Genomic DNA, 144,179 nt, shown 5'->3' on the forward strand with positions numbered 1-144,179 from the left:
TGAAGGATAGTTTCAACTAGAGCTGGGGCTAGCTACTCTTCAGAGAGATTAGACAGTTCTATAATTTGTAGATGTGTGATTCCTGAGGAAGAAAGCTTTAGAGCTATGAAAAGCTTTTTGGATAGCTATTTGCTACAGTTTGTAAACCTCATGGTTTAGTTTTAAATGCTCTCTCTAATGCTAATTTTTTTTAAATCTCCACACACATGGAACAAAACTAAAGAGAAGTACCATGTGGAAAGATAATTTTATTTTCTAATAATGATAGTAATATGGCTGAGTTAGCTTAAGATGTATATATATATGTGTATGTATTTTAAATGACAACTTTCACTGCCACATCACCTGTACATATTTCTGCATCTCTGTATGTTCTTCCAAGTATCTCATGTAAATTACCTGCTTTGGAATTCTTCCATCTTGCTCTCATGTATCTGGAATCTTATTTATTATCATTAATAATAATAATAATAATAATAATGAAAGACTTTGACAGGGGATGGCTAGTGTAAAGATGTAATACTTTACATGACCCAGTTATAAAGCACATTTACCAAAGTCTACCCATTTTACCAAGCCCTTAAACCTATTTTCCAAAAACAACTATGAGATAATAAAGAATTACTAAGAGAAATGAAAAGGGATGCTTATAAAAGGTAGCCAAGGGGTATTTGGCTTTGGGGAAACAGTAGCACTAGAACTGTTGCGGCACTGTACACCTTGCAAGTTCTAAACTCCAAACCCATCATTCTTATCTGAGACATTTTTCTAGAGATGTTTCTATATATTGAATTAAGAAAACTCAAGCAGAGGTCCCCAAACTTTTTACACAGGGGGCCAGTTCACTGTCCCTCAGACCGTTGGAGGGCCGCCACATACAGTGCTCCTCTCACTGACCACCAATGAAAGAGGTGCCCCTTCTGGGAGTGCGGCGGGGGGCCGGATAAATGGCCTCAGGGGGCCACATGCGGCCCGCGGGGCCGTAGTTTTGGGACGCCTGCTAGAGCTTGCAATCCATTAACTAGGGCAATGATCAAACTGAATTTTATTCTCTCTTCCTATTCTTTGTCTTCTTCTTTTTAACACAATGCCAACTATTATGCAGCAGTGTCAGATTAAATATAAAAAAATATTCCTCATTTGAAAAAATACAAGGACATAATTTACAGCCCAAAGAATGAGGGACTATTCTTAATGGAATGTGAGCGTTAATCCTAGGAAAGCTGAGGTGGTAATTTGGAAACTCAGTCACATCATGTTAGAACATTTCTTTGGAAGATTGTACTAAAGTGTTTAAGAGACTTCTGGGAATACCTGTAGACATATGTGCCAGGTTATTGTTTGTAATAAATAGCACAGATTGGAAATGTCCCAAGTGCTCAATAGGGGAATGGTTAGATAAACTATGGCATAGCCTGCTGTGTAATGCTAGGCAGTTATTTAAAAGAACTAGGAAGGTCTCTTAGTATTGATATGAAAGCTCTCTAAGACACATTGTTGGAGGGAAAAGCAAAATACAATCAAGGCATATAATAGGCCACCTCTTGTGTAAGAAGGGGGAAGAGAAGAAATATAATAATTTCTTACTTGCATGAAGAAATGCTGGAAGGTACATAGAGAAACCAACATAAATATTATAGTTATCTCTACCTATGAGGGTGGGTTGGTGAGAAGAACTGGGTGGAAAGAGCAGGGTGGGCAGAGACTATTTATTCACTATATACCTTTGACTTTGCCTTCATTTTTGAAACATGTGAACATACCAACTGGTCAATAAATAATTAAATAAATACAGAAAGAAAAACACTTGAAAAAGTTATTCAGGAATCAGAGGGTAATTTTATGGAAGTTACAGCTGCACTTAAAAATAACAAATAGAAAAGGCCTGAATTCATCCAGAGGGAAGGCATATTGTTGTATGGTTTGTGCAAGGGGCTGCAATAGAAGCCATACCATATCGACTCACGTTTGTAAGCTTGGACCCCTCTCTGTCCAGTATCATCAGCTTCCTGGCTCTTTTTCCATATCTTTCTTTCCATCTGTTTCTTTTTATAACAAACTAGAGATCTTAGAAGATGCTGCTGACAGCTACTAAGGTTCATTCATAAAGAATTAAGTTAAAGTTTTACCTAGCATTACTGCATATATTCACAAATGCTGAGGAGCTTCCGTAGTTATCTTCCCAAGACAATGAGACTCCTGATTCACTTAGCTGGACTGGCTGAAGGGCTCCTTCTTGATGTTGTCATTGCAACCTATGCGTAGTTCTGTTATTGTTTAAAACATCCCACAGAAATCACTAGGCAGTCTTCTCCACTAGACTGTGAGTTTTTTGAGGACTAGGACTGTCTTATTCTTTGAGCTTTGTAATATAAGAACCTAGCACACCACCTCTCTGTATAGGCACTGGGTTAACTCAGTAAGCTGAAACTTCATCTACCTAATTGTTTAGACCAGTGGTTCTCAAACTTTTTGAAGTCGGGGCGCATTTAAAATCCTATGAATAATTATAGGTGCACTATATACAAATTTATGAGAAATATGTTATAATTTTTAAGTCAAATGTTAAAGAAAAAATATAAAGTCCAAGCGTGCTTTTATGGTAATTAAACAAAATAAATATGACAAAAGTAAATTTATTCTGGCATTAAAAAACATTTTTATGTTACATTTTGAGTTATGCTTTTTAGAATTTATAAGAAAGGGAGGTTAAAAATTTTAAAAATTACAAAAAAGTTATCTTTTTATATATAGAGATACATTCTTAGTAAGATTTAGTAAATTCAGCAGGTCCCGGTGCAAATGTGTTTAGTTTTTTCATTCTTGTGTTTATGAGAAACATGAGCCTGATGTGTCCTAGTGATTTCTTCAATGTTTGGGCATATATTTGAAAGGCAAACTCTCATTTCCTCATCAATACATTGAAGAATTCCTCTGTTTTTACTCTTAATTGTGTTGAGTGCAGAAAACCCCCACCATACATATCATCTTAACTTTACACCAAACAAAGGATAGAAGAAACTTGCCTCCTGTCTTTCGGGGGACAGGGGAGGTAGTGTAAACAATCCAGCACCACAGCTTAACAGTCTTTGCAACCTAATCAGGCAAGTGAGGTGGAGGGGTTGGGCACACTGTCAGCTTTCAGCCAATTCCCCACACATTTGTCCCCCAATAATCTAAACTCCAAAAACCCTGTTGGTTTTTTGGCCCCCAATAGGCACATATTTCTCTGGAATACCACAGGGCGCACCTGAAAATCTTTTAGGGCACACCAGTGCACTCTGGTGCACACTTTGAGAACCATTGGCTTAGACCATAGTCCTAGGAGTCTTTTTTTAAAAAAAAATCATTTTAGAGAGGGGAGAGAGGAAGACAGAGAGAGAGACAGAGATAGAGAATGGGGGAGGAGCAGGAAGCATCAACTCCCATATGTGCCTTGACCAGGCAAGCCCAGGGTTTCAATCTGGCAACCTCAGTGTTCCAGGTTGACTGTTTATCCGCTGAGCCACCACAGGGCAAGCCAGGCCTAAGAGTCTTTAATGTCTTTCTCTCACTCACTGTCATTAAATCTATCACTTCAACTTGTCAGTTCTCTCCACCAAACACACTCCAAAACCTACTACTTTTCGCCATCCTTAGCACAACCAGCCTAATCCAGACTACCAACGTCTCTCTATGGACCAAACAACTAGCTTGCCTTCTGTTCCTCTCTCCCACTGCCCCCAGAATGCATTCTCCATAAGTACTTAGAGCAATCTTTTTCAATACAAGTCAAATCACAATGCACTCCTGCTTAAAACCGTTCAATGATTTTTATTACAATTAGAATACAATTTACACTCTTTACCCTGAACTTCCAAGCCCCACATGATTGAATCTGGCCCCTGTGTACTTCTTTTACTCTACCTCCTACCTCTGCCCCTCACTCCCTCCACACTACACAGGCCTATTTCAGTTCCTCCATCTACTTTGCCTGCCCCTGCCTCAGGGCTTCTGTCTGTGCTCTTCCCCCCCACCCTTCTTTCTGTGTGGTTGCCTCCTTCTCATCACTGATGCTCAAATGCCACCACTTTCCCAGGGAGGCCACTCTGACCATTCCAGTTACATCAACCCGGCACTCAACATTGTTCTATTTGTAACATCTTTAACTATGTAGATTAACATCTTTATTTGTTGATTTGTGCTTATTGTTCCCATTATAATGTAAGTTCTAAGATGTCTCTTGTACGACTGGTGGCTAGAGCAAGGCTAGGCATATAATGGTTCTAAAAATTTTGTTGAATAAATGAAGAAATTTAAAATTAATCGTGGATAGAATATTCATTTCATTTCCTTAGAGACCTTTTACTGTAACTAATTGTAAAGGCAATACATAATTATAAAAAGAAATGAGGATGTCATGCCTGGCTTTTGAAGAAACACTGTAGATAGTAGGCTAAAAGAGTTAACTGCAAGAATGTAATTCCATTAAAAAAAAAAAAAGTAACTTATGGCATAAACCAATCTAGGAGACAAGCAGGCCTGGACACTATGTTAGGTGGAGGGATATAAAAATGACTAGACATTGGTTTTGCACTCAAAGAGCTCAAAATCTATCAAAATTAATACTCTGTAATTATCTAATATCTACATAATGCAAATCAGGTTCACATTTATAATTACTTCATTTGATTACCACAAGAGTCCTATGAGGTAGAGTATTATTATAATTGCTATTATTACAATTTTATAGATTAAATAACTGAGGCCCAGAGTGGTTATGTGACTTGCTTTGGATGACACAGCAAGTATGGATTTTCAAGGTTAGCCCAGATATTTGGACTATCTCTCCTGTTTCACCACTGTGTCTACTCAGTGTGATAATGTATGCACAACATCTACGAAAGGCAAAGTATAACAAAGAGACTTTTTGTCTGGAGAGGTCTGGGAAGTATTTATTTATACTAAGGAAGAGCGATATAAATGGAGCTGTGAATAGTGCTCAGGAATTTTCAGGTGGAGGAGGCACCTTTCAGACACAGACCTGTTAAAAAGGAGAAAAAGATGAAAACATATAGCATGCTTCATGTGGTGGGGAGCAGAGGCATTCAGGAGGAGAGGTTAGGGCCATACTGTGAAAGATTTTTAGTACCATTTTGTTTGCAGTTGGGTATTCAGTCCTTGAATGCAGAAGATTGAGTCAAATCTGGGTTTTCAAAAGAAAATCAGAGTGCCAGATTGGTGGATGAATTGGAGCATGAAGAAACAAGTTAGGCATATTTTTTTTTTTTTTGGTGATTGTGCAAGCAAGTTTAAGCATCTGAGGGAGGATAGTTGAAATGGAAAGGACAGATTATAAAATATGTGAATTAGAATCACTTCCTGGGAGGTGGAAAAAAGGGAGGAGTAAAGGTTATTTTTAAACATTTTTAGCTTATATGACTTGGTAGATGATTCTTTTCTTAACCAACTTAAAGAATATAAAAAAATGACTTGAGGAGGGAGAGGGAGGTTTTCCTGTAGTTACGATTTATCTCTTATTTATTTTTGGTTTGAGGTGCCTGTTTGTAATATCCAGTTAGATCTGTTAAGTAGGTAGCTATAAGTATGGGCCTATTGCTTCTCAGCCTTTTGGCTAAGATCAAGTGTAAAATTATGGGCTTAGACTTTGAAAGCTATTTTGAAGCTAGAGATCTAGTTTTTGGAGTCATCAAATTACAAGTTGTATAAACATCCCTATTGCAAAAGGGGCACAAGGCAACTTTTTGACATGATGGAAACGTTCTATCATCATGGTTACAAGGGTAAACATACCTACAAAGATCAAACTTTACACATAAAATGTGTGTATTTCATCTTAACTGCCTTTAAAAAACTAAAAATAAAAGTGAACTGCTTTATACAACATAGTAAGTGATAATAAATTGTGTTTTTTAATTGTCAATCAATTGTTTTTAGGAAAAAGAAAAGAATGGAAAATTGTTCTATAAACATCAGTTAAAAACAACTGGTTGGCAGCACAGAACGCTGTGGTGGTTTCAGGTGTTCCAGAACCGGTGCTAGATGTGCCCTTTTATGGGCCATATGGGATTTCTCCATTCAGAATTGTATTCCCTCCACAAACCACGCTTCTCTATCCTCAACCCACCTTGTACCACCTGAGTTGACGTCTATATTTGGAAGAGCTGAGACAATAAAGGTACTTGAAGAATGTAATATAATTGCTGAACAAGAAATCTTTCCTTATTGATTGATTTTAGGCATAAGGCCAAGTTGGCCTCCTTTTATGGCACTGTTCCCTCAGCATCACTTCCAAATTGTCCTTCCAGTGCTCAGCTTAAAATCTACTTTATACAAAAAAAAATTTTTTTTGATTCGATAGAAGGAAGTGAAGTCTGATACCTATATTCAGCCACGAAGATGGACACATCTACCACAAGTAAACAATTACCAAACCCTTATCTTCATGTTCACATCTCAGTTCTGTCATTTACCGCATCTCTGAGGCCTGGGAGAAAGTCAGGCTAATAAAAGCCTACCTTGCAGGGTGGTGTGGATTAAGTCAGCCAGCATAAGTGAAATGCTGAGTATGGCATTGAGTAGGCACTTAATGAAAGGAAGATGTCTTGTCAGCCTGACTATACTTTCTGAATTATTTAGTCTGTATCATAAGTTTTTTGAAAGTAAAAGCACTCCTACCTGTGCTTTGTATTCTTATCCTAACTAATACAAACTCAGAAAACATTAGGGAATGATGTTTAGGGTGCTGGCAGTTCAAGGATAAAGTTGGAAAGGATTTACACAATACATACATAGATGAGGAGATGGGGGAAAAAAAGAAACTTGATTCAGAGGTGGTGGCAAAAGGTCTTTCCTAAAATTTCCTCTTTCCATTTATTTAAAATTTTATCTTGCTAAAAAGAAGGGACAGAAAGACTCATCTTAATGAGTGGAGCTGCAAGTCTGTGTGCCAATACACCTGGTATTGATTCATGCCAGCTGGGAGAGGAGTTTGGCTTCTCGGTGTTTTACTACTGTGGTTTCCTGGGCAGGGCAGCTGGATGTCTAATAATGATAAAAAAAAAAAAACCATAATAATACTTCATAATTATGTACTGCCCTCTTCCAGAATTTGGGTTTAATTACAATGACTATGCTGGAACTGGCAACATCTCCCTCCCTTTCCAGGCCCTTGGGTATTGTATTGGGGTACAATACCCAAGGGCCTGGAAATACAAAGTGAAGTGGCAACTGCAACCTTCTTCTGCATAGCCTATCCTGGCAAGTCAACCAAAGTGCTCTGGGTTGGAAGCTCATCACTGGAAACAAAGAGCACTTTTAAATTGCCCACATGTACTTGGTACTGTCAAGTAAATAGTGGTTTTTTGAAGCAACCAGTGGCACACATGGGGCACAGCATCATGGAATACCAGGCCTGGAAGGGACCAACACAGATGATCTAATTCATTAGTACCCTGTCCCTTTCTATGAGGCATCACTGCTACTAGACTCTAATAGGTGAGTTCACTGACCGTCTGTTCTGATTTGGGCCAGAGATACTTTTGTGGCAGTGTGCTCCAGGTGTCAGTGGATTCACCAATTAACACTCATTTTATGAGCACCTATTCTGAACCAAGGTGCTGAGGAAACACAAAAATGTATAAGTAAAGTATAATCCCTACCCCAGAGTTGGGGGATTTGTGTGCAAGCAACTGTAACATAAGTTCTGGAAGATGAAAGGAAATGGAATCAACACTCTAGGTGAAAGGATCTGGGCCTTATTCTCTTTGAGAATAAAAAGAAAGAATGAGTGTTGGGAGATGAGGAAAACTGAGGTGAAGAGCTGGACAACAACTTCAGGAAGGTTTTGCAGGTGTCCCCGTCTTTTTTGTTGTGACGGTGGTGGCGGTATTTATTTTATTTATTTATTTATTTATTTATTTATTTGGTTTGTTAATTTTTTGTCTTCATAGCACTCGGCACCCCCTAAATTATCTTGTTTATTAGCTACTTTATTGATAACTCTTGTTTATGTCTCACCCTTTTCAGGAACCTTTTCAGTTTTGTTTGTCACTATGTCTTAAGGATCTCAAACAATGCCTGGCACATAGTACAGTGCTTAGCAAATATTTGGCTTAATGAATAAATGGCCCAGGTGAAGCAGTGGCTGTAGAAATGGAGAGAAAAGGGTGTTTTGTAAATATAATGAACAGGACAAAATTAGAAGGGGTAGGTAGGTGTTACACAGTGAAAGAGTAGAATGGATTACTCCCAGGTTCCTGGGTCTTAGTTTGGTTAAGTGAATGAAAGCTGATGTTATCAAAGAAGATAAGGAACAGAGAAAGAATAGATTTTGTGGACTTCTGAAAGATTTGTGTTCTAATGACAAAACTCAAATGGAGATGTCCAAAAGCACTGGTATATGCAGATAGGGACCTCATTAAAGGTATACCCAGCCATCAAAATGGTTAGATCACCTAATATGCAACAGAATGAGTATGTACCACTAAGGAGAGGGTTAAGATCAGACCATGGAGCTCTTTTAAAGAGCTAACAGAAAACAGATTTAGGGTAACTGAAGAGAAAGACAATCTGAGGGTTTATGGTTTCAGGAAAATGAGGGTGAGGGGTGCATTGGGGAGGTCAAAAAGCTTCAAGAAGGATGTAGTTCACAGAATCTACTGCAACAGAGACCAAAAGAAAACTAAAAGGTGACCCTTGAAAGTGTCACTGGTAGCTTTAAGAGGAGCTCTTTCAGTAAACTAGCAGGGAGTACGAATTGAAATAAGGATGAAAGCTAGACAGGGTCTCAGAGGCAATTTTACTTTTGGTTTTTTGGAGTGTTTTCTGTTTGGAGGCGTTGGAACAAGATCATGGGTATGCCTAACACAGAAGTGGCTGGTAAGGTTCTAAGTTTGTGAGAAAGGCTAGATGGAAAGAGTACTGGCAGCGTCACAATGCCTCAACTATGGTGCTCTACCCTTTCAGCCATTTCTAGGGCGGGTGCCCTTCCATATAAAGTGCAGGCAAAAAGTGGGAGACAAACACCCCTCCATCTGATCTGTGAGTCATGTTTGTGACAGCTGAGATTAGTGATGGCAATACTTGAATTAAACGAAGTGCTCAGTTTCCAGCAGATCTTGTAGAGTAGTACTGTAATGAGGAGGCTACACGCTAGAAGCAGCTAGGGAGATTCATTCACATTTTCCGACCCAGCGCTCACACTATCCATTCATCATTTTCCTCTCCTTTTCTTTAACAGAGTTGAAACCAGGGCAAAGCTCTTTTGCTTCCTCCACCTCAGATTGACCTTTCGCCCCTAAGCCCACCGAAGACCCTACTCCGACCACGTGACCCTCATAAATCCCCGTGACTCGCCACCGTCGACCCCGCCCCTCGAACGGCAGCGCACTTTACCCCACCCTTCAAGATCACGTGACCACCTCTCTCCCACATGACTGGCTCCTCCTTTTTCCCTCGGGCTGGACTCGGCCGCCGTCGCAGCTGCCCGACTCCAAAATGGCAGCCGCGCACAGCGCGCATCCGAGCGGACAGACCTCGGTGACTCCCGGGCCTCCCTCTTCTCGCTCCCTGCCTCCCTCCTCTGGCCTTCACCTACATGTCTCCGGATTGGCCGCTAGGAATCCCGCCCCGTCAGAGCCCCGCCTGCTATTGGTCACGGTAGGCTGCCCTTCAGAGAGGCGTGCCCCCGCCGCCCCCCACCCCGGGAGGTATTTTCCATTCCGGTGGGGGTAGGGTGGGGGTGGGGTGGGGTGGGGGCGGGGGAGGGGAAAAGGGTGTAGAGGGGGAGGCGGCCGGGGAACGGGGTGGGGGCCTGGCGAGGGCATCCGGCGGAGCTGGGGTCCCCGAGCTCCCTCCGGAAGGAGCAAGACTGCGCTGGCTCGGACTGTCGGAGGGGACTGGACCGGCGGGCGGGCGCACTCGCCCTCTCGGTGACTGCGCCGTCCGGCCCCATCCTGCTTGGTCGCAGGTGCCCCTGGATGAGGCCGCCCCGCGAGCCCCGACCGGTGAGTGTCCCCACGGCCCGTGCCCGGTGGGCATGCGCTCCCTATCCCCCGCGCCTCCCTTAGCGGCCGCCTCTACGGTCCCCGATGCCCGGTCCCGGCGCAGTCCGCCTCCGGTAGGCGCTTCCACACCCCAGGCGGAGGCAGCGATGTCCCTCTAGCCGCAAAGGAGACAGCGGGCGTGGGACTGAGAGCCCCGTTCAGACTGAGCTGCCTGTAGTGGGAGCTTGCGCTTAGTAGGCTCTGGATGCATTTCTGTGAAATTGTTTTCTGGTTGCAGGAACGTGGGGTGCCTAAGGGGAAGGGGGTCGCCCCGGTCTAGTAGGAGGGCGTTAGTAATCCGGGTCGAGGTGGATGAGGGGGAAGCCACCGGATTGTGGGGTGCAGCAAGCGCTGCAGGCAAGGGGCTACCCTTCTGCTCACTTGGGGCTCTAAGGCTCTGATCCGGAGGGTTCCTCAAGGTCGAAGAAAAGAGGTCCACTGGGAGGTGAGAGGAGAAACAGGGGCGCTTGGATGGGGGAAGTGACTGGAGCACCTCCGGGGTTTATAACCCGAGGTGGAAAGGGATGCGCAGGCGGTTTGCATGAAGACCCCTTTGCAACTGTTTGGGGTCCTAAGATTTCTTCTGGGATTTGGGCATTCAAGAGCTGAAGCGAAGTGACTTTCTGGAGAGGGAGTTGCCTGTAAAGGATGCTAAGAAACAATTTAAGTATACTTCTTGGCTTGGGTCTCAACTTTGAAGGCTGGGGGATTGGAGTCACGAGGTCATTTTGACATTTTCTTTTGGCATTCCCACCAAAAGGTGGCTCGCAGCTGGACCTTGTCAGTTATCCGTTATTTTAAAATGTACATAAATGTTTGATGGAGTTTTACCAGTTATTCGTTTTGCTGGAAATTCTCAAAACTGCACCTTGAAATTCTTGTAGCAGCCTCTCCATGCTGAAGATCCTTTCTTCACGTCTCTCCATCTATAGCAGTGGCTTACTTCTTCCCTGTTTAACATTTAGATTGGATTGTGCAATTATAGTTTGCTACTGACTTTTATAATGCAGAATTAAGTAATTCGCATGCTTTCTTTCCCTTGTTTTAATTGTTTCTTTACCAGGTCACACAAAATTGAACCACAAATTCTATAGAAGCTTTCAGATATTTTATAAGTGTTGAACTGGGAAGATATTGATAAGCCAGTAGTCTAGAAACCAATACTAAGATCATGTTGAAATTTCTAACAGTTGGGAATCTTGATGTCAGATGCTTAGTTTAATTTTAAGACTTTTTTATCTGCATATACTCTTGAGAATGGGTTAGGAACATAAAAAATGCATACCAGGGTTAGGCAGTGGCAATCCACAGAATCTACCTCTCTGGCAGTCCATAGATGTTCTGTCACTGGGAAGCAGCAGCTAAGCTAGATCTTTGATCTTTTAAATATGTATGTATGTATGTATATATTTTTAGATAGATAGATTTTTTTTTACATCAGTGAGAGGAGGGGAAGCGGAGAGGCAGACTCCTGCACGTGCCCCATCCTGGATCCACTCCATAAGCCCACTAGGGGGCGATGCTCTGCCCATCTGGGGCCATGCTCTCTACCAAGCTATTTTAGTGCCTGAGGAAAGGCCTTGGAGCCATCCTCAGTGCCTGGGGCCAACTTGCTCCAGTTGAACCATGGCTGCAGGATGGGGGAAGAGAGAGAGAGAAAAAAGAGAGAGAGAGAGAGAGAGAGAGAGAGAGAGAAAGAAAGAGAGAGAGAGAGAAAGAGAAAGAAGTGGGAGGGGGTGTGGAGAAGCAGATGGGCACCAATCCTCTGTGCCCTGACTGGGAATTGAACCCGGCACATACACGCTGGCCGATGATCTACCACTGAGCCAACTAGCCAGGACCTTAAATATTTGCTTAATTGTGTATGTTATCTTACTAATTTCTCATAATTTATAAAACAAAAGATTTTATAGGAAGTACTTAAAGATAATTTGAGAATGTTTTGCCTTTTAATGCAATTTATCAGACAGAGAAAATATTCTGCAAAAAAGTTAATATTTTCAGTTGGCACCTCCTTAGTTCTTGAATAATTAATGGATAATTACATTTTTTTCTTCCTGTTGTCCTTGAATTTTACTCTTTGTCCTTAGGGAGAATGTACTGGCACACAAAACAGTAGACTAAAATTGAAACCTAATACCTTTCAACATTATGATAACTTTTACGTTTTTCACCTTAAGACTCAACTGTAGCAAACCAATGTTGGAAAAGGCTATCCCCCTGTCACATTTGTTTAGAATGGGGTGTTTTCTCCATTTGTAGATCTAAGGGACAATAATGCAGTAATAACTAAACGGTGAGAACGAGAAGCTTGGAAAAAAGATGTGTATGAGTCACGTTTCTTTTAGAGCTGGGAGAGGAGAGCAGGGAGATAATTATTTTGCAGATCAGGAAACAAAGACCCAGAGCAGTGGAAGGATGAACTCGCTAGTTAGTAGTGGAGCCAGGACTAGGGGCAGATCTCTAGACTGTAGTTAAGGGTTTTTCTATTTTATCATATTCACAGTATTTATTTTGTTCTTTTTTCCATTGAGGCATTTTATTTGCACATATGTATTCTATCCCTAGGAGGAAAAAAATCGCTGGATTTTCGTGTGTGTGTGTGTGTGTGTGTGTGTGTGTGTGTGTAATTCAGTGAGAAGTGGGGAGGCAGAGACAGACCCCTGCATGCGGATATACCCCTGGCAAGCCCACTAGGAGGTGATGCTCTGCCCATCTGGGGCGTTATTCCATTGCTCAGCAACTGAGCTCTTCTTAGCCCCTGCGGTGGAGGCCGAGGAGCCAGCCTCAGCGCCCGGGCACCAGCTTGCTCCAGTCCAGCCATGGCTAAAGGAGGGAAAGAGAGAGAGAGAGAAGTGAGAGGGAGAGGGATGGAGAAGCAGATGGTCGCTTCTCCTGTGTGCCCTGACTGGGGATTGAACCAGGACATCCACATATCCACAGCTAGGGTCCCCCTTTACGTGTTTTCATTTTTTTTTCATGGTCCATGATGTCCACTGAGGTTGGCAGTACAGTGAAACTAAACTGACTAGATGGAAGCAGGTTGTTCTTCCATTTTTCTAGGCCTTTGAGTTGCCCAGCAAATCTGGGGCTGATCACTCCACAGTTGTTTACCTGCCCATGAGATTCACAACAATTTTCCCAGCTCTGTGATCATCAGTGATTTCAGATTTGCCAGTGTAGCCGTGCTTTAACATCACGGTTAGAAATCGGATGTGACTTTGGAAAACAGCCTAATAAGAACCTGGAGTTTGCCTCTCTTTTCGGCATTGTTGATGCTCATGAGCCTCATTATGGCGCATAGAAAGTTGAAGGAAAAGCACAGTGTTTATTTCTAAAGCATTCCATTGTCAGCTATAGATAATTTGGGGATTATTTGTGATGTTGTTCCCTTCCAAGGAATGATATGTTTGAGTTGACTACTTTTATATGTGAAATGATGTAAAACTAGATGAGCTTTTACTGGAAATATTAGAACAATATTGTTGTTAGTGGAAGTGCTGATCTTTGTCTCATTGGAAAAACAGTGTCATCTAAGTCTAAAATATTAGATAAACTTCTTATAGTAGGCTAGCATTCTATAATTGTTATGGTAAAAATTAATTGCTTAAGAGATTTTCAGATTTCAAAAGGCTCATTTTCAAAGTAAGTTCTATATTTAAAATATTTTTAGTAGGTGTGGGGATTTTATGCTAAAATGGTTTCCAGTACCTTTTCAAAAGAGTAGTAGTAGAATTACATGATAATTATGAAAGCATAATTGCTATTGCAGTTGTAATAGAGAAAAATAAACTGGATTTGTATTTCAGCTACTTAAGAAAATTATGTTCTCTGGCAAGTGATTTAACCATCTGTACCTAGATCTCCTCATCCATAAATTAAAGGTAATGAAAGTACCTGCCTGGTAGGGTATTGGTGAGGATTAAAAGTGCTCCCTTAGTACATGGTAAGGCTACAACAAATATTAGGCCTCATTCTTTATGGTTCATTAAGTATATACAGACACTTGTAGACCCACTTGGTTCCTTGCTGTTAATGAAGTCACTTTGAGGCTACAAAAAAAAAAAAAAGTATTTCTAGGTAAATATATACATGATCAATAATAGTCTACCGTAAAGGCAGTTAGTGTGAATGATGCTCTTACTTATTTTCCTCCTTCCTCTGTTCACCTTGGACCTTTAATTAGATGTGCATATTAAGTTAGACTGAATGTGGCTTTTTTTCTGAATGTCATTGGGAGCAGTTTCATTATTCTAAACCAAATGTTAAAATTGACTTGCAGGTATTCTACTGAGTTCTAGAGGCCTATTGGTTAAGCTTAGATAAGGAAACCAGGAATTTATAAAGCCTGTTATTAATTGTAACCCCTCTCTGCCAATGGAACCATGAGAAGATCATTGAACTTCATTCATCAAACTGTTAGTTTTTAGTGATAAAATTTGTGTAATACACTTCTGTCACATTTTGTTCTTTTATGAGTTGCTGTAATCCAGGTCTTATTAGTTTAGTGAATGTTTTTTGTGGTGACAGTGGTAAATTTCTTTTGGATATTTTTTGGTTCTGCTTTAGGAGTTTCTTCTATTGCTTTTTTTCTTCTTCTTCTTCTATTGCTTTTATAGCAGCTCTTCTTCTGTTTATAGTCCTCTTAACTTTGATTCTCAAGCATCTTTGAGGTCTTTCCTTCTCACAACATCTTTACCTCCTGTAACAACATGTAACTTCTTACCATCTGTCACACAAGAGTTTATTTTTTATATCTCTTTTTAAGCATTAATTTCAATTATTTTTAAGAATATTTCACATAATATTTTTAATTGCTCTTATGTTTAGAGTTCATTAAATTGAGTTTATTTTACAGGTTAGAGATTAATATCAGAAACAAGTAATAGTTCAAAGTCTATTCGTTATGGCAGTGGTAGGTTCTTGCTTTATTGTTTTAGACCTTAGGCAGGCATTCTGGTGGTGGTACTTCACATGATAAATATATGGCTTATTCCTTTAGTCTAAAATAATGCTAGCAGAGCTAACAGAGTTACAAGGAGGCCTCAGAAGTTTCCAGAGTTGTATTGTTTTTTAACTGATAGAAAGTTTTAGCCTGGCTGGTGTTGGTGCAGTAGATTGAGTGTTGGCCTGGGATGCTGAGGGCCCTGGTTCAAAACCCCAAGGTCACCAGATGGCTTGAGCATGGGCCTGCTGGATTGAGCATGGGATCATTGACATGATCACAAGGTCGCTCGCTGGCTTGAGCAAAGGGTCACTGGCTCATCTTGACTCCCCCCTCATGATGGCATATATGAGAAGCCATCAATAAACAACTATAGTGAGGCAAGTATGAGTTGATGGTTCTCATCTCTCTCCTCCCCCCACCTCTCTCCCTTCCTCTCTCCCTCAAATGAAATAAATAAATTAAATTAAAATTTTAAAAGGTTTTAATATCTGAGAGTGACCAACTCCTAATCTTCTTTTGATGAACTGTTATAATAAAGATTATAAAATTATTGCAATTTATTGTACATTTTTGGAGTCATAACATGCTTTTAGAAATTTTATAGAATTTAAACATACAGATCTTTTGTTCAGTTCTATTATATAATTTAATTATATGAATAAGATATTTGGTTAAATATGGCTTTAGAAAAATATCAGAAATACCATGTTATAATAAAATGCAATCATTGCTCAATTTTTCATTAGGTTGGAATTTTTTTATATATTTAAAAATTATTATGGCATTGTCAATTGCCTGGTACTCATTTAAAATTCATGGATGTGTGGACTGGGTAGATACGGGCCATGCAAACTGTTTTCTTAGCTTCAATGTAGATGTTAGAAAATGAAAGAGGGAAAATATGAATCATTTGCCTTGCCCAACCTAATAAATTCATCCGTGTTAGCCATTATCCTACTTTTAAGGGGGAAAAGGACTTTTGAATCTGTTTAGAGCAGAGGTAATCTTGAGAAAGCATAATTGCTGAACTGTTGATTTATGTTAATGTTAGGTAAATTTAAATCTAAGTGCTTTAACTGAGAATTAGCTGCCTGGCTTAATTCTACACGGAGGTGGTATATCCTAAGGAATGACTTGAGGGAGTTCATAATTACACCATTGCCAAATACAGTAGAGTGAGAATATATTTTCACAGGCTCTCTAATAGTTCATAAACATTTTGTTTATATGCTGTTTAACACCAAAATTAAATTAAATTTACCTTTACTTTGATGAGGTAGCATACAGTAATCTTTTATCAAAATTAATAAGAGGAAGCATTGAAGATAATTTTGAAAAATATTTTTGAAATGGGCTTATCTGCTCTGCAATTGTCTTCAAATTATGACTTTTTTATTTGAAGACTATCATAACAAGAATAATCTCCAGACTTTTTATTCTGAGCAAGTTGCTCCAGTTAGAGGTGGTAATCAAGTATATGGTACGTTGTATTTCAAAGAATTGAAAAGGATAGAAGCTTACCTAAATAACATATATACTTAAAATGGAACATGAAAGATAAAATGGAAATTATTTGGGAGCTGAACGTTAAGCCTACATATAATGGTGGGTAGCTAAGGAAGGAATCAGAGGATGGATAGAGAAAAATGTTGAGGAAAACCAGGATTTTGTAGGAGTGTAGCTCTGGCAGAGCTCGTGGGTTCAGGAGATTAGCATGTCTTTGTATTAAAAAAACTGCTGAAGTATATTATAAAGCTAAAGGATAAGCTTACTAAGCATAAATATAATCTGTTGGGAAAAGTCCAAGTAATTTCTTAAGGTTAAAATATATCTGTGGTGCCTGATCTGTGGTGGCACAGTAGATAAAGCATCGACCTGGAATACAGAGGTTGACAGTGTGAAATCATGGACTTGCCTGTCAAAGCACATACGGGAGTTGATGCTTCCTGCTCCTCTTCCCCTCCCCTTCTCTCTCTCTCTCTCTCTCTCTCTCCTTTAAAATGAATAAAGTCTTTAAAAAGGAGAAAAAAAGAAAGAAAAAGAAAGAGAGAGAAAGAAAGAAAGAAAGAAAGAAAGAAAGAAAGAAAGAAAGAAAGAAAGAAAGAAAGAAAGAAAGAAAGAGAAAAAGGAAGTCTGTGGCTAAGGGGGAGCTGATTTATCTATTTATTTAGTCTTTGACTTTGATTATTAACATGAGACATCAGTTCAACCTCATTAACCTTCAGGTGGTCAGTGCTGTGACCAATTTTATTTAACATTTGTTAACAAGTGATTTAAAAAACAGACTGGCAGTAAAAGTTGCCAGATTTGCAGCTGACTCTGTGTGCTGTTCCAGGTAGTTAAAAGTCAAGCCAATAAGGAGAAGCTACAGGAACATCTTTTGATGAGCTTTCCTGTGGCAGAGAACAAGATAATGCATTTAGAAGGAGATAGTCCAAATTATATTTGTAGGACCTGAGTTATGACCCAGGAAGGGGATCCAAAAGTCATGGAATAACTTCCTTGAAGTCATTTATTGTAGTTGCTGCTGGACCACAAAGTCCAAGAACATGTTAAGGGTTGTTGAGCATGGTTCTGAAAACAAAAATTATGTTGTATATAAAAATAATTATAAAGGGGGTTATCATTTTTTGACTATTGTGTTCCCAGGCTAAGTGATTTGCAGTCATTCTTTCATTTAATTCTCTTAACAGTTGTGAAAGTTAGATGGCATTATCCAATTTTATTAAAGTGGAAGTTTGACTCGGAGAGGTTAAATGACTTTCTTAAAGTCAACCAAATATTTATGTGGTTGGAGTTGGGACTATGGCCTTGGTCTTTTGAGTGTTAATTTTAAACATTTTCCAGGATATTAAGAGGCATCTTTTAAAACATGTAATAGTTTAATTTAGGGTTTATGAAGTGCTGTTTTACTCCATTGCTGTGTCAGCTTTGGATTTCATTACCACAAGAGATAGTATCCCGATATTTTCAGAGGATTTAGAGACATTCCTTAAATTCCAGATTTTTAAGGAAAGTGAAAGATGTTTTGATATACAGTTTTACCCTCAAGATTGGTAAATCAGTGCTGGCTGCCCATAAAATGTTTCTCCTTTTGACTTTATAAAATGCTGAATAATTAATGGGCATTAATAAAGGTAACATTAGTTAATAAAGAAAATATTTTTTGGTAGAAAAAAACACCAGAGTAGGAGTTCAGAGACCTGGATTCTTCCAATGATGTGAAAACATTCTGGTAGCATTGAAACAGGCCAAACATTCTTGCTCTGGGAGGAAGAGAGGGCAGAGCTGTGTCTTCAAAGAGGAGCAAGTGAAGAGTGGTTATGGAGTTCTAGGCAGAGGGAATAGCAAGCAGTATGTTAGATGAATCGCTGAACTTTTTGAATTGAGTTAAAATGTAAGAAGAGTATCTTATATTTTATAAGGGCAGCATCTTCTGTATATAATATTATACACATACATATATTTTATAATTGTTGATTTTGGAATCCCCAAAACTGAGGTTGTCAGAACCAAGTGAGTTAAAGTGCTTTGTAAACTTGTAAGTGCTCTACTATTAAAAGTGATAGAAGAATACGGGATGTTCTTGTGAAGGGTGGACAAAGAGGATGTTGCAAAAGCTTAGCAGGAGGAGAAAAGTACAAGAGGAGAAACAGAAGTGGAGAAATTAGGTGTTAAAGATGAAAGAAAGGAAATGGATAGATACGGAGAAAATGGAATTATAGTTCTCTTTGTGTCTGTGCATCAAAAGGAGGGTGATAAGTCTGTAACAGAAGACTTTTAACATTAATTTACTCTAAGGAAGACGCTCAGCAGGTAGTTGAAACATTTCATTCACTTTTCCATTTAGTCTGTACTGACTATGTTAATAAATAAGCTAACTGAGAGCTGGCTGTATCATCTGATTGTTTCTTCAGTCATTACTGCTGTACAGGTTTAGCCAATGGCTTTAAATAGTATAAGGGTGCTCATAAAAATAAAATAAGATGGACTAGTTACTATTTATTCTAGATTACTAAAAAGAACAGGCGTAGTGTGTTTAAGGAAAGAGCTGAAGTTTGATCTGATGAAATGAGTGCAGAAAAAATTTGGAAATCAGACTAGAATTAAGGCAAAATGGAAACAAATTATGAATAGTTTTATATTGCCATACTAGAAGTTTGGATTTTTATTTTGTTTTATAGGTGGAGAAGTGTCGAAAATAGTTTGGTGTTTTAGAAAACTGATAATCACAGTAATAAAGAGAATAGTCTGGAGAAACAGAGATTGGAGACATTTATTCATTAAGGTGAGTGAATGAGGCAGTCTCTTTGGCCTCTGGTAGGTAGATCACAGTCAAGGACGTCATGTAAGGCTCTGCCCTAGTTAAGGAAAGAGATAATGATAATTTGAATTAAGGAATTTGTAGCAGGGATAGAAACAAGAGCACTGATTTCAGAGACAGACATTTTAGTCTTCCAGACTTGGTTAGTGTTTGGAGGTGATAGAGATAGTTGAGGGTGAGTCTAAGGATCTTGACTTGGCAGAATAATGTGCAAATTTGACAGATGGGGAATACTGAGTTTGCTTTCAGATAAGTAGTTACGCTTTTTTAGATAATAAATAACATGACCAAGATATCAGTTGGAAATATGAGTGTAGCTTGGGAGTGTGGTCAGGTTCATAGATATGATTTGAAAGGCATAAAGTTTGCAGTTGCAAGTTGTGAAATTAGACAAGTAATTCCTAAGTAATAATGTATGCAGAACCAAAAGTACTGGCACTTAGTTTGAGAGTGAAGACATTTTTTAATATTTACCTTTTGCCCACCTCCAGTCAAACCTCCACCCTCTCAGCCTTATAAAGAATACATAGAAATATTTGCTGCCAGAAAGAAAAAATTTAGAGTCCTTGAAACAGTGCACTGCATCCTGTCTGGCCATCCAGTACAACACAGGGAATTTGTAGACAAAAAGACTTTCTTATTCTTCACCTAAAGTCTCTTTTTGGAATCCAGTTTGCTTCCTTGGGCTAGCTAGCAAGGTAGCTGAATGGATATCTGAAGCCTAAAGGCTTTTTTCACCTTCTTTAAAATCTAGTCCAGAGCAGCCCTAATCAACCATCACTTTGCCTCCCTTCCAGCCCTATAGAGTTTAAGCCTCTTGGCAAATAGAATCTCAGAGAGAAAAGTAAAAACAGCACAAGAAAATGAACCTTTGCCCTGGCTGGTTGGCTCAATGGTAGAGCATTGATTGGCCCAGTGTGTGGAAGTCCTGGCTTTGATTTCTGGTCAGGGCACACAGGAGAAGTGACCATCTGCTTCACCCCTCCCCCTTCCCTCTCTCTCTTTCTCTCCTCTCCTCTCCTCTTCTCTCTCTCTCTCTCTCTCTCTCTCTCTCTCTCTCTCCCCCCCCCCCGCAGCCATAGCTCAAACAGTTTGAGCAAGTTGGCCCCAGGCACTAAGGATGGCTCAGTTGGCCTTGCCTCAGGTGCTAAAAATAGCTCTGTTGCCGAGCAGTGGTTCATGGTGGGCAGAACATTGCTCAGTAGGGGGCTTTCTGTGTGGATCCCGATTGGGGCACATGTGAGTCTGTCTCTGCCTCTCTGCCTCACTTAATGATTTTTTTAAAAAAGGGAACCTTGAAGAAAACTAATATTTTTAATTCATTGAACCCAAAGGTTCTACTCTCTAAGCCAGGAGATGGAGTTATTATAATAGAAGAGGTGTCCAAATTCAGTAAAATGAATACATATAATAGGGCAAGATCTTCTTCAAGTGCTGAGATTTTTTGGAAAGAATCTGAGGTAGTTTTGCACTTAGTGGAAAAGATGAGTTTTTGGTTCAGTTTTAGAGGAGGTAGAAAGACAAGTCTGTGCAATGAAAAGTAAGAATAACACTATTAAAGAGATGGGGAAAACAGTACCAAGGAAGTGGAATGTTAAGGAAGAAAAAGTAAAGGAACTGGTGAACAGGATTCCCTATCTAAATCACCATATATTTCTTTGGCCAGGTAGTTCAGTTGGTTTAGAGCAGTGGTAGTCAAACTGGTCCCTACCGCCCACTAGTGGATGTTCCAGCTTTCATGGTGGGCGGTAGCAGAGCAACCAAAGTATAAATAAAAAGATAGATTTAACTATAGTAAGTAGTTTCACAAAGATTTATTCTGCCAAACTTAGTGAAAATCCGACATAAAGTACTTGGTAATTATTATTATATGCTTTAACTTGCTGTAACTCTGCTTTATAAATATTATAAAGTAAAGTTACTTCCCTACTTTATAAATCACCATTACTTCACCATTACTGTGGAACCAGTGGGCGGTTAGAAAATTTTACTACTAACAGAGATACAAAAGTGGGCAGTAGGTATAAAAAGGTTGACTACCCCTGGTTTAGAGCATCATCCCAACATGCTGTGTGTGTGGGTTTCATCCCCAGTCAGGTCACATACAAGAAGCAACCAATAACAGCATGAATGAGTGGAACAACAAATCAGTGTTTCTCCCTATGGCTCTGTCTCTCTCCTTTCCTCTCTGAAAATCAACAAATAAAAAAGGAAATAAATTAAATGCACAATATGAATTGGGATTATGAGAAATTCTGGTAGTTAGATGATAGAAGACTAAAAATTGGAATTGGAGCTCCTTGAAGCACATAAATAGAAAATTGAACATGGCTAGAGGAGTATTGTAACATGATTTAAATGGCAATTGAGCATTTACAGAGGATAACTGTTACATATAGTTTATGATATTTATGGTACTGATTAATTTATAAACTACCTAAATCATTTATATTTTCTCTTTTTGTTTTCTTATGTACTTCATGCTTCTCAAACTCTCCTAGGCATAAAAATTATATGAAGCTCTTATTTAAAATATAGATTCATCCATGTTACATATAACTATAGTTACTTCCTTATAGTTGCTGACTAATATTCAGTTATGTATAGATATACTACATCTATAATACTAATTTTTTTTTTTATTATTGTGGAAAGGGTTGCTGGGTTATAGATTATGTGTATATTTTACATGAGAAACTTAATAGAACAAATTCCAAGGTGGATTTACCATTTTACATTTGTACCAGCAGTGTTCCTTCCTTTGGGTACAATTGATGTTCTTCCTTAAATGTTTGATAGAATTCACAAATGAAGCCACCTGGGCCTGCAGTTTTCTTTGTGGAAAGGTTCTTAATTAAGGATTCAGTTTTTAAAAGAATGGATATAAGACTATTTAGATCTTCTATTTCTTTTTATAACTGTTTTGGTAATTTATGTCTTTTGAGGAATCTATTATATCTAATTTATCAAATTTATCAGCTTGAAAATAAATTATACATTTTATGAAACATTTCTTTTTTATGTTGGTGGGATCTGTATTGATGCTCCTTCTTTTATTCCTGATACTGGATTCATTTTCTCCTTTTCTCATTGATTAGTCCAGCTAGCAGTTATCAATTTTATCAGTTCTTTAATCAACTTTTGGTTTTGTTGATTTTTTTTTCCTGTGATTTATGTTTCCTGTTTTATGATTTGAGCTCTCATTTTTTATTCTTTCCACCTTAGTTTGGGTTTAATATGCTCTACTTTTTCTAATTTTTAAGGTGAAAGCTACGATCATTGATTTTAAAACTTATTTTTTAAATATCAACCTTTAAAGCTATACATTTTCATTAGCATTCCATTCAAAATATTTTCTAATTTCTCCTGTAATTTTTTTCTTTAACCCATGGGTTGTTCTGAAGAGTGTTGTCAAATAATTTTCAAGTATTTGGGATTTTCCAGGTATGCTTTTGTTACTGTGTTTTCATGTAATGTTACTGTGGTCAGAGAACATATTCTTAAAACAGGGTGGGACAAAAGTAGGTTTACAGTGTATAAATCAATATTTGAGACTAGACAGAGAAAAAATTCAAAGAAAATAACAAATACTGAGAATCTTTAAGCCAAGCAACTCCCCGAGTTCACACAGTATCAGAATCATTCAGTTTCCACCAGTGAGGGTGAATAAATGCGGCGGTCAAGTTAGACACACGTAGGGACCCACCTCAGTAATGGGCCAGTACTGGCCCCTAAACTGAAAGCTATTCTAGAACTGCCCAAAACAAACAAACAAACAAGTAAAACTCATGAAAACAAATCAAGCTGATCCACAAATAAGTTAACTGCCTCTCAGAACAAAACTTAATATTCAAGAAAGGAAAAAAGTTTCAAGGACTCAATATAGTAACTTCATAAAAATTACTAGACATGAGAAAAAATAAGTTGAAACCTATAATCAAGATCCAGAATTGGCAGGAATAAAGAGAATTTTAATAAAAGGACTTTAAAATATTTATTAGAAAAGAATTTAAAGGCTTAAAGGAAAAGATGAGTGTAATAAAAATAATAGAAAAATCTGAACAGAGAAGTAGAAATTAGTTTTAAAAACACCAATGGTAATTCTAGAGCTGAATAAAAATATCAGATAGAAAAACTAACTGGATGGGCATAATAGTGTATTAGATAAAGGAAAGAAATGAGACAAGACAGTAGAAACCTTTAAAAATAAAGGAAAAGAAAAAGATTGAAAGAAAACTGTACAATTTCAGTGATCAGTAAGTTAATATTAAACTTACATATGTTGGTCAAACATATGTAAGATTAGAGTTTGAGAAAAAAGAAATACTTGGAAATTAAAAAATTTGAAGATAGATAACTAAACATTTTACAAATATGCTGAAAACAATACACAGATCCAAGAAGCTCAATAAACCCCAAGAATACACAAGGCTATTTGCATTTAGCCAGAAGCTCAAGTAGACAGACACCTTCTGCAGATTTTTGGAGCATTTCTATTTAGTTTCTTCCTTTGTAGTAATATGCCCTGAAAATTCTAGCTATCTCAGACTCCACAAAGTCTAATAATAAGCTCTGTCACTTCAACTCAGTGAAACCATGTTCTATTTGGGTTCCCCCTCCCTGTATTATAGTTCCAAACAAATTGGGACAGTCCTTGGGGGTCACCACATTTGTCTTTCTTCTTTCAGGGATCATGTTTCCACACTACCTGTCATCCAATGTCTGAAAAAGTAGTTTCCTATTAGTCTAGTTTTCTACTTGTTTTTGTCAGGACAATCCTGAACATTATTATTCCCCTTTGTCTTCATTCTTGAAGGATATTTATACTGGATATTGAATTTTAAGTTGACAGCTTTTCTTGTGCCACTTTAAAATCATTTCAGTATCTTCTAGTTTAAATTGTTTCTGATGAGAACAGTGGTCATTCTTACCATTGAAAATATGCCTTCCCACTTCCCACCCCACTCCCCCAACCTCCCTTGACCCCCAGCTGCTTTAAAGATTTTTTTTTTCCTTTTTATTTTTAGTTTTCAGCAATTTTATTCTAAAACTAGTTTAGCCCTTATACAGTGGCATGGTCCTTCTTGGATCTCTGTCAAATGCATGTAATATTCAGTGAGGTCTCTTCACTCTAGCTGCCAAGAATTTGCATAGCTCCCAGACCTTTGCAAGCTCAGGTAGATAGTTGTTCAGCTCACATTCTCTAGGTATTCTTTCCCCAGCATTTATTTTTTTACTTGCCTCATGGAGTCTTGTCTTATACGTATGCAGCTTAATCTCCAGGCAGAGAATTAGGAGCTATCTGAAACTTTTTCGCTTCACAGTTTTCTTTCTTGTATTCTGCCCCTTAAATTACAGGTACTTCAGTAGCCTCAAACTTTGGGGTCTGTTTTCTCAACTCAGTGAACTCTATGCTCTTTTCGGATTTCCCTGCAGCCTAAGCAGAAAGTCAGAGCATTCATGAGTCTTTGTTTTCCTTGTCTCAGAAATCACAGTCCTGTGCTGCTTATTGTCCAAAATCTGAAAATATTGCCTGTTTGATGGTCATTATAGCAGAAGTCTCTGTCATAACTGGTAATGGAAGTGTAAAATTTTATTTCTTCTTGAAAAACTAAAATTTGGGGGATATCATACTTTTTAAAGTATGGCTTCATTAAAAAACAATGTAATGCTAGCTCATATTTTAATTTTCAAACCACACAGAGAAATTCAAAGAGGAAAATTTGGAAAAAAGAAAAATAACTCAATATTCCAAAACCCAGAGTTTTTCATGGTTATTGTCATCATTTCAGACATCTCTTATTAACAAAGATACACAGAAGAATTTTTTTAAAAGTGGATTTATGCAATTCATTACTATTTTTAATTAAAAACATTTTAAAAGGTAAAAATGTGAAATGAAAGTGACACTGGAAAAATTGCTCAACCACAGATAAATATTTCTTTACTTCAAGAGATATTACTTCGTAAAATATTTTTCCCTAAGCTTATGAAATAAGATTATGAAAAAAGCTTAAGAAGTTAGAATCATTATGTCATAGGTTACATGCTTCAATAGGTCTCTTATATAAAAATGAATCGAGTATTGGCAAATATTTGCTGTTGGTGGCATAATGAGGTGAGACTTTCTAAATGACTATCTTAGCTCAGGCTGCTGTAAGAAATTACCATATATTTATGGTATTATATACAACAGGTGGTTTATAGAGAAATAGAGTTTATTTCTCACAGTTTTGGAGGCTAGAAGTTCAGAATCAGGATGCCAGCACGGCTGGGTTCTGGTGGGGGCCTCTGCAGGGTTGCAGACTGCAGATTTCGTGTGTTCTCACTAATGGGCACTAATCCCATTTATGAGGGCTCCACTCTTGCCCCACTTCTAAATACCTTCACATTGGAATCAGATTTCAATATGAATTTTAGGAGGACACAAACATTCAATCCACTACAATGGCTATTTGGCAATATTCAGAATCCTTAAGAATGGTCATCCCCTCTGTCCAAAATTCTATCTTTTAGAACTTATTTAGAAAGAAATACACAAATATATATGTGCATGTAACACTTACTGATAACAGTGCTATTTATAATGTTAAAAAATTGGAAGCCTCTTAAATGATTAAATGATGCTATAGCCATATAACCAAATACTATAAAACCATTATAAATTATGTTCTTAAAATTTTTGTTTAGTGTCATGATGATAAAAATAATTGACAGGTAGTAAAAATCAAGAGCTTCAGGATATTTAAAGGATACGGTATAAGAAAATGTTTACAATATAGTAGATGAAAATAACAGGATGACACTTTTGAGTTTCATAAAAAGGAAACATTTATCTAAAAGATAGGATATAATATAAAATATGCTAACTTCCAGTAGTTAGATTTCTCAGTCTTCTCATAGAGCAGGAGTCGGGGACCTATGGCTCGCGAGCCAGATGTGGCTCTTTTGATGGCTGCATCTGGCTCACAGACAAATCTTTAATAAAAAAATAATGTTAAAATATAAAACATTGGCCTTGGCCGGTTGGCTCAGCGGTAAAGCGTCGGCCTGGCGTGTGGGGGACCCGGGTTTGATTCCTGGCCAGGGCACATAGGAGAAGCGCCCATTTTCTTCTCCACCCCCCCCCCTCCTTCTTTTCTGTCTCTCTCTTCCCCTCCTGCAGCCAAGGCTCCATTGGAGCAAAGATGGCCCGGGCGCTGGGGATGGCTCCTTGGCCTCTGCCCCAGGCGCTAGAGTGTCTCTGGTCGCGGCAGAGTGACGCCCCGGAGGGGCAGAGCAGTGCCCCCTGGTGGGTGTGCCGGGTGGATCCCGGTCGGGCGCATGCGGGAGTCTGTCTGTCTCTCCCCGTTTCCAGCTTCAGAAAAGATAAATAAATAAATAAATAAATAAATAAATAAAATATAAAACATTCTCATGTATTACAATCCATTCATTTCCTACGGCTCATGTTCATGGTTGCAGGTGGCTGGAGCCAATCACAGCTGTCCTCCAGGACAACACCAAATTTTTATTGGATAATGCATAATGTACACAGGTTGTTGTATGGCTCTCACAGAATTACATTTTAAAGTATGTGGCATTCTTGGCTCTTTCAGCCAAAAAGGTTCCTGACCCCTGTCATAGAGGGTGGGTCAAAAGTAGTTTACAGTTTGTATAGAAAATAATACAATAATTAATAATACAATTATAAACTCGTGTTTCGCAGACTCATACCGTAAGTTTTTCTCCTCTTAACCATGCCTCATTGCCATTTTTGCAGGTACTTTAAACTTGAGCTTTTCATCAGTATAAATTTAGTGAAGGACACATTTATTCTTACACTATATGTATGATACAGGGAGTCCTTGGGTTACCACATTCTCAACATACAACATTTTGAGTTTATGATGCTCACTCCCATAAAAACTTTAAGACAGGGGTCTCAAACTCGCGGCCCGCCGAACAATTTTGTGCGGCCCACAGACTAATCCACGAAGTTCAAAATATTTTGGATAAAATTAAGTAAGCCTAGGGGCCTACTTGTATTTTTCATTTCTCTAGCATCCTAGCTAGATATTAGCTTAGTTAACAGCAGTTGTGATGCGAACTACAGTTTCTGGTCGTTTTGTGACACTGAGTAAACTGCATGTACGATTGTGCTTGTTGTACTGATTTTTTTTATTTTCAACTGCAGTGAGAAAAGTGTTGCGTAACAGTTGCTTTTTGTAGACCTAGTGCGGCCCGCCGAAACTGATCTTGCTCTGCGGCCCACATGCTGAGTTGAGTTTGAGACCCCTGCTTTAAGAAATTGAAATGTGAGTGTTTCAGCTTAGACTGTTAGCATCGTGCTTAAGGACTGTGTAGGCAAACTAGTTGGGTTGTGCGCAGAGAAAAAATATTCAGTAATGCATACAGTACAGCAGTGGTCCCCAACCCTTGGGCTGTGGACCGGTACCAGTCTGTGGGCCATTTGGTACCGGTCCGCAGAGAAAGAATAAATAACTTACTTTATTTCCGTTTTATTTATTTATAAGTCTGAACGATGTTTTATTTTTTAAAAATGACCAGATTCCCTCTGTTACATCTGTCTAAGACTCATTCTTGACGCTTGTCTCGGTCACGTGATACATTTATCCATCCCACCCTAAGGGCCGGTCGGTGAAAATATTTTCTGACATTAAACCGGTCCGTGGCCCAAAAAAGGTTGAGGACCACTGCAGTACAGTATATTAATGTACTTTTCCTTTTTTGGTGGCTTAGTTGTGTTTTTATGTTCTAATTATGATTTTATAACTGTGTTAGGATAGCTAAGTGACTTTGGCTAGGGTGTGTTTTGACTTACACCAAAATCTGGGTTACATCACTGTCATAGGAACCCAAACTGTGTCGTAACCCAAGGACCCCCTGTATATATCCTAAACTTTTCCAAACTAAGGTAGTGTCCCATAGTTCATAGTTTAAAAGTATGGATTTCCATCAAATATTTCTTTGTACACTTTAAGATATTAAAGATAATCTTTTTTTTTCAGAGCAGTTTTTTAAAGACATTTTTTTAATTAATTAATTTTTTTTTAAAAGACATTTTTGTCTTGCTTTCTCAGCCACTGTTACTCAGGTGTGGATGTCTTTATGTTGAAAGAATGAAAGTCATAGTCTTTAGTTTTCTTAATAAGATATTTTATTTGCTGTCTCTGTCCCAGGCATCTTAAGCATATTGACCTGGTACTCCTCAGGAACCCATTCACGTGACTCAGCCTCACATTTTTTGCTATATATAGAACATGTTAGCAATCCAGTGGAGAAAGTTAATATTCAAAAGAATAGACAAAGGATTGTTGTGGTTAATGACTGAAGAAATAGACATGTCCTCCAGGGAGGTGCCATTCATACCAGACCTCAAAGAATGACCTTAACTTGAATAGTTTATTGTGTCTGTTCCTCAGCAATTGTAGATCTAGAAACTCAGTTTTATCTGGGGAACTGGTTTCATTCTAAGTAAATTTACTGAACACTCATTTGGAGAACAAAGCTAATTTTTTAATTTACATTAAGAAATAATGTCAAGCCATGATGACTTGATAGTCCATATCTTTATTATTGAGCTACAGCTACATCTACCAAAGGTATATGAACAGTGAGATCTATTGATCAGAGTGTTTTCCTGAAGGCTTAAGACAGTGGTACATTCTTTGATTACCTTATTTTCAGGCTTTGTGTATGTGCTCTGTAGATGTGGGCAATTTTTTTTTGAGAGAGACAGACAGGAAGAGAGATGAGAAGCATCAATTCATAGTTATGTCACTTTAGTTATTCGTTGATTGCTTCTCATATGTGATGTGACTGGGGGTTGGGGATGGGGCTCAAGCCAAGCCAGCAACCTTGGGGTTATGTTAATGATACTGCGCTCGAGCTGGTGACCCCAAGCTCAAGCCAGATGAGCCTGTGCTCAAGCTGGCAACCTTAGGGTTTTGAACCTGGGACGTCAGGATCCCAGGTCGACACTCTATCCGCTGCACCACCACCAGTCAGGCAAGTGGGCAAATTTCCTAACCTCCTGAGCCTAAATTTTCTTACCATTATAATTGTGATAATACCTAGCCATCTTACAGGATTGTTGTGAGGACTAAATAATATACATATAAAGTGAGTAGGACAATGCCTAGCATATAGTTGCCATTCAGTAACTGTTAAGATGATCTGTTTTCTTCTACTTCTGGATTTTAGGTCTGGAAGTTAAGAAGGGCATTCTTGACCTTTTCTTGTTACCTGCAGACATTGCTGGGAACTGCACTGCACTTGGTGTTCTGAGGTACTAACACTACTTGATTTACAAGAATATTGTTCTGAGTTGTAAAAATTAACTTGATCTAGTGAATGAATAACTGTAATAATTCTTTGCATTGGTTTGTTTTACTGTGAGATCTAGCCATTTTAATAATATTTTAAGGTAAGAATAGTTCTTTTAAAGAATTCAGTAGTGGTTGCTTTTCCTATTTGGCATTTCTAAAACATTTTGGTATTTCTTGTAGAACAAACAAGTGAAGTCCAGATTAACAAACTTAATAAGCTGTTTTACTCATAGCTGACAATTTAGTAAGGTTTGTGTTATTTGGTTAATATGGTATTTCTAAATTTTTATATTCATAGATTGTGATGTTGTAAAGGACCTGATCCAATTCCCTCTCACATAAGCTTACTAAGATTCAGAGAACCAAACTGGAACCAAGTCAGACAGCTGATGCATTCATTATAGGCGTCCCTGGGACTTTGAGGTGCCAGTGCAGCTGGGCCCAGGACAGTGAGGCCCTTGATATAAGAGTTTGTGCTCTGGAAGAGGCACGAGAGCAGTCAACTCCTTCTTTTGGGTGTCCAGCATCTTTTCTATCACAGGGTTATGAGAAGGCAGTATTGAATTCAAGCAGCAAGCTTGCCATAGTCCTCAGTTGGAGGCAGCCTGAGTCCCTTCAGGAAAGAACCCCTGCCTGCCCCTTCTTGCTTGCTTAGCCTATCCAAATCAGCAGTGAATGAACAAATGTCCTTTTTGTGTCAGGTACTATGTCTACTAACTATGCACTGTGGAGCAGTTGAGATTTAACCCGAGTTTTTAATGGCAGAGCAGAGACAGACCTCGACTCCATTCTTCTTTTCACTGTGTTCCACTGCCTCGACATCAGATGAAATTATTTTCTGAGTTATCATTTGACTTACAGGGAAATCTTGTTAAAAAATATTTTGATGTCTATTTAGGTGTTATTCTCTAATTGTTCTCATAATACTTTCTTATTTAGAGTTCTGGTGTCTTATCTCATGGGTCTGTATAGTCTCTTCAACTAAGTCCTTGAGGACCTATAGCATTTTGATCTGTTTTATATGACACTGTGTCTTGGAATATTTAAGCACTCAGCAATTTTTTAACAGTAGGTAAATATTTGTTGTCAATGTTTTTCTAAAATTTTTAAATTGTTGATTGTAGAGAGAGAGAGAGAGAGAAACATCAATTTGTTGTTCCACTTACTTATGAGTTCATTGGTTGACTCTTGTATGTGTCCTGACTGGGGATTGAACTCACAACCTTGACATATCAGGACAGTGCTCTCTAACCAGCTGAACTACTGGGTGCCAGGATTTGTTGTCAATTTTTTAATTGTCCCAAACTTTACATATTAACGTACTTTCATCTCTAGAAAGAGCTGAATTTGCTACTTAAGGCTCATAGCCTCAGAAGATTAAAGATTGAAAAGTTATAAAAGTGCTGTTGTCATTTGGAAGGAATTCAGTGCTCTCACAGATGACTTACATTTAATGCTTTAAAAGCAAGGACAGGCCCTGGCCGGTTGGCTCAGCGGTAGAGCGTCGGCCTGGCGTGCGGGGGACCCGGGTTCGATTCCCGGCCAGGGCACACAGGAGAGGCGCCCATCTGCTTCTCCACCCCTCCCCTTCTCCTTCCTCTCTGTCTCTCTCTTCCCCTCCCGCAGCCAAGGCTCCATTGGAGCAAAGATGGCCCGGGTGCTGGGGATGGCTCCTTGGCCTCTGCCCAGGTGCTGGAGTGGCTCTGGTCGCGGCAGAGCGTCGCCCCTGGTGGGCCTGCCGGGTGGATCCCGGTCGGGCGCATGCGGGAGTCTGTCTGACTGTCTCTCCCCGTTTCCAGCTTCAGAAAAATACAAAAAAAAAAAAAAAAAAGCAAGGACACTGTTGGGGGTAATGAGGTTGATTACTTATTTAAATGAATGGCTTTTGTCATCTGGTTGTATTTTGTTTCTTAAAACTCACACTCTAAGATCTACTGACATTTATGGCAACCATCCAAAAGTATATAAAGTTATAGAGAATAGCTGCCTTAAATTATATTCCTTTGTGTGTGTTTGGTGGACTGGTTTATTTCTTGGCATAAAAAAGAGAAATATTTCATGCCTTCTTAGGATGGTTTACAGAGTGGTATGATTATAGCCAGTCTTGGTACTTAGTCCTGGTCAGCAATCTCCCCATACCCCCACAGCTTTATTGAGATATAACTGACAAATGAAAATTGTGTATATTTAAGATATACAACATGATGATTTGATATACATGTATGTTGTGAAATGATTACCATAATCAAGCTAATTTACATAGCCATCACCTCACATAGTTACCCCTCCTTTTTTGGTGAGAACATTCAAGATCTGCTCTTAGCTAATTTCAAGTATACAGTAACAGTAACTACAGTTAATGCCATATATTAGATCCCCAGAAATTATTCATCTTATAAGTGAAAGTTGGCGTCCTTTGACCAATATCTCCCCATCCCCCTTTTCATAACCCCTGGCAACTAGCATTCTACTTTCTGCTTCTGTGAATTTGACTACAGATTCTGCATATAAGTGGGATTACACAGTACCTTTCATGTCTTGCTATTTCACTTAGCCTAATGTCCTCCAGGTTTATCCATGTTGTTGCAGATGGCAGAGTTTCTTTTTTTGTGGTTGCATAATATTCTATGTCTATAGTATATAATTTTCTTTTTTGTTTTTATAATTTTTTTAATTTTTCAATGTCAGTTGACATACAACATTACTTTTGTTTTAGGTATATAACAGCAATTAGACATTTATATAACTTATGAAGTGATTACCCTATAGATCACATTTTCTTTATTCATTCAGTAGAGTGTTTTTTGTGTCAAGGATGAAAATATGGATAAACCATTGTAAATCTGTAGTGGCTATTATAAAAAACAGCACATACCATAGTGATAATGGACAGTAATGTCATTTCTATTCCAAGGACCAAATGAATATCTAGTAAAAATGTGGAATCCTCATCTAGATTTCCTTTTCATTTGGTTCATATTGTATTTGTTTTGTCTCACATTTTTTTAATTTTTTTATGTGGTGATGTTAAATATTTGTGTTTAGTTGATATTAGGTATTAATAGCCCCTGTGGTTGGTTGAAAGATAAAGTTGTTTCTGAGCTAGAATTTATACCTGTGACAGACCTTCATAGGTAATTTTATTTAAAATCTATGTCTGCCAGCTGTCTCTTTATGCTCCCATTTCAGTGATGTACACATACTCAAAGCATTTACTTTTGAGCCTTCATTTGTAAAGAATTAGAAAGTTCTAAGGTGATTTATCCTATATATTTTTAAAGCTTACAGTTCTATAAATTTTAACTCAAATATTGATCCATGTAACCACCACCACAATCAGGATTCAGAACAGTTTCATAACCCCTAAAAGTCCCTCATGCTGTCAGTTTGTGTCACACACGTAATCCCTGACTATCCCATCTTAACCCCTGACACCACTGGTATCGTATAAATGGAATCGTACAATATATAACCTTTTGAAACTGGCTTCTTTCACTCAGCATAATGCTTTTGAAGCCTATTCAAGCTGTTGCATGTGTCAATAATTCATTCATTTTATTGCTCAATAGTATTCCATTGATAAATTGCACTTATAATTTGTCTAGTCACCTGTTGAAAGACACTTGTATTCTATCCAGTTTGGGACAGTTAGAACTTTACAAGTTTTTCTAGGAACACAAGCTTTCATTTCTCCAGGATAAATACTAAGGAGTGGAATTTCTGGGTCATATGATAAATGTATATTTAAATTTATAAGAAACTGCCAAACTTTTTTCAGAATGGCTGTCCCAGTTGCATCCCTATTAGCAATGAATGAGATTTGTAGTTGCTCTGTATCTTCTCCAGCACATGGTATTACCACTTTTGAAAATTTTTTTTAGCTGTTCTACTATCATTATGTCTTTACTTTGGATTTCCCTGATGGCTAAAAATATTGAACATCTTTTCATGTAGTCAGCTGCCTCCCATCTATTCTCTTTGCTGAACTCTTTGTTCAAGTCTCTTGCCTATTTTTTGATTGGAGTTTACGTTTTCTTACTGTTGAGTTATATTTTTAATTGATTTTTATTTAGAGAAGAGAGAGAAAGAGGGAGGAGAAGCTGAAAGCATCAACTTGTAGTAGTTGCTTCCCGCATGTGCCTTGACCAGGCAAGCCCCAGGTTTTGAACCAGCAACCTCAGTGTTCCGCGTCAACACTTTATCCACCACGCTACCACAGGTCAGGCTTTTTATTTTTTATTGATTTTTTTTTTTTTTTTTTTTAGAGAGAGGAGAGATAGAGAGGAAAGAAAGTCTTACTGTTGAGTTTTGAGAGTTCTTTACATAGTCTGGATACAAATTCTCTGTCAGGCCTTTTGTAAATATTTTCTCACCCCAAGGTGTGGTCTCAGGACCACCATCATCAGATTTACATGAGAACTTGTTAGAAATGCAAAATCTATGGGCCCACCTCAGACTTACTAATTCAGAATTCTGGAAGTAGGGCCCAGTAATTTTTTTTGATAAGCTTCTGTTATCTTGATGTATGCTAAGTTTGAACATCACTTCTTTATGCTGTAGTACTTCACAAGCACTAGATATAATTTAGTTTCTTAGCAAAACTTTAATATAGTTAGCTGAAGTAACATTGTTTTAGACATCTGGGAGTAGGCTGAATAAGAACAAAATTTTTTTAATGAAGTTGCTAACATAGCTTTAAAATCACACTTTTTAATAATCAGTTATATTGAATATATAATTATATGTCATATAAACATATATTGAATAGTAATTAAAATATAAATGCTATGCATTAAAAAAAATTTTAGTTGAGAGGAAGGGAGATAATGAGATAGACTCCTGCATGTGCCCAGACCAGGATCTACCCCCAGTGTTCTCGAGCACCATTATTTTTAATGCCTGAGGCTGATGGGCTTCAACTGAGCTATCCTCAGTGCCTTGGACCATGCTTGAACCAATCGAACCACTGGCTAGGGGAAGGGAAGAGGGAAAAATGGGGGAGAGGGTAGGGAGGAGAAACAGATAGTCGTTTCTCCTGTGTGCCCTGACTGGGAATTGAACCTAGGATATTCCTATACTGGGCCTACATTCTATCCACTGAGCCAGGGCCAAATTAAAATTTTTTAAATATTTATATGTATATAGGTTTGGGAAAAAGTAGGTTTACAGTTGTAATACAAATAATACAGTAATTAATAAGTAATATAAGAGTAAACTGAGTTTTGCATACACAACTGTAAACCTACTTTTGCTGCCCCCTGTATAGGTAGGTATGTAAAGAAATCAACTTAGATGTGGTTTTTGGCTAATAAATTACTTAGCCTCTGGTAATTACTATGTTATACTATATATTTTAAATTTCAAGATATTAATGCTGTTTGCCCTAAATTTCAGAGTAACTTTTGATGTTGGCTTAGATTAAGATTGGCTAGGGTAAAAGAGCCCATATTTGGAGAACAGGTCCTAATTTCTATAGTTTTTTTTTTCACAAAAGATTGAATATATAATTAAATTTAATTTGCATACCCTTGTAAGACATTTTATATAAGTTTACTAATCAGGAAAAAAATCTATTAGATCACATTTCCAGAATCTATTTTTTTAATTAGTCTGTAATTCACATGTATCTTGAAGTATGTATAGATTAGTAGATTAAATTAACAGGTATATGTAGGTTAGTTATGGAGCATTGTCTGTTGTAATAAACTTTGTTGTTAAAAACACTGTTTAAATTCCATCTCTCTTACTTATAGGATGCTTGGGTGTTGGGGTAGATCAGATATTAATTATCTATTGTAGAAATGGGTTTTATAGTTATCATTATTTATATTAGATTTTAATTCTGTTATGGTATCTGCATTAGCAAGATACATACTAACTACTGAGTACTATTTAGGGAATGTCAGTAGTAAGGTGAAAAGAACCCTGCTCTCAGGGACCTTACTGTCTATTGAAATAAATAGGAAAACAGTTATTATGCCAAAATATCATTGTTGTAATAAAGATATGTGCTGACCACTGTGAACATGGTATTGTTGGAGCCAAGTAGGACCAGAGAGACCAACTATTAGTATTTGAAATAATCTGTGGTGGTATGCATATCGTTAGTTCTGCTGTAATGGTCCATGTGCATTTCTAAAAATTACTAACCTTAGGGAACATTGGGATTGGACACAGCACTCAAAAATTTATTCAGGAACACATTTTTTTTTTAAGTTAGAAACCTAATAAAAATGGTAGCACAGTTTACCTATTAAAATGGTTAAGAAAAACACAAATGTTATAATAAATATGGTGGTTTTGCCTTGAAAAAGACTTGAGGTTTGCTTGTGGAAGTGGGTGTCAGAAAGATTGTCTCTTGGGAGTTACTGTGGAGTGGTGGAAGCAGTGTCTGAAACCTGAGGGCTGGGCGTGGCTCCTGAAACTGGAGGTGAACTGAGGTAGCCGGCATGCTGAGGTGTGCGTGCGCTGTTTATTCCTATGCTCGGGGCTCAGTGCAACTGGGGACAGTTTTCTTTGTTCATCTAGCATTTAATGGCACATTAATAAATAGGATTATGTTGTGCTCTTGTGGTTCCCTAATATGACAGGCACACTGAAACAAATTCAGGTTTTCAAAATGAGTTACAACAAAACTGACTGAGGGCTTTTTCTCCCTTTTAAGAGCAAAGTTTACCAGCACACCACTGGGGGAGCTCTTCGGTCAGCTGGGAGGAGTCTTGTAGAACTTGACAGAGAAGATGGCAATCTTGAACTGAGACTTGATGAATGAGTATAGATTTTTTTCACATACAGTGTAAATAAATAGAGGGCATTCCAGTTAACAGGAGCAGCAGCATTGTGAAAAAGCATGCAGATGTAAGCCTGGTGCGTTAGGCAACTCTATGTAATTCAGTGTTTTAAAAGAAGGTTAGAACTTGGAAGGAAGGAAGAAAGAAGGAAAAGAAGGAAACTGAAAAATAGTTTGGCCAGGGCCAGATTCTCAAGGGCCATATATGCCCCTTGAAAGAATTGACATTTTAATCACTTAGGGTATAGAGAGTGCTGGAAATTTTTGAACAGAGAATTATCTAACACCTGATTTATATGGCATTCCCCAGTGACAGTATGCAGGATAGATTGAAGGAGACCAGACCTGGAGTCTGGGAATCTAGTGAGGTTAGGAGGAACTGGTGTGGATCTTTCGTATGATCATTGACACCCTTGAGAATATTACAAAGCTGTAGGTGTTTACGTGTCCTTTCTGTGTTTCTAGAAGTCACTATTACTATTTCTTGATTTTAAGGACTAGGGGCCATGAGCTAGTCTTCTACAGTATATAGTGATGAGCCAGGTGATCTTTCATAGTAACTAGTTTTACTGTTAGCATCATTTTACAATGTTTAAAAATGGTGTGGTGAATCATAATTGGAGTTTTATTATTGTAATGTACATTCATTAAGAAATAATTCATGAGTCAGAGGTCTCTTTGCTTACTGGATCCGTATGTTTATCCAAATTATTTTATAATATAGAAGAACTAATATGTAGGATAAATATCAGGTAAGATTTAGGGCGGTGTTTCCCAACGTGGGGCCCACGCCCCACAGGGGGGCAATTCGATAGTTAAGGGGGGCAATTTGAAAATGGACTTGACACGACTTTAACTCTTTCGCCCCGGGCCATTTAAATACAATTCTAGATATCGGTGCCAATTTAACAAAAAATGCAATTCTTAAATAATTGCGGTAAATAATTATTAAGTATAATTTCGTTTGACGAAACCAAAATATCAACTGGGTGATTGGCGTCGTCAAGTAAACTTTGTCCTGGGTTCACCGCGGAGCGTGCCCTCTGCCGCGGGGAACCCCGGACGTTTTAAAAACTCGCTAAACAACGCAGTTATTCTCACCTAATTCGCCCATCGCAACTTCTGTAGTGTTTCACATCATTCAGTTGGTGTTAATTTGAAACAAGTGTCAGTCAAAACTGTTGTAAAAGCTCGTTGATTTAATAAATATACATATATATATTGTATAGATATAATTGGTAAGTATTTGATTTTATTTTTATCAATATTAAACTCTTTATTAAGTACTTCTTGCATCGGGGCTAGAAAGCACTAATATTTTATAAATATTATTGGGGCTATAATAGTGCATGCATGACAATTTTAACTTTAGAAGCATAACTTTCCAGAAAATTTTGTCAAGTGGAAAAAATATAGATACCTTTTGATTTGTAGTGGTAGTGTAGTAAATGTATTATATACATTTAAATAAATATGAATTTTTGGTATGCGTTTACTCTATGTCACATTGAATATATTTTAACACATATTTTAATATTAGTTTTTAATTGATCTTATTTTTATTATAGCCCATAGTAAAATGAGTGGTGCAAGCAAGAAAAAAACTCGTCAATATTCGGAGGAATATTTAAAATTTGGGTTCATACCCGCTGTTCACGATGAGCGGATTCCTTTTTGTCTTTTATGCCAGCAATGCTTGACCAACGAATCAATGAAACGAGGTCGTCTTGAGGTGCATTTGAAGGCGAAACATAGTGCTCATATTAATTCAGATTTGAGTTACTTTAAAACTTTAAAGAAAAATTTTGAAAAAAGAACAACATTAAAGTCTATTTACTGCTCATACTTCAACTAATAATCGTGTTCTTGAGGCTAGTTATCAAATTTCTTTATTCATCGCTAAAACTGGAGAAAATCACACTATAGGAGAGAATTTAATAAAACCGTCAATATCAGCATTTCTTAAAATGGTTCTTGAAAAAGATGACAAAGATGTAAAAGCTATGCCACTCAGTAACAATTCTGTTAGCAGAAGAATAGATGAAATGAGTGAGGATATTGAAAAACAACTTATTGAAAAGCTGAAAACAAGAAAATTCTCCTTGCAAATGGATGAATCAACTTTGAGAGACAGTGAGGCAGTATTGATAACTTACGTAAGATATATTGATAAAGGACATTTTGCTGAAGAAATGTTGTTCTGTAAAAGATTAGAAAGCACCACTACCTCCAAAGATATATATAATAAGCTGAAAAACTACTTAGATGTCAATGATATACCAATGAAAAATATAACATCTTGTGCTGCAGATGGTGCTCCCAATATGATGGGCAAGAAAAATAGCTGCTTAAAATTGATGAAAGATGCGAATCCAGAAATGATTCTTGTGCATTGTGTTATTCATAGGGAAAACTTGGTAGCTAAAAACATCTCTCCTGTTCTGAATGAAGTATTACATACAGTAATAAAGTATGTTAATGCTATTAAAGCTAGTGCCAAATGTGAGCATCTTTTCAAGCTATTTTATGAAGAACAAAATGAAGACCATGTGAGACTTTTACTTCATACTGGAGTAAGATGGCTATCTAAAGGAAACTGTTTAAAACGATTTATGGAACTATTTGATACTCTTAGTGATTTTTTAAGCGACAAACCTGAAATGAAGTATCTGTTAACAATAGATGGTAAATCATTTGTGAGTTATTTAGCCGATATCTTTGAAAAACTAAATATATTAAATAAGCAACTTCAAGGAACAAATAAAACTCTTGTCCATGCAAAAGCAAAGATATTTGGTTTCATTACCAATATTGAGTTATGTCAGAAACATATTAACAACAAAAACTTTAAACAGTTTCATTAGCTCCAAAAATGTGAAGTAACTGATACCGCTTTACTTGTTGTTATTGTCAATCATTTGAATATTCTGTCGGCTGATTTAAAAGAAAGATTTTCTGATTTAAAACAAATGGATTTCCCAACATGGATGATGCAGCCAATGTTAGTGGATTTGTCTGATATATCAAATATGCAGTATCAAGAAGAACTCGCAGAATTGCAAAATGATAAGTCAGTTAAAGCTTTATTTAATATCAAAGGAGTGATGGCATGGCTTTGTGAGGAAACAGAAATCAAATACCCAAATTCAACCAAATGTGCAAGAAAACTATTGCTACCGTTTCCATCTTCATTTTTAGCTGAATGTGGATTTAGTGCTATAAATGATTTACTGGTAAAAAAAAAAGAAATCGGCTGGATATAACACAACGTGGAGACTTGAGACTAAAGCTAACCAAATTGGAACCTAATATAAAATCTCTGTGCAGCAAGCATCAAGCGCAAGGATCACACTAAATTAAAATAATAAATTAATATAGAAAAATCTGTATTAAAATTATTTGGAATTTAAATTTCTGTTTTTCATTATGTTTTGAAATTTTACTTACTGTGTTTTGTTAACAATTTCATAGTGATTTCTTCCTAGCACCTATCATTTATGTTTATTAAGTGAACAAATCAATTTTTTAATGTTAAAAATTATGTATGTTACATAGAGGGGGACATAAAAATTTTAGAAAGGTTAAGGTGGGGCATGGCACAAAAAAGGTTGGGAAACACTGATTTAGGGATTCAAAATTATAACAACAGTCTTTCAAACAGAAGTTATATTATTTGAATAACAAGTTTAAATTAAGATAGCCATCTAATCCACCCTTTAAAAAAATTAAATCTTTCCTTAGCATTCTTTAGCAAGTGTTTTGATGCCTGTTACCAGAGGTAGGGCACTAATAAAACACATAATCTGGTTGAAGATAGCAAAAACACTTTCTAAAACTAACTGAAAATGAGTATCAGGATAAAACATTAGAAATCAAGTTTTATAGTTTTCTAGTTAATAAAGCCCAGTATCCCACACAGTATTTAAGGTATGATCAACATGTAATAAATATTTGTTAAAAGGATAAAATGCAGTACTTAAGTTTAGGAAGAGCTAGAAACAAAAATAATGGAAACATTGTGAAACTTTTTAAGATTCCTCTCTCAAAAGTTCTAATCTTTTCTTTGTGCCAGACATTATTTCTTCTAGTCCTCAGCATTTACAGAAATACTATTGTACCTTTTTCTTATAGAAATAAGATTTATTTTTCATACCTTCATTCAAACTATGATTGTTTTGTGACTGAGGCACTTGACTCTTAAAATATGCGAAGGATCATCTGTGAATTTATAGTCATTTAGTGTGACCAAGCCCAGGAGTGAGAGCATCTTTTTTATCATGGCATGGAAGAAGACGCTTTAGAGTCTGTTTTGTCCAACTTTCAGGTTGCTTTCTCACTCCACCTGTCTTATACTTCAGCCACCTGAACCACCCTCATCCTTTGGAAGGCTAGACTCTTTCCTGAGTCTGTGACTTTGCATTATCTCTGCCTGAAATACCTTTCTCCACTTGGCAAGTAAATTCATTTTCAAAACTCAGCTCAAAATCACCTTTTCTGTGAAGCCTTTCCTGACCCCCTGCATTCATTACGCTTATGTACAGAGACAAGTGAATGAACCACCGAAATAACAATGACCTAAAAACAAGAGAGAACTTATTTTTCTCCTATAAAAATTTGGAATTTGCAGTGTATGGCTGAAATGACAACTCTTCTCCACAAAATTGCTAGGGAAGCAATTTCAAGCTCACCACTTCAGAATCTCTCATCTCTTTCAGACTTTTGACCTTACTTATAGTCCAAAATTCAGGTATCTTTGTAAGTAGCATGAGTACAAAGGAACAAAAAAGGAATTAAGGTCATATGCAAGCTATTTCTTAAAGTTTTCCTAAAGCTCCCAATCAACATTTCTGCTTCCATCTTACTGCCCTGAAGGAAGGCTAAGGAATATGTCTTTATTCTTGGTGACTGGGCTAGCTAATTATGTTATTATGGAAGAAAGGGAGAACAGGAAGAGGGCAGGACAACTATAGCAGTCTGACTCACTTCTCTAGCAAGAGGGAGTTGCTTTGCCCTGACCGGTTGGCTCAGTGGTAGAGCGTCGGCCTGGTGTGCAAGGGGTCCCGGGTTCGATTCCCAGCCAGGGCACACAGGAGAGGCGCCCATCTGCTTCTCCACCCCTCCCCCTCTCCTTCCTCTCTGTCTCTCTCTTCCCCTCCCACAGCCGAGGCTCCATTGGAGCAAAGATGGCCTGGGCGCTGGGGATGGCTCCTTGGCCTCTGCCCCAGGCGACAGAGTGATAGAGCGACGCCCCGGAAGGGCAGAGCATCGCCTCCTGGTGGGCAGAGCATCGCCCCGTGGTGGGCATGCCGGGTGGATCCCGGTCGGGCGCATGCGGGAGTCTGTCTGACTGTCTCTTCCCGTTTCCAGCTTCGGAAAAATACAAAAAAAAAAAAAAAAAAAGAGGGAGTTGCTTTGTGCTTGGTGTTTCTGACACCATTCTAATTACTTAGCATTTAGGTGGTACTCAAATTTGTTCGCCTTTTCTACCAGACTCTGAACTTCTCAGAAATTGAGTATGTTTGCTTTCTTTTTTAATATCCAGCACCTTAAATAAAATTTAGCAAAACCTAGTCTGTGTTCATAAAGTATTGAGTGAATGGATAAAGATATTCAAGAAGATAGCAGCAAAATTAGACATAAGCAGGCAATGATATTTAAATACCCTTGTAAATTGCTTATGTAGACATTGATTTCTTAGACTTAACTTTTCTTTTTCCATTTTCTCTGTTACGTGGAGAGAAGTGGACACTGCCAGTAATAGCATAACTTCTCCTTTTCAGTAATGCCTCAAAATTGATTGACCACAGAGGTAGAACACAGGTATTTAAAAGGTTGTGTATTCTTCCCCGTGTTATACTGTTTTTTACATTGTGGTACAATATACAGGAAAGTTAACCATTTTGACTGGTTTTAAGTGTATCTTTCTGTGGCATTAAGTGCATTCATGTTGTTGTGCACCAGTTACCACCATCCATCACCAGAACGTTTTTCTCTTCTCTGGGTACTGAACTCTGTACCCAGTAAATGCTAACTCCCCGTTCCCTGCTGTCCCAGCCCGGCAGTTATCACTCTACTTTCTGTCTCTTAATTTGACTACTCTAGGAACCTCACTGGGTACATATCCCAATTAGCAATCAAATTCTTTTACTAAAATTCTCTGACCAAGCTTTCAAATAAGTATTTACCTAGACTACATGCACATGCCCAGTGGTTTAAACGGAATCTCATAGACTTCCCCATTGCAGCTAATTGTTTAGTCCACTTGGTAGAATGATGAGTCATACTTCACTAGCCATCTTACAGACCAGCTGTTGATTTACTTAGTTACTTGAGCCAAGACCCAAGCACCAGAATAGAATAGAACACCTTGGCTCTGACACCTTTTTGACTTTTCCTAAAAAATCTGCATGTGAATTTCTGTTCCTCCCCTAGGTGCTCTGTTAGAGAGATGATATTGGCATGCCTGAAACGATCTGAGAAGGAAAGTACAAATTGTAGTGTTAGCAGTAGACCCTTTTAGAGAAATTAGAACCTGATGTAGACATTAAAAAGGAATTGAATGGTGAAGGACAAAGTAGTTTCAGAGTAAAGAGAATGAAGTTTGGATAAATGACGCCTAATTATGGATGGCAGTCAGTACAGGTTAGGTTCAGGATGTGTGCCACTATTGAATGTACCTGAAGGGAAATGAGTCTGGTGCTGTTATGAGTCTAGGAAGAAACGAGAGACTAAAGCAGGCATGGCCAACATACGGCCCATGGGCCGGACCCAGCAGTGTAGAGTTTTTGTGGCCCGCAATTAAATTTTTAATATTCTTCACTACTTTAAAATTTCAGCTACTCAGAAGCGGAAGCGTCTTTGATTATTTAAAATCGGGATATTTAAGATGATAGTGATACGCGGAAAAGAATTCCGCGTGTGACTAATCTAGGGTTAACTTCCAATAATTGGTCGAATGGATTAGCAATACTTCTTTATTTTTTAAAAATATTCCATTATAAAGATTTACAACTTTAGTACTTGTCTGTACTCGATATGAATTGTTTGACATTTAGCGGCGATGTGAAACCCATAAATTCTTTTAGGCGGAGTTTGCCAGTGCACACCTAAAGGTCAAACAATTCGTTATTTTTGTGGTTAAGTGGCATTGTAGCATAGACAATAGCTGTAGTTGATAACTGAAAACGTGTCCAGGCTGTTTGTAAAACAAAATAATTGTTTTATTTGTGATATAATTCCTTCAAGCTCATTCTATTAATTAAATATTGTTTTGATTGATTGCGATACAGTTTGGATATTTATACGGCATGTAATTTTATTTTTATTAAAACAATATTGTATATTAAAATTTTTTTCACTCACACTTATTCATAAACAAATTACATAATAAAATTTTGTTTACTTAAAGGAATCGTTTTTGTATTTAACATTTTTTAATTTTAATATTTTGTCTGGCACTTGAAAAAAGTTTTCTTTCTAATCTGGCCCAGAGCAAAAACTGTTGGCCTCGCCCGGACTAAGGTATTGTAGAAATGTAGGAATGTAGCAATAGAAATCTGGACAAGTTCACTGGCAGTGAAAGTACAGAGAAAAGGTCAGTTTGAGAGCCATTCTAGAAAAAGAAACTGTTGAACTAGGTAACATTAATTAAAGTAATGGTATTAATTAGGAAAAGAGTAAAATAAAAGTTTTCCAAAAAATTTCATAGAAACGTGGTACTGATATCCCACTTTGGGGAGAAATCTTCAGGAAATTGTAGATATAGTGAATTAAGGTGTGATGTGGGGTAGCCTAATTGAGATATATTTTTTTAGGCTATAAGTGGACTGAAAAGTGGGTGGAATGTGTGGACTACAAGAGTGCTTCCCATCCATGTCCAGCTGGACTCGAAGAGGTAATAATTGGTTCTAAAATATACCTGATTATAACTGTAAAAGCAATGTTCTCATAAACTGTAAAAGCTATGTTCTCATAACTTCTAGATATATATGTAAAAATTCTTAAAAAAAAAAAAATTCCCATTAGCTTAACTTCAGTGGAAGGGACTAGGTTAGTTAAAGAGATGAAATTCATAAATTACATCTAGGAAACTAAAGTTTGTCCACACTACGTATTAAATAGGAAAGTGGAACCAAGTTGCCTTACATGGCTAGCAGGATGCAGAACTGGGCAGAAACATATTCTTTCATAAAGGACATCTTTGACTAGAAATTGTGGCAGAAAAGTGTCACCTGAAGGAGAATTATGTTCTTAAATAATGTAAGTTATGTTACTGAATTAACTACTTAACATGTAGCTTAACTTCATAACATTTAAAGGAAATCTACCACTGTGTAATTGAATGTTTTATGGGTGTTTTAGCGGAACATTTAGTTGGATCTGCTGTGCCAAATGTTTATGGCTTTCTCTCTTGGAATGGCTCTTTGTGTGTATAGCAACCATATGGAGTCAAGAAGGGAAAAAAAAAACTTGGCAAAGGAGTGTTTCTCTTATAATTAGATTACAAATTGTTTTAAGATATATGTTACAGTAATGATAATGGTAATATAATGAAAGAAATAATAGTCTAGTACTGTATAGAGATGAACTATTATCTGGGTTTCACAGATACCGGATGAGGTTGTTAAATAGCACTTTGCTAGTACCTATTGATACAACAGATACTGCTTTCTGCTTTCTTTTTCTCATATTTTTTTGTTTTTTTTATTTCCACTTTTTATGATGAAATTTAACATATTAGAAAAGTAAGTATAATATAAAGGCACAGTTTAATGGGTAACTATAAGGCATATTCACCACCGAGATTAAGAAATAGAACATTACCAGAATAGAATACTACAAGCATGCTGTGTGCCCTTCCTAGACGAACCCCACCTGTTCTGCCCTATCTATTCCCCAGAAGTAACCATATTTTTACTTTGGTGATAATCATTTTTTCTTCTTTCTAAAGTTTACCACTTATGTGTGCATCCCTAAAAATGTACTTTACCTTTTTCTCTTTTATACACATATATACAGGCATATATATATATATCCATATATACATATATCAATATATGTCAATATATAATATAGTCTTATGTGTCTGACTTTATTTTTGTGCTATTCATTCATGTGGTGTGTGTATAACATTTTCATTTTTCTAATCCATTGTACAATACTATCCCATATGAATACATTACAATATATGTGTATTCTGCCATGTTTCATAATATTGAAAGACTCAGCCATGACCATTCTTGTGTATTTTTATTGATGTGCATGGCACCGGTATCTCAAGGTCTATACTTAGGAATGGAATTGCTGGATCATATTAAATTTATATCTTCTAATTCACTGGATAATACTAAACTGTTTTTCTAAGAATGTAGTTATACCAGGCCCTGGCCGGTTGGCTCAGCGGTAGAGCGTTGGCCTGGCGTGCGGAGAACCCGGGTTTGATTCCCGGCCAGGGCACATAGGAGGGGCGCCCATTTGCTTCTCCACCCCCCCCCCCTTCCTCTCTGTCTCTCTCTTCCCCTCCCGCAGCCAAGGCTCCATTGGAGCAAAGATGGCCCGGGCGCTGGGGATGGCTCCTTGGCCTCTGCCCCAGGCGCTAGAGTGGCTTTGGTCGCGGCAGAGCTACACGCCGGAGGGGCAGAGCATCGCCCCCTGGTGGGCAGAGCGTCGCCCCGTGGTGGGCGTGCTGGGTGGATCCTGGTCGGGCGCATGTAGGAGTCTGTCTGACTGTCTCTCCCCGTTTCCAGCTTCAAAAAAAAAAAGAATGTAGTTATACCAATTTATTCTCACCCAACATTATGAGCATTCCTGCTGCTTCACATCCTCACCATCACTTGGTATTGACGAGCATAAACATTTTGAGCAAAAAAATGGTGACTTGGTTTTTTTAAGGCAGATGAGCCCCTTTTATATTTGGATTTCTTCTTGTAAAGTGCCTATTAAAGTCTTTTACCTATTTTTCTACTTGGTTATCTGGAGTATTCTTACTGATTTTTAGAAGTTCATATTTTCTGGATTTTAGTCTTTTAGTCTCTGTGTTGAGAATTTTTTTTTCTACCTTGTGTTTTTGATGAATAGAGTGGTTTCTAATTTTAATGTAATATAATTTATCATTCTCTTCCCTTACAGAGCATGCTTTTTTAAATATTCCGGTAAATTTGCAGATCTTTTCTTGTTTGTCCTGAGTGCTTAATAGCATTGATGGTATTGCAAATGGTATATATCTTTCATATTTCATTTTCTCTTTGTTGCTGACATATAGGATATGAATAGATATTTTATATACTGATTTATATCTGTCAATCTTTCCATATGCTTATTAATTCTAATCAGTTTTTGTTGATAGTTTTGGATTTTTGAAATGCACAATTATTTTATCCAAAAATAACTGTTTCTTTCAAATCTATTGAGCTAAAATTAATCAATGCCTTTTATTTCTTAACTGGCCTTACTCTGCTGACTAGGGCCTCTGATCACAATGTAGAAGTGATGATAATAAGCATCTTGTCTTACTCCAATCTCAGCATTTCATCAAGGACAGGGCTAGTTGTAGTTTTTTGGAAATGCTCTCTATCATGTTAGGTAATATTTGTTTATTTTTCACTTATTTTGGTAAAAAATTTCTTCACAAATGGATATTGAATTTTATGAAATGCTTTTTCTGTATGTAATGAGATATCACATTTTTTTATCTGTAACTATCAGTGTGATAAATTATACTAATTGATTTTCTAATGTTAGCGCAACCTTGTATTTCTAAGATATATCTAATGACCATTTTTATTTACTGTTGGGCTCAGCTTGCTAATATTTTGTTTAAAAACATATCTTTATTCATGACTGAGATTGGCCTGTATCTTTTTTCTCATGTTGTCCTTGCTAGGCTTTGGTATTAGGTATATTAGCCTACAAAAATAAGTTGAGGAATGTTTGTCTCTTCTGATCGCTGAAAGAACTTGTATAAGATTGAAATTTTTTGTTTTTTCTTAAATAAAGATAGAATTAACCAATGAAGCCATCTAGGACCAGGATTTTCTTTTTAGAAAAAAATTTGATTACTAATACTTTTATCTCCTATGGGACTCTTATTTTCACTCATGTCTTCTGTGTGCTTACATTTGACTGTGCCTACTATTTGTTGTCCTTAAAATTACTTGTGTATATTCTTTGAGGGCTAGGATGAAGATATCTTCCTATAGTGAAGATTTATCTTTCCTTTTAAGATATATGAAGGTATCACTAACCCAGTGTAAAGCCAGTAGCCACGGCCTCCATCACAGCCGCCTGGCCCATGCAGGTTCGCATTGGATTCGGACAGTCGGTAAAGAAACAACGGAGCCAAAAGCTGGTGGGCCATCATCTTTAATTCTAGCTTGCATCCGGCGGGCAAGTAAAAACACACTCTGGACTCCAAAACCCACTCACTCAGTGCTCTCAAAGCTACTGACTTATCCGAGTTTCCTAGAATCAAAGGTTTCTAGCTCACCAGACTTATTCACCTCTGTTCCCCATCTCCTTCCTTCTCTCTGCACAAACTGGCCTCTCACTCAACACTCCGCCATCTTGGCTGCTTCTCCTGGCCTCCTCCACGTGGCCTCTCTCTGCTCCGCTCTCTAATGCTAATCTCAGGAACGGAGAGCACAAGCTCCCGTTCTGCCCCCATTTCATAGTGTAGAAATCAAAACCTTTAATCCAATATAGAAAATAGGGAAGTCTCTAATACAAAGTCACTTATCTGGGGCATGATGAGATTGTACCACCCCTCATCAAAAAGGGTGGGAAAGGCTTAGTCCTAAAACCAAGCCCCAGGCTCCAAGGATCCTGCCTGCCCACACCCGCCCCCAACACACATTAATATCGCCTGGGCGACGGGCTTCCATGTGGACAGCACCATCTTTAACAAAGTGAGCATAATATTTTTTATCTGCCCAACACCCAGGAATTTTTTTACTTTAGTTTAGTGGGAGGAGGAAAGGCAGAGACTGACTCCCACATGCTCTCAGACCAGGAATCCACCCAGCAAGTCCACTAGGGGCGATGCTCTGCCCATTTGGGTCTCTTGCTCCATTGCAAGCCGAGCCATTTTTTAGCACCTGAGGCTGAACCATCCTCAGTGCCTGGGGCCAACTCACTCTAATAGAGCCATGGCTGCAGAAGGATAGAGGGGAGAGAGAGAGAGAGAGAGAGAGAGAGAGAGAGAAAGAAAGAAAGAGAGGGAGAAAAATAGAAGGGAGGGGAGAGAAGCAGATGGTTGCTTCTCCTGTGTGCCTTGACCAGGAACTGAACCTGGGACATCTATACGCTGGCTGATGCTCTGCCACTGAGCAAACCAGCCAGGGCCCAGGAATATTTTTACAGCATTTCATAGTTGAAGTTCCCTGAATTAGGAGTCCATGCAAACCCTACCTAGGCTGGTCAAACCTCTTCTAAATCTATGCCCACCATTTTTTCCTCCCACTTCTCTCTGGGCTGAAACAACCTTCCAGACAGTCTCCTGGGGGTGGGATTACCTGAGGGTATATCCTTTTGGGATCCCATGGACTCTCTACTTTTTGAGGAATCTGTACTTTGACGTTAATCTCCCAATCCTGTAAGGTCACTGAAACCAAGGACCTAATTTGCTGAACTCAGTCTGCAAGTCCCTCAGGATCAGTGTCTTCAGGCGATTCTTACTACCTTTCTGGGTTCCCAGATGTCCCTAGAATTTGGTCTGGCTTTTTCTCCCCATCTTGTCAGCTTTTTATTTTATGGTGTTTTGGGCAGGTTTTTTTTTTTTTTTATCTGAGAATTTTGAATTGTTTTCAACAAGGAGATAAGTCTCAAAAATTCTAGGTTCTTGATTTTTGCCCCACTTACTCTTCTATTTACCATTTTCTTCTTCAGCCTTCATGTTAATGACTTTGTTTCACAAACATTCATATAGTGAGCATTTAATATGTACCAAGCGTGGCACAAAACAAAGTCCCTCCCATCTTGAAACTAACATTGTAGTACATAGTATCTGGATTGTGGGGAAACTTGAAGTACAATAGGACAGAAACTTGAAGTACAATAGGACCCAAGCTTATGCTGTTGTAAAGTATTTAATTCACAATTCCGTGGGTTTTTGTAGAGGCATGTATTCCAAATAAGTTTTGAAAAGTTTTATTAGAGGAGGTGATTTATTAAATGTGTGGGCTGCGTATGGCTGACACAGGGCAACAGACCCAAATTGTGTGCGAGCCCAAAAATATTTCAGGGGCTGCTTATATACCCTTGATTACACACGGGCGGGGGAGAGCATGACATCATGGCACAAGCTGACAACATTTGTTTAGGGGATACACAGAAACATTAAGACTTTTAAGGTAACACAATCAAAGATGTTTACAAATCTTTCAGGGTTCACCTTGGCCAGTTAGTAGAGCGTCGGCCTGGCGTGCAGGAGTCCTGGGTTCGATTCCCGGCCAGGGCACACAGGAGAAGTGCCCATCTGCTTCTCCACCCCTCCCCCTCTCCTTCCTCTCTGTCTCTCTCTTCCCCTCTTGCAGCCAAGGCTCCATTGGAGCAAAGTTGGCCTGGTCGCTGAGGATGGCTCTATGGCCTCTGCCTCAGGTGCTAGAATGGCTCTGGTTGCAACAGCAACGCCCCAGATGGGCAGAGCATCGTCCCCTGGTGGGCATGCCAGGTGGATCCCAGTCTGGCGCATGCGAGAGTCTGACTGTCTCCCCGTTTCCAACTTCAGAAAAATAGAAAAAAAAAATCTTTCAGGGTTCATTTTCCCTCACTAGCCTAGAGGTATTTTACCCTCAAGATTACAGGGAGGGGGAGGAACTACAGTCATTGCAAGGTGGTATGTAAATTCTGCTTCTTATTCAAAGAGAAGAAGTTTCATGGTTAACCTTTATTTTAGATTTAAAACTGAATGACCCATTGTTCTTGCAAGCCAGAAGCTTCTACATTTTTCTCCCTTCCCTCCCCTCCTTAAAGGAGGGATGGGGCAGGAAAGCCTGACCTTTCCTCCCAGAATATTAATATCAATTTTCAGCTGTTTGGTACCTTACAACAATCCACAGAGCAATAGTGTCCTGGGAAATCTTTTGCCATTGTCGAGTAAGTGTGAGAAATAATGCTGATGAGGATGTCATTTCAGAGAGCTGAGGCATTAACTCAATTGAACTGAAACTTTTATTTGTAGAATATCTCTTAATATCCTGTAGCATATTAGAATTCCAGCAAACATGATTTATGAAGTGCTGGAGTAGGACTAAAGCATTAAACATCTCTGCATGATTACACGTTGTCACAGAGTAATTTCAGCTCCTGCTTTCCCACACTCATGTCTGAAGAGAACATGTGCTGAGGGAGTACTAAACCAAGGCAGCTGTGCCCCACGTTATGAATGACCTTCCCTTACTGGTCCATAAGTGGCTGGAATGACATGGACACCCACATCAAAGAAGCCAATCATAGGATAGCCACTGGTCAACCAGGTACGCTAGCACAAAAATTTTGTCCAAATGGGAACAACGGAACCAACCAAGTTCTTGATTTCATGGGCTGGTACGAGAAATCTGGCTCTTGCTCTTAATTTTCTGTTTGGATGTATTCAGTGTTGACAAGTAAGGGCGAGTGGTGGTTTCTTTAAGGATACACGTGATGATATGGCTCACAGAAGGAAACAAGTTTGGCAGTTCTGCAGTGGAAGAAGCAGAACTTATAAACTTAAGAGAAAGAGATAAGAGGGACCTTTGAGAACTGAGAATTAGCCCAAGGGGCAGCTAAAAAGAATAGTGTAGGAGCAGAGGGACCAGCTGATGGCTGGAGGCAAATCAGATACCAAGTTTCAGCACCATAATAGTGGTGGGAGCACTACTTGAGGATGCACCAACTCTTGGGGCTTGGTCCCCTAGAGCAGTGGTCGGCAAATTCATTAGTCAGCAGAGCCAAATATCAACAGTACCATGATTGAAATTTCTTTTGAGAGCCAAATTTTTTAAACTTAAACTATATAGGTAGGTACATTCCTTACCGAGCGTAGTGCCCGCATGTGGTATTTGTGGAAGAGCCACACTCAAGGGGCCAAAGAGCTGCAAGTGGCTCGCGAGCCAAAGTTTGCCGTCCAGGGACCTAGGGCAACCGGGGATTCTGACCAGGCGCTCAGTTATGGTATCCTTGAGGATACCATACCTAGCCCACTTGTTACTGATCTGTTCCTTGATTTCAGTGAGAATTCTTACTTCCCTTATCAAATTTATACTTATAACCAGTACTTCTCTCCCACCAAACACACCTACACTTGCCAACCTGTCAGTCACAGCAATGGGAAGAGACTTAACAATGAAGTACCCACTGTTCCTACCACTGCTTTTTCCCTTCTCTCTTAATTATATTTTGGAAACTAATCTAAACTCAGCTGTACTAGAAAGTATTAATGGTATATGGCATCACACAACCTGTTTCTGTTGGTTATCTTATTAATAGTATCAGCATTTGCAAAAAATATATACATTTCTTATTATTGGTACTCTTTTGGAAAGGGTATTTCTTCCTTCCCAACCCAGTGTTGCTTACTACTTATCTCCAATACTGTTTGAGAGAATCAGGCTGGCTTAGTGGCGATCTCTGTTTGTTATTCCTTTCTCCATGGGTTGTGTTCGTTTGCCTCTCTAACCCCCAATTTCTTTGTGTCTTTTTCTTCCTTGCTGTTTCCCTACCTTTTCTTAAAAAGTTTTTCTAAGTAATTCATTATTTATTTCTTCTGCATGTTATACCTAATCTTGGGTTTATAATATGAAAACAGGTTGGCCTTTTTTAAGATCTTCTTTTTTAAATAGCACTCTTTTCCAATTCAGAAACTAGTACATTTGAATGTAATGTTTTAAAAAATATAAAAAAGAAAAAAATGAAATTCTAATAAAGTATATGTTTGTATATGTATGTGTGTTGAGGTCAATTACACATCCTGTTTTAAAACCATATTCATTTAACATCATGAACATTTCCAGAAAATTAAATGCTTCCAAAAGCATGGTTTTTAATGTCTTTCTATTTATTTCAGCATATGAAGTACCACAATTTATTTAACCAATCCTCTATTAACTGAACAATATGTTATTGCCAATTTTTTTTGCTAATTAATACTATAATGAATATCTCATATATAAATCTTTGTGTCATCTATTTTTTGGAATAAATTTCTAATTACAAAATCTTGGATCAAAAGGGATACATCTTTTTAAAGCTTTGATATGTAACATAAAGTTTTTTTCTTGAAATGTCACATGGATTTATGTTCTCACGTTAATATGTAAAAATGCTAGTTTCCCTATAGCCATGCTATGATATTACCTTTAAAATGTAAAAGAAAAAAAACAAACACTGCCAAGTTGATAAGTGAAAAATCTTATATCACATTTTAATTTGGTTAGCTTTCATAAATTCCAGGAAAGACCTTTTTTAATATATTTATTGGCCATGTATCTGATTTGTGACTTTTCTGGCCACATCTTTTTCTGTTTTCTTTTGTTGTGTTGCATTTTCTGTTTTTCTTATAGATGTATTAATACTTTGTCATGTTTTATCTAGCTTATAAGTTGCCCTTTAATTTTGTTTATAACATACTTTTTGACATGCAGAAGTTTAAAATTTTATGTCATGAGTACTTTGACTTCCTTTTGGTTTCTTTCTTTAGCATTTTGCTTAAATAGGCTTTTCTGTCTTCTTTGAAAGGTCACATGGTTTCTTATAACTGACTTTTTAATGGTGGGTATGTCTGATTTATAATCCATTGAAAATCTCACCCATTTCTCTAAAGGAATATTTGAGGTTACTTGATTTTAGACCCAGAAGTATAGAGTTTTCAAGTGTCAGAAAATTTGACTTAACTTCATTTTTATTTCCACCTACTTCCAAAGCAAAGGAGGAGAAGAAAAGATGATTAAGAATAAACTCATACTTGGACATTTAGCATAATGATAACTGATATAGAATTATACAAGGAAGTGGGAGCCGTATCTCCCAGTCTATCAGAAATTTATAAACTAAGGCCTTCCATTTGGATTTCCTGTTGATAATAGCAACAGAAAAGGGGAACACAATGAGTTATGTTTCTCACTTCTGCTTAAAGGAAGTATATCATTCTTTTAAGAGAAAAATCTTGGCAGTAACGTCAAATAGGAATTTTTTACATGGGTCTATATATAAGGAATGATGTTTTTGATACCATTTTTATGAAAGTGGACTGATACAAGGCCATTTATTTTATAAACTCAGTAAAAGTGAAAGGCATAATATTAAGATGTAATTCTGGTAAAGTACTTTAGGGAAGTCATAATAATAACCATATTTATATCTTTCTGGTGGAGTAATTTTATAAGACTTTATGTTGATGGTTAGCTATTTATTCCTTAAAGTAGCTTTCAGCATAATAATTGATTTTTTTCTAATCCGAGTTTGATTTATAACGGTTTATGATTTCTAGTTAGAAATAGCAGTTGTGGAAGGTTCATCCACATTAGATCCAAGTGTTTAACTGAGGAGTTTGACATTTTGTTGTGAAAACTAGAGCCTATTGTTATTTGACAAGGTGGAGAATTATATAAGTGGGTTTCCAGGATTACCTGCAAGCAATAACAAGACTACTTTTACCTGCTATATTTCAAACACTTTTGATGTGAACTGTTGAAATAAATAGTAAATCTGACAGAATGTCTTGAGAATTTTTCTGAGGTTTCATGAAGCACTATTTCCTTCATTATCAAAGAATATTGAAAATTAACTGTACTTTTGCTCAATTCATCTTTGACACTAAACTTACTTTGCTTTATAAAAGAATCTTCATTTTAAAGCTGTGTCTATGGGAAGTAACTATACCTTAAACCAGGGGTCTCAAACTCAACTCAGCATGTGGGCCGCAGAGCAAGATCACAGCTGTTCGGCCGGCGGGCCGCACTAGGTCTACAAAAGGCAACTGTTACGCAACACTTTTCTCACTGCAGTTGAAAACAAAAAAAAAAAATCAGTACAATAAGCACAATCGTACATGCAGTTTACTCAGTGTCACAAAATGACCAGAAACTGTAGTTCGCATCACAACTGCTGTTAACTAACCTAATATTTAGCTAGGATGCTAGAGAAATGAAAAATACAAGTAGGCCTCTAGGCTTACTTAATTTTATCCAAAATATTTTGAACTTCGTGGATTAGTCTGTGGGCCGCACAAAATTGTTCGGCGGGCTGCATGGGGCCCGCGGGTTGCGAGTTTGAGACCCCTGCCTTAAACTGTGTAGGAAGTATTAAGGGGAGACAGGAATGAGAAAGTTTGTGTTGAAAGAACAGTATTGCTTTTATTAGTAGTTTCTGTAGCTGGCAGTAAACTTGCAGTGTTTGGCTTAAACATTTAAGTTAGCACCTGGCTAAAACATGACTAGCTACAGAGCATAAAATATAAGACGATTTAGATCAGTATGTCAGACATAACTATATTTTAGTTTAATTAGACAGTAGTATATTTGGGAATCAGAGTTGTAACTATTGTGCTACTGCTAGACCTTTAAATAATTTGAGTCTGTTTGTAAAATGGTATGCTTATTTATTAAAATTCTTTTTTTTAATTCTTTTTTTCTTTTTTTTTTAATTTTATTTATTCATTTTAGAGAGGAGAGAGAGAGGGGGAGAGAGAGAGAGAGAGAGACGGGGGGGGGGGGGGGGGGGAGGAGCAGGAAGCATCAACTCCCATATGTGCCTTGACCAGGCAAACCCAGGGTTTCGAACTGGCGACCTCAGCATTTCCAGGTCGACGCTTTATCCACTGTGCCACCACAGGTCAGGCCTAAAATTCTAAATTTAAAAAAAACATCACAGATCTAGTTAATTCAGTTACTTGTATAGGAAGGACTACCTGGGCTGGCGAGAGACAAAGGGTTGCTTATCCTCCTTAACCTCTCCCATGAAAGACTCCTCGCAGAAATCTCTTATGGTTGTTTATTTACATTTTTAACTATGTAAAATATTAATGCTTTCTAAGAGTTTTTTGTTTTGTCTTTAGAAGAGTGACCAGTCAGAATTTTCTTTTTTTTAGAGAGACTCTAAATACATAAAAACCACTTGCTCACCTTTGTTCTCCAGGTGACGTAATTCCAGCTGTTATCTTTGTATTTCTAATAACAATACTGAGAACTGGTGTTTTGTTGCTCCTATCATGCCGAGTTCTTAAAGTAGAGCATGTAGGCAGACTCAGAGTCTCTTGCCTTTCTTGGCTACTTAAAATCTCGGGATCAGTTCTAGAGAGGAAGTTCTAGATGTTCTAGAGAGGAAGGAGAGTAGAGAAAGGTGGACTTTGAGGCAGCTGTTACAACTACTCTGTACTGCTCATGATAATGAGGACTGAACTGGGAGAGGGGCTAATGGAAATAGATAGGTGGGCTCGATCTGATATGGCTTGGTTTTTTTATTTTTCTAAATTTTTAAAAATAAAATTAAGCTGTGGATTCAATCCCAGATCAGGGCACACACGGGAAGCAACCATAATATTCACAACTGAATGGAACAACAAATGCTTTCCTTCCCCTCTCTCTGTCTCTAAAAATCAATAAAAATTAAGCCCTGGCCGGATAGCCTGGTTGGTTGGAGTGTTGTCCAAGAGCAGAGGTAGTCAACCTTTTTATACCTACCGCCCACTTTTGTATCTCTGTTAGTAGTAAAATTTTCTAACCGCCCACCAGTTCCACAGTAATGGTGATTTATAAAGTAGGGAAGTAACTTTACTTTATAAAATTTATAAAGCAGAGTTAAAGCATATAATAATAATTACTTACTAAGTACTTTATGTCGGATTTTCACTATTTGGCAGAATAAATCTTTGTAAAACAATTTACTATAGTTAAATCTATCTTTTTATTTGTACTTTGGTTGCTCCGCTACCACCCACCATGAAAGCTGGAATACCCACTTGTGGGCGATAGGGACCAGGTTGACTACCACTGTCCTAGAGTGTGGAGGTTGCTGGTTCGATCTGTGGTCAGGGCATATACAGGAGCAGCTCCATGTTCCTGTCTCTCTCTCTCCGTTCCTCTCTCTCAAAAATAAAGAAGATAAAATAAAATTATATGTTATTTGGTAACATATAATACAAAATGTAGTGTTTTACCTGGAGTTCCTAGTCTGTAATTTTGGTCAAAATGCTTCCGTTGGCATTAGTTTTCTTAAATACAAATATTGATCGACTTATGACCTATGCAACTTACGACCATTTGACTTTACGAGCACAATCGCTAGCCACGACTGCTCCGCGTCTGGCAGCACAAGCGTTGCCCAGCTGGGTGTACGACAGTGCAGACCAGCTTCCGGCAGCACTACCATCTCCGCATGCACCATTTCAGCTGTAATCCCAGACTCAGTACAGCAATTTGTGTTTTGTGTCTTGGATATTTTTCATCAAACCCCTCCCAAGATGTCTACCAAGAGGAAATTGACTTTGCAAGTATTAAAACCAGTTGTACTGGTAATGCAGTGTTTTACTTAAACCTGATGAATGTAAAAATAAGAAACAAAATGGTGTAAAGATGATACAAATGACGTAAAATGAACAAAAAAAACTATGATATATAACAATAATGAAAGAAAATTATGCTAAAATATGACTTAAAGATTTTTATAACATCATTTCACAGTACTGTACATATAGCCTACTCAACTTATGACCAAACCATGTTACTACCGGTCTGTCAGAACCAATCGTGGTTGTAAGTCGAGCACTAGCTGTAGTTAAAAGGTATCCTTATTTGCCTTTACTTTTCCCAGTACCCCTCCCTATTGTCTTTCTAAAGAATAGACAAATTTTGAAATGTTAAAATTTCTTTTTTTTTATGCTGATGGAATACCTAGCTCAAAAAAAGGGAAGTTGTCCTGGTTTTATTTCCTTCTTTCTTAGATTCACTACAAGCTGCCAAATTATTTAAAGACATTTATTTTCTTCAATCCTAAAATTTGGCATAGAAGAGAGTAGTATCCTTTAGTTTGTAAAGGATAGTAAATGTATTCTAAGATGAAAAGGAGAGTATTGCTATAAAAATTATTTTAGTCCATAGAGTCTCTGTATTTCTTGTGATACAAAACTGCTGGGGTTATAAAATGGTTATCCTTCCTAGAGAAAGAAATGGTCCAGGTTATAGTTGCTCACGAACCATTGGAAACTGAATATTCCTTTTTTTTTTTAGTGAGAGAGACAGAGACAGAGGGACAGCTTATAGGAGGTGGGAGAGGTGAGAAGCATCAATTCTTTGTTGCGGCACCTTAGTTATTTATTGATTGCTTTATCATATGTGCCTTGACCAGGGGGCTCCAGCCAAGCCAATGACCCCCTTGCTCAAGCCATTGAGCTTGGGCTCAAGCCAGCAACCTTGGGCTTCAAGCCAGCGACCCTGCACTCAAGCTAGTGAGCCCGTATTCAAGCCAGTGACCTTGGGGTTGCAAACCTGGGTTCTCTGAGTCCCAGATCAATGCTCTATCCATTGCACCACCACCTGGTCAGGCAGAAACTAAATATTCTTTATAAATTACAGTATTAGCAGGATCACAATAAAGTCATTGTTAAGCATTTCTCCAAATTAGAGATTCTTTTCTGGATTAAGGCTAGTCAGTATACTTACTATCTTGATCCACTAAATTCCTCAACTGAGAGTTGTTTTGTCTTGTTGGTTTCTGTTTGTTGAGGGAGATCTGTGGTAGGGTTTAATGCATCATGCTGTATGAAGCGTGATCCTCAAGAGGCAGTGCCCACAGTACTAATCACATGCAGTTACAATGTTTTGTTAAATTGCTTGATTTGCCTATCTGAAGTAGCCTCCCTTGAGGGGGGGTGATAAAGGCAGAACTAACTCACCAAAAATCTCTCTCCAGACATAAAACAGCTTTGCTTTTTGCTCCTGGCACCACATGCTCCTTCCCCTGCCTTGGCTTGGCTGTATAACAGAAGCTTCCATTTTTGAGCTGTTCTTACCTAAGGTCATGTGATCCTCTTAAAAAGCCTTGTAAAAGAGGAGTAATTTTTCCTATTGTTTTAAGTGGAAAGGCTGAGACTTAGGCTTCACACAGCTAGTGAGTGCTGGAATTTGAATTTGGAGCCCTGGGGAGCTAAAGCATATGTTCCTTGTGTTCCTTCCCAGTCTGCCAGTAGTACTAGCCAGATAAGAAACATTTCAACAAATGGTATAGTTATTAGTATAGTCATAAGGTAACTTTCTCCACAAAAAAAATGAATCATAACTTATTAAGGTCTTATGCTTCACTAGTATACAATATCTATAGCAGGGGTCCCCAAACTTTTTACACAGGGGACTAGTTCACTGTCCCTCAGACCGTTGGAGGGCCAGACTATAAAAAAAACTGAACAAATCCCTATGCACACTGCACATATCTTATTTTAAAGTAAAAAAACAAAACAGGAACAAATACAATATTTAAAGAACAAGTAAATTTAAATCAACAAACTGACCAGTATTTCAATGGGAACTATGCTTCTCTCACTGACCACCAGTGAAAGAGGTGCCCCTTCCGGAAGTGCGGTGGGGGCCGGATAAATGGCCTCAAGGGGCCGAATGCAGCCTGCGGGCCGTAGTTTGGGAACCCCTGATCTATAGGGTAAAATTTAAATTGTGGCAGTGTTTTTATAGACTAAAAACAAATTTAGAAGCAAAAGAAAAATAAAGAATGTGAGTTCTAGCCTGACCTGTGGTGGCGCAGTGGATAAAGCGTCGACCTGGAAATGCTGAGGTCGCCGGTTCAAAACCCTGGGCTTGCCTGGTCAAGGCACATATGGGAGTTGATGCTTCCAGCTCCTCTCTCTGTCTCTCTCTCTCCCTCTCTCTCTCTTCTCTAAAAATAAAAATAAAAATAAAAAAAAAAATAAAAATCATGCTAAAAAAAAAAAAAAAAAAAAAAAAAAAAAAAAGAATGTGAGTTCTATGTTCCTGGACCTTTCCCAGTACTCTGCAGATTAGCCAGGCTTAGTTTAGGCTGTAGATGAGCTGTAGCTTCAACTGCTAAGGAACATTGAAATTCCCATGGTGTTTCCTAGGAAATAACATAGAAGTTTAAATGATTAATAAAACTTGCAGTCTGGCAGATATTGTACATAAGACAATACAGTATTGACATTTAAGAGATGACCCACAAGAAGTGAAAGAATTATTTTATTTTTTATGTCCCATTTTAATGTTTTTTTATTTGTTTTTTTTATATTAATGGGGTGACATTGATAAATCAGGGTACATATGTTCAGAGAGAACATCTCCAGGTTATTTTGACATTTGATTATGCTGCATTCCCATCACCCAAAGTGAAATTGTCTTCCATCACCTTCTAACTGGTTTTCTTTGTGCCCCTCCCCTCCCCCAACCCCCTCCCTCTCCCCCTCCCCTGCCCCATAACCACCACAGCTTGGAAGTCTTCCTTCCTTTTGAATTTTTTGAAATAACTTGAGAAGGATAGGAGTTAGTTCTTCTTTGAATATTTGGTAGAATTAACTTGTGAAGCCATCAGGCCCAGGACTTTTCTTTTTTGGGAGTTTTTTGATAACTGTTTCAATCTCATTTGTTGTAATCGGTCTGTTTAGGTTTTCTGCCTCTTCCAGATTGATTTTTGGAAGATTATATGTTTCAAGGAATTTGTCCATTTCATCTAGGTTGTTTAGTTTTTTTGGCATACAGTTCTTCATAGTATCTTCTTAAAATATTTTGTATTTCTTGTGTGTCAGTTATTTCTCCACTCTCATTTCTAATTTTATTTATTTGAGTCCTCTCTCTTTTTTTCTTGGTGAGTCTTGTTAAAGGTTCATCGAACTTGTTTACCTTTTCAAAGAACAGCTCCTGGTTTCATTGATCCTCTGTATTGTTTCTTTAGCCTCTATGTCATTTATTTCCGCTCTGATCTTTATTATTTCCTTCCTTTTGCTACCTCTGGGCTTTACTTGCTGTTCTTTTTCTAGTTCTTTTAGATGTAGGGTCAAGTTGTTTATTTGAGCTTTTTCTAGCTTCTTAAGGTATGCCTGTAATGCTATGAACTTCCCTGTCAGGACTGCTTTTGCTGTGTCCCATAAATTTTGAGTTGATGTATGCTCATTATCGTTCGTTTCTAGGAATTTTTTTATTTCTTTGATCTCATTGTTAACCCATTTGTTATTTAATAACATGCTATTTAGTTTCCAAGTGTTTGAGTATTTTTCAGTTTTTCTGTTGTGGTTGATTTCTAGTTTCATGCCATTGTGATCAGAGAAAGTGCTCGATATGATTTCAATCTTCTTAAATTTGTTGAGGCCGCTTTTGTGCCCTAACATGTGGTCTATCCTAGAGAATGTACCATGAGCACTTGAAAAGAATGTATATTCTGCTGCTTTAGGGTGAAAGGTTCTGAAGATACCTATTAAATTGAGTTGATCTAGTGTGTCCTTTAAGTCTGCTGTTTCTTTGTTAATTTTCTTTCTTGAGGATCTATCTAGTGATGTTAGTGGGGTATTGAAATCCCCTACTATTATAGTATTGTCCCTCAGACCGTTGGAGGGCCAGAGTATAAAAAAAACTATTAACAAATCCCTATGCACACCACACATATCTTATTTTAAAGTAAAAAAACAATATGGGAACAAATACAATATTTAAAATAAAGAACAAGTAAATTTAAATCAACAAACTGACCAGTATTTCTTTTTTTTTTTTTTTAATTATAATTTTATTTTTTTAATGGGGCGACAAAAATAAATCAGGTTACATATATTCAAAGATCAACAAGTCTAGGTTATCTTGTCTTTCAATTATGTTGCATACCCATCACCCAAAGTCAGATTGTCCTCTGTCACCTTCTATCTAGTTTTCTTTGTGCCCCTCCCCCTTTCCCTCTCCCTTTCCCCCCTCCCCCCCGTAACCACCACACTCTTATCAATGTCTCTTAGTTTCACTTTTATGTCCCACCTACCTATGGAATAATGCAGTTCCTGGTTTTTTCTGATATACTTATTTCACTTCGTATAATGTTATCAAGATCCCACCATTTTGCTGTAAATGATCCGATGTCATCATTTCTTATGGCTGAGTAGTATTCCATAGTGTATATGTGCCACATCTTCTTTATCCAGTCGTCTATTGACGGGCTTTTTGGTTGTTTCCATGTCCTGGCCACTGTGAACAATGCTGCAATAAACATGGGGCTGCATGTGTCTTTACGTATCAATGTTTCTGAGTTTTTGGGGTATATACCCAGTAGAGGGGTTGCTGGGTCATAAGGTAGTTCTATTTTCAGTTTTTTGAGGAACCACCATACTTTCTTCCATAATGGTTGTACTACTTTACATTCCCACCAACAGTGTATGAGGGTTCCTTTTTCTCCACAGCCTCTCCAACATTTACTATTACCTGTCTTGTTAATAATAGCTCATCGAACAGGTGTGAGGTGGTATCTCATTGCAGTTTTGATTTGCATTTCTCTAATAACTAAAGAAGATGAGCATCTTTTCATATATCTGTTGGCCATTTGTACTTCCTCCTGGGAGAAGTGTCTATTCATGTCCTCTTCCCATTTTTTTATTGGATTGTTTATTTGTTTGTTGTTGAGTTTTATGAGTTCTTTGTATATTTTGGATATTAGGCCCTTATCTGAGCTGTTGTTTGAAAATATCATTTCCCATTTAGTTGGCTTTCTGTTTAGTTTGTTATCAGTTTCTCTTGCTGAGCAAAAACTTTTTAGTCTGATGTAGTTCCATTCATTAATTTTTGCCTTCACTTCTCTTGCCATTGGAGTCAAATTCATAAAATGCTCTTTAAAACCCAGGTCCATGATTTTAGTACCTATGTCTTCTTCTATGTACTTTATTGTTTCAGGTCTTATGTTTAGATCTTTGATCCATTTTGAGTTAATTTTAGTACAGGGGGACAAACTGTAGTCCAGTTTCATTCTTTTGCATGTGGCTTTCCAGTTTTCCCAGCACCATTTATTGAAGAGGCTTTCTTTTCTCCATTGTATGTTCTTGGCCCCTTTATCAAAAATTATTTGACTATATATATGTGGTTTTATTTCTGGACTTTCTATTCTGTTCCATTGCTGACCAGTATTTCAATGAGAACTATGGGCCTGCTTTTGGCTAATGAGATGGTCAGTGTCCGGTTCCATATTTGTCACTGCTAGTTGTAACAAGTGATATGACGCGCTTCCCGTGTCACTGGAAGTAGTACTGTACGTGAGTGACTCCGCGCTTTGCAGTGCCACCACATACAGTACGCCACATACAGTACTCTCACTGACCACCAATGAAAGAGGTGCCCCTTCCAGAAGTGCAGTGGGGGCTGGATAAATGGCCTCGGGGGCCACATGCGGCCTGTGGGCGGTAATTTGGGGACCCCTGTTTTAAAGTGTGTGTCTCCTGTAGACAGCATATGTATGGGTCCTGTTTTCTTATCCACGCAGCTACCCTATGTTTTTTTATCAGATCATTTAATCCATTTACATTTAAGGTTATTATTGATATATAGTTGTTTATTGCCATTTTATTCTTTAAAACTGTGTTCCTCTTTTGCTATATTTATTTTCCCCTTTGTTCTGTTTACAACAGGCCCCTTAACATTTCTTGCAACATTGGTTTGGTTGTAGTGAATTCCTTGAGGTTTTTTTGTCTGGAAAGCTTTTTATTTCTCCTTCAATTTTATTTTATTTTAGGTATTTATTTTATTTATTTTTTCTGAAGCTGGAAACGGGGAGGCAGTCAGACAGACTCCCGCATGCGCCCGACCGGGATCCACCCAGCATGCCCACCAGGGGGCGATGCTCTGCCCATCTTGGGGCGTTGCTCTGTCGTAACCAGAGCCATTCTAGCACCTTTAGCAGAGGCCACAGAGCCATCCTCAGTGCCCGGGCAAACTTTGCTCCAATGGAGCCTTGGCTGCGGGAGGGGAAGAGAGAGACAGAGAGGAAGGAGAGGGGGAAGGGTGGAGAAGCAGATAGGCGCTTCTCCTGTGTGCCCTGGCTGGGAATCAAACCCGGGACTCCTGCATGCCAGGCCAACGCTCTACCACTGAGCCAACCGGCCAGGGCCTCTCCTTCATGATAACCTTGCTGGATAAAGTAGTCTTGGTTGTAGGCTCTTGTTCTGCATTACTTTGAATATTTCTTGCCATTCCATTCTGGCCTCAAGTGTGTCTGTTGAGAAGTCGGAAGTTATCCTTATGGGGGCTCCTTTGTAGGTGATAGCCTTTTATTCTCTAGCAGCTTTTAATATTTTCTCTTTATCATTTAGCGTTGGTATTTTAATTATGATGAGTCTTGGTGTAGATTTCTTTGGGTTTCTCTTTACTGGAATTCTCTGTGCTTCTTGAACTTGTGAGACGTTTTCCTGCCTTAATTTAGGGAAGTTTTCAGCCATAACATGTTTGAACAAAGTCTCTATCCCTTGTTCTTTCTCTTCTTCTTCAGGAACCCCTATGATGCAGATGTTATTTCTCTTCATGTTGTCACAGAGCTCTCTTAGAGTTTCCTCAGACTTTTTGAGTCTCTTTTCTTTTTTCTGCTCTGCTTCCGTGCCTTCATTTATCTTGTGCTCTAACTCACTGATTCGATTCTCAGCTTCATCCATCCTGCTTTTAATTCCTTCCATTTAATTCCTTCCATTGTGTTCTTCATTTCTGATACTGTATTTGTCATTTCTGACTGATTCTTTTTTATTATTTCAATGTCCTTTTTATATTTGCTATCTCTTTATTTAGGTGTTCATAATGACCATCTATTGTTGTTCTAAGATCTTTGAGCATCCTAACAATCGTTATTTTAAACTCTGCATCTGGTAATTTGGTTATATCTGACTAATTCGGGTCCTTTTCTGGGGATTTCTCTTGATTCATTTGTGTTGCATTTCTCTGCCTTCTAATTTGGTTGTGTAAAAGAAGGTTTTGGCCACTGGAGTCCACTGGGTGTGGCCTCTTTTCTAGGTGTGGTCTGTCTGCAGGCCCAACACCCCCTCCATTGTTGCTGCCTAGGGCGTTTGGATATGGGCGTTGCTGGTGCCATCCCACTGGGGCTGTTGCTGTGGTTCCTGCCTCTCCTTCATGGGAGTGGCTGTGATCACGTGCTCGGGTGTACAAGCCTCAGTGGACTTAGCCTTCACCATGCCCCTGTGGGTGGCGTTATTCTTGGCCCTGAGGGCAGGAGTGAGCACCTTTGCTCAGCTGCGGGTCTCTGCCTGATTCCAGGCTTTTGCCTTTCCCCTGCAGGAGGAGCCCACTTGTGGGACGGCTGCAAGCCTTGGCTCCACAGGCCGGGCGGGACTTTGTGCCCATGCTCAGTCGCAGGACTCTGCCTGTTCTGGGCTTTCGCTCCACCCCCGCGGGAGGAGCCAGCTCCCACGTCAGGCCACAAGCCTTGGTTCCGTGGGCGGGGCAAGGCTGCACTTATGCACCCTTGCTCAGGGGTGGGTCTCCACCCCTTCTGGGGCTTCTGCCCTTCCCCCGCAGGCTGTATTGCAGGCGGTCCACAGCTGGGCTTGACCACTTTTGCACGTCCTCTCCTCCCCAGCCGGGCAAGACTGAGCTCACACCTGGGCCTCAGTGGTGACCAGCCTGCTTCCGCCCTTGCCGCCAGAACCGCGCCTCTGCATCCTGCCGCCGCCTGCCCTTGGGCGAGCCCTCAGCCGTGTGAGTGGGGGTGCTGCAGCTCAGACCCTAACACTCACTACTGTAGCCCTGAAAGCTCCCTCCTTCTAAGCAACTCTGCTCTAAGTACAGTTGGGGAGCTTGTTTGGCTGGTGTCCTGCTTCCCTTTGCTGGTATTGCTGTTTTCCAGGGGAAATATTCACGTCAGATTTGGGGAGTGACTCAGCCCAGGGGTTAGGGTGGCTGCTTCTCAAAATGTTTCTCCCTGTGCCTCCTAGATTACACTCTCTTCCTGCTACTCCAGTCCTCTCCTCTCTTCCATCCCCCAGAGCCCTGGGTGAGTGGTTGTGAGAGAGGTTTTTTGTGCAGTCCCTTTAAGAAGAATCCTGGGTCTGAGAAATCAGTCTCTTTCTCACAAACAGTATCCTGACTTGTTTCTAGCTAAATACTGTCCATATACCTCTTCTAGGCTCTGGGGCTGCAGGCTGGGGCTTTGTTCCTGGGGCTCAGGACCCTCCCCTCTCTGATAAACTCACTTCCCACCACGCAAGTCTCTCTGGACTGCCGTTTGCTCCCGGGAGCTGGGCAGCCCTCTCTGCATTTCTGCTTTTCCTACCAGTCTCAGTGTGGCTTCTTCAGTGTTCCTTGGTTGAAGAGTCCTCTTAGTTTAGTCCAAAGTTGGTTTTTCCAGATGATAGTTCTTAAAATTAAGTTGTAATCCAGTTTGGTTCTGGGAGGTGGAAGTGGTATGTCTGCCTACCCCATCACTATCTTGCCGCTATCTCAAAGGGAGAATTATTTTTAAAGGAAAAGAAACTAACACTGTATGTTAGATGATACTAATAAAGTTTTGCCACTGTCTTGAGTGTCTCTGTGAAGCCAGTATCCACGGCCACCATCACAGCTGCCTGGCCCATGCATGTTCGCATTAGATTCAGACAGATGGTAATGAAACAGTGGAGCCAAGAACTGGTGGGTCATCAGCTTTAATCCTAGCTTGCACCTGGTGGGCAAGTAAAAACATACACTGGGCTCCAAAACCCACTCATTCAGTGCTCACAAAGCTACTGACTTATCTGAGTTTCCTAAAATCAAAGGTTCCTAGCTCACCAGACTTACTCACCTCTGTTCCCCATCTCCTTCCTTCTCCCTGCACAAACTGGCTTCTCACTCAGCACTCCACCATCTTGGCTACTTCTCCTGGCCTCCTCCATGTGGCCTTTCTCTGCTCTCTTCACTAATGCTAATCTCAGGAACCAAGAGAGCAAGCTCCCGGTCTGCCCCACTTTATAGAGCAGAAATCAAAACCTTTAATCCAATATACAAAATAGGGAAGTCTCTAATACAAAGTCACTTATCTGAGGCATGATGGGATTGTACCACCCTATATCAAAAAGGGTGAGAAAGGCTTAGTCCTAAAACCAAGCCCCAGGCTACAAGGATCCTGTCCGCCCACAGCCCACCCCCAACACACATTAGTATCACCTGGGCAATGGCATCCACGTGGGCAGCGCCATCTTTAACAAAGTGAGCGTAATATATTTTATCTGCTCAACAGTCTATGAGCCAAAGGCTTTTTAGACACAGTTTCTAATCCTCATATTCTACCCATAAAGTAGGTATTGTCTTTATTTTACCAAGATAAAGTTAGGCTCAGAAATGTGAAGGAATACATTCAAGTTCACAGTATTCTTAGGTGGTAAAGCCGGAATTTGGCCTCCTCTCCGCCCCTGCCCCAAAGCCTGTCCATACTTTTGCCTGAAGCAAAGCGCAGGCAGTGTCTCCACAGGTGATTTGGTCTTAGGAAGGGATTTTGACAGTCTGGAGCTACTTCCTACAGGACACTGGAAGTTAGAACTATGTGAATAAAATTTAAGAAATAGAAATGCAAATTTTTATACTTGTTTTTATTAAAAAAAGAAACTGCTCTTAAAATGTCATGGGAGGGTAATCAGAATCTATAGAACATTGTGACTCATAATTTGATTTTATGTCCTCTTTCTTTTTTCTTCTTTTTAAAAATGTACTACTATATTTTTCTTAATAAGCAGGAAGAAATAGAAGAACTTATTGAACATTATTCCTTAAATTAGGCATATGGCTTCAAACCCATTCTTAACTGACCATGTGGGTAAAAGTAGTAGTCAAACAAAGAAATAGAACTTAGTCATAGATTCATTAGTTATTATAATATCAGAACATTTCTGAGTGGGATTCAAGTCTACACAAAGAGTGACTTTCATAATAGATAGGCATAGAGTATAGACACCAAAATATTCACAGTAGGCTGGGAGTAGAGCTTTTACTCTGGACTCTTTTAGTCAAGAGTATTGTTTCACACATTATAATAATAAAATGTAACAAACCAGTAATATTCTTCTGAGCTTGCATGTGCTACTTTTTCAAATTTTAATACCAGTTTTCATGATTTTTTTGCTCTGGAGTAGTTTAAAATATATAGAAATTATATTCCGTGAGGTTTTGACTTGGAGACATTAATATTCAGTTGCAAAACTGAGTCAAGAAGAGGTAGAAAATCTGAACAGAGTAGTAATAATGGAAGAAACTTAAGTTTATGCTATTATTAATCTTTCAGTTGTATCAGTTACTAAATCTGTAAAATTGAGGTAATTTTTACTCATATGCTTATTGGGATAAATGTAATGTGTGTGTCAATGTAAAACAACGTCCAAACCTATAAGAAGTTTTTTTATGAGTTTATTTGAGCCAAACTCTCTACAATTGCCCGGAAGCAAAGTCTCAACGAGTTGAGAAAGTGCTCCTGAACGTGGCAGTTTTACCACTTATTTTTATACATTGGAATCAAAGGGAAGACATAAGAGGGTTACATGAAATTGACTGGTCATAGATTAGGAAGGCGGGAGAAGCAAAATGAGGAAATCTCTGGGATTGGATAAAAGTGAAAATATATGTTGTTGAAACGTTTACATAGGGAAGAACAGAACAGCTAACAGTTAATGGTTCACATAACAATAACAGTGAGGGGTCTATTGGCTTCTGCTCTGGTGGGATGTCTGGCCTGATGGAGAAGGAAGATGATCCTTATTACATTCCACAGACAGGTTGAGTAAAATCAAGCATTGAACTTTGTTTAGAGCAGGGGTCCCCAAACTTTTTACACAGGGGCCCAGTTCACTGTCCCTCAGACCGTTGGAGGGCCGGACTATAAAAAAAACTATGAACAAATCCCTATGCACACTGCACATATCTTATTTTAAAGTAAAAGAACAAAACGGGAACAAATATAATATTTAAAACAAAGACCAAGTAAATTTAAGTCAACAAACTGACCAGTATTTCAATGGGAACTATATTCCTCTCACTGACCACCAATGAAAGAGGTGCCCCTTCCGGGAGTGTGGTGGGGGCCAGATAAATGGCCTCAGGGGGCTGCAGTTTGGGGACCCCTGGTTTAGAGAAAGTTCTTCCCTAGGACATGACTACCCACCCTAAACTGCTTTTAGTTAGAAAAGTTTGATTTAGACCATCCTGTGTTTACCTTAGTTCCCTGAGTTCACAAGGCCACTATGTAGGCGTTTCCTGAGCTTGTCAGGTTCAATTCGTGGTCACATCTTGATTTATTTAAAAAAATTTTTTTTTCAGTGGCTGGCTCATGGTTAGCATTCAATAACGTAAATCGTCATCACAGCCATCATTATCATTATTACTCTTTTTTCAGCTTGAAAAGGTTTGTCTATTTGACCGCTTACTTCAAATACTCTTGGTTTTGTTTCTCAATTAAAAAAATACAGCTGTCAGTGGTTTTTGTCTTTTATTAGTCTGGTCCCATCTCTGAAAACACTATTCAAGAAATGAGAAGGGTTATAGTCACAGACATGAATATATTTTGTAATAATAAAAGAAGATTACATACAGCTTTTTTGCATAAAGAAGAATGTATGGGAATATGTTCACCAAAATAGTAACAGTGGTTAACTCTGCGTGGTAGGATTTCAGGTGAGGGTTAGACTTTTATTTGGTATGTTTATATAGTATTTTACTTCTATAATATGTATATGCTTCATTTTTACAAGAAATAGTTTGTAAATTTTCCACTTTTCTCAAAGGACCATCCATATACCTTTATCGTTATGCACTTAAGATTATCTTCTTAAAGTATTATTTTCCCAAATTGTTCCCTAGAATGAACATTAGTTTTATTAAATGTAGTATCAAAGGTTTTATGATGTACTTTATTGGAGTTTGGCAAACTAGAGCCCATAGGCAAAATCTGGCATGCTACTTGTTTTTGTACAGGCCCTGAACTAAGAATGGATTTTGCATTTTTTTTAATTTTTATTTAGAAAATTATATTTAATGGGGAGACATTGATCAATAAGAGTACATAGATTTTAGGTAAACATTTCTATAGTACTAGCACTGTTGATTATGCTGTGTGCCTATCACCCAAAGTCAAATCATTTTCTGTCACCATATATTTATCCCTCTTTACTGCTCTTCCCCACAAACCCCTCCCACTGGTAACCACTTCACTTTTATCTATGTTCATGAGTCTCAATTTTATATCCCACGTATATGTGAAATCATATAGTTCTTAGATTTTTTTAATCTTTTGAAGTGAGAAGTGGGGAGGCAGAGAGACAGACTACTGCATGCACCCGACCAGGATCCACCCGGCATGCCCACCAGGGAGCAATGCTCTGCCCATCTGGGGCGTTGCTCTGTTGCAACCAGAGCCATTCTAGTGCCTGAGGTGGAGGCCATGAAGCCATCCTCAGCACCCCGGCCAACTTTGCTCCAAGGAGCCTTGGCTGTGGGAGGGGAAGAGAGAGAGAGAGAGAGAAAGAGAAAGCAGAGAGGGAAGAGTGGAGAAGCAGATGGGCACTTCTCCTGTGTGCCCTGGCCGATGATCAAACCCGGGTCATCCACACACTGGGCCAACACTCTTACTACTGAGCCAACTGGCCAGGGCAGTTCTTAGCTTCTTTTGATTTGCTTATTTCACTTAGTATAATGTTCTCAAGGTCCATCCATGTTTTCATAAATGGCAACATGTCATCATTTCTTATGGCTGAGTAGTATTCCATTGTATATATGTACCACATCTTTATCCAATTCTCTATCAAAGGATACTTTGGTTGTTTCCACATCTTGGCCACTGTGAACGTTGATGCTTCCCGCTCCTCTTCCCCTTTCTCTCTCTCTCTCTCTCTCTCTCCCTCCCTCCTTTCCTCTCGCTCCCTCCTTTCTCTAAAAATAAATAAATAAAATTTTACATTTTTAAATGATTGAAAAATATCAGGAGAAGACTTTTGTGACAAATGTAAATTATATGAAATTTGAATTTCACTGTTAGTAAAATTTTACTGACAGTTGTGCTTATTCATTTACATATTATCTATGATTGCTTTCAGATTACAAAGGCAAAGTTCAGTAGTTTCCACAGAGAACATATAGCCAGCGAAGCCTAAGATATTTACTTACTATATAGCCCTTCTCTGAAAAAGTTTGCTGATCTCTGTACTACATTAGAGAAACTGGTTTAGTTTAGTGTTTTTATAGTTGTTGCTTTTGTTATTTTTTTTTAACTTTGCCTGCTTTAGAGTAACTATGTAGTCTAAAACTGTGATTGCCAAGTTAAAGACTAAGAATGTTTTGGTAAATATTCCTAAATTGCCATGCAGAAAAAAATCTGCGGAATATTGATACACTATTTTCTAAGCAGTCTATAATTTTCAGTTTTGAATTTCTTTTTTACCTTAGAGTTCTGAGTGCTTTTTATTTCCCTGATGGCTTTTTTTTTTGTATAATACTTGGTTATTAATTCCCATTGTGGTCAAAATGTGGCCTGTATAATTTTTTAAATTTTATTATGCAATGTATCATGTATAGGAACAAGTGTATAAAATGTAAGTGCAGTCTAAAGGATAATTAATAAGTATAAACCATGTCCCTATTACCCAGGCTAAGATATAGAAAATTACCAGTGTTTTTGAAGCTTTCTGAATACCTCTCCCTAATTCTATATCCCTCCCCCAAATAGCCTAAGATATTTACTTACTATATCTTCATTTCCTTGCTTTTTATATTTTATTATATATGTATAAACAACATATTTTGAGGTTTGCCAATTTAAAAGGTAAATGAATTTATAATGTGCCTATCATTTGTATAATTTATTTCTCTAAGCCAGGGGTCTCAAACTCGCGGCCCATGGGCCGCATGCGGCCCGCCGAACAATTTTGTGCAGCCCGCAGACTAATCCACGAAGTTCAAAATATTTTGGATAAAATTAAGTAAGCCTAGGGGCCTACTTGTATTTTTCATTTCTCTAGCATCCTAGCTAGATATTAGCTTAGTTAACAGCAGTTGTGATGCGAACTACAGTTTCTGGTCGTTTTGTGACACTTGAGTAAACTGTATGTACGATTGTGCTTGTTGTACTGATTTTTTTTTGTTTTCAACTGCAGTGAGAAAAGTGTTGCGTAACAGTTGCCTTTTGTAGACCTAGTGCAGCCCACCGAAGGGCTGTGATCTTGCTCTGCGGCCCACATGCTGAGTTGAGTTTGAGACCCCTGCTCTAAGCATTATGTTTTTGAGTTTCATGTATATAGATCAAGTAACTGTAATTTGTCATCCCTGCTATATAGTAATCCACTATATGAATATATGCTGAGGGACTAATGAGGCTTCACTTGGATGTCTCCATGACAGTCTCAACTGCAGTTTTTTCTAAATTGAATTTATTAATTCTCTCTCACCCTTCACTTGCCAGACCTGCTCTATCTCTTCTGTTTCCTGTCTCTGAAATAGCATCTCTATCCACCTGTTTCCCCACATCAGAAACTTGGCATTTGTTTTTTGACACCTCCTTCTTCTTCGTTACACATTACCAATCAATCATTAATCCTGTAGATTTGACTTCTTAACATTTCACATCCATCCTTACTGTCACCACCCTAGTCCAGCTTTTACTTGGGTCCCTGCAGTTGTCCCAGTGCAGTGTCAATATCCTTTCTTGTTCTCCTATCATGGTTATACCTCTTAACTTCATCTTGCCATGCTTCCCCTCACTCACTAGTCTGCGTTATTACCATCAGCCATTATCATTATCCATGCCATGCTCATTCCTGCTTCAGGATCTTTGCAAATGCTGTTCCCTCTGCCTATAGAACACCGGCCTATTCATCGTTTATCATCCTTCAGGACAAAATTTTGAAATATCACCTCAGAGAGAGGTCATTCTTGCCTACTGCCTCTTAAATTAGATCATGTCTCCCTGTTACCATTAGGACTTTGTACTACTCCCTCCTGGCACCACTAAGTTTTTTGTTTGTTTGTTTTTTCTGAAGTTGGAAACGGGGCGGCAGTCAAACAGACTCCCGCATGTGCCCGACCGGGATCCACCGGGCACGCCCACCAGGGGACGATGCTCTATTGCAACCAGAGTCATTCTAGTGCCTGAGGCAGAGGCTACAGAGCCATCCTCAGTGCCCGGGCCAACTCTGCTCCAGTGGAGCCTCGGCTGCGGGAGGGGAAGAGAGAGACAGAGAGGAAGGAGAGGGGGAGGGATGGGAAGCAGATGGGCGCTTCTCCTGTGTGCCCTGGCCGGAAATCAAACCCGGGACTCCTGCACGCCAAGCCGATGCTCTACCGCTGAGCCAACCGGCCAGGGCCACTATAAGTTTTAATTAAATGGTTATTGAGGAAGACCTCTGATATTATTCAATAAGGACCAGCAATCTACAAAATCTAATAAAGCAAGAAATCATAAAAAGGATACACGCCCTAAATATTTTACTTTAAGAATAAGACTAAGTCCATTTGTCAGCCTTTTGATTAAGGGACCAAAGTCTTTTCCTTGGGAGGAGGTCCACTTATTGCAGTTTCATACTGTTTGTCTTACAGAAACCATAACTGTTTGTATATCTAAGATTTCCAGTTTGAGTTTTTTTAATAGAGCAAGAATTTAGACTCTTTTGATGCATTTTGAGTTTAAAATCCTTAAAGATCTTTGCAATATTTTTTCTAACTTTTTTTTTACTATTTCTTGACTATCCCTAATTCAACAGCATTAAGTATCTTACTAAGTCTTTCAGAGTCATTCAAGTCAGCATTGCCCATTCTTGCCACGGACCAGCGCGGCTCATAATTCTGGGTCTTGAGGGAGAACGGTGCGGAATTAAGAAAACAGACTCCTTGAGAAAAAAGGATGGGGTTGGGAGGCCTCTTCAATGCTAATGACAATATCGGAGTGCCTCATAGCCCCAGTTTACTTTATTATACATCCATATGCAAAACAAGGAAGTTCTTGATACAAAGTTACACATCTGAGGAAAAAAAAAAAGGGAACTCTCCCAAGGCATAAACAGGAATCCCCCCACCACTCATAAGTGAAGTCAACCAACATCTGAACAAAGAGAGGAAGGGCATGTAAATTGCTTCCAGCAACTTAAGCAAGCAAGTGAAGTGGGTGCAAATACTCATAGCCAATGTGGGGGTGGTGGGGGGAGAACTTAGTTTTTGCTAAGCCTCGAATCTACAAAAGCTTTCTGCCACTTGCAGTCTACTACACACTCTTCCATGTTTTATTAAGTTAATGAATACTTAATAACATAATTACAATAATAAGTATAAGTGGCATGAACAGGTGTGGAAGCTAATACAACTAACTCAATAAAACTATAACTCAGCCAGTGGGAACCGAAGTGTCTGAGTATACTGGATCAGCAGGCTCCACAGTTTTTGAGTGCACATGTACATGTAATATCATCTCCTGCAGCAGTTTTCAACCTTTTCATGTCACGGCATAGATAAAATAATTACTAAAATTCTGCGGCACACCAAAAATTTATATTTTGCTGATCTGACAAAAAAAAAATAGGTATAATTTCGATTCATTCACACCAGAGGGTATTGTTGTATTGGCTATTGTCTTTTTTTTACTCAACAGCCTAAGAAAATACAGGTCTGTGGCCCTGACTAGTCAGGTGTTACGTGTTTTAAAGATGCTTACAGAACACCAGTTGAAAATCACTGGTCTGTGTATAAATGTTATGTATATTGTAATAGGAGAGCTCTGAGGTTGAATTATGTAACCCTTCATTACCCATAAAACAATAATTTTATACGGTTGGACATAATATAAGTAGAATTATAAACGATAAATAGGCATCCAGTTGGATAGTCACAGTAAAATATGTAAATAATGATTTAAAAATAAATTATTATTTTTAAAATATTTTATTTATTGATTTTTAGAGAGAGAGAAGGGGGAGGAGCAGGAAGCATCAACTCCCATATGTGCCTTGACCAGGCAAGCCCAAGGTTTTGAACCGGCAACCTCAGTGTTCCAGGTCAATGCCTTGACCCACTGTGCCACCACAGGTCAGGCCAAAAAATAAATTATTTTTTTAAAAACCCACATAGTTCTGTTTTTTAAGGAACTATAGCTATGACAGCCATTCATCCTGAGATTTCTGGGACAGTAATATTTAACATTGCATTATCATTTTTTAAAAAATTATTGAAATGCCATCAAAGTATCAGTCAGAAACTAAAACTCTTAAACTGCTACTTGTAACCTAAATTTGGCACAGAAACACTTTCCTCAATCCATGTGTCCCAATTTTTTGTTACTGTAACTGAAAGACTCTCTGTTGGAAAGGTATCATGACTAAGAAGTCTAGATAGACTAAACTGTAGAGGAGGGATTTGAGTCAAGTCATAGTCTTCCTCTAACCCAGCGGTTCTCAACCTGTGAGTCGCGATCCCGGTGGGGTCGCCTAAAGCTATCGGAAAATACATAATGCATATCAGGTATTTACATTCTGAATCATAACTGTAGCAAAATTACAGTTATGAAGTAGCTACCAAAATTATTTTTTGGTTTGGGGTCACTGCAACGAGGAACTGTATTGCGGGGTCACGGCATTAGAAAGGTTGAGAACCACTGCTCTAACCACTTTGGCATGCCATGTAGTCTTAAAACTTATTGAATTCATTTATTTCTATAAAGTATGGATTATGTCCCTCCTGAAAACTATTTCAATTATTTTGTTTTGTGGAAATTTTGTAATAGATATAATTTGGCATTAAGAGGGCCATTGACTATAGTTTTTAATATTTTTATGTATATAAATTTTTCTAGTAATGGAATTTAACCTCTAATTTTTCCATAATTCTGGCTTATTGCTTATATTGTTGCATATCATTTTTCAACAAAAGCTATTTAACTTCAAATGGCATTATAAAACCAGTTTTAAATTATGATTGTCCTTGGAGGAAGAAATGATTTTTAGAAATTTGTTTTGGACAGTGTTTTTATCCTCCCCCCATCCCAATTTTAAATCATTTTTATTTTTCAATTACAGTGGACATACAATATTATATTAGTTTCAGGTGTACACCCCAGTGATTAGACATTATGTAACTTACTAAGAGATCATCCTGATGAATCTCACAGCCACCTGACACCATATATAGTCATTAGACTATTATTGACTGTATTCCCTATGCTGTGCTTTATATCTCTATGATTGTTCTGTAACTACCAATTTTTGTTTTGTTTTGTTTTGAAAGAGAGAGAAGCATCAACTCGTTGTTCCACTTAACTGTGCTATTGATCACTTCTCATATGTACCCTGACCAGGGCTCTAACCAGTGACCTTGGAGGTCAAGCTGGCACTGTCGGGATAGAGCCGGCAACCCTGAGATCCATGGCCCAAAGCTCCATTTGGCAACCTTAGCACTCTGGAATGGTGCTCTATTCACTGTGCCATAAGCCAGGGCATCCAATTTATACTTCTTCTTCCCTTCACCTTTTTTTTTTTTTTTTTTTTTTTTTTTAGAGAGGAGAGGGAGAGACAGAGAGAGAGAAAGAGAGAGAGAGAGAGAGGAGAGACAGAAAGAGAGAAAGGGGGGAGGAGCTGGAAGCATCAACTCCCATATGTGCCTTGACCAGGCAGCCCAGGGTTTCAAACCGGCAACCTCAGCATTTCCAGGTCGACGCTTTATCCACTGCGCCACCACAGGTCCCCTTCACCTTTTTAACCTAGTCCTCAACCCTCCTCCCACCTGGCAACCGTCAAAATGTTCTCTGTATCTATGAGTCTGTTTCTGGTCTGCTTGTTTATTTTGTATTTAAGATTCAATTGCTGATGTGTATTTATTTACTTTATTTATATTTTTTAATCTTTTTATTCCTTTTCTATTTTTTTTTTCTTCTTAATGCAATATTTATTTGGTGGTGAAGATCTCCTTTAGATTTTTCTTGTCTGGGAAATTCCTTATCTGTCCTTTGATTCTAAATGATAGCTTTGCTGGGATAGTAATCTTGGTTGTATTGTAGGTCCTTGGTTTTCATCCTTTTGAATATTTCTTGACAGTCCCTTCTGGCCCGCAAAGTTTCTGTTGAGAAATCAGCTGACGGTCTTATGGGAGCTCCCTTGTAGGTAACTGACTGCTTTTCTTTTGCTGCTTTTAAGATTCTCTTTGTCTTTAACATTTTGCATTTTAATTATGATGTGTCTTGGTGTGGACCTCTTTGGGTTCAACTTGTTTGGGGCACCCTGTACTTCCTAGACTTAAATATCTATTTCCTTTACCAGGTTAAGGGAAGTTTTCTGTCATCATTTTTTCAAATAGATGTTCAATTTCTTGCTGTCTCTCTTCTCCTTATGGCACCCCCATGATGTGAATATTGGTCTGCTTAAGGTTGTCGCAGAGGCTTTTTACACTACCCTAATCTTTTTGGATTCTTTTTTTTATTTTTGCTGGAGCTCAGAGGGAAAGAGTCTGAGTAAGTCCATGCTCAGGCTCTTTAAGAGGAGCTGCCTGGGACTCCAGCAGCTCTCTGCCCCCATCAGCCTCAGTCCCTGCTGGTTTTTACAGCCAGAAGTTACGCACTTTTTTCCCTGGTACTGGAACCTTGGGCTGAGGGGCCTGGTGTGGGGCTGGGACCTCTCGATCCTGATGGGGGACTTCTGTAGCTGAGATACCCCCCAATTTTTATCTGCCACACACAGTGTGGGACCAGCCCATTCTGTGTCTATCCCTCCTACCAGTCTCAGTGTGGCTTCTTCTTTAATTTCCTAGTTGTAGGCCTTAGTTTCAGCCAGATTTCAGGTGATTTGGAATGGTGGATGTTCTATAACTTACTTGTAATTTAGATGTGGTTGTAGGAGGAGGCAAGTATTGCAGTTACATAGCTGCCATCTTGACCAGAAGTCCTGTACTGGATAGTTTACAGGATAGCTATTCAGGCGTGGAAATCTAAAAGATTGTAATAGATAAGTAACTTTTATTCTACAATCAATACAATTGAAATTTAACACTTTTTTAGCCATAGGTAACATTATATATAGTAATAGAGTTTTAATTTAGGTCTAAAAGATTTCAGCTAAACATATTTACTAAAATTTAACAACAAAACAAAGAACCTCAAAACTGACATTGTGAATATTAAAGTAGTTGAAATGCCTTCCTGATTCTTACATGGACTCTTCTATGAATCATTATCAGAATTTTTTTTATTCCCAGTGTTACAGCCACCCACATAGAATTTCCCACATCAAGGAAAATTCCACTCTCTATTCCCAAGGAATGTGGAAGCATAATAGTCTTTCTTTAAATTAGAATATTTTGTCACGATGCAATCTATCAACAGTATTCACATTAGAAATTCTCTATAAAACTGACTCAAGTTTCAGTATTAGAAACTGCCTTTTCTAACCTGACAAGCCTACTTGTTTTCTGCATGTCCCACTTGTTTATTCAACTCGCATACAACTGTATAAGTAAATAAGTGGTTTTAAGTTTGGTTATCTAAAAAAAGAGTCATGGCCCTGGCCAGTTGGCTCAGTGGTAGAGTATCAGCCTAGCGTGTGGATGTTTCAGGTTTGATTCCCAGTCAGGTACAAAGGAGAAGCGCCCATCTGCTTCTCTCCTGATCCCCCTCTCGCTTCTCTCTCTCTTTCTCTCTTTCTTCCCCTTTTGCAGCCATGGTTTGAGTGGAGCAAGTTGGTGCCAGGCACTGAAGATGGGGCTCCATGGCCTCCACCTCAGCCCTAAAAAGAGCTCGGTTGCTGAGCAACAGAGCAACACCCGAGATGGGCAGAGCATCACCCCATAGTGGGCTTGCCAAGTGGATCCTGGTCAAGGTGCATGCGGGAGTCTGTCTCTCTGCCTCCCCTTCTCACTGAACAAAAAATAATATTAAAAATAAAAATGTCGGCTCTGGCCGGTTGGCTCAGCGGTAGAGCGTCGGCCTGGCGTGTGGGGGACCCGGGTTCGATTTCCGGCCAGGGCACATAGGAGAAGCGCCCATTTGCTTCTCCACACCCCCCCCCCCTCCTTCCTCTCTGTCTCTCTCTTCCCCTCCCGCAGCCGAGGCTCCATTGGAGCAGAGTTGGCCCCGACGCTGGAGATGGCTCCTCGGTCTCTGCCCCAGGCGCTAGAGTGGCTCTGGTTGCGGCAGAGCGACGCCCCGGAGGGGCAGAGCATCACCCCCTGGTGGGCAGAGCGTAGCCCCTGGTGGGCGTGCCGGGTGGATCCCGGTCGGGCGCATGCGGGAGTCTGTCTGACTGTCTCTCCCGTTTCCAGCTTCAGAAAAATACAAAAAAAAAAAAAAGAAAAAAAAAGAATAAAGAAACAATTATCTTTAAAAATAAATAAATAAATAAATAAGTCATTTTTCAGGTATAATTTGCTTGTCAAAGAAATATTAGATAACTTCACAAATGTATGTTGTAAACATGGTGAAGAAAGACTCTGGACTTCTTGAGTATTGCTACTCTAATGTCTACCATGGTATGGTTTGTAATCTTACATACTGTAGACCAGGGTCAGCAAACTTTCTGTAAAGGGCTAGATGGAATTATTTTAGGCTACTTGTGGTCTTTGTCACTGTTCTTTGTGTGTGTGTGTGGGGGGGGGGGGTTTACTATCCCCTTAAAAATGTAAAAATTATTCTTAATGTGGGTTCGTACAGAAATAGACCACAGGTCATATTTGGTCCTCAGGCTGTAGTTTGCTGACCCCTGCTCTATAGATCAGTACTGTCCAAAAGAAATACATATATTTTTTAATTTAATTTAATTTTTTTTTATTTTTTCTGAAGTTGGAAACGGGGAGGCAGTCAGACAGACTCCCGCATGCGCCCGACCAGGATCCACCCAGCACGCCCACCAGGGGGCGATGCTTCGCCCATCTGGGGTGTCGCTCTGTTGCAACCAGAGCCATTCTAGCGCCTGAGGCAGAGGCCATGGAGCCATCCTCAGTGCCCAGGCCAACTCTGCTCCAATGGAGCCTTGGCTGCGGGAGGGGAAGAGAGAGACAGAGAGGAAGGAGAGAGGGAGGGGTAGAGAAGCAGATGGGCACTTCTCCTGTGTGCCCTGGCTGGGAATCGAACCCGGTACTCCTGCACGCCAGGCTGACGCTCTACCACTGAGCCAACCAGCCAGGGCAAGAAATATATTTTGAACCATATATGTCCACCTGTATTGGACAGCACAGCTGTAGACAAGAGCTACTCAAAGTATGGGCCATGAATTGATACCAGTCTGAAGTTCATTACCAGTCTCTGACAAGTTAGATATAAAAATTAAAAGGAAGCATTTAAAATGTTTTATAGCAATTTGACGGTTATGTCTGTTTAATAACACACTTGTATTTCATCTTTTTTTACATTCTGTAATTTATTCTTATTATATCTTATAAAAGAATTAGTCTGTGAAATTAAGGAAAAAGGGACTCTTTTTTACAGGTATTATGAGTCACTGCTCTAGAAGGTCTCTCCTAAAATTCTGTAGGCCTCTTCTATACATGGCAAAAATAAAAAAGATGAGAAATGAGGATGAGATTGTGGCACATACTTTATTTAGTATTATTCACACCCCAATACAGAGAGCATTATCCTTTACTCCTCTCTTTTGAAGCTACCATTGGAGCATCACCCAAAGCTCATTAAAAATAGCAATGTCCGTGCCCCCTCCAGACTGATTAAATCAGTCCCTTGGGAGAGGATCTCTGCTCTGCATCATGTAGTTTCTAGGTGACTGTGCAGCAGTGTCATTGTGTGGGTCCCTCATCCCAGAAATACCTGTTTTCCATTTGGAAAGAATCACTGGTCTGGGTGGCAGATTATATAGTATCATTTCTCTTTAACAGTGAACAGGGGACTTTTCAAGTTTAAATATGTCTGGTTGAACATTGGCATTTTATCTTTAATCCCTCCTGGAACCCTACTAAAACTAAAGAAATTAAAAAGGCATAAGGCATAAACTCACAAGTACTATAGAAAGCAAATGAGAGAAGACAGTAGTAGGCCAGATTGGTCAAGTTTTTGGTAAAAGCAGGTAGCTAGAAATGAACAGAACTGAGAAAAGTGGTCTAAGTGCCTGCAAACGAGTATGTTAAAAAGCAAACCAGTTTACACTGCTGGCTTAGAAATTACAAGAACCTGTCACCTCAGAAGGTAAGGGTGAAGTATGGAGTTGAGAACAGGAATGGTTGAAAGTCTGTATGGATCGGACTCCCACTGGGCCTCCTGTACCCTGAGTGGCCAGAAGGCTGTTGTTCCTTTATCTGGCATGAAACTAGAGGTTAGAGCTTGGAGAAATTCAGTCTAAGAGGTTCAGTCATAGCTGAAGTTGGGATATCTTTTATAAATAAGGACACTTTTAAAAAAATAGGGACTTAAGCAAAAGTCTGAATATTAAGATTAAGACCCCTTATTCCCTTGCCCTATGGTAGTTGTGAGTACACAAAATACAGTTTAGAGTTTATTCTTGTATTATTTATTTTTATTATTGTAATTATTGTTATTATTATTATTATTATTATTATTATCATCATTAACCTACTTTTGCTCACCCCTGTATGCCCCAGAGAGGAGATTGGATCATTTCTGTCTGAGATGAGCTAGCCAGAAGACAGACTTATAGATACTGACTTTTGATAATTCCCTAATAAAAAAACTCTTTGCCTCATGGCCTTGTAGTAAAGCCAACCAATTTACAAGCAACCTCCCCCCTCCCCCCTCACCCACCGCAAAGCAGACAGAGCTTCTGATTAGCAGATTAGTGCTGGTGGATAGCCAGGGATCGTCAGACACTTGTGGAAAGCCCCTAAAATAAAAAAAAAAGAGAGAGACCTAAAGACTTAAGGATGGTGCTAAGAAGAAACAGATAATATTTTAAACATTGAAAGAAAACATTGAAAAATATTTGTATCTTTAGCAAAATGAGATATTAGAATAGGATGCTTCTAAAAAGAACATTCAAAGAATAAGAAAATGGTCTTGGAAATTAAAACTGTGATCAAAAAGATTGTAACTGAGCTAAAAGTGTTAGAAAGTGATGCCAAAGAAATCTACCAGACAACAGAAAAGGAAAATAAATACAATATTGAAAAGAAAATATGTGATAATCAAAAGATGAATCTAAGAGGTCTAGTATCTAATAGAAAGCACTGTAAAGAGAGAGGCAGGAGGGCGGTGGGAAGGACACTGAAAGGACCTTATGCCGCGAATGTAAAAAAGACCCACTCAAATTTTTTTGAAGTAAAAACAGGCCACATTAACATTAACAGGACTGGGAATTGATATGATACTTGACTTTCTGACAGCCACACTAGAAGCTACTAGAACAGTGGAGTAATGCCCTCAAAATTCTGAGGGTAAATAATTTTCAACCTAGAATTTTATTAGCCAGTTCAGGTTTTTCCATTTCCTCTAACATTGACTTTTAGGTTCCTGAGTGAGACACGATTTGCCTGTCAAAAATTGTAGTCTTAAAATATTTGTAAAGTGCCATAAACTACTTTAGAGTTTTTTAAAGGAGCAAGAATAAAGATGCCAAATTGCATATTTTTTTTATTTTATTAGTTACTGCAGTATCATAACTTTTTTCTATTGCTCTATTTCTTCCAAATTCTTCCAGGTTAAGAATTGAGAAGCTTAAAGACACCTTTCCATTTAAACCAAAATATTTTGTTCTCTTCCTTATTTTCCTTTCTACTTAGACTGCTTCTTCAAAATCATGGGTAAAATTTGACACATTGTAGGGTGGTGAGGGAAGATTGAATAAGCTTTAGATTGCTAAATGAGTGGAGTAGCAATTGTTAAGTGAAATGAGGAATATTGCTACTTAAAGGTTTTTTAATTCTAATGTGTAACAGATACAGTACTGCTGTAACTTTTGAGAAATTGAATACAGATATGTTTCAACAATTCAGAATATATTTTCCCTTTTCATACTTGAGGCAAGCATCTAAATTATTCTGAGTAAGGAGGTGATGTCATAATGCAATTAGATTGGTATATGGGCAAAAGAAACCAGAGTTTAATTAAGAGTTGATTTCCTTTCCCTGAGTTCTGAGTGTTCTGAGAGGAAATGGAAAGTGAGGACTAGCTTGAATGATAATGTGGTGCTACAAAAGGGCCTGGTGACCTGACAACTACCAGACAGATTGTTTGCCTCATCCCTTTAGCAATGTAAGGCAAATTCTTGACCAGTATGGCTGAAATTTCCAGTATTGAGAAGGGGGTTGAAGTCTGCCTTTTCTGTTTTCACATATCACTTTAATTTATTTTTCTCCTTTTCTTGTTTTGTCTTTAGATCTTATAATCAATGGATAAAGTGGGGAAAATGTGGAATAACTTCAAATACAGATGTCAGAATCTCTTCAGTCATGAGGGAGGAAACCGTAGTGAAAATGCGGACATGAACCCCAACAGATGTTTGTCTGTCAAAGAGAGAAACATCAGCATAGGCGACACAGTTCCTCAGCAACAAAGCAGTCCCTTAAGAGAAAATGTTGCCTTACAACTGGGATTGAGCCCTTCAAAGAATGCTTCAAGGCGAAACCCAAACTGTGCCACCGAAATTCCTCAGATTGTTGAAATAAGCATTGAAAAAGATAATGATTCGTGTGTCACCCCAGGAACAAGACTTGCAAGAAGAGATTCCTACTCTCGACATGCTCCATGGGGTGGGAAGAAGAAACATTCCTGTTCTACAAAGACTCAAAGTTCATTGGATAATGATAAAAAGTTTGGTAGAACTCGAAGTGGATTTCAAAGGAGAGAGAGGCGATACGGCATGAGCTCCGTGCACGACATGGACAGTGTTTCCAGCAGAACTGTAGGAAGTCGCTCTCTGAGGCAGAGGTTGCAGGATACTGTGGGCTTGTGTTTTCCCATGAGAACTTACAACAAACAATCAAAGCCTCTCTTTTCTAATAAACGAAAAATACACCTTTCTGAATTAATGCTTGAGAAATGCCCTTTTCCTGCAGGCTCAGATTTAGCCCAAAAATGGCATTTGATTAAGCAGCATACAGCCCCTGTGAGCCCACATTCAACATTTTTTGATACATTTGATCCATCCTTGGTTTCTACAGAAGATGAAGAAGATAGGCTTAGAGAGAGAAGGCGGCTTAGTATTGAAGAAGGGGTGGACCCCCCTCCCAACGCACAAATACATACATTTGAAGCCACTGCACAGGTTAATCCATTATATAAACTGGGACCAAAGTTAGCTCCTGGAATGACTGAAATAAGTGGGGACAATTCTGCAATTGCACAAGCTAATTGTGACCCAGAAGAGGACACAACCACACTGTGTTTGCAGTCCCGTAGGCAGAAGCAGCGTCAGGTGTCTGGAGACAGCCATGCCCATGTGAGCAGACAGGGAGCTTGGAAAGTCCACACACAGATTGATTACATACACTGCCTCGTGCCCGATTTGCTTCAGATCACAGGCAATCCCTGCTACTGGGGAGTGATGGACCGTTACGAAGCAGAAGCCCTTCTGGAAGGGAAACCTGAAGGCACGTTTTTGCTCAGGGACTCTGCTCAAGAGGACTACCTCTTCTCTGTGAGCTTCCGTCGCTACAACAGATCCCTGCATGCCCGAATTGAACAGTGGAATCACAACTTTAGTTTTGATGCTCACGACCCGTGTGTATTTCACTCCTCCACTGTCACTGGACTTTTGGAACATTATAAAGATCCCAGTTCTTGCATGTTTTTTGAACCATTGCTTACTATCTCACTAAATAGGACTTTCCCTTTTAGCTTGCAGTATATCTGCCGTGCAGTAATCTGCAGATGCACTACATACGATGGCATCGATGGGCTCCCTTTACCGTCGATGTTACAGGATTTTTTAAAAGAGTATCATTATAAACAAAAAGTTAGAGTTCGCTGGTTAGAGCGAGAACCAGTCAAGGCAAAGTAAATTCTCCCGTCCTATATCTGCTTGTGTATCAGACAGTACACCTATAGCAAGCACACATATCAATGTTAGGTTTTTTTCAGTACAGTATATAAGCTTAGTGTTAGTATCTGTCAGATGCAATCTGCTGTTACTTACTCAGAAAAACTCGGTGCCTATTGAGACAAGAGGACAGAACTACAGGTGTTCAGTAAGGCTACAGAAACATTTTCCAATCTAGCTAACTGGTTTTGAATGGCTGTAGTAATAGAGTGAGGCAGTTCTGGGGCATTTGCTATGAAAAATTCTATTTCTTACTGAAGAACAAATTGTTAATATTGGATGGGTATTTCAATAGTGTGACTAATGTTTGAAATTTTTATTTTTTCTAAGAAGTTTTCTATAACCTTCCAAAAGTAGTGATGTTTGTAGTTACTATAAATCAAGCTTTGGAAGTCCAAAAACTAAAGACTGCCTTCCTTTTAGGAAAAAATAAATGCAGTTTTGTGGCCACAAGGGCATAGTGCAGTTCACTTAAGCGTTGATAGTTTATAGTGGGTCTCCTTTTCTCTTCTGCAAAAGGTACTGTTAAGTAAACCAGTTTTTCTAACTAGTAGTTCTTAAAATTTCAGATATATAAAGTTGGTAGGAGAATTTTATTTAAAGGCCTTAGGTATTAATTTTTTTAATGAGTGCTCTAACTTAAAATACAGTGGGAATAGCTGCTGCAAGGTAGTCCTGTGTGTGATTTTTAAAGTTGACATGTGCAGTCTAATTGTTGATTCATTACTGTTGGATCTTTTCCTATGCCCATGACGAGTTTGTGATCCGTGAAGGAAATGAGACTAGACGATGCCCAAACAAGTCATAAGTAGTAACTACAGTGGTTGCTGATGTTGAGATTATTGTTACACTGTAATAATTTGGATGGCAGTATTTATCCTTTTGTAAATGCTCATAGATGAATTGCTTAAATACAATTTATAGAATTTCAGTGCAGTTCATTTTTAATGGAAAATCTGAACCCTAAAATTGCAGATTTAAAGGATACTGTACAACCTTTGTATCTGTAAATAACTTTACTTAGCACCTTTTTGTCACTTAGAATAGTATGCAATACTACTTGAGTGAGCTACTTTGGAAGTAATACCAAGTTCTAGTGTTTGCTTCTCTTAGTATTGAACTGAATTTACAGTTCTGTCCTAGACATTTGCACTAAAGTAGTCGAACCCATTCTTGTGTCTTTGTTTATGTGCCCTGTGCCACTGGTGAGTGCTCCTTAGTTTCCTTACCTGCTGCTACAGAAAGTTATTTTACATCCTGATGGCTATTGCCAAGGCTACAAAAAAGAAAAGCTATATTTTATATTTGTATGCAACACTAACCCTTTGACTGCTAATGTATGTTTCTGCTTGCTATGCCTTGTATGGCTTCTGTTTTGTGCTAATAAAGTATGTTTGGTGTTCTTGTATATGTGCTGTTTTATACATTTGCAACAATTTTTCTTGTAAATGGAATGGTTTGGGGTTTTTAAATAAGCTTTACCTAACAACCTACTAGAGTCAATGCAGAATTACTGTACAGTCTAATACTGACTTATTCTGAGTAAGCTAACTCTAAATTTAATGCTATACATTTTAACAATCATAATCACATGTCCTGTGGAACAGTATCTGTAGTTACTGCAAATTACTATACAGAAAATGAACAGAGAAATAATGACTAACCCTATTGATTTCTCTGCTTTATAAGTGAAAAATTGAAACTACCAATGATGACATGTCATAGTAAATGAGTATTTGTAGCCTCCTATTGCACCAGAAACAGGTTAAATGAAGTCTTGTGAACTAATACATCAGTGCCATTTGATGGTTTGGGGACCATTTTAATTAACAAATGCCCAAAATGTTGAACTTTAACCAAAGATTTGTCCATTTTAAAGCAAAATGGGAATTAAAGGGACTTAGAATTCCTGTTATTTTTAATGGAAGTCCCTGAAGATCATATACCAAAGTGTTTGAGAACTTCATCCAAACCTACTTTAAAGTATTATGTGCAATTAAGTTGTTATGACATAATTATATTGCATAATTGTTGAGTTCGTTTTCTTGAGCTTATAATGTACCTGGAAGATAAACCTCTTGGAAATAAAAAGTCCATACTGCTTTTTGGAGACAGACTATATATGCAAGTAAAATCTTGTTTTAAAGGGGTAACTTGAAACTCCAAGAAAGCACTTGATGTTTTATATGCTTGTAGCAAATGATCTAATTGTAGTTTTATAGAAAGTATTAATGCTTTTATGTATTTCGGAATTTTCATATGTTAAATGGATATTGTTTTAAATGTGTAAATATTTGAGTTTCTGTAAGCATGTATACACTGTGCTAAAAGTCACTTATGTTTCAGTTTGTGTGTAATAATAATATGCAACTTTTGGTTTAAAATTTTCTTTAAAAATTAGCAGCTTACATTTTAAAAAAGAAAAATCACCAGCATGAATTGCACCTAAGTCTGTATTCACTGTGTCTTCTGAACCCTATTTTAGTCTGTCAACTAAATTTTGTTTTTATGGTCTTTCTGAAGTATATTTTAATAGCAACCAAAAACTTCTTCAGAGGTTTGGGCACAGCTTCATAGTGAAGTGAAGAATCCAAATACAGGTTGCTCTATTCATGTATATTCTTACTCTTTCACTCATTCATTTATTCTGTCTATATATGCATATATGTACACAGACGCACATACATTTATTATGTTAATACTACTTTAGACAATAATATTGCTATCTGATTTAAAATCAGATAAGGGGCCTTATTCTATTATATATATATATATATATATATATATATATATATATATATATATATATATTTGTATCATTCAAACTTGGTTATCTGTACCTAAAGTTTAGTCTTGCTACTCTTAGTCTTGTTTATACAATCACCTTACAAAGAGAATGCATTCACCAGTATTTTCTTTTCTAGTTAAACAGTAAAAAAAAAAGAAAGAAAAAAAGTTTTTGAAGACAGAACTGCTTGGTATAGTTATTAACTCATAATTAAATTGATATATTTTAGACAAAAATTTAGCTCAAGTAATTATACCCCACAACTGATCTTTTTTTCTTACAGACTATTAGAAGGTTTTTATAAGATTTATAATGGCTTGAACCATAAAAATTGATACTTAACTTTAGAGCTTCCTTTTTTTTTTTTTTCTGAAGCTGGAAACGGGGAGAGATAGTCAGACAGACTCCCGCATGCGCCCGACCGGGATCCACCGGGCACGCCCACAGGGGCGACGCTCTGCCCACCAGGGGGCGATGCTCTGCCCCTCTGGGGCGTCGCTCTGCCGCGACCAGAGCCACTCTAGCGCCTGGGGCAGAGGCCAAGGAGCCATCCCCAGCGCCCAGGCCATCTTTGCTCCAATGGAGCCTTGGCTGCGGGAGGGGAAGAGAGAGATAGAGAGGAAGGAGGGGGGTGGGGGTGGAGAAGCAAATGGGCACTTCTCCTATGTGCCCTGGCCGGAATGGAACCCGGGTCCCCTGCATGCCAGGCCAACGCTCTACCGCTGAGCCAACCGGCCAGGGCTTAGAGCTTCCTTTTGACAAAATTCAAAGTTTATGAACATTTTTGACATTTTGACCTGGTTGCTATCCATTTTTATCCCAAGCTTTCATTGTTCCCTAGTACTAAACAGTAGTTTGGTAAGTTTTATGGAGATTAGTCCTAGATCACTCATTTTGGTGGCAAAGACAGCTATAAAATTGTTTTTCGGTAGTGGGAAGAGGTTGTAAGTGAGTCAGGACACTCTCAGGAAAGAGATGGAGACAGCATCCTCCTCCTGGGAGTGTTTTAACATGGGGCCAGTTACACCAGTTCATTTGCTCTACTCCCCAACACGTACACTTTTACTAGATGAACTTAGATAAAACTGCACACACAGGGCTGATGAAGGTCAAGGGTTTCCAAAGGGGACAAACTGGATGCATAAAAGTTACATATCAATGAGGCTCAGGTTTTATTTCATATATTTTGCAACAGCTGCTACAGAACACGGACTTTTCCAATGGTATGGTCTAAGGAGTTTGGGATGGGATTTCTGTGGGAGATGGTTGGTTGGTTTGGAGATAGGTGAAGGGTTACTTGCTATTGCAAAGTATGGATCAGTTGGAACAACTGTTTTGGTGCCTGGGAAGCTTGATTGCATATTTAGACTCTCTTTAGAGAGTCTAAACCAGGGGTCGGGAGCCTTTTTGGCTGAGAGAGCCATGAACGCCACATATTTTTAAATTAATTCTCTGAGAGTCATACAACGACCCGTGTACATTACGCATTATCCAATAAAAATTTGATGTCCCGGAGGACAGCTGTGATTGGCTCCAGTCACCTGCAACCATGAACATGAGCGGTAGGAAATGAATGGATTGTAATACATGAGAATGTTTTATATTTTTAACATTATTATTTTTACTAAAGATTTGACTGCAAGCCAGATGCAGCCATCAAAAGAGCCACATCTGGCTCATGAGCCCGACCCTGGTCTAAAAACTAAACAAATTCATTCAACAAATATTGAAGACTCATGTGCCAGTCACTGTTTTAGGTGATGGCTCTACATTGAGCTATAAGATAGTTACAGGGTCACCTTGAGTGACCTTGAGTGGTGAGAAGAGAATGACCAGGATCAAATAAAGGAGCATTTTGATGAAAGGAACAATCAAGTCTCAATACAAGAATCAGCTTGTGTGCTGAGAAAGAAAATGTTAAGTCTGGAGTCCAGTGAGGGGGTGGGGAGGAACGATAAGGACCTGAACTAAGGTTGTGGAGATTGGCAAGGACCTGAACACAGGACTATGAATCCTTAGGGATTTTAATTTTATTCTGAGTATGTTGGTCAACCACTGGAGGGTTTTAAGTAGGGGAGTGACACGGGCTGCTTTATATTCCTCTGGGAACCAGAGCAAGCTATAGTGGAGCAAAATAAGGGAGACTGCTTTTGTTTTCTACACATACATCTTTAACATTTAAAAGAATCACACTCCTCTGACACTATCACCAGGCTTGCTACCCAGTAAGTTGCACACATACTCAGGTTTTGGGAAAGTTACTGCACAGCTCTTGCACTGATCGAGTGAAGGCGAAGGGGCCAGTTTGCCCACAATTGGCTGAGTTCACCTTCCACAGGATACCTTTCTCAAACAGGCTGTGGGGCAGCTGCACTTGAACCTTGCTCAGGATTATGAAACCAGTGAAGGTAGCACGATTCTCATGGTTACTTTCACTTCAGAGTGTCATATTTATGAAAGTGGAACTTGGTGACTAGGTGAGAGAAGGCGGGAGCCTGGACTGAGGTGCAGTCAGAGGGAAAACTCAGATTCAGGATGCCTTTTGGTGGTAAAACTGAAAGGATTTGGTGATGGATTAGATGTGAAGCAGAAACCAAAGACCAATTTTGACCTGAGCAAGGATGGTAATCTCATTACTAAGATTTCAGAAAACTAGTGGAGGAGCACATCTGAGGGTGTCAGTTGACTCCTGCCTTGGATAGTAGATTGAGTTTTGAGATTCCTATTTATTATGCCAATGGAGACATTGAGTAGGCAATCGAATGTATGAATGTGAAGTTAAGGGGAGAACATAAAATACAAGGAGTCACTATATGGATAGTATTTAAAACCATGAGACAGCTAGGGACTTTGCATGGAGTAGAGCATTCCTTTGGGGGAAGTTATTATGGCAACACTTTTGTCAATTCAAGATTCTGCATCATTAGAGTTTTTTTTAAGCCAAGCTTTTTTTTTTTTTTTACAGAGAGAGAGGAATAGATAGGGACAGACAGGAACGGAGAGAGATGAGAAGCATCAATTATTAGTTTTTCGTTATGACACCTTAGTTGTTCATTGATTGCTTTCTCATATGTGCCTTGACTGTGGGGCTACAGCAGACCGAGTGACCCCTTGCTCGAGCCAGAGACCTTGGGTCCAAGCTGGTCAGCTTTACTCAAACCAGATGAGCCCGCGCTCAAGCTGGCGACCTTGGGGTCTTGAACCTGGGTCCTCCGCATCCCAGTCTGACGCTCTATCCACTGCGTCACCGCCTGGTCAGGCTAGACCAACTATTTTTAATAGGAGATTTGCTTTTCAACAAGTTTTAAAATACTGGAATCATGAACCTTGTACTCAATTCTAAAACTTTATTCATGTCAAATTTGCTTTTCATGCCTTTCCTGTCAAGTTGTGTATTTTTTTTGGTACAAATTTTTATATGAGAAATGCAAGTTAATTATAGATGTTAGAAAGTACTGAAAGTTTAAGAAATCAATACCAAAAAAGCAAAGTCCATATCGCTTTCTCTACCATCACCAGCCCCAACCCTCTCACTTCCAACTCCCATTTTGTCATCTCCCAGCGGTAGCTGCTGTTAACATTTATTCCCTTCCATATTTTTCCATGCATTTTAACAGTTAAAAATTCAAAGTTTATAAAATATAGATAGATGATAACATACAGAGATGGGAAGAGTCTTAGGCCTCGAATCATTTTTAGAAAGTGTACTCAGATGTGCTCCAAACCCTCCTCTTGGCCTGATTCAGCGTGGACCTCAGTTCCTTAGGTCATTTCAGACTCTGAAGCGGGTCATTCAGGGCATAGAATAACCAAAATTGCAAAGGCCCCATCACTGATGGTTTCTTGAAATAAAATTTCAGTAGGCGATGAGAACCCTTAACTCACAGATTTATAAACTAGTGAGAAGACAGGCAAATACATGAATGTGTAATGATGCACCTATATGGAATCAGACCAAGCAAAAAGCAATTAAGAAAAAATTGGTTGCATGCCTGATAAGGAAGAACAAATATGACTGAATTGAAGGCAGGGTGATTTGGTGTCTTGGATTCGTTTCATCACGAGAATGTCTAAGAATTTGACTTGGCAGAAGATGGTGGAGAAGCAAGGTGGGGATGTACAGTGGTAAGAGCAACTGAATAGGGACAGAATTTCCATTGCTTGTAACATTTAAACATGCAAGACTGAAGAGTCTGGACTCATCTAGGTTCTTTTTGTTGTTGTTGTTGTTGTTGTTGTATTTTTCTGAAGCTGGAAACGGGAAGGCAGTCAGACAGATTCCCGCATGCGCCCGACCAGGATCCACCTGGCACGCCCACCAGGGGCGACGCTCTGCCCCTCTGGGGCGTCGCTCTGTCACGACCAGAGCCACTCCAGTGCCTGGGGCAGAGGTCAAGGAGCCATCCCCAGCGCCTGGGCCACCTTTTGCTCCAATGGAGCCTGGCTGCGGGAGGGGAAGAGAGAGACAGAGAGGAAGGAGAGGGGGAGGGGTGGAGAAGCAGATGGGCGCTTCTCCTGTGTGCCCTGGCCGGGAATCCAACCCGGGACCACCGCACGCCAGGCCGACGCTCTACCACTGAGCCAACTGGCCAGGGCCGACTCATCTAGGTTCTTAAGCTAGAAATTAGAATTAAGGCAAAAGTTGCTAAGTGGATTCTAACCAGCAGAGACTGGAGGCAGGAAACCCTGCGCAATTTGGCTAGTGCGGACCAATAGCCCTGAAACTAAACTGAAAAGTAGATCTGAGAGAAGTTGCAAAAGAAAAAATCAGCACAATCTGGGGGAAGGAAAAGCAAGCAATGTGCTTGCCTAGGAAAGGTTTCATTAAATATGTCATAGTTTCTCCAAATTTAAGCAAATCCTAAGAAAGCCAAACTAATATTTCCCATTTAATATAAGTGTGTATTCTGCTTTTAATGCAGAAAAACTAATATTTGATCAAATAAGGGAAATATAACTCCCAGCTATACCTACATAGAGAAAATAGGAAGATGAGGTGAAAAAAAAAGTCAAAAAATTTACTTGACAAAACGCTGAGAAAAGGCAAAATAAGATTTAAGAGAGAGTTATTGAATTTTATCCCCCAAACCCTATTCTGATTGATGTACAGTAAGTTGTCACTTGTAAGGGCACCAATTTGACCACAGGCTAACTGATATAAACAAGAGTTAAGGTCCTACAGCATCTCATCAGTGTTATAAGAAAATGTTACTTGAGGACCTGTCATCATTTTCTCATTTCTTAAATTTAGTAAGTGAAAACTGCATTGCATTTTTATTTAGTAGCCAATATTACTTTTGGAAATGTATTGCTACCTGATACTATTCTTTCTCTAGACATTTGCTAACCATCCCTTTCTAAATAGAAACCTAAGATTTTAGGGTATTCTTCAACTTAATGTAAATCTACCACCACACTGAATTGTCTAATCTTTTCTCATCTGTCTTCAAATACATACAGTTATGCACTTAATTCTACCTTTTACTTCTATTTTTTAGGGTGAATTATTTTAAATTTATATTCCTTTTCTTAAATGCTTTAAGATATTTTTAAAAACTGAACTGGAATAATTTAAATCTCTGTCACCTAATTTTATGAATATTTTAGGTGCCCGTGGGTATAATTGAAATAGATTAAATTTTTATATCATTACAGGAATAGAGAAATATTTTGGTATAGTAATTCCAACTCTGTGAATGATACAAATTTATAAATTGTATCTTTAAAATATATTGTCTTTTAGCAATGTTCTTCCTAATGATAACAGGATTAGAAGTCTAAAGTTGATTTCTAAAGTTTGTCCATGCTAAATTTCCCATTCTTCAAACAGATAATCTGAGAGGCAGTGTAGTTTATTGGTGACGTGAATGAAATAAATGTAAGGACCAACATTTGATCTATTAGCAATTCTGTCAGAGGCTGGGTGATGTGCCTAAAATAATGGCTTCCTGGCCCAGCAAACAAACCATATATATCACAATGTAACGGATGGATTATTTCATACTACACAAGATTTACCTGAGCCGCCTGTGTCTAATCATCTCTTTGTCTTTGAGATCTGACTTAGAGGGTTGAAGTAACTTGTCCAAGGTCACAGAGAAAGTGAGTATCAGAGGTAGAATTCAAACACAGATCTGAGGCCAGAACCTAAGCTCTTACCCACTATACTTGTTGGGTCCTAATTTTGTCAGCCAAGTTAATATTTTTATGACACTTCACCCTTTTTTATTACCTCCAGATGACAATAGGTTGTAAACAACTGATGGAAATAGATTCTAAACCATTGATAAGCGTTGAAAAGAACAGGCCACTAGAGTCTCCTTGACTCATATTCTTCAGTAACCTGAGGAGTGCCTCTGCCTGTTTCTCCCACCGTGTCGGCACTCTCTGCCCTTGCTCACTCCTCTCCTGTCGCCCTGGCCTTCGTTCAGTGGCTTCCACACTTCAATATCCTTCCCACCTCTGGGCTTTTGCCCGTGTTGCTCCCTCCCCAAATCTCACCTTCCCACTCTGTCCACAACAAGGTAGATTCTGCTCATTCTCTATTCCTCTGCTTAAATGTCACTTTAGAGAGACCTGATCATACCACTTAGAGATTTCCCCTTTATTATTCTCTCCCTTTGCTCCTTGACTTTTTTTTTTCATAGTTTTTATTACAAAAACTTGCAAATATTTATTTGGATTTTTGGTTTAGACTTTCCCTCCTAAGAAACTCTGAGAACAGAGATCATGTCTGTCTTGTTTACTATTTTATTCTCAGTGCTGAGAAGCGTGCTTAACACAGAGTAGAGACTTAATATTTGTTATAAATGAAGGAATTAATAACCCACTTGTATTTGTTTATCCATTTTACTAACAAAAATATGACAACCCTATTGCATGTCTTTCAAAAATTAGATTGCCCTACCTAGTATCATAATTTCCTGTTTAATTGTTTTGTCCTATGCCAAAAGATAAGGTTAATTTGACATGAATTGTTCTTGGTGAGCTCATGGTGGTTCCTGGAGATTGCCACTTTCATTTCTAAATTCTCACAAGCCCTGCCTTTAGTGATCCATCCCAGAATGTTGCCCAAAATTATGCCAAGTTCATTGGTCTGCAGTTTGTTGGAACACCTGCTTTCCCGTTTTTGAAAATAAGACTCTTGCTAGTCTTTCGGCCTGAGTTCCATTTTTCTCAACCCCCCTGATGACTCAGCCTTCCGAGACCTTCACTGGAGACTCTTAGTTCTCAGGAAAACACTAATAGGCCAGGATATTTGCACATGTTAATAGCAGCTATCCTTTTTTTTTCTAGAATCTCTCTACCCACTTGGACCATCGATTCCTTCTTGCCAGCATTTGTTCTGCCCCTTTCAGAAAAGGTAGAACTGTCATAGGAATTGGGTAGCTAAGTTTTCCCATCGTTCATTAACATTATACCATTGACTGTTCCTTTATTCCTCATCTACTTAACTCCAATGTAACAAACTGTGTGTTTGTATCAAAGTACTCTCCTCATAGTATGCTCAGCTATCTTTGTCGATTTGGATCAGCATCCTTAAACATGACAGCTGTGTGGCAAAGAGGTCACTAGAATAGTTTTTCTTGAAAAACTTGCACTTTAAATGAAATACTCTGCTGTAGATGCTAAAAGTACACCTACATATAGGTTTCCCCCACTGCCCGAAAGCACAGCCTTCCTATGGAACCTTTGGTAAGCTGAAACGGGGAAAGCAAAGACGCAATTACTTTAGCACACATCTTGCTAAGGGATGCACAAAATAAATCAAGACGAAGCACAGATGCTTACAGACACAGTCCAAAGCTGCGGCAGCTTGATGCTGAGGTGCTGAATGTAGTTCCTGGGGAAGGAGCTTGGGGGGCCCACTGCCACTGCTCAGGTGCGCGCTGCCTCTAGGATGGCTCACTGCAAAATAAACGCTGAACACTCTTCCACTTTTTAACTTTTATCGTAAAAGCGAAAATCTTCTTTGGATTTATTTCACTTAGTGAAAACAGATACTAATGTAGGTCTCATAAAAATGAAGTGGTGCCCTGGCCGGTTGGCTCAGCGGTAGAGCGTCGGCCTAGCATGCGGAGGACCCGGGTTCGATTCCCGGCCAGGGCACACAGGAGAAGCGCCCATTTGCTTCTCCACCCCTCCGCCGCGCTTTCCTCTCTGTCTCTCTCTTCCCCTCCCGCAGCCAAGGCTCCATTGGAGCAAAGATGGCCCCGGGCGCTGGGGATGGCTCCTTGGCCTCTGCCCCAGGCGCTAGAGTGGCTCTGGTCGCAACATGGCGACGCCCAGGATGGGCAGAGCATCGCCCCCTGGTGGGCAGAGCGTCGCCCCTGGTGGGCGTGCCGGGTGGATCCCGGTCGGGCGCATGCGGGAGTCTGTCTGACTGTCTCTCCCTATTTCCAGCTTCAGAAAAATGAAAAAAAAAAAAAGTGAAGTGGTGTAATGTGAACTTTTGAAAATACCTGTATTTAAAAGAACTCAGAGTTAGATCTTTTATTAAAAGCAGAAAATTGGAAATATGGCATATCTGAGACATTTGAAAGTTGTTTCAGAGTAGATTTCCTACAAAAAAATATAGATTGTGTTTTCTTCCTAAATATCTGGAACACAGGGCCCTGGGGGTGATAAAGTCAAATGAATGCATCTCTACCCGCGCCCCCCCTCCCATGTTTCCACAATCTTATTTTCGTACATAGTGTTGAAATCATCTTCCTTCTTTATATGTTGATATTTTTTTAAGCCTGCATTTTTTTTTCAAAGTTATTTGGATAGCTTCTAGTGAGTACCAATATTTAAGAAGATAAGTAAATAGATGATTAGATAGATAGATAGATAGATAGATAAAAGTAATTTCTTTTATACTAACACCTTAAAGCTATTTAGAACTTTTAGTAAAAATGCTGCTTTGGAAATGGATAAATATTCAAAGTATGGTATCGTGTTTTCAAATGGATTGTGATTACAGCCTCAGTTCACTGCACCGAACCTCTAGTAGACAAGTATAGGAGTACTGTTTCTGTCTACGGCCATACCACCCTGAACGTGCCCGATCTCGTCTGATCTCGGAAGGAGTACCGTTTCTTCAATTATTAAATGAGAGAAGAGACGCCAGGGGACTCGTGATCATGTTTGAATGGATGAAATGGAGACTGTTCTCTCTTCTGGTTTGAGCACAAAGCAGTCCGTCCAGGTAGCTTTAATAAAAGATAAGGACATAACTACTATAATGGGGCCTTCCTTTGGTGAATGGAGAAACCCATGGGTAATACACAGAGCAAATGAATGCCGTAGGAAACACTAGGCAATAGTCTCACGTCATTGGACGTAAGTATGTCTGTGGAACTTCAGGTCCTAAGGTAGGTGGTACGGAGAGTCTTTTTTTTTTTTTTTTTTTTTTAGTCTAAAACAATGACCTTGAAGAAACATTGTTCGGGATTCTATGAGAATTGGGGAGTGGGAACGCAGAGGAAGTAGCACACTTGGGTTCAGGTTAGAAGACTTGGCCACCGCTCATGTCATCTTGGTCAAATCACAGTATCTCTTGGCCTTCAATTCTTCTTGTCAAAAAAGAAAATATCTGCCTATCTCACAGAATCGTATTTTGAAAATCATGTCAGATAAGAAATGGCAGATATGGCACTGATCATTTTCAGAACTATGTGGCATTTGGGAAAATGAACATTTTGTAATTTGAGTATATGAGTTAATATAAGACAAAGATTTCCTTACAGTCATTTTTAGGTTAAGGAACATAACATTTTTCTTCTGATAAACTCCAGTTTCATATCTGTGTAGCTACTGTCAGCCTGCTTGGGTTGTCCCTCAGGTCAGCTCCCTGCTGACCGGTAGGTTTCTTAACTCTTCTCGCCCCCTCATCTACATGCCTCACTGCGCTGTGCAAATGCTCTACTGATTAACCCTTGAGAAGTGCATAGCAGAGGGCGGGCACCGAGCAAGTGCCCAGGACATGTTGTCATTTTCTTTATCCTCACTTACATCCATCATGCGTGTTATTCCATTAGCAGAAATGCAGAACTGAAATCTAGAACCTGTGATCACAGTTGGTCTTTTTTCTTCTGAAAGCTTGACTACAATGTAAATTCAGACAGTTCTTTTGTATTCTGCTGGTTTATGTGGCTTTTTATTGAAGGACATAGTCAAAATGTTGAAACATTATCTCTAAATCTTCATGAAGAATAAATCTGTAAACCTTGCTCAGAAAATTACTTGGAAGCAGGATAAAGCCAACCATAACTCTATTCAGATTTTTATTTCGATGCCATAAAATGTTTTTTAGTTTTTTCCATAAAGTGAAAGAATTTATCTCTGGAATCAATAGAAGTATAGTTATTATAAATTTAGTTCATGTTTTTACATCGTGGTAGAAATGTGGCAATCCACATAGAAAAGTTTTATTAAAGTTTAATTATTTTACTCTAAATGCATCTTTGTATTTTATAACCTTGGCTATGATCATAGGACTGGAATACACACATACACACACACAACACACACACACACACACACACACACACGGCACAGCATGGCACAGGACATGGCTACAGTAAGCCATAGGACTGTTTGTAGCCATCTTGTATCTCCAATACAAATTACTGCAACTGTGTCATCCTGTGGGAATACTACATTATTATCAATTACTGGTTGAGACTTTGAAAACCAATGTGGCTCCTTTTATGATTGAGATTTGGGGAAAAATTCCCTGTATCCCTTTACAATTTGTCTGCCACTCACTGTTTTATACACAAAATCATTGCCAGGTTGTTCCTGTGGCCTCTTGAGGACAGAGACCCTGTCCTCAAAAGTTTTTTTTTTAAGAGAGCATTGTGTAATTGCTAGTTTTGCCTAGCCTTGTGTCAAAAACTTTAATAAAAAGTTACTGTACTTTATTCTAATCTTATGACTCAATTAGCTGACCACCTTATAGTTAAAGTTTATAACTTTGGTTATTGTGAAATTGAGACTCAGTTTTTTTAGGCCTTATTGCATCATTCAGCTGATGATATAGCCTAATCTTTAAGCCAGGGGTCCCCAAACTTTTTACACAGGGGGCCAGTTCACTGTCCCTCAGACCATTGAAGGGCCGGACTATAAAAAAAACTATGAACAAATCCCTGTGCACAATGCACATATCTTATTTTAAAGTAAAAAAACAAACGGGAACAAATACAATATTTAAAATAAAGAACAAGTAAATTTAAATCAACAAAATGACCCATATTTCAATGGGAACTATGCTCCTCTCACTGACCACCAATGAAAGAGGTGCCCCTTCCGGAAGTGCGGCGGGGGCCGGATAAATGGCTTCAGAGAGCCGCATGTGGCCCGCAGGCCGTAGTTTGGGGACCCTGCTTTAAGCCATAAAACAGACTGCCATCATGTCTGATTCTAGACTGAGGGAGGTTTAGAAGGCGTCAGTTTTGCACTGACGCTGAAATGCCTACCGTCTGTTGAGAAGCGAGGCTCGGAGGACCTGTGCGTCAGTAAAAGGAGGGAAGTACTTCTACCTAATTAATATAGTTTTTTCTAAAAAAGAGACAAGAGACAGTGGGACACAGATAAAAGGCCACATAGCTATCACTCTTGAATTTATTTATTTACTCCAGTGGGTACCAGAGTGGTACTTTCATTCTCTAAGACAAAGTGTTTAGGATCTTGTCCTTGGAACCTGCACTGGAGTGGTTTCCAACAGTATGTTCTGAAAACTATATTACCCTTTTAAGGACTGTCTCTGAACACCACAATATAGATCAAGCCAAAGAAAGTGGTCTCTTAATTTTAATGGTTTGTGACTTCTCGTGCACATCTTATCCTTAGGCCCTGGTTTGAGTAACAGTGTATGTGCTGTCCAGTGCAGAAGCCCACATTTCTCCCAGCTCTGGCAGTGTGGGACGGAAGGTCAAGGTGAGTGACAGGAATTCCAAAACAAACTACTCTGACCATGTCCTTAGAATTGACGCTCAATTCTACTTTTATTTGATTCTTCTTTAAATTAAGTTCAAGAAAGCTAATACCGTGTGTGTGTGTAGATAGATAAAGATATAGATAGATATAGATATAGATATAGATATAGATATAGATATAGATATAGATATAGATATAGATATAGATATAGATATAGATATAGATACATAGACATAGACATATAGACCAGTGGTCCCCAACCCCCGGGCCATGGACCGGTACCGGTCTGTGGGCCATTTGGTACCAGTCTGCAGAGAAAGAATACATAACTTACATTATTTCCATTTTATTTATATTTAAGTCTGAATGATGTTTTATTTTTAAAAAATGATCCGATTCCCTCTGTTACATCCGTCTAAGACTCGCTCTTGACGCTTGTCTCGGTCACGTGATACATTTATCCGTCCCACCCTAAAGGCCAGTCCGTGAAAATATTTTCTGACATTAAACCAGTCCGTGGCCCAAAAAAGATTGGGGACCACTGATATAGACATATATCATAGACATAGACATTGACATAGACATAGACATAGATATAGATATAGACATAGACATAGACATAGACATATATCATAGATATAGACATAGACATAGACATAGACACAGACATAGACATAGACACAGACATAGACATAGACATAGATATAGACATAGATATAGACATAGACATAGACATAGATATAGACATAGATATAGACATAGACATAGACATAGACATAGATATAGACATAGATATATATATAGACATAGACATAGATATAGATATAGACATAGACACAGACATAGACATAGACACAGACATAGACATAGACACAGACATAGACATAGACATAGACATAGACACAGACACAGACACAGATATAGACATAGATATAGACATAGGCATAGATATAGACATAGACATAGACATAGACACAGACACAGACACAGATCTAGACATAGATATAGACATAGGCATAGATATAGACATAGACATAGACATAGACACAGACACAGACACAGATCTAGACATAGATATAGATATAGACATAGACATAGACATAGATATAGACATAGACATAGATATAGATATAGACATAGACATAGATATAGACATAGACATAGATATAGACATAGACATAGATATAGACATAGATGTAGATATAGACATAGATATAGACATAGACATAGATATAGACATAGACATAGACATAGATATAGACATAGATATAGACATAGACATAGACATAGATATAGACATAGATATAGACATAGACATAGATATAGGCATAGATAGACATAGACATAGACATAGACACAGACACAGACACAGATCTAGACATAGATATAGATATAGACATAGACATAGACATAGACATAGACATAGACATAGACACAGATATAGACATAGACACAGATATAGACATAGACACAGACATAGACATAGACACAGACATAGATATAGACACAGACATAGATATAGACACAGACATAGACATAGACACAGACATAGACATAGACATAGATATAGACATAGATATAGATATAGATATAGATATAGATATAGACATAGACATAGACATAGACATAGATATAGACATAGACATAGATATAGACATAGACATAGACATAGAAAAAGACATAGACATAGACATAGACATAGACATAGACATAGATATAGACATAGACATAGATATAGACATAGACATAGACATAGATATAGACATAGACATAGATATAGACACAGACATAGACACAGACATAGACATAGACATAGATATAGACATAGATATAGATATAGACATAGATATAGACATAGACATAGACATAGACATAGATATAGACATAGACATAGATATAGACATAGACATAGACATAGAAAAAGACATAGACATAGACATAGACATAGATATAGACATAGACATAGACATAGATATAGACATAGACATAGACATAGACATAGACATAGACACAGACATAGATATAGACACAGACATAGACATAGACACAGACATAGACATAGACATAGACATAGATATAGACATAGACATAGATATAGACATAGACATAGATATAGATATAGATATAGATATAGACATAGACATAGACATAGATATAGACATAGACATAGATATAGACATAGACATAGACATAGATATAGACATAGACATAGATCTAGACATAGACATAGATATAGACATAGACATAGATATAGACATAGACATAGACATAGACATAGACATAGACATAGACATAGATATAGACATAGACATAGATATAGACATAGACATAGACATAGACATAGACATAGACATAGACATAGATATAGACATAGACATAGATCTAGACATAGACATAGATCTAGACATAGACATAGATATAGACATAGACATAGATCTAGACATAGACATAGATATAGACATAGACATAGACATAGACATAGACATAGACATAGATATAGACATAGACATAGATCTAGACATAGACATAGATCTAGACATAGACATAGACATAGACATAGATATAGACATAGACATAGATATAGACATAGACATAGATATAGACATAGACATAGATATAGACATAGACATAGACATAGATCTAGACATAGACATAGATCTAGACATAGACATAGATCTAGACATAGACATAGATATAGACATAGACATAGACATAGACATAGACATAGACATAGACATAGACATAGACATAGACATAGACATAGACATAGACATAGATATAGACATAGACATAGACATAGACATAGACATAGACATAGACATAGACATAGATATAGACATAGACATAGATCTAGACATAGACATAGATCTAGACATAGACATAGACATAGACATAGACATAGATATAGACATAGACATAGACATAGACATAGACATAGACATAGATATAGACATAGATATAGACATAGACATAGACATAGACATAGACATAGATATAGACATAGACATAGATCTAGACATAGACATAGATATAGACATAGACATAGACATAGATATAGACATAGACATAGACATAGACATAGACATAGACATAGACATAGACATAGATATAGACATAGACATAGATATAGACATAGACATAGATCTAGACATAGACATAGATCTAGACATAGACATAGACATAGACATAGACATAGATATAGACATAGACATAGACATAGACATAGACATAGATATAGACATAGACATAGACATAGACAGACATAGACATAGACATAGACATAGATATAGACATAGACATAGATCTAGACATAGACATAGATCTAGACATAGACATAGACATAGACATAGACATAGACATAGATATAGATATAGACATAGACATAGACATAGACATAGATATAGACATAGACATAGATATAGACATAGATGTAGATATAGACATAGATATAGACATAGACATAGATATAGACATAGACATAGACATAGATATAGACATAGACATAGACATAGACATAGACATAGATATAGACATAGATATAGACATAGACATAGACATAGGCATAGATATAGACATAGACATAGACACAGACACAGACACAGACACAGATCTAGACATAGATATAGACATAGACATAGACATAGACACAGATATAGACATAGACACGGATATAGACATAGACACGGACATAGACATAGACACAGACATAGACATAGACACAGACATAGATATAGACACAGACATAGATATAGACACAGACATAGACATAGACACAGACATAGACATAGACATAGACATAGACATAGATATAGACATAGATATAGATATAGATATAGATATAGACATAGACATAGACATAGACATGGATATAGACATAGACATAGATATAGACATAGACATAGACATAGAAAAAGACATAGACATAGACATAGACATAGATATAGACATAGACATAGACATAGATATAGACATAGACATAGATATAGACATAGACATAGACATAGATATAGACACAGACATAGATATAGACACAGACATAGACATAGACACAGAAATAGACATAGACATAGACATAGACATAGATATAGACATAGATATAGATATAGATATAGACATAGACATAGACATAGACATAGATATAGACATAGACATAGATATAGACATAGACATAGACATAGAAAAAGACATAGACATAGACATAGACATAGATATAGACATAGACATAGACATAGATATAGACATAGACATAGATATAGACATAGACATAGACATAGACATAGACATAGACATAGATATAGACATAGACATAGACATAGACACAGACATAGACATAGACATAGATATAGACATAGACATAGATATAGACATAGACATAGATATAGACATAGATATAGATATAGACATAGACATAGACATAGATATAGACATAGACATAGATATAGACATAGACATAGACATAGATATAGACATAGACATAGATCTAGACATAGACATAGATATAGACATAGACATAGATATAGACATAGACATAGATATAGACATAGACATAGACATAGACATAGATATAGACATAGACATAGATATAGACATAGACATAGATATAGACATAGACATAGACATAGATATAGACATAGACATAGACATAGACATAGACATAGACATAGACATAGACATAGACATAGACATAGACATAGATATAGACATAGACATAGATCTAGACATAGACATAGATCTAGACATAGACATAGACATAGATATAGACATAGACATAGACATAGATATAGACATAGACATAGATATAGACATAACATAGACATAGATATAGACATAGACATAGATCTAGACATAGACATAGATCTAGACATAGACATAGACATAGACATAGATATAGACATAGACATAGATATAGACATAGACATAGACATAGATATAGACATAGACATAGATATAGACATAGACATAGACATAGATCTAGACATAGACATAGATATAGACATAGACATAGATATAGACATAGACATAGATATAGACATAGACATAGATATAGACATAGACATAGACATAGACATAGACATAGACATAGATATAGACATAGACATAGATCTAGACATAGACATAGATCTAGACATAGACATAGATATAGACATAGACATAGACATAGATATAGATATAGACATAGACATAGATATAGACATAGACATAGACATAGACATAGATATAGACATAGACATAGATATAGACATAGACATAGACATAGACATAGACATAGACATAGATATAGACATAGACATAGATCTAGACATAGACATAGATCTAGACATAGACATAGACATAGACATAGATATAGACATAGACATAGATATAGACATAGACATAGACATAGACATAGACATAGATATAGACATAGACATAGACATAGACATAGACATAGACATAGATATAGACATAGACATAGATCTAGACATAGACATAGATCTAGACATAGACATAGACATAGATATAGACATAGACATAGATATAGACATAGACATAGACATAGATATAGACATAGATATAGACATAGACATAGACATAGACATAGACATAGACATAGACATAGACATAGATATAGACATAGACATAGATCTAGACATAGACATAGATCTAGACATAGACATAGATCTAGACATAGACATAGACATAGACATAGATATAGACATAGACATAGACATAGACATAGATATAGACATAGACATAGACATAGACATAGACATAGAAAAAGACATAGACATAGACATAGACATAGATATAGACATAGACATAGACATAGATATAGACATAGACATAGATATAGACATAGACACAGACATAGATATAGACACAGACATAGACATAGACACAGACATAGACATAGACACAGACATAGACATAGACATAGACATAGACATAGACATAGATCTAGACATAGACATAGATCTAGACATAGACATAGATCTAGACATAGACATAGATATAGACATAGACATAGACATAGATATAGACATAGACATAGACATAGACATAGATATAGACATAGACATAGACATAGACATAGACATAGACATAGAAAAAGACATAGACATAGACATAGATATAGACATAGACATAGACATAGACACAGACATAGACATAGACACAGACATAGACATAGACATAGACATAGATATAGACATAGACATAGATATAGACATAGACATAGATATAGACATAGATATAGATATAGACATAGACATAGACATAGATATAGACATAGACATAGACATAGACATAGACATAGATCTAGACATAGACATAGATATAGACATAGACATAGATATAGACATAGACATAGACATAGATATAGATATAGACATAGACATAGATATAGACATAGACATAGATATAGACATAGACATAGACATAGATATAGACATAGACATAGACATAGACATAGACATAGACATAGACATAGATATAGACATAGACATAGATCTAGACATAGACATAGATATAGACATAGACATAGATCTAGACATAGACATAGATATAGACATAGACATAGATATAGACATAGACATAGACAGAGACATAGACATAGACATAGATCTAGACATAGACATAGATCTAGACATAGACATAGACATAGACATAGACATAGACATAGACATAGACATAGACATAGGCATAGACATAGATATAGACATAGACATAGACATAGACATAGACATAGACATAGATATAGACATAGACATAGATCTAGACATAGACATAGATCTAGACATAGACATAGATATAGACATAGACATAGATCTAGACATAGACATAGATATAGACATAGACATAGACATAGATATAGACATAGACATAGATCTAGACATAGACATAGATCTAGACATAGACATAGACATAGACATAGACATAGACATAGATATAGACATAGACATAGATATAGACATAGACATAGACATAGACATAGACATAGATATAGACATAGACATAGATATAGACATAGACATAGACATAGACATAGACATAGATATAGACATAGACATAGACATAGATATAGACATAGACATAGATCTAGACATAGACATAGATCTAGACATAGACATAGACATAGACATAGATATAGACATAGACATAGATATAGACATAGACATAGACATAGATATAGACATAGACATAGATATAGACATAGACATAGACATAGACATAGACATAGACATAGATCTAGACATAGACATAGATATAGACATAGACATAGATATAGACATAGACATAGATATAGACATAGACATAGATATAGACATAGACATAGACATAGATATAGACATAGACATAGATCTAGACATAGACATAGATCTAGACATAGACATAGACATAGACATAGACATAGACATAGATATAGATATAGACATAGACATAGATATAGACATAGACATAGACATAGACATAGATATAGACATAGACATAGATATAGACATAGACATAGACATAGACATAGACATAGATATAGACATAGACATAGATCTAGACATAGACATAGATCTAGACATAGACATAGACATAGACATAGATATAGACATAGACATAGATATAGACATAGACATAGACATAGACATAGACATAGATATAGACATAGACATAGATCTAGACATAGACATAGATCTAGACATAGACATAGACATAGACATAGATATAGACATAGACATAGATATAGACATAGACATAGACATAGATATAGACATAGACATAGACATAGACATAGACATAGATATAGACATAGACATAGATCTAGACATAGACATAGATATAGACATAGACATAGATATAGACATAGACATAGATATAGACATAGACATAGATATAGACATAGACATAGACATAGATATAGACATAGACATAGATCTAGACATAGACATAGATCTAGACATAGACATAGATATAGACATAGACATAGACATAGATATAGATATAGACATAGACATAGATATAGACATAGACATAGACATAGACATAGATATAGACATAGACATAGACATAGACATAGACATAGACATAGACATAGACATAGATATAGACATAGACATAGATCTAGACATAGACATAGATCTAGACATAGACATAGACATAGACATAGATATAGACATAGACATAGATATAGACATAGACATAGACATAGATATAGACATAGATATAGACATAGACATAGACATAGACATAGACATAGACATAGATATAGACATAGACATAGATCTAGACATAGACATAGATCTAGACATAGACATAGACATAGATATAGACATAGACATAGATATAGACATAGACATAGACATAGACATAGACATAGATATAGACATAGACATAGATATAGACATAGACATAGATCTAGACATAGACATAGACATAGACATAGATATAGACATAGACATAGATATAGACATAGACATAGACATAGATATAGACATAGATATAGACATAGACATAGACATAGACATAGACATAGACATAGACATAGATATAGACATAGACATAGATCTAGACATAGACATAGATCTAGACATAGACATAGATATAGACATAGACATAGACATAGACATAGATATAGACATAGACATAGACATAGACATAGATATAGACATAGACATAGACATAGACATAGACATAGACATAGAAAAAGACATAGACATAGACATAGACATAGATATAGACATAGACATAGACATAGATATAGACATAGACATAGATATAGACATAGACACAGACATAGATATAGACACAGACATAGACATAGACACAGACATAGACATAGACACAGACATAGACATAGACATAGACATAGACATAGACATAGACATAGACATAGATATAGACATAGACATAGATCTAGACATAGACATAGATCTAGACATAGACATAGATATAGACATAGACATAGACATAGATATAGACATAGACATAGACATAGACATAGATATAGACATAGACATAGACATAGACATAGACATAGACATAGAAAAAGACATAGACACAGACATAGACATAGACACAGACATAGACATAGACACAGACATAGACATAGACACAGACATAGACATAGACATAGACATAGATATAGACATAGACATAGATATAGACATAGACATAGATATAGACATAGATATAGATATAGACATAGACATAGACATAGATATAGACATAGACATAGACATAGACATAGACATAGACATAGATATAGACATAGACATAGATCTAGACATAGACATAGATATAGACATAGACATAGATATAGACATAGACATAGACATAGATATAGATATAGACATAGACATAGATATAGACATAGACATAGATATAGACATAGACATAGACATAGATATAGACATAGACATAGATATAGACATAGACATAGACATAGACATAGACATAGATATAGACATAGACATAGATCTAGACATAGACATAGATATAGACATAGACATAGATCTAGACATAGACATAGATCTAGACATAGACATAGATATAGACATAGACATAGATATAGACATAGACATAGACATAGATATAGACATAGACATAGATCTAGACATAGACATAGATCTAGACATAGACATAGACATAGACATAGATATAGACATAGACATAGATATAGACATAGGCATAGACATAGATATAGACATAGACATAGATATAGACATAGACATAGACATAGATATAGACATAGACATAGATCTAGACATAGACATAGATCTAGACATAGACATAGATATAGACATAGACATAGATCTAGACATAGACATAGATATAGACATAGACATAGACATAGATATAGACATAGACATAGATCTAGACATAGACATAGATCTAGACATAGACATAGACATAGACATAGACATAGACATAGATATAGACATAGACATAGATATAGACATAGACATAGACATAGACATAGACATAGATATAGACATAGACATAGATATAGACATAGACATAGACATAGACATAGACATAGATATAGACATAGACATAGACATAGATATAGACATAGACATAGATCTAGACATAGACATAGACATAGACATAGATATAGACATAGACATAGATATAGACATAGACATAGACATAGATATAGACATAGATATAGACATAGACATAGACATAGACATAGACATAGACATAGATCTAGACATAGACATAGATCTAGACATAGACATAGATCTAGACATAGACATAGATATAGACATAGACATAGACATAGATATAGACACAGACATAGATATAGACACAGACATAGACATAGACACAGAAATAGACATAGACATAGACATAGACATAGATATAGACATAGATATAGATATAGATATAGACATAGACATAGACATAGACATAGATATAGACATAGACATAGATATAGACATAGACATAGACATAGAAAAAGACATAGACATAGACATAGACATAGATATAGACATAGACATAGACATAGATATAGACATAGACATAGATATAGACATAGACATAGACATAGACATAGACATAGACATAGACATAGATATAGACATAGACATAGACATAGACACAGACATAGACATAGACATAGATATAGACATAGACATAGATATAGACATAGACATAGATATAGACATAGATATAGATATAGACATAGACATAGACATAGATATAGACATAGACATAGATATAGACATAGACATAGACATAGATATAGACATAGACATAGATCTAGACATAGACATAGATATAGACATAGACATAGATATAGACATAGACATAGACATAGACATAGATATAGACATAGACATAGATATAGACATAGACATAGATATAGACATAGACATAGACATAGATATAGACATAGACATAGACATAGACATAGACATAGACATAGACATAGACATAGACATAGACATAGACATAGATATAGACATAGACATAGATCTAGACATAGACATAGATCTAGACATAGACATAGACATAGATATAGACATAGACATAGACATAGATATAGACATAGACATAGATATAGACATAACATAGACATAGATATAGACATAGACATAGATCTAGACATAGACATAGATCTAGACATAGACATAGACATAGACATAGATATAGACATAGACATAGATATAGACATAGACATAGACATAGATATAGACATAGACATAGATATAGACATAGACATAGACATAGATATAGACATAGACATAGATCTAGACATAGACATAGATATAGACATAGACATAGATATAGACATAGACATAGATATAGACATAGACATAGATATAGACATAGACATAGACATAGACATAGACATAGACATAGATATAGACATAGACATAGATCTAGACATAGACATAGATCTAGACATAGACATAGATATAGACATAGACATAGACATAGATATAGATATAGACATAGACATAGATATAGACATAGACATAGACATAGACATAGATATAGACATAGACATAGATATAGACATAGACATAGACATAGACATAGACATAGACATAGATATAGACATAGACATAGATCTAGACATAGACATAGATCTAGACATAGACATAGACATAGACATAGATATAGACATAGACATAGATATAGACATAGACATAGACATAGACATAGACATAGATATAGACATAGACATAGACATAGACATAGACATAGACATAGATATAGACATAGACATAGATCTAGACATAGACATAGATCTAGACATAGACATAGACATAGATATAGACATAGACATAGATATAGACATAGACATAGACATAGATATAGACATAGATATAGACATAGACATAGACATAGACATAGACATAGACATAGACATAGACATAGATATAGACATAGACATAGATCTAGACATAGACATAGATCTAGACATAGACATAGATCTAGACATAGACATAGACATAGACATAGATATAGACATAGACATAGACATAGACATAGATATAGACATAGACATAGACATAGACATAGACATAGAAAAAGACATAGACATAGACATAGACATAGATATAGACATAGACATAGACATAGATATAGACATAGACATAGATATAGACATAGACACAGACATAGATATAGACACAGACATAGACATAGACACAGACATAGACATAGACACAGACATAGACATAGACATAGACATAGACATAGACATAGACATAGATCTAGACATAGACATAGATCTAGACATAGACATAGATCTAGACATAGACATAGATATAGACATAGACATAGACATAGATATAGACATAGACATAGACATAGACATAGATATAGACATAGACATAGACATAGACATAGACATAGACATAGAAAAAGACATAGACATAGACATAGATATAGACATAGACATAGACATAGACACAGACATAGACATAGACACAGACATAGACATAGACATAGACATAGATATAGACATAGACATAGATATAGACATAGACATAGATATAGACATAGATATAGATATAGACATAGACATAGACATAGATATAGACATAGACATAGACATAGACATAGACATAGATCTAGACATAGACATAGATATAGACATAGACATAGATATAGACATAGACATAGACATAGATATAGATATAGACATAGACATAGATATAGACATAGACATAGATATAGACATAGACATAGACATAGATATAGACATAGACATAGACATAGACATAGACATAGACATAGACATAGACATAGATATAGACATAGACATAGATCTAGACATAGACATAGATATAGACATAGACATAGATCTAGACATAGACATAGATATAGACATAGACATAGATATAGACATAGACATAGACAGAGACATAGACATAGACATAGATCTAGACATAGACATAGATCTAGACATAGACATAGACATAGACATAGACATAGACATAGACATAGACATAGACATAGGCATAGACATAGATATAGACATAGACATAGACATAGACATAGACATAGACATAGATATAGACATAGACATAGATCTAGACATAGACATAGATCTAGACATAGACATAGATATAGACATAGACATAGATCTAGACATAGACATAGATATAGACATAGACATAGACATAGATATAGACATAGACATAGATCTAGACATAGACATAGATCTAGACATAGACATAGACATAGACATAGACATAGACATAGATATAGACATAGACATAGATATAGACATAGACATAGACATAGACATAGACATAGATATAGACATAGACATAGATATAGACATAGACATAGACATAGACATAGACATAGATATAGACATAGACATAGACATAGATATAGACATAGACATAGATCTAGACATAGACATAGATCTAGACATAGACATAGACATAGACATAGATATAGACATAGACATAGATATAGACATAGACATAGACATAGATATAGACATAGACATAGATATAGACATAGACATAGACATAGACATAGACATAGACATAGATCTAGACATAGACATAGATATAGACATAGACATAGATATAGACATAGACATAGATATAGACATAGACATAGATATAGACATAGACATAGACATAGATATAGACATAGACATAGATCTAGACATAGACATAGATCTAGACATAGACATAGACATAGACATAGACATAGATATAGATATAGACATAGACATAGATATAGACATAGACATAGACATAGACATAGATATAGACATAGACATAGATATAGACATAGACATAGACATAGACATAGACATAGATATAGACATAGACATAGATCTAGACATAGACATAGATCTAGACATAGACATAGACATAGACATAGATATAGACATAGACATAGATATAGACATAGACATAGACATAGACATAGACATAGATATAGACATAGACATAGATCTAGACATAGACATAGATCTAGACATAGACATAGACATAGACATAGATATAGACATAGACATAGATATAGACATAGACATAGACATAGATATAGACATAGACATAGACATAGACATAGACATAGATATAGACATAGACATAGATCTAGACATAGACATAGATATAGACATAGACATAGATATAGACATAGACATAGATATAGACATAGACATAGATATAGACATAGACATAGACATAGATATAGACATAGACATAGATCTAGACATAGACATAGATCTAGACATAGACATAGATATAGACATAGACATAGACATAGATATAGATATAGACATAGACATAGATATAGACATAGACATAGACATAGACATAGATATAGACATAGACATAGACATAGACATAGACATAGACATAGACATAGACATAGATATAGACATAGACATAGATCTAGACATAGACATAGATCTAGACATAGACATAGACATAGACATAGATATAGACATAGACATAGATATAGACATAGACATAGACATAGATATAGACATAGATATAGACATAGACATAGACATAGACATAGACATAGACATAGATATAGACATAGACATAGATCTAGACATAGACATAGATCTAGACATAGACATAGACATAGATATAGACATAGACATAGATATAGACATAGACATAGACATAGACATAGACATAGATATAGACATAGACATAGATATAGACATAGACATAGATCTAGACATAGACATAGACATAGACATAGATATAGACATAGACATAGATATAGACATAGACATAGACATAGATATAGACATAGATATAGACATAGACATAGACATAGACATAGACATAGACATAGACATAGATATAGACATAGACATAGATCTAGACATAGACATAGATCTAGACATAGACATAGATATAGACATAGACATAGACATAGACATAGATATAGACATAGACATAGACATAGACATAGATATAGACATAGACATAGACATAGACATAGACATAGACATAGAAAAAGACATAGACATAGACATAGACATAGATATAGACATAGACATAGACATAGATATAGACATAGACATAGATATAGACATAGACATAGACATAGATATAGACACAGACATAGACATAGACACAGACATAGACATAGACACAGACATAGACATAGACATAGACATAGACATAGACATAGACATAGACATAGACATAGATATAGACATAGACATAGATCTAGACATAGACATAGATCTAGACATAGACATAGATATAGACATAGACATAGACATAGATATAGACATAGACATAGACATAGACATAGATATAGACATAGACATAGACATAGACATAGACATAGACATAGAAAAAGACATAGACACAGACATAGATATAGACACAGACATAGACATAGACACAGACATAGACATAGACACAGACATAGACATAGACATAGACATAGATATAGACATAGACATAGATATAGACATAGACATAGATATAGACATAGATATAGATATAGACATAGACATAGACATAGATATAGACATAGACATAGACATAGACATAGACATAGACATAGATATAGACATAGACATAGATCTAGACATAGACATAGATATAGACATAGACATAGATATAGACATAGACATAGACATAGATATAGATATAGACATAGACATAGATATAGACATAGACATAGATATAGACATAGACATAGACATAGATATAGACATAGACATAGATATAGACATAGACATAGACATAGACATAGACATAGATATAGACATAGACATAGATCTAGACATAGACATAGATATAGACATAGACATAGATCTAGACATAGACATAGATCTAGACATAGACATAGATATAGACATAGACATAGATATAGACATAGACATAGACATAGATATAGACATAGACATAGATCTAGACATAGACATAGATCTAGACATAGACATAGACATAGACATAGATATAGACATAGACATAGATATAGACATAGACATAGACATAGATATAGACATAGACATAGATATAGACATAGACATAGACATAGATATAGACATAGACATAGATCTAGACATAGACATAGATCTAGACATAGACATAGATATAGACATAGACATAGATCTAGACATAGACATAGATATAGACATAGACATAGACATAGATATAGACATAGACATAGATCTAGACATAGACATAGATCTAGACATAGACATAGACATAGACATAGACATAGACATAGATATAGACATAGACATAGATATAGACATAGACATAGACATAGACATAGACATAGATATAGACATAGACATAGATATAGACATAGACATAGACATAGACATAGACATAGATATAGACATAGACATAGACATAGATATAGACATAGACATAGATCTAGACATAGACATAGACATAGACATAGATATAGACATAGACATAGATATAGACATAGACATAGACATAGATATAGACATAGATATAGACATAGACATAGACATAGACATAGACATAGACATAGATCTAGACATAGACATAGATCTAGACATAGACATAGATCTAGACATAGACATAGATATAGACATAGACATAGACATAGATATAGACATAGACATAGACATAGACATAGACATAGACATAGATATAGACATAGACATAGATATAGACATAGACATAGATATAGACATAGACATAGATCTAGACATAGACATAGACATAGACATAGACATAGATATAGACATAGACATAGATATAGACATAGATATAGACATAGACATAGACATAGACATAGACATAGATATAGACATAGACATAGATCTAGACATAGACATAGACATAGACATATAGATATAGACATAGACATAGACATAGACATAGACATAGATATAGACATAGATATAGACATAGACATAGACATAGACATAGACATAGACATAGATATAGACATAGACATAGATCTAGACATAGACATAGATCTAGACATAGACATAGATATAGACATAGACATAGACATAGATATAGACATAGACATAGACATAGACATAGACATAGACATAGATATAGACATAGACATAGATATAGACATAGACATAGATATAGACATAGACATAGACATAGACATAGACATAGACATAGATATAGACATAGACATAGACATAGATCTAGACATAGACATAGATCTAGACATAGACATAGATATAGACATAGACATAGATATAGACATAGACATAGACATAGACATAGATATAGACATAGATCTAGACATAGACATAGACATAGACATAGACATAGACATAGATATAGACATAGACATAGACATAGACATAGACATAGATATAGACATAGACATAGATATAGACATAGACATAGATATAGACATAGACATAGATCTAGACATAGACATAGATCTAGACATAGACATAGATCTAAACGACATAGACATAAACATCTACCAGAAAAATTTTGAGGACAGCATAGTCCCGATCCTAGTTTACCACTAATCTGTTTGGGTGATTCTAGTTCTTTTAGGTTTAAAAGATTACAGTTTTTCATCTTATGATTATTTTATTCTGTTACTGAATGAAGGATAAACTTGAACGACCCAAATATAATTAACTTGATGATTTTGCTCAAATATATTAAGTGGTTAAAAATTACAATAACTGCCTGACCAGGCGGTGGCGCAGTGGATAGAGCGTCAGACTGGGATGTGGAGGACCCAGGTTCGAGACCCCGAGGTCACTAGCTTGAGCACCGGCTCATCTGGCTTGAGCAAAAAGCTCACCAGCTTGGACCCAAGGTCGCTGGCTCGAGCAAGGGGTTACTCAGTCTGCTGAAGGCCCGCAGTCAAGGCACATATGAGACGGCAATCAATGAACAATTAAGGCGTTGCAACAAAAAACTGATGATTGATGCTTCTCATCTCTCGCTGTTCCTGTCTGCCTGTCCCTGTCTATCCCTCTCTCTGACTCACTCTCTGTCTCTGTAAAAAATATATAAATAAATAACAATAACCCTCTGGGATATTCCAGCTCTACTTCTTGGTAAAGGAATATTCTCATACCAGGACATGGCCCAACCCTACAAAAGCTGTGCTCTAGTCCCCACCAGACATTCAAGCACAGCCTTCTATCTTTGTCTATGTTCTCTTGTCTCTTTCCAGAATTAGTTACCTTAGGTCACTTGAGTCCATTTCCCAACATTTCCTGGGACCCTTCTGTTTAGGACAATGGTTCTAAGACTTTTTGGTTTCAAGACTCTATTATAGTCTATAAAATTATTGATGACCTCTAAAACATTTATTTTGTGGCTTTATTTATCAATAGTTACCATATTAGAAATTACAACAGAAATTTAAATGTATATTTCTTTTTAAAATAATGATAAACCCATCATACATTAACATAAATAACATTTTTTTTGAAAAAGCTGTATTTTGAAAATGAATTCAGTGAGAAGAGCAGCATTTTTTACATTTTTGACAGTCTCTTTAGTATCTGGCTTTAATAGAAGACATCTGGGTATTCTTATCTGCCTCTGGGTTCAGCCTGTGGCAATGTGTTGCTCTGGTTAAAGAATATGAAGAAAATCTGGCCTCACGTGGATAATGTAGTTGTAAAATAGAGGCGTATTTTAATGGACTTTTCAAATAATTATGGGTACTCTTCAATGATACAAGAACAAAACTCAGCAAATGGTAGTTTCCTGAAGGCTCGTTGCAAAGTAGAATCTGAAACTCTATCAATGAACTTTTAAAATTACTACAGTGAAATCTAGTGGTTCATCTTACACTCTGAATGGATTTTGTAGCAACAGGCATTGGTCATTTGGAAAATATTAGTTCACTGACTCATGCTGTTCTTCCAAATGTTTACTCATTTTCAATATACAATATTGGGGGGAAAATCACATTTGGTAACAGCACCCCTGACCTTATCTTTAAGTATTGGCCAACTTATAATATTGGATACAAGTACTCCAAAATTCTAATTTTTTGCTTGAGAGCTTGAATTTAACTGCCATACACTCAAGTCTGAATAACCAGAGTTTGTCAGTCAAATAAAAATGGTGTTCCATTAAAAAGGAATCAGTTCGGCTTAAAACTCAAAACAGTCACACACGTGCTTTTCTGGGAGACAGCCGCTGACTTCAGGATGCAGCAGAAAGCCTTGGTGCCCTTCCAGTTTTGTCACACAATTTTCAAAACATGAGTCCTCAAGGAACTGAAATTTAATGAAGCTAATCATTTGTATTGTTTCATCAAGGACATTCTTAGCTGAAGCGGGCGGGTTTTGTTTTGCAGGCCTGTGGCAGTGAAGGAGTCAGTAACTCCCAGCACAAATTGGGGCCGGGGTGGGTGTGAAGGCACCATCTTCACCCACCATTGCGTTTGTACCCTCAGTGCAAATTTGGTGACAGTCGTGTAAGATAAACCCTGAGATTCAAAAACTTTGACTATTTCAGCACATGTGTTTGTTTCCAAGTGTTCATATAATAAAAGATCTTCAGTGACTCATCAGGACTGACATGAACATAATAGCAAATCCAGCCCCATCTGTGCATGTTTAAGGCACAAGTGCAAGATATTGACTTAGTCTCCAGTTTGCAGTGAAATCTGTAATTTAACAAATTATTGTGTCTTTGGGAAGGGGCACTGGTTTGCTTGACGAGCTTTTCATCCAGCTATGCAAGGCTGTGTTTCTCTTTCAGCTGCTGTGTGTACTTCTCCAGCCACCGCAACACGATAACTTACCCTATAAGTTAGAGTTCAGGCTCTCTTCTATTTCTAGGTTGAAAACCTGGAACAATTTTTAGCAACTTTTAAAAAGCACATCATGTCTACATTTAAACTGTCCTTTTTTCTTCGAACTCTGATCAGTCTCAAGATGACAACTTGAAATTGTTTTGTTGCATAAGATAAAACAATTTGTAATAATGCAAAGGTTAATTATTAGCATCCAAAAAAGTGAGCTTTCATTGTATTTTCATTTTGTATCAGTAGCTTCATCCAGTTTCTCTGAGGTTGATTCTTCCATAAGTCAAGGAACTCTGACATTTCAGTCTCATCTTCTTTCGCATCTTTGGACATCGGTGCTGCAGGTGTGGATGAATAAAGCAAGTCTTATTTTCTCTTACATTTAAGCCAATAATCTAGCTTTAAAGAGAAGAAAGATATCCTATAAATCATTTTCTCTTTACTTTAGAATAAAATAATGAATTCTAAAGTAATAACAGCTTTAGATACACTTTTTAAAATTTGAAAGTTTGGGGGGAAAAAATTAAGTTATTGCAAAAACAACAACACAAGAGACTTATTTCTTGTTGAGTTTCCAAACATGCAAGGAAAACTTGGCGATTTCAAAACCATATATTGGGCAATAATGAATTTACAGAAATTATAGCAAGTATAATAAAATATAGTAAGAACATAGTTGAAGCATTAAGAACAAATTGAGTGCAATCTCTAAAAATGCAGATATTTATACCTTAAACCTACAACCTTTGAAAATTTTGAAAACAGAGGAATTCACAAAACATGCATCCCATTAGTTGCCAGAATGATGATGTCATATGCCATGTGCCTCTGGAAAATTCCACTATATACTCGTGAGAGAATGCAAGTGAAGAAAGGGAATAATGGCTTAGTATTATTATGAAATAGTTCTGAACTCACAGACTTCTTGTGCTGGAGAGATAAAGGTCTGGAATCATTCTTTTCTCCCCACCCTCTTAGCCTTTGCCTTTAGCTTGGTTCAAGGAGGATAAAAGGTGAACCAAAAGAAATGGGACAGGCAGCAGGGGGGGGGGGGTACTCCAGAGCGACTTACAGTCAGCATAAGAAGTTGTGGGGATAAAATGACCAAGAGGATCAGGGCCCGCTGTCTGCGGTAGATGTGCAGAGGCCTGGCCCAGGTCCCCACCCTGCTCCGGTCGGCAGGAAGCGTGGGCAGCAGTCTGTCTCCAGCTGTCAGCTCCTTCAGGCTTGGCCTCAGCTGCAGGAGCCACCTCACTCCAAAGAGCTGCTTTGCTCAAGGTCAGGCTCTTCCCTGGGCAGTTTGCAACCTGTAACAGAGAGGCAGGGACGCAAAAGCACAGCCATGTCAGACAACAGCAGAGCTCCCTGGTGGAATGGCTGAGGCCTCGCTGCAACTCCACTTCTCCCTCTGTCCCATTCACCTTTCTCTCTCTTTCCTTCACAGGTGTTAACCCCTAAGAAAATCTTGTACCCCAAATTCTGCCTTAGTATCTAATTCGAGAAAATCTAACCTGTGACCATTCTCTTATTCAAAGTTGAATATATATTAGGTGCATAAGTTTATATGTTTATGTATACATATAGTATTTATTAATTCGTTTCCCCTGTTCAATTATCAGTGAACTATGTTTTCAACCCGTTGGCTTATTTATTCTAAACATAGCTATTATGTTCCTCTATTGAAAATCTTAGTTGCCAAAAACATTTTATAATACCAAGTTAACTTATTTTCCCCAGTAATCAAATGCAATTTTGACCATTTTTAATTGATTGCTTTGAGAGAAAGAGGAAGGAAGAAGGAGAGGGAGAAACATTGATTTGTTGTTCGGCTTATCTCTGCATTCATTGGTTGATTCTCATATATGCTCTGAGCTGGATTGAACCCCAACCTTGGTGTGTTGGGACGATGCTCTAACTACCTGAGCTATCTAGCCAGGTTTAATTTTTCACATTTTGATATATGAAGATCCTAATATACATCATTTGTTCAGAACTGTGGGATGAGACATTAACAGGTACAATCAACTAATTTACTAATCATGGTGGGCATTCGCTGCAACTTACAGATAATATAGTGAGGACATCGGTAGCAGGTTCTGGAAAGCAGACTGGAAAGTGGAATAATGCTCACTGAGAACAGGGCTCCCGGAATTCATCATCAGCTCTGCTCCCTGCTCCCAGTGTTACTGTTCTGGCCTCGGTAATGTTCATCATAATCATAAGTTCTAGGTAAGGATAGAAAATATTCCATCTGTAATTCCAAGACTAGGATACCTGGAAGGTCAAAAGCCACTTTCTCAACAGTACCTCATGTATCTCTTGAGTTCTGCACCTTCTGTTCACTCAGTCCTGCAGCCTCGCGTGGGCATTGCAGAGGCCCGTGGTCTGACTGCATGGTTCTGTTTGCCGGAAACTCGAGCAAGGCCAGACTGTTTCTGGAAGACCTGCCATCAAATAAGGAGTTAGACTCACTAGAGGATCCCTAGTCCATCTTATTAAGATGCCTTCTTATTCCAACACTCCAGGTCCCAGGTCTGTGCTACATTGCCACATAGGTTATTTGGGGTTCTGAGAAGTAGATTAAATTGTGATTTTTAAATTTCATTTTAGGCCAGCCTTTTTATATAAAAGAACAACAAGCAAATGTGACATACCTAAAGTTCATCACGGGAAACAAGCACTGTCTTCATGAAACCCAGAAGGGCCGGGGGCGTCCTGGGCTTGCCTGTAAGGCACACAGGGGCTTCTGCAGTGCTCTTCCCACATCTCCTTTCTTTGCCTGGCCCTGGTTACTCAGGCCTGTCCTTCTCAACACAGCTCCCGAACATCACTTCTACAGGTCACTGTTCCACTGACCCCCCAGGGCCATGAATGCATCCCAGATCCCTTAGGCTGATCCCACACAAGGGCTTCTGTGGTCTGACCACTGACCAGTGGCTACCTTCCCAGGCCGGCTCCCTCCAGCCACTTCCCCAGCCGTGCACTCTGTGCTCTGGCTGCTCTAAAATCCCCACAATCCTGGACCGCACCAGTCCCTCTCTCTGCTCTCTGCCTTTGGGCCGACAGTTTTTCTCCTCAGACTGCTGCCCTGCCCTCTGTCCATCTGCCTGGTCAAGCACTGCTCAACCCCAGGCCCTTATCTTCTCTCTGTAGTTTTCTCCAACGCCTCCCACCTCCTCTGGATTCTGGATGTCCTGTTCAGACCTCCAGCATAACTGGGGTTTTGTTTTGCATTAAAGCCTATTTATTGTTGGCCCTGGCCGGTTGGCTCAGCGGTAGAGTGTCAGCCTGGTGTGCAGGGGACCCGGATTCGATTCCCGGCCAGGGCACATAGGAGAAGCGCCCATTTGCTTCTCCACCCCCACCCCCCCTCCTTCCTCTCTGTCTCTCTCTTCCCCTCCCGCAGCCAAGGCTCCATTGGAGCAAAGATGGCCCAGGCGCTGGGGATGGCTCCTTGGCCTCTGCCCCAGGCGCTAGAGTGGCTCTGGTCGCGGCAGAGCGATGCCCCAGAGGGGCAGAGCATCGCCCCCTGGTGGGCAGAGCATCGCCCCCGGTGGGCGTGCCAGGTGGATCCCGGTCGGGCGCATGCGGGAGTCTGTCTATCCCCGTTTCCAACTTCAGAAAAATACAAATAAATAAATAAATAAATAAATAAATAAATAAATAAATAAATAAAGCCTATTTATTGTCCACACCAGACACTTCACCTGTGTGGGTGCCCAAAGAGCGAGAACAGCACCGGGCCCATCTTGGCATGACAGCACTGTCACGGAGCCAGTCACGTTGTCAGCCTCAGGACACGCTGCATGTTGAAAGCCAGTGCACAGCTTTCCTGCACCCCACCACCCCAATGCCACTGAAAGAACTGTTTTTGTTTTGTTTGCTTATGTGAATGTCTCATTCAGTGTCCAGTACAATAAGAGGAGAAAGAAGAAAGCCTCTTGACTTTTCCGCAGGGCAACGCCAGGGTGAAACTGCACTTTAGAGACTTCTCCATGTTGAGAGGGTGCAGGATGTACTGGTAGGAAAGAGGGAAAAGAGAGGGGAGAGTAGGAGCTAGAGGCTGATCTTTTGGGATCAGGCATGAAAGATGTAGGCAAGGGGCTAAGCAGCAGGAATACACCGGTTCTTATTCATATTAAAACTTCCATAATCGTTGGTCAAGAGTATAACAGCAACTGCATGCAGCATGTGGTAAATGAACCAGATAATATATATTTTAGCATGTGTAATTTATCTCAAAAACTACAGAGCAGCGCCATTTTTGGAATATTTTTTCCGGCATGGGCAGTGGCGTTCAGAGCTGGGGCCAAGGGTACAGCATGGAAGGGTGGTGGGCATCCTGCTGTTTGTTTCAGATGTTAGGGACCTGAGATGTGAGGCTTAGAGGTAAAAGTAGCTGCTCAGGATTGGCTCTGGCTGCAGCCAATCCTCCTGGGTCACCACACATGACGTTAGCTCCTGCCGGGGGACCTTGGTCAGTGTGGCAAGGTTTGTGTCCCATGCACATACCCTTGGCCCACCAGAGGTCACCAGCAGGCTCCAGGACTGCTCTTGCATAGGCATACAGATGGCTTCCCACCCTCGTCACCTGAGAGTCTGCCTGAGGCCTTCTTAGGTCCCAGGCGTATGCTCCGTCCTCGGGCAGGTCAGACTGAAAGTTTGGGGGAGTTAATAGCTAGCAGGGACACCTCTAAAACTACAAGGGACAAGAGAGGGTAGAAATGCCGCAGCTTCCTGCTTCTCCAGCCTCCTTGCCCTCAGGGAGGTGCCTCCCAGGTGCATACTTGGCAGCATGGCCTGTTTGTCGCCCAGAGCTCACTGGTGTGTCCCGCGGGGCTCCTCTCCCTTCTGGCTTTCCCTTGCTCCCTCTCCATGTTTCTGGGTATAAGTGGAGTGGGCATGGCGTTCCAGATCCTGGTGTATGACAGCCCCCCCCCCCCCAGTCAGTCCCCAGCTGGGGCCAGTCAGCACAATGGCAGCAATGGGCAAGGCTGACCTTTGGGGACAAAAACAACAACAACAAAAACCAGCTCCTGGATTTAGATATGTGAGTCCTGCTCACCCTGCTTTCCCGGCACCTGCCCTCTCAGACCCCCTGCAGCCAGCCTTCTAACAGAAGGCTTTCTTTCCCTAGCAGCTTTTCAAATCCTAGTTCTTTCAAGTGGTTCTAGAGATGGCAATGTTTGGATAGAACACTAGAACTTGGCACTGTCTGTCTGGCCTTGCTGAGTCAGGGAAACTAGTGACAAGGAATTGAGCTGAGGATCGAGTAGGACAGGTCTCCAGTGCCCCTGAATCTCTGACAGTCCAGACAAGTGGCCAACGCTTTGTAGATTTTGTGTTTTTATAACCTCTTGTGTCTTCCAAATATGTGATCTGGGCTGTAGAAAGTGTTTTTTATTCCTTGTGTTAATACGATGAGAGCAATAATAATCAAGTATGGTCTCTCAGAGGCGACGTGAGCAGGGCTGGGCTTCCTGCTCTCCCAGCCTCGGGTGAGGTGGGCTGCTCTGTGACCATGTCAACTTGAACTCTGGCAGAATCCTGTGCCCCTTCCAGCAGTTTTGACACCCTACCTCAGAGCTTTGCGCCTGGTGCTTCCCAAGAGCGGTCCCAGGCCAGAGAGCAGTTCCAACCCTTCCTGGCAGGGCCGGCTGTGGAGCTGGAAGTAAGAGCCCTGCCCTGTCCCCACTGACGACAAATCCACATGGAGTGGGGGCCTTCCTCCTGGATGAGGGAACTCAGAACCCCAGAGGTGGCCTAGGTCTCCTGCTTGGAGAAGGGGGCCAGAGGAGGCACGTGTTGATCAGTGCTCTTTCTACTGGACACCTGCCTGTTCGTCATGTCCAACACCTTCAAGAATTGAATATCTTGACCAGCATTTCACTCTACCCTTCTCAGTTTCCTTCCAGGAAAGTGAGGCTTTAACAAAGCAAATTTATGAAACTCCTCTGCTGGAATCAGACAAAAGGGAAGATCTTTAGTAAGAGAGTCAGTTATAAACGTTAAGCTGCTATGCTTAGTCTTCCAGTGGGGCAACAATGAACTAATGTTCTCTTAGCGCCTCTCAAGACTTCACTGTCTATGTCTAGCTTTTGCCACGCAAACTTTTTTTCTATGATTTCTCAAACATTTCAGTTGTCACAGAATTACCCTGGACCTTATAGATGACATTTGTCTTCTTTTTAGAGAGTATTGTGAGAAAGTCATTCCTCAATCCTCAAAGGAATGGCTTTTGTCTCCTCGGTTCCCATTAAGGACAATGATGTCAGATGAGGGACCACCTTCCTATACCCACTCCCATGAGGGCCCGTCCCTGCTCCCATCTCAGGTGCAACTAACTGGACCAGGTGAGCCTCTGCCCTAAGGATGCTGCTCCCAAGGCCACTGAGCTGTGACTTGGTGAAAAAGTTTATCTGGGGCCCTGGCCAGTTGGCCCAGCGGTAGAGCATTGGCCCGTCGTGTGGAAATCCTAGGTTCAAGTCCTGGTCAGGGCACACAGGAGAAGTGACCATCTACTTGTCCACCCCTCTCCTTCACACACCTCTCTCTCTCTCACTCTCTCTCTCTCTCTCTCTCTCTCTCTCTGTCTCTCTCTCCCTCCTCCTCCCCCCTCCCGCAGCCATGGCTCAAGTGGTTTGAGCAATTTGGCCACGGGCTCTAAGGATGGCTCACAGCCTCAGCCTCTGAAATAGCTCTGCTCCAAGCTACGAAGAAGCGGCCCCAGATGGGCAGAACATCACTCCCTAGTGGGCTCTCCAGGTAGATCCTGGTAGGGGCACATGCTGGAATCTGTATTCTGCCTCCCTGCCTCCCCACCTCTCAATAAAAATAAATAAATAAATAAATAAAAGACTATCTGGGCCACTGCTGACATTTGGAAACAGGAGCTGAAGCAGAAGGTTGTGGTACAGCAAGGGAAGAGGAGTATGTGATCACCATGCTGTCACACGTGGGCAGGGGACATGAAGAAGCCAGAGGCAGAGATAGGAGAATGGAGCAGACACTTGGACAACAGCAATAACTAGAGGCCACAAGTTCCTGGAAAGATGTGGAGTGTGGACTCAGCTTGGAATGGCTTTTCCCATCTCAGACCCAGCTCCCACGAGAGCCAGCTGCATCAAGGCCCCTGTCCTAGAAGTCACCATTCCTTCCACACAAATCCTTGCACTAACCCTTCCCTGAACCACCTCAAGGGGGAAGGGAGGGCCTCTGTTTCTGAAACCCATCTGCTCATCAAGGGAAGGTGTTTAGACATTCACCTTTAAAGTAATTATTGATATGGTCAGGTTTACATCTACCATCTTGCTACTTATTTTCTGTTTGATCCATCTGTTCTTTATTCCTTTTTCATTCCTTTGTCTTTTATTTTTTTTCATGAACTATGCATATTTTTAGTATTCCATTTTATCTTCATTCTTGATTTGCTAACTATATCACCTTGTTTTATTTTTTTTAGTAATTGCTCTGGGGTTTAAAATATGCATAATTGATGAGTCACAGCCACTTTTATAGAATATTATACTACTTCCACATAATAGAAAAACCTTCCAACATGTACTTCCGTTTCCCCCTCCTGTATTGTGTGCTGTTGTCTTACATTTTATAGCTACATACGTTATTAACACCACACTATATTCTTTTGCATTAAATCATTATTTTTTAAACTTTTGAATGAAAAAACAAAGGACTTTTGTTTTTACCCACCTACTTGCCCTTTCCCGATCCCTCTGCTGCTTTGTGTTGATCCAGGGTTCCATCTGGCATCATTTCCCTACTGCCTGAAGAACTTTAATATTTTTTAGTCCAGGCCTACTGGCAACACATGCTTTTTCTCATCTTTTGTCTGTCTGAAAAAGTCATTTCACTCTCATTTCTGAATTATACTTTTGCTAGATTTAGAATTCTGGGTTAATTTTTTTTTTCTTTCAATACTTCAAGATGCATTTCACTGTCTCCTGGATGCATTGTTTCTAATAATAAGTCTGTGGTAAGTTTTACCTTTGTTCCTTTGTACAAAATGTGTCTTTTTTTTTCTGGATGCTTTAAAGATACTCTCTTTGTCACTGTTTTTCAGAAACTTGATGGTATTGTGGCATGGTGTAAGACATTTGGATCTATAGGTTTATAGCTCTCATCAGATCTGAAAAACATTGGCTCAATTTTTTCAATTTCTTTTCTGTTTTCCTCTCCTTCTGTCTTTCTGAAACTCCAATTTAATGAACACCAGACTGCTTGACATTATCACACAAGTAAGTCCCTGAGGCATTTTTTTATATGTAAGTGAACACTAAATAAAATTGAGTTAATGAAATAATTTATTCAAGCGCCCAGCACCATTCATAACACAGAACAGGTTCTTAATGAATATTATTTCTCATCACTCCAACCTCTTTAATTTCCCTCTGTGCCCAGTTCTTTTGACACACTCTCAACCTCTTATGCTCACAGCCCTCTGCCACTCCAAATTCCTCCCATTCTTCAAGGTGCGGCTTCAAAGCCTCTGTCCTCAACGTGTTCCAGGTTACTCCAGGTCACGGTTTGGAACTCTTAACACACCACTTGCTCCTCCAGAATCAGGTGTGGGTTGAAATTTTTTACATTTTCACATTTTACGGATGAATCTGTGTCCTGACTCACTTTTGGTTTTAAATTCCTCAAGTGAGTACTACATTTTCCCCTCTGTAATCTTGTCACTACCTGCTCCTACCCCACCAGGAGGTGTTTCTCACTGCATGTTATCTGGAATGAAACCCCCACAGGTATCCTCCCTGGCCAGCGAGCTCCGACAGGAAAGAGGCAGGGCCACAGAGAGAATGGGGGTTCTGAAGGACAGTGGGCTCTGGAGCCAAATTGTCCTGGTCTGAGTCTCAGCCCTGCTTGCTGCCTACCTGTGTGACTCTGACTAAGCTATTTAGCCAAACAGAACCTCAGTTGGAGACAGAACCAGGCCCTTAGCCTGGCACAGGTACATGAAGCTGGACTCCCATTACAGAATACCTAGACCTGTGGGGTTTTGCCAGTCATGAACTCATTTCCCAGGAGAGGAGAGAAATGGGCTGTATTTAAGGGCTCTGCAGCCCTCACAAAAGTTTGTTGTGTTTCTTCAGCCCCATCCAACACACATCTGGTTGTACTTACTGATCTAAAAATGCATCCATCCTGCTTGCCATGTTCATGTTTCAGAACATGATAAGCCCCAGGGGGGGAAAAGCTCATAAATAAATACCATGCATTAAAGAAAATAAATAAAAAGCAGTGTTGTGTATTCATATACTCCCAAAAGATAAAGGTCTGGGACAAGGACCATAGCCTTCCACCAGTAGCAGTCACCCTGACAGCTCTGCGTGCCACTGGCTGACGTGCCGGGGTGCTCACGACTTGAGGCTGGTGGTCTTTGGCTAGGTAACCCTTCAAAGGCAGCAAGAACTCTCTGGCTCAGGGAACCCAGAAAAGAAAGGGTTCTTTTGACTGCCTAGTAAAGGTTCACTTAGAAAGATGGGAGAACTAGTAGGGAAGGGCCAAAAATCAGGACATGTGGTTCAGTCTTTCAATTTTCTAAGTGTCTCAGTGTCTTGGGGCTTCTCTTACTCATCTGTGGATAATGTTTTCCTCTCCACTGCGGCGTTGATTCCGTGAATGTCTGTGAAATGAGTGAGGTAGAGGTATTTGTCTATGTGTTTGGATTTGTCCATGTTCTCAATGCTGTGAACAAGTACCTGGCGTGTAGTAGATACTCTGCAAATATTCTTGGAATAGATATTACAAGGTTGAAATCCTAAGACTCTGCTTACATAGGAGCTTTGCCCTTGACTACTATGACATCTGGCAAGTGACTTCACCTCTCAACTCCAACTTCCTCACCTGTAGACTGATAATGAGGCTATACATGTTGATCAAATGAGATATTTGTAAAGTTCATAAAGGGTGCCCCATATAGAGTGGGTGCTCACTAACCAGGAGTTACCGTGGTCATTGTTGCATCTATCGAAATCCTGCTTGTCAGTTTAAAAACGGCAGTAGGAATTTCTCCTCTTCTGGGTTTTCTTTCCTCACCCCAACCTGCCACTCCCAGGATAATGGTACAGAGCCTGGAGTCTCTCACTCCATGCACTGTCCCTGAGGCAAGAACTGGCTTGCATTATAATAGATTATATTCAGGTTAAAGCTGAATAAGAAATGTCAACCATTGAGAGAAGTAATGAAAAGAGGTGGGGAACCTTTTCCCAGGAACTCTGTTGGAGTACAATGGATGTTTTCATCAGCGACTGGCTCCTGTGTTAATCCTGACAGCCCTAGGGGGCTACATGACCTTGTACTTGGTAGCCTCTAAAGACCACGAACAGCTCAAGGACCTTGTGACTAGGCCTGAGCCTCTGGCTCAGCCAGAGATATTGTGAGTGTGATCTGCTCCTTAGCGACCCTCAGGTCCTTGAGGTCAAAGAGCTGCAGAAACGCCTTAGTGCTGCCCAATGACAGAGTGAGAAGTAGAGCCCTCGCCAGTGCCCAGCCAACCCAGATGCCTGGCTTTGATCTGAGCTGAGCTGACTTGAGCTGAGCTGAGCTGAATTGAACTAAGTTGTGAGCTGGCTGGCTGGCTGGCTGAGCGGAGCAGAGCAGAGCGGGGCTGAGCTGAGCTGAGCTGAGCTGAATTGAACTAAGTTGTGAGCTGGCTGGCTGGCTGGCTGGCAGGCTGGCTGAGCGGGGCTGAGCTGAGCTGAGCTGAGCTGAGCTGAATTGAACTAAGTTGTGAGCTGGCTGGCTGGCTGGCTGGCAGGCTGGCTGAGCGGAGCAGAGCAGAGCAGAGCGGGGCTGAGCTGAGCTGAGCTGAAAAGACAGGTCCCACCCCCCTTAGAATCTCCTGGAGTGAGGCATTCTTTCTGTGTTGAGATGAGTTTGTTTTTCTCATAACCGCTGCTGGCAACTAAGGAAGGGAATGCTTCACCCGTGGACAAGACACAGAGGGGGATCCTCTCCAGGTGCTCTCTGGGCCGAGGAGCGACACTCCCACAGGTGCCCCGCGGGCTCCTGCCTGCAGCCAGTCCTCAGCTGCTTCGATTTCCATGGGCTTGTCCATCCTGCTCCTCATTCCCATACTTCCTGTCCGCTCTCACTCCTCTTCCCTCATGAGAGTGACTTCCTAGAGCCTTCCCCACGGGCCCTTCTGGAATACCCCTGCTCCATACAGCGTATGAGCACTTACCTGATCATATATTTCTTATACTGACTCCTGTTCTCCATTTGCTGTGTTATTCTAGGTTCTCTCCCCTGAACAATTGAGAATCCTACAAAAGAAGGACTTGTAGTTCTCTGGTGTCTTCCGGAGTATACAACTCAGTATACAACAGGGGCTCAATGCATGCTCCTTGAATGAATAACTGAAAGGCTCTATTACCTCTTAGCTTAAGATGCACATTTTCAAAGTTTGTGTCATAACAGGTGTGTACACTCAACTCACACCTTACCATGTGTTACTGAGGACTCTGGGTTTCCTCTGGCTCCAGGCTCTGAGCACTCTGAGGTTGGGGAAGAGCATGGGACAGGCAGGAGACACCGAGGCTGTGTCCCAGCCCTGCCGCCAGTTTGTGCGTGACCCAGGGCAAGTCACACAAACTCTCTCCTTCTCCTCCCTGTGCAGTGAGTCACTGCCTACTCTTACAGAGTGCTGTGTGGGACAGAGTTTTGAAAGAGGTTTGATAAATGCTGAATACATGAAGGACGTTATTTCTCTAAGGGACTCATGAGGGATTCATTCAACAAGCCTTTATTGGTAATCTGCTCTGCATCCAGTATTAAATATGGAAATATAAAAGCACTTCAGAGCTTGTCCCTGAGAAGCTGGGGAGAGAGACTCCAATACAACCTGGGATAAATGTTATACCAAAGTGCCAGGAACGCAGAGGAAGAGGGGAGGAAGGCGTCTGGGGGTGTGCAAGAACATGGCACTTGAACAGACCTTGAAAAAGACATCAGATGTCACCAAGAAGCACGGCAGACAGGCAGGAGCCCACTCCCGACAGTGGGTTAAACGCTGAAGGTGCGGACGTGAGCAGTGAACAGTGCCTGTGGCTACCCCGCAGGAAAAGGCAGCGTGAATGGGCTGCAGGGGAGGTGGCCAGTGGCAGCAGGGCCGGCGAGCTCTGCCGCTACAATGGGAGGGGCAGGAAAAGACAGGAGTGTGGACGGTGGGGAGGAGGTTTCAGAACTCTGCCAGGGGCAAGCACAGGCAATACCTGAAACTACCCAGTGAGCAGGGATGCCAGGCCCTCCAGGGAGCTCTGCCAGGGATGGGCGGAAGCACACGGTCTGGTTCTTCCCATTCTTGAGAAGCCCCAAAGATAAAGAAGGACAGGAGGGGACACAGGGTATTGCAAGACAGAGGTGGGAAGGAGGCCCAGGGCAGAGTAGTGTCCTGCTCAAGATGTAAAGCCCTCATCTCCATGACTGCTCAGACCTTCCCTCTGTGAGGAGTGTGGTGAATGCTTGGCTCCTCCGGGTCCCAGCTTCCCCATCACTCCCCAGAGGCCTTCCCTGCCCGCGGGTCCTCCCTGCCATTCTCCTTTCTCTTTCACGGCACTCAATCTGTCCCTTTCACAGCCCCTAGCACAATCTCTCATTCTTGATGTTTCTCGCCTGTCTCTCTCCATTAAAGTGTCAGTACCATCAGGGTGGGGACTTTGTCTCTCCATCCAGATATCATTGGTGCCTGGCTCGCGTCTCTGGCACATAGCACAGTTGTTTTCAACATTTTTACGTTTGAGGACTGGTGAAAATAGGAGAATTCTTTTGGGGACCGCTAAGGCAGAAATCACCCTGAGCATAAGTAAATTCAACTAAGATCACTGGGTCTATAATCTTCATACAACATCAGGGTGGTTAACTCTCTTGCGGACTGGCACAAAATTTCTGGTGGACGGGTCCGTGGACGGGTGGTTGAAAAACACTGACGTATCAGGTTCCAAAGGACTGACTCAATTCGCCTGACTCCACAAAGTGACTTGAAGAGCACTGCATTTAAACATACAGCATCTTCCCTGGGTTAAGGTAGGGCTCCACATCCTCCATGGTAGAGATCAAGAAACTGGGGTCCCACTTTCAGTCTTAAAGATGTGTCACATAAGTTTCACAGTAAGTGACAAGAAGAGTCAACAATGAACCCCCAAGGCTGGAATTCTGGGTTTGCAACCCCCCTCCCATTCAAGAACAGAGCGTCAGGTCCTAAATCTTAGATCCAGCCAGAGTGGATAGCCCAGGGTGGACCCAGGTCTAAGTCCAACCTGGTCGTGGGACATCCAGGACCAGAGTCTCCCATGGACCACAGACAGCTACGGAGAGTGGAGAGAACAGGCTTCAATGGACAAAAGCTGCCACCCTCTTACTTAGCAATACATGTGTCTTTTTATATAACAGATTTAAATAAGTAATGCAAACTGTGAAACTGTGGTTAAAAATGAATAGGGGGGGTGGGAATAAAGAATCTAACAGAAGGGTGCCAGCCGTGCCTCTCTCTGAGACAGGTGGGACGGAGTCATCGGCAAGAACACGTCTCTAAAGGTCTTTTTATTGCACACTTTTTTTTTTTTTGTATTTTTCTGAAGTTGGAAATGAGGAGGCAGTCAGACAGACTCCCGCATGCGCCCGACCGGGATCCACCCGGCATGCCTTCCAGGGGGCGATGCTCTGCCCCTCTGGGGCGTCGCTCTGTTGCAACCAAAGCCACTCTAGCGCCTGGGGCAGAGGCCAAGGAGCCATCCCCAGCGCCCGGGCCATCTTTGCTCCAATGGAGCCTCGGCTGCGGGAGGGGAAGAGAGAGACAGAGAGGAAGGAGAGGGGGAGAGGTGGAGAAGCAGGTGGGCGCTTCTCCTGTGTGCCCTGGCTGGGAATCGAACCCGGGACTCCTACACGCCAGGCCGACGCTCTACCACTGAGCCAACTGGCCAGGGCCCACACTTATTGGCACACTGCAGAATGAGTCCTGCACATTTAAACTGCACAGTCAGCCTAGTCAGCCACAGCAGCTCTGGACAGGAGGACCTTGGCCCTGGCTGTGCCTCTCCTATGGCTGGAGTGGCCCCTCACCAAAAGGAAAAAACAGAGAAAATCCTACAGACCTAGTCAAAAGCATGGAGATCTGATGGAAGGTGGGGAGGAAAGACCTGACACTTGCCCTTGGGGTGGCTGTGTCGCATCCCCTTTCCCCATGCTGCTGAGCTGACCCCTTGGCCTTCTCCCTGCTCCTGTGCACACACCTGCTCTCTGACAGCCAGCGCTGCTGGGCCCTTGGGAAGATCCTGCCTGGTCCACTAACTGGTTTGTGTAGGAGAGACTTGCCCACACTTGGGGACAGAGACTAGCCTGTGTCCTCCAGCATCCCCGTGGTCAATCACAAGCTGTTCCCACGGGCCTGGCACAGCCATCAGTGTGTGGCCAGGCTCCGTGGGTGAGGCCCCTTCTCATCAGCATTCTGCCTCTCTGTGCTTGCACTGTGTATTGTGTGCTGGCCTCCTCCCCAGGCCTCCAGGCTCTGCTTGTCTGAGTGCTAAAGGCTAGACTCTGGTGTTGAATCAGCATAAGTCCACAGGGCGTCCATGAAGCCCACGGGATGGCGGGAGCTCTCCCGGGAAGCAAACTGTAGCACAAGAAAGCCTGCCATTTGCCAAGCACTTGCTGGACCAGGCCACGGTGCTAACCCCTTTATATGCAGAATCAGATCAAATCCTTACAACTACCCTGTGGGGTATGGTAGTTGTCATCATCAGCATCAATTCTCATTTAATATATAAGGAACCTGAGACATCAAAAAGGCAAAAGTCAATAATGGTGAGCCAGGGTGCATGCCTGGCAGTCCCACCCCCACTTTCTGCTGTCTGTCAACCCCACTAGTCTGCAATGGTACTGCCCAGCCCACCCCGACCCAACTTGCCCCGCAGCTGCACAGGGGCCATAGTCACCTGCAGGCTCAAGGGGGAGGCTGCCTCTTGGTGGAAGCACTCTGGGCCAAGTCACTGCCCCTCTCTGAGCGCCTGGTTTCTCACCAGTAATACTGGGTTTGTGGTAGAGCATACCTCACAGAGTAATGGAGGACTCAATGTGTTGATACATGGAACACACTTAAAACAGTGCCTGGACACTCTCAGTACACATGAGTCTCTATCATTATCACTAAGGATAGGATTGTTTCAAATGGAGCATTCCAGGTCTCTGTCTGACCCCCAATCTCTTCTCTAAGAGATTCGTGTATTGACTTTCTTTTTTTTTTTGTATTTTTCTGAAGCTGGAAACGGGGAGAGAGAGTCAGACAGACTCCCGCATGCGCCCGACTGGGATCCACCCGGCATGCCCACCAGGGGCAACGCTCTGCCCACCAAGGGGTGATGCTCTGCCCCTCCGGGGTGTCGCTCTGCCGCGACCAGAGCCACTCTAGCACCTGGGGCAGAAGCCAAGGAGCCATCCCCAGCACCCGGGCCATCTTTGCTCCATTGGCTGTGGGAGGAGAAGAGAGAGACAGAGAGGAAGGAGGGGATGGGGGTGGAGAAGCAAATGGGCGCTTCTCCTATGTGCCCTGACCGGGAATCGAACCTAGGTCCCCCGCATGCCAGGCCGATGCTCTACCGCTGAGCCAACCGGCCAGGGCCCATGTATTGACTTTCAATGTCTAGTTTCTTTTTAACTTATCCTTCCATTTCATTTTTCCACCCTCTTCTTTTCTCCTCTTTCCAATCCTGACCTGCCATTGAATCTGATTTATTCATTTTTATGCTCAGATCCCTGAATGTGACAGATCGAGGGGGTGAGGATGGAGGTGGAAAATGGAGGCGCTTGTGCAACAGGACATAAATAAACTTGTCACATGCGTTTCTTTTTCAATTTCAGGTTTCCTCCCCTCACAGGGCATTTTTGCTGTCTTCTCTTGACTCAGAGGAAAGGTGTTTCATTCATGCACATCTCCCAGCACCCGGACAGCAGGTGCTCAGTGTTGTCGGCCCACTCGGTTCTGTTTGGGCCAACATTTACGCCAGATGTTGTTCTCAGCGTCTCACATGCACTAATTCTTTGAATGCTCTCGTACCCTCTTAAAGTCCCTGTGCCTGACAGAGAATGAGCACTCAGATACCTGGCTAATGAAGGAAATGTGGTCAGTTTTTACCCTCTTAATGGACACATCATTTTAAACCCTCACCTTGATCTTGGCATCATTCCCTCATAACATGTGGGAAGGGAGTTTCAGCACAAACTTTCACTTTGGTGGATGGCAAGGCCCAGGTGACAATGACAAAGCTGAGCATATACCTAGAGAGGCTGGATGTTTTCCTCCAGGGATTGACTTGAGCAGCATCCAGAAATTCCCCCGAACCATCTAAAAAACATCTCCCTGGGCCTGGGAAAGGCATTCCTTTGTGTTACCCCTCAAGTATCCCTCTCTAAACCACAGACCATGAAGACTTAAGATGCCACATCATGTCACGGCCAGACAGGCCCAGGTTCAAATCCTCGTCTCATGATGCATGGAGCAAATTCCTTATAGTCTCCTCTTCAACAGATCAGGGCTCTGGGGAGAGCACCAAGTTCAGTGTATGACACTCATGGGCGCCTTCCTCACCCTCACAGCCTACTGAGCACAGACCACTAAGGAGAGAAGAATTTGAAGGAGACAGTGGAGGGAAAAGAAAGGAAGGAAGAATGCTTCCAGAGTCTGTCGCCAGGCTGGTTGGGACAGGGTGGGGGTGGAAGCTGGGAAGGGAGGGAGCTGTTTACCGGCACCCATTGCAAACAAGGACTGAGACTATCAAGCAAGGCATTGTGCTGAAGGCTGAGGAAGTAAAAAGGAATTTTTATTTATAAGTTATAGCCACCTACTTCCAAAGAGAGTTTGAAGGTGACTCACAATGAAAACCACATATGCAGCAAGATCACTGAAATAGAAAAATCATATCCATGGAATTGGAGAAAAGAAACCCACATTTGTTACCACCATGCGCCAAGTTCTTGAGTGCATCCTTTAACCTGGCATCCCCCTGAGGATGACAAGGGCAAGCGCAGGCACCAGGGACCCTCTGTTGGGCACAGCAGGCACAGGGCCTGATGCTCACAATACTTTCAGGAGCCCAGGAAAATGTTTTAAAATTTCTTTTAAAATCAGAAGAAGAAATAAAGGACATTTAGGTTGGAGGAAATGTTTTAATATAGAATATTAATATGTTCTTCTTTATACCGACATAATCATAAAATATAATGTTTACTGTATTTTTAATAGGGGAAGGGGCTCACCCTGAAAAGTCATATTGCAGCCCAGGGCCACCAACTCCACCTTCCTAAGTGAAAATATTTGCTGTCATTGAGTACAACATGCAAGTTGGCTGTGAAATTAAGAAGAACCTATGATGAGATAAATAATTTTCAGTTTCATAAAAATGATGTTAGTGGGGTACATGTACTTACTTTATAATGTGAATGTGAAAACATAATTTTCCCATTTACTTTATAACCAATCTACTTTTTCTTATCAGTTCCACTAGGTATCAGGAGGAATAAAACACTAAATTTTGTCCAATTTGGTAAACTTCCAATCTGACTCAGTAACCAAACTGTCTTTCTAGGTAACTTGTATGATGCAGGTGAATCTCAACCTCTGGGAAATTGCTTTTTTGGCTTGCAGAGCCAAATGCGGTGAAAAATTCTGACCAGATTGTCCTGGCAGTCCAGGAGAAGGTCCTTGGATTCCTGTGGTATGACCTGGATTCTCACTGCCCTTCGCTGCTGAGGGCTGAGCTGGCCTACTCCCTGAACTGACGACCACTGTGGTGGGATGGGCCATACCTTGCTTTCCAGGGTGCTGTGCCGAGACCAGGTGACCACTTGGTCCCTATCACCAGGCCGATCCTCTGCCATTCTGCTAGCTCTCTCAGCACCTCTCAGGTGCTGTCTTGGGCTTCCCTACCTGCTACTCCCAGCCATACTCCTATGCCATGGTATAGGTGCTTCTCCTGGACTTGCAGTCTCCCCTCATCTGCCTAGGTGAGGACACTCTTAGCCAGACTCTCATTACCCTCTTAGTACTTCTCTAGATGCTTCAAAGCTCCTGACATGCCAGGTTGTGCCCTGACATTGGTGAGGAAGGAGGAAGAGGTGACAATGGCAGTGACAGAAAAACCCTGGTGCCTGACTTACCTGTTCCCCTTCTCACAATCTGACAGAAAAACCCTGGTGCCTGACTTACCTGTTCCCCTTCTCACAATCTGTCAGAGTGGAAGGAACAGGCTTTCCCCTCTTCACTTTCTATGATCAAGTCAGGCAGGCCTAACTCTTGAAATGTTAAATGGGAATTCAAAAAATTTAGAAAACCTTTTCTCCTAATGACTAGCTTTCCATCTGAGAATCTTGTTACAGAACCAGACAAAGTCTAATCTGAATTTGTTGATCTAGTATTCTCTCTGCTTTCCTCTTAGCTCCTGCCCTGAACATTGCTTCAATGAACAAGAAACCACAGAACAATAAGATTGTTCTGAAATCTTATTCCAAAAAGAATTCCAATAACTATTTCATGGCAGAAACACGTTTGTTCAACAGGTGAGACTAACTATAACTGATATAAATTTTAAAAGAAATGTATCCTGTGGGTCCTTATACCAGGAACATTGACCAACATGGTGAACACTACCTTTAATACTTATTTGACAAACATTCTTTCAATAACTGCTATATCAATCCTCAATAACTGTAGATTAGAACATTAGGCATTTTTCTGGTGAAAGGGGGCTAATCTGGTGATTTTGAGGGTGGAATTTTTCCTGCTGGATGTTGCTTAGACACACAAAGAAAATAGCATAGCCTAGCACACCTCAGTTCTTTCAGGCAGGGTTTAAATGCAGGAGCAAAGACACTGTCCACCTCTCCCACCCTAACAAAGGTCAGGGAGAGTTCCCAAAAAAGGAGATGGACACAGCCAACCCCTCAGCCATAACAGTGTTTCTAGAGATTAGTCATGATTCAAAATGTAAACCAGAAATGGTCTGGGAGTTTGGGGAAGAACTGAGTTTAAGAGGAAATGATTCAACAAGTATGAACTGTTGGAGAATAAGAGATCAGACTCCAGGATCTTCTATATTGAGGCCAGAGATATGCAACTCTCAAAGGTCTGAATACAAATTGTGACTCTTTCTCTAGACCAGGAGAAAGATGAGAAAGCTATGAGTAAAACTACGATCATGGGAAAAATCAAGATCTTGACATTATAAAAGATTAACTTGGCCTTTGAGATGGAGAACAAGACAAGAATGGTTACTGTCACTACTTCTATTAACATTGAATGGGAAGTCCTGCCCATTTCAGTAAAGAAAGAAAAAGTAGTAGGGGTTAGGATTGAGAAAAAATAAACAAAACTTTAAAAATGTACAGATATTATTAAATATTATTAGACCTGGTAAGAAAGTTTAGCAAGATTTTTCAATATATGAAAAATAAACATGATAAAAATGCAATATTTTAAAAGTAATTATTTGCATTTGCAACAAAAATGAAGTACTTATAATCTAACAAAATTTATGCTAGACTTCTATAAAGTTACTATACTTTATTGAAAGACATTAAAGAATGCTCTAAGAAATGCAAAGGTGTACTATATTCATGGTGGATGAATCAGCATTGTAAAAATGTCATTTTCCCAAATTTATATAAAGATTCAATGCATCCCAATCAAAATCCCAATAAAGTTCTACATATAGAGTTTGTAAAGTTATTGTAAAATTCATATGAAAGTACATAAGAAGAAAAACAAGGTGAAGGAATTGTCCTACCAGGTATCGTAATTTTTATAAAGCCATAGTAATTAAGACATGACATTGGAAAAGCATAGAGAATGGGTCAACACAGCAAAGACCCACACATATATAGATACTTCATATATGATAGAGGTATGATTACAAAGCAGATTTTTTAAAATGATGCTGAGGGGGAGAACTATGAGGAAACGTATTTGATGGATACATGAATTTACCAAAACTTTCAAACTGCCCTTTTGCTATTCTGCTTGGCTATGTGATCTCACCCTTACTGGACTATTGCCCCTGAAACAGAAAAGTTCTAGGAAGCTGGTCAGCCACCCCGAGGAGAAGCGTTCCAAGAAGCCAATATCGTAAAACTACAGAAGGGAGCATACCAGAACAGCTGACACAACACACACTTGCTCAAAGCTCTCCCTTAACCCTATAAAAAATTGGCCTCAGAATCTGTTTGGGTGCACTTCTCCTGGAGGAGTGCCCCGGCAGGTCTTTCTCCTCTAATAAAGCCTGCACACCTGGTGTTCGAGTGCCGTCTCATTCTTACAGTATTGTAAATGGGGGAGTAAACCACCTGGGGTCTTTAAGAATCACTCAAGAACAGCCACTGAAATTACACTCAGAGAAGCATATGAAATGAAGGAATTTGTTATATTTATAAATCCTAGAAGAGGAAGGTATGGAGGCTACACAGAGTTAATTATATCTCAAGCTAAAAATAAAAGGAAAAGAATACATACTGTATGATACTTACGTACCAGAATTAAAAATAAACTAAATTACTAGTTTAATCTATATGAAATTGCTTATATTCAATCATTTTTGTTTCACCAATATGGCTGTTTCTTACAGTCCACCCTAATATTGTTTAGGGCAGTGGTCCCCAACCCCCGGGCCGCAGACCGGTACCGGTCTGTGGGCCATTTGGTACTGGTCTGCAGAGAGAGAATAAATAACTTACATTATTTCTGTTTTATTTATATTTAAGTCTGAATGATGTTTTATTTTTTAAAAATGACCAGATTCCCTCTGTTACATCCATCTAAGATTCACTCTTGACGCTTGTCTCGGTCACGTGATACATTTATCCGTCCCACAGTCTAAAGGCTGGTCTGTGAAAATATTTTCTGACATTAAACCATTCTGTGGCCCAAAAAAGGTTGGGAACCACTGGTTTAGGGTGCATACATAAATGGTAAGAGCATAAGGGAAAGCAAAGTAATGATGAACAGAAAAGTCAGGATAGTGTTACCTCTGAGGAGAAGGAGGCAGTTTCAATTGGGAGAGGTGGAGGGGGTAGGGAACTTCACAGGTTCTGGAGATGTTCTGGTCTATTTCTTGACCTCATGATTGGTTATAAATATATTTGCTTTATAGTTCTTTTTAAACTATGAATACACTTTATGCATTTTCAAAATGGTATAATATTTAAAAGGAAGAAAAATGTAGATGCCAATTCTGAACTCAGGTCAGGCTAGCCCAATAGCTATGTATGGTTGAGTGTCAGAGAGAGCAGGGCGCCTACTGCTGGAAGCCAAGGAGCCCACATTACAGAGTCCCTGAAATAGTTGTCTGCTGTGGTAGACTGTCTTGTTTTGTTTTTCCCAGATAACAATGGTAATATTTTTATTAGTCCACTTATAATGATACAGTACAATAAATTATTTTTGTGTTTCCCCAATAGAGGGTGTGCCCCTCAAGGGCAAGGGCCAAGAAGGTCTGTGGTTGACTCAGTAAAGCAGAGTGTGAGGCAGTGAGATACTCGACTAAAAATCAGCTGAAAGGATAGACTCCGGAATGAATGGATGGAAGGGTAGATGGATGGGTGGACATCTTAATGGCTGCAGGTCTTTAGTAAATAGGGGATTTCATTTTTAGAACTTGTGAAGAGATTTTGAAAGCATGTTTAATGATTTTAGTGAATGGAACAATACTTGCTGTATTTTGAATATTCACATACGTCTCCATCTAATTATGCTATCAGGACCTGCTTCTGGTTCTTGCCAGCCACGCAGGGCTGCTACTTCCTTGCACAGCTCCGGGCTCTTACTCACTTTGTGTTTAGGTCAAAAGTGCTCCCAAAATTGTGTGATGAGGTTTGGAACCTGCCTTTGTTAGGGCACAGTGATGACCCAGGACGGGGTGTCAGAAAGTCACCCCATGTGCGGGCTGCTTCCTGTTGTGCCCCCCCCCAGCCCTCTGTCATGGACCCTGGGCACTCAGATGATATGGGTGGGGATATGTTGTCTTCCCTCCCTCTGTTTCCTTCGTTTTTCCTTTCTCTTGTCTGCTTTTCTCTCTCCCTCCCCTCCTCTCCTTCTCTCCCTTCTCTTTTCCTCTCCCTCTCTTTTTTTTCCTTTCTTTCTCTTTTCCCTCTGCTCTTCTCTCTTTGTCCTCTCTGCCTCTCTCCATCTCTGCCCTTGTCCCTCCCTCGCACACTCTCTCCTCTCCCAACCTCTGCACTTGGCAATCTTTTCAGTCCCCTATTTATATCCCCCTCTGTCAGTGTTAAATAAACCCAAACATTTTAGCTATCCTCCCCTCCCCTCCCCAGGAGATCAGTCTGACTGTGGTGTTTAGGGGCTGAATTCTCTTTGAGCCCTTCACCCTGGGTGCTCTCCCCCACCCCTCATTCCCCCTGCAATCGCAGACCTTCTGGGTGGCCTGGAACCTGCACTACCAGGCAACCACAAAGCCCCCTTGAGCTGGCCTAGGACCCCTTCCCAAAGCTGCAGCCAGAGAAGGGGCCATTTATTACTTCTAAATGTATTTATCCTTAGCTCCATGCGCAAATTCTGCCCCCGCTCCCCCACCCGCACTTTCTGGACCCCATAATAGAAACACAGATTTTGGCTGCCCTTCTCTTTACCCCAAAGAAGGGCTACTTGTGCAATAAGGGGCATTAGAAGATTGTCGTCTGCTGGGAATGCATAGATGTTTTCCTCCCCAGTCTCTGCCCTGGGCTGATCTGACCTGATTGACAGGAGAGAGAGAGATTATAGGAAGAGAAGGAGAGGGTGGGAAGGGGTCTGGAGAGGTGGAGTCTGGGAGGGTAGAGGATCAGAAAAAAGGAAAGAGCTGGAAAAAACTGGAGGAGATAGACGATCATGCAGTAGCATTGCCCCTCCTCTCCCCACACGCACCACCCATTTTTCATAGGAGACCAAGGCCTCAGAGACAAGAAGCAGTTTGCTCCTTTCCGTGATGGTAATTGGCAGAGTTCAGACCAGCAGGCAGTCCTCCTGACTCCAGTCCCAGCCCAGCACTACCCTCTGCCTGACTCAAGGCAGAGAAAGTTGACTGTGTTGGCAGCAAAATGAACCCTTTGATTTACGAGGAATTCTGAGATATCTTCCAGTTGACAGTCTTTGGAGAATTGCATAAGCCCACACTTTTGTGGGGGCAGCACTTAATGAAATGAACACATGAGTTATTCATTTTTCATTAAGCATGACATGCAGGGAGTCCATATCTAAGGATGAAAAATTGGTCCCAGGTTGAGGTTCGTTGGTCCCAGCGAGCACTTGTCTCAAGACACAGGGGAGGGGTGGGTAACACCTTCCAGACACTTACTGTCATGTTCATTATCTCATGTAATTCTCACAGGGCCACAGAAAGCTAACTATTATTACTCCAGTGTTGGAGACAAGAGAACGGAGGTTCAGAGAGAGCAAGTAACCAGGCCAAAGTCACCCAGCTAGTGAGCGACAGAGCCAGAACTTAAACCCAGCTGTTTGGGCTCAGCCTCAGTAAGCTGTCTGTGCAGGAACGGGAGGCCAACTGTGTAGAGCCCAGGGTCCAAGTGTGCAGACACACACTCCAGCTGGATGTTCCGGGGACAGAGGAGCCCTGGAGCTGGCAGGGGGAACCCTGGGCACTGGTGGTCAGCCAGGCCCCACCGGATAGTGGCTGAGCCGATGAAGCCTAGGGAATACTTGGGCCATGAAAATGATGTCGGACATGCTCTGCTTTTGCTTCTTTCCAACTCCCTAGCCTCCGAGCAAATTGGCATCTATGTCAGGAAACCCAGTCGGGCCTCCATCTCGGATGCTTGTGCTACAGGTATGGGCTTTGGAGCCAGCAGGACCCAAGTTTGAATCCTGAACCTGTCACTCATTAACTGTCAGGCTCTGAAAAATGTCTCAGTCCCTCCCGAGCCTCGGTTTTCACACCTGCGATAGTTATAGAACAATACCTACCTCTCAGCACTGTCATGAAAGTTAGTATTAATATTAAGAGCAGCTATTTAATAGCAATGAACAATTCACAAACACGAGTGCATTTTACATGCTAAGCACTTGGTGACCTTGCCTGAGCCAACCTTCGATGAGTTTCGCTGCACCTGGGAAAAAGAGGATGCGGAAGCTCAGAGGTGTTATTTGCTTGCCCAGACAGAGTTCGAAAGTATAGGGTCAGAATTTGAACCAAGGCCTGTGTGCAGCCTCAGTCCACTTACATGAATCTCCTTATAAGCAAAGTTTCTACCACATAGACACTCAACAAATAGGAGTTCCAGTCCCTTCTTTTTTCCCCCTAAAACCCCAAATTCCCACAGTGTCCTCTGGGACTTGCTTTAGGGCTTGCCTACATGGAGTTTTCTGGAAGTCAGGAGAAAGCAGGGATGGGGTTGTTGCATCTCCCACTCCAGGCCTTTCTCCCCTCCCCTGGCCTTCCTTCCTTATAGGGTTTGGCAAAAGCAGGCCACACTCGAGGACTCTGTGTTGCTGGAAACAATACAAGTTTATTTTGGCACTGCAGAGAGGGTCTGATTCTCTCCCTCTGGATGCCTCTATGGGAAGAGGGCCTGGAGGATGTGGCCCAAGCCTGTCAGTTCCCATTATCCCCCAGCACATCCATGCCACAGCCATCTCTATCACATGCAGCTGGGAGAAGGAAATGAAATAGGAGCTTTCTTTCCACTTCAGATGGATCAGAAGATTTGCCCGCCCCTCTGTACTCCCCTTCCCAAAAGAAGTCAAATTGAGGACACAGTGCTGCAGTCAACTGCCCACTCTTAGCAGATCCCCTCTCTGGCCTGTGGGCACTTCGTCTGGTGGCATCTGCCCCTGGGTATTTGGCTACCCATGGCCATTGTGCTGATTAAAGCCAGAGACACTCAGTGTTGCAGGAGATGGTGACCATCGTCTGGTCCATGCTCTTACCTGGCTTAGATTCAGAGTCAGCCAGCATTTATCAAATGCCAAGCCTGGGCCAAGCAAGAAGTGCTTTTGCGTCTGTTGGTTTATGTTTCAGAATTCTCACGGCACCCTTTCTCAGAAAGATCTTATTGCCTTGTTTTCACAAATGTGGAGCCTGTGGCTCAGAGAGGTGAAGCAATTGGCTCAAGGTCATGAAGTGAGTAGGTTGGCAGTGGAAACAGGATGTCACCCTCCAGCTCTGGCATCAGCTCTGTCTGCCGCAGCCCAGGAGGTGTCCCCTGCATCATTCTCAACAGAAAACTCATCCAGGCTCTGCCTGAGCTCCTCTGGTGTTCCCCGAGAAAGCTTCACCTGACTGAGCTGAAACTTGCCTTCCTGTCACTTTCTCCCACTGGTCCCAGGTATCCTAAATCTAACTCCAGGCAAAAAGAGGAAATTTAAAACTCTACCACTGGCCATACCTGTCCTTCAGACATGGAACCTGACCCAGATGACCCTTGACCCTGCCCCAGAACTGGTGTGGCTATTGGTGTGGGTGCCCTCC

General features: G+C 39.2%; 1 protein-coding gene across 8 annotated transcripts; it reads left to right on the forward strand.

Annotated features, from left to right (window-relative positions):
• Nucleotides 1-9,487: 9,487 nt before the first annotated feature.
• Nucleotides 9,488-86,418, forward strand: SOCS5 (suppressor of cytokine signaling 5). 8 transcript variants are annotated; one of them, XM_066267056.1, is made up of 4 exons: nucleotides 9,488-9,660; nucleotides 29,525-29,609; nucleotides 44,254-44,333; nucleotides 82,647-86,418. In XM_066267056.1, exon 4 carries the CDS (start codon nucleotides 82,659-82,661, stop codon nucleotides 84,267-84,269), a length of 1,611 nt encoding a protein of 536 aa, XP_066123153.1. In that variant the 5' UTR covers nucleotides 9,488-9,660; nucleotides 29,525-29,609; nucleotides 44,254-44,333; nucleotides 82,647-82,658; the 3' UTR covers nucleotides 84,270-86,418. The 8 variants fall into 8 exon arrangements, with proteins under 8 accessions (XP_066123153.1, XP_066123155.1, XP_066123156.1 ...); XM_066267052.1 differs by lacking the exon at nucleotides 9,488-9,660 and adding an exon at nucleotides 9,787-10,007; XM_066267058.1 differs by lacking the exon at nucleotides 44,254-44,333.
• Nucleotides 86,419-144,179: the final 57,761 nt, after the last annotated feature.

Source organism: Saccopteryx bilineata, chromosome 3 (assembly GCF_036850765.1).
Source record: "Saccopteryx bilineata isolate mSacBil1 chromosome 3, mSacBil1_pri_phased_curated, whole genome shotgun sequence".
Classification (NCBI taxonomy): Eukaryota; Metazoa; Chordata; class Mammalia; order Chiroptera; family Emballonuridae; genus Saccopteryx; species Saccopteryx bilineata.

Bases quoted from the DNA above. Each gene is read 5' to 3' on its own strand.
- SOCS5 (XM_066267056.1), top strand. From the start codon at position 82,659: ATGGATAAAGTGGGGAAAATGTGGAATAACTTCAAATACAGATGTCAG.